The 144,179-nt window shown below is 33.4% G+C and overlaps 5 protein-coding genes and 1 pseudogene across 5 annotated transcripts; 1 reads left to right on the forward strand and 5 right to left on the reverse strand.

The window, feature by feature from the left end:
* Window positions 1-12,645: 12,645 nt before the first annotated feature.
* LOC100252762 (glutamate dehydrogenase-like) lies at window positions 12,646-28,984 on the reverse strand (annotated as a pseudogene).
* On the reverse strand, window positions 25,586-28,919 carry LOC100257914 (glutamate dehydrogenase). The gene is given in 9 exon segments (NM_001281110.1): window positions 25,586-25,971; window positions 26,094-26,180; window positions 26,258-26,333; window positions 26,859-27,109; window positions 27,198-27,314; window positions 27,440-27,514; window positions 27,588-27,809; window positions 28,319-28,432; window positions 28,596-28,919. Coding segments are annotated over 9 exon segments (1,236 nt in total). The 5' UTR covers window positions 28,704-28,919; the 3' UTR covers window positions 25,586-25,785.
* Window positions 28,985-36,346: 7,362 nt separating the features above from the next.
* LOC100247653 (mediator of RNA polymerase II transcription subunit 31) lies at window positions 36,347-42,856 on the reverse strand. The gene is made up of 8 exons (XM_002279011.5): window positions 42,574-42,856; window positions 42,428-42,491; window positions 41,047-41,144; window positions 40,442-40,538; window positions 40,181-40,259; window positions 37,977-38,239; window positions 37,822-37,881; window positions 36,347-36,706 (listed from the first exon to the last, which is right to left on the reverse strand). Exons 2-7 carry the CDS (start codon window positions 42,472-42,474, stop codon window positions 37,869-37,871), a joined length of 597 nt encoding a protein of 198 aa, XP_002279047.1. The 5' UTR covers window positions 42,475-42,491; window positions 42,574-42,856; the 3' UTR covers window positions 36,347-36,706; window positions 37,822-37,868.
* A 1,036-nt stretch (window positions 42,857-43,892) lies between these two features.
* LOC100242522 (polyadenylate-binding protein 2) lies at window positions 43,893-72,745 on the reverse strand. Its single transcript, XM_002279112.4, has 6 exons — window positions 72,469-72,745; window positions 71,517-71,619; window positions 66,066-66,136; window positions 47,538-47,729; window positions 47,325-47,452; window positions 43,893-44,316 (listed from the first exon to the last, which is right to left on the reverse strand). Exons 1-6 carry the CDS (start codon window positions 72,607-72,609, stop codon window positions 44,271-44,273), a joined length of 681 nt encoding a protein of 226 aa, XP_002279148.1. The 5' UTR covers window positions 72,610-72,745; the 3' UTR covers window positions 43,893-44,270.
* A 24,392-nt stretch (window positions 72,746-97,137) lies between these two features.
* On the reverse strand, window positions 97,138-97,674 carry LOC104882018 (uncharacterized). The gene has a single exon (XM_010663897.1). The coding sequence runs from the start codon at window positions 97,672-97,674 to the stop codon at window positions 97,138-97,140; it is 537 nt and encodes a 178-aa protein (XP_010662199.1).
* Window positions 97,675-104,004: 6,330 nt separating this feature from the next.
* LOC104882019 (uncharacterized) lies at window positions 104,005-104,442 on the forward strand. The gene has a single exon (XM_010663899.1). The coding sequence runs from the start codon at window positions 104,005-104,007 to the stop codon at window positions 104,440-104,442; it is 438 nt and encodes a 145-aa protein (XP_010662201.1).
* Window positions 104,443-144,179: the final 39,737 nt, after the last annotated feature.

Raw genomic sequence — 144,179 nt, forward strand, 5'->3', positions numbered from 1 at the left:
TTTCTTTTTAAAAAAGTGTCTTAATATAAAAAAAATAGAGGATATTTTAAGCCTCTATAAAATCTATCTTAATTTAATTTTAAATAGACAACAAACCTGTAGACCCCCACTCTGGGTGATTCTTGCAGCGGCCTAGCTTGCCAATTGGAGGAACCTTGGGAGGCCACGTGTCGACCCATGATTGGCTGCCAGTGAATCTCAGGAGTGGGCTGGAGGTGCAAATGAAAATGGGACACGTTGCATGGGAATCTGGAAGCCGTTATGGAGGAGGCGTCTCTGGCAGCTGGAGGAGGGGGTGCTTTTTGGTGCAGGCTTTTTGGACGTGCTGCCGGGAAGATATTGGGAGGAGATGACAGGCTGTAGCGGAGGGAGTTTTGGAGGAGAAGACTTGAGAGGGGAAAGGTGAGAAAAAGCTTAGAGGAGGAGGGTGACTGGACCAGAGAGTGAAAGGGAAGTATAGCAGAAGAACAGAGGAGTCTGCTTGCTCATTTCTGCTAGAAAGGAGCTCTCCCAGGTGCGGGCATGGTCGTTTTTAGTTCATATTTTCCTGTCACATTGTTTTTCAGGGTTTTTCTGTGTGTTTAACTCTCATTCACTATTTAGATGTGCTTACCCTGCTAATATCTGATTCTCTTGGGTTTCATTTGAAGTTATCACGTACATGGATTGTATGAATTGATTTAATTTTCTCCTTCATCCCACCAGTTTTGAGCCCATAGATTGACCTTGAGATGAGACTACATGAGTTCTCTATCTTTCATGATTATTATTTTCTTCTATTTTTCTTTCTTTCTTCTCTTTCACTATTTGTTGTTGCTCAAAGAGATGCTCTGTTTCTTCGTAACTGTTTCATCAATACCTTGCATGAGGTGAGATTTATGGAAGGGCAAAGACGGGTAAGTTTGTGTTAAAGGAGGCTCATAGAGATGCCAACGAAAGAGCGGGACATGGGATGATGACTGGTTTTGTTAGGACATTGTTTTTAGAGAGAGAACCAGAATGAAAGCCTAAGGCAAGAGGGGGAGTAACAGAGCATTTTTTTTCAGAAGAGATAGCTTGAGAATAAGGAAAAGACAGAGGAGGCTTCCTTCAGCTAGAGGATGGGAGCCTGAGAGGTTTTGAGGTGAGATTCTGGAGGAGTCGTTGGAGCAGCTCTCGCGGTCACTGACCTCCGTCGCGGGAGACGGTGATGGTCAGGCCGTCGGAATCACGTAGGACTAGTTGACGTGGCTGAGCGCTGCGATGACGAACCAGGACGCGTGTACCGAGGGTTTCGACGACGTGAGTGGATTCTTGAAGGATCGGTCTGACACATTGAAGCTGGGGGAGAGTTCACTATTTCTAGTGCTGATGACATCCTCAAAGCCAATGTTTTAACAACCGGACCGGACCGCCGGTCCAACTGTTGACAGGTCGCATTTCCGATCCGGTCCACCCTATTAAACCGTTTAGCTATTGGACTGATTACGAACCGTCTAAACTAGCGGTCGAACCGATGAACAGGACGATTCTAACGAACCGAACAATCCATATTGGCCCATCATTTTGCAAGCCCATTGTATAAAAAATTAAAAGCTGTAGGCCAAGCCATGTATTAGCATGACAAAGCCTACACCCAGTCTTGAGCCCACAAGGTAGGCGTGTAGCTTTCAATGAAGATACCTTTTAGAGGCATCCTTTGCACCCTTATTTCTCTCATAAACAGGATTGAAAACTAATGTGATAATATCAATGAAAAAAATTTAACAAATGCAACAAGAGGATTTTGAAGGTGGGGGACCTCAAGTTTTGTAAGTAGACTAGGACACCACTTGACTACCCGTGATTTGTTATTGAATATGCCAAATAAAACAATATATATTGGATTTTTTTTTATAATATTAAATAAAAATAATATAATATTTTTAAAAATTATAAAATTAGTTAAAATTTTCATTTTTAATATATTCACATTTAAATATTGTATATATTTCATTTAATATGATTTAATTTGATAATATCAAATATATAAAATAATATTATTGATTTTTAATTTATTCATATATATTTTTAAATTTTTATAATTATTTTTAATTTTAATAATATATAAATTACATATTTATGATGTTACCGGTACAACCGCGGTTCGACCACCGGTTCGACCGGTGAACCGTGAATCGGTAACTTTTCCGATTCAATGACGGGTCCGATTTCGAAAACATTGCTCAAAGCTATCTTAATCACTGTTTCTAGTGTCGATGACATCCTCAAAGCTATCTGAATCCTTGAATTTTGCATACCTCAAGGGAGAAGTTAATTTGACTGCCCTTGGAAGACTGATGGCAAGATGTCCTAATCTCAAGAGTTCTAGGTTGAACCGTGCGGTGCCCCTTGATGCACTCCAAAGAATTCTTGCGCATGCACCTCAACTTGTGGACTTAGACACTGGTTCTTATGTTCATGATCCAGATGCTGAGACGGTCATCAAACTTATAAGTACCTTCCAGAAGTGTAAATCAATGAGGAGCATGTCAGGTTTTCTGGAAGTTGCTCCTCTATGCCCGCCAGCTATTTACCCCATTTGCTCAAATCTGACCTCCTTGAACCTGAGTTATGCTCCGGGGATGCATGGAGATGAGCTGATAAAGCTAATCCACCACTACAAGAAACTTCGGCGACTGTGGATATTAGATTGCAATGGTGGACACAAAGAAAGAAGTTTGATCACCATCTTGGCAAATTGCTGAGGGACTTGGAAGATTTATGGTTGGGTCCCTGGGGATACTTGCTTTTGGGGGAATGTTTGGACTGTGAACGCTTGGATTTGATACATAAGAAGCTGGTGCAGGATCTGAAATCTGCTCCTTCACTGTAAGTCTTGGAAATGGCCAGTGTACCCAAAATAGAACCAATGAGAATCAGGCTCAGTTTTTGGTTGAAGCGCCAATAGCCGTTCTTCCTTGGTGTCCTATTCGTGGACTTTTCACTCATGAGCCTTATCAGGTATGGGGATTGCCATCTCATGGAAATGGTCCTACCTTCAGCCATCAATTAAATCTCCTTCCTCCTCCCTGCAATGCTCCTGCCCAAGGCCTCCCTGGCATGTTGCACTATGGCAATTGGGGTACCTTTTCTCCAACAAGTGAGAATTCTAGCAGGGCCAATCCGACTGTTCCCTCCATGATGGGACTGTCTTGGGTTGCTTCTGGCAGAGCACCAAGTCTGCAATCAGTCACTCAGCCAGTTGTTCTCGACCATGGATCTGGTGCTTTTGGCCCTTTGCTCTCTCCGATTGGTTCATCTGTGACGTATACAACATCACCACCTGCTCAGCCTGCTGACTTTTACATGTTTCCTCCTTCAGGCTCAGGCTTGTTGGGCCAGATTCCCAGGCAAGCAGTTCCAAGTCCAATCATCCATAACCGCATATTGGGACTTGACAGAAGAATGCCGTTTCGGATGAACTATATATGCTGTTTCTTAAGGAGTTCCAAGCCTTCTGGCTTCTTCACCACCTTCTACTTCTCAGGAGGTGATCTCAAGTGGTGACAATGTCCAAGATTTGAAACCCATAGTGAGTGGTATATCATAGACCTTACGTCCTGTGGTTCCTGCTGCAACAAATGAAGAGGACCACCTAAGAGATGCTCTCAAGTTTGCTAGTGCTTGTGGTGCATTGACCGTCAATGGAGGGAAATGTGCAAACAAGCAGCCGCGGATCACCAACTTCAGAGTAGAGTACCATTTGCACCTCAGGTCCACGTGCATGGCCACCTTTATCATGGCCACGTGACATTCTCGGTTTTCTTCTTATTTGATTTTGAAAATGTTTTCTCAAATCTCATTTTGCAAATATCTTTCTCTAAATCTGATTTTCAAATAATCGCAATTTTCTCATCTTTCATCCTTAGAATTTTTAGGATCATCCAAGAGTCTCATTTTCAATAAAATTTGGCCGTCATTTTCTTTTCGGCTAGCCACTTATGAAGTTTTCATGATTTTAAAATATTTTAAAATAAACATGAATTTAAATTCCATAATTCCAATTAATGGAATTTACGAAATTAATTCATACAAAAGTAAACGGGCTTTGATGGAGGCCCGACATATATGATTTTATGATTGATTGATTTAATTGTTATGCGTGATTGATTTCTTCTGCTTTGTGATACGTATATATTCATCCTATATTGATTTACTAACCCCCCTCTTGATAGCGCATATTGGTTCGTCACCTAGGTACGTATTTTCTCACATCATGGTCACTCCTTATGCTTGTTTTAATTCTCATACGTGCATGATCGATTTGGGTATTCATTGACTTTCTCATTGGTTGCCATGTCAGCTCCATTTTATTAGTAGAGACACGACTTTAGGGACTTAGAGGGGTGCTACGGTCTTTACCGTACCTTCTTGATAAGTAACCTGACCCCCGAACCCAATCCGGTTTTTCACAGACCACCTTTTTCAAAACAAGGAATCACCCTTAAGGTTTTTCTTTCTTATTTTGTTTACCCTTTTAAAAATAAAACAAAAATAAGTGGCGACTTCAAGTCATTTTCTTAACAAATAAAAATCATTTTTCAAATTAAATAAAAATCGAGCTCGTCATCGAGTGGAAAACGCATGAGCTGGAAATGCGAGGTCCACAAAACCCTTTTTTTTTTTTTTTTATAAAATAATTGTCTATGAAATAAATGTGAATTTATTAGAGGGTATTTCATGCCCAGAAAAAAGTTATTTTAAAATTGAATTTTTTTTTAATTTAAAAATTATTTTATTCAATTTAATCAATTTTTTTACTTTAACAAAGATAGAAAAAACGGTTATTTAAGGAAATAAAAAATTGGGACGTATTTTGTAATTGTTTTTTAAAAAGGTTTTGAAAAATAGTATTTAATAACAGTTTTTGAAAATTGTTTTTTTATGTTTTGTAGAACAAAAGTCTATTTTAAGAGTTTAAAAATGTTTTTAATATTTTTTAAATATGTTTTAAAAATAATTTTTTGTTAACCAAACTTTTATAAACTTTATGCGGAAATAATTATTTCAAAAATAATTTTGGATGCATAAAACAAAATAAATATAAGTACTAAAATCATGATTATATTCTTACCTTGATCCATGCAAAAACATTTTTGAAGTGAGATTGAGTCACCTTATTAATTGTATTGTCAAGCTCTTTAACTCATTATTTTCATATAGTGGATGAGTCACTTCTATGGTGTATGTTGTTAAAAATAAAACAACGGACATAAGAATAAGAGTGTGACTTGAGACCTTAATTTATAAAAAGTTTCACATCTGTCTTCCCTTCAAAGATTATGTGAGAATTATACTCATTATTTATAACCATTATGTACAAATTAATGGGTATAGTGAGTTATGAATTTGAATGCATCTACATAATTGCATAGTTTATACTTTTCCATTTTCCTCCATTACTCATAAACATAATGTACAAATTAAATTTCATAATGATGGAGTTACAAAAGTTGTAATATCATATTCATATAAATTAAATTTTCTAACTTCATATTTATAATTTGAGTCTTCCATACATAAGACTCTTGATGCCCAATCAATTGATTCACCTACCTATCAATTGATACCCTTAAATAATATTTATACAAATATAATTATATATGACCACACATTAAGGAATTTTGATTGTTTCCTCGATGTTTCATTGTTTCCTATTATTTTTATTTTTTTAATATTGAAAATAGTGACTAAATTTTGATCCTTTTTCCCATTTAAAAACTAATTTTTTTAATTACTATATATTTTTATTTAAATATTCCAATTGGACCTTTGGAGACATGATGGGTAGTCATCAAATTTCCTATATTTTTATTATTTTATATTTATGATTATCTTTCCTTCATTCATTAAAATGCTATCACCTACCTTACATAACTACCAATTAGACATATAAAAGATCATTGGTCATGTAGGGATCCTATTAGTGCAACTGTGATTCCAGTAAGTTTAGATTTTTTTATTATTGAGATAGGTGAATTCTTATAGATCTATCTTTGAAAAAATCGAACACGATAATTTTTCATCATTGGACTCTCGAGCAAGAATTAAAAGAACAAAATGTATGACTATATAATTTTTATTTAAATATTAATAAATATTATGGAATTTTTGACAACTAATACTTCATTTTTGAACTAAAGCCACAATTACCAACTGAGACTTTATTTTTAAACTAAAACCTCAATTGACAACTGATACATAATTTTTGAACTAAACCCGCAATTACCAAATGATGCTTTAGTTAATTTTTTTTTTAAATTTAAAATTTAATTAAAAATTGTTAAATTACAATTTATGATTGAAATTTAAAAAATATATTTAAAAAATAAAATATTTATATTTAAACTTAAGAATCTAGTATTACTTCAATAAACATAAATTAATAAATAGAAGATATTATAAATGAATATTTTATTTATTAATAAATTAATAATCTTAAAATAATAAATTTATATACCATATAAATAATATATAAAATTGTATAATTTATTAATTTAAGATATTTAATTTTTTGTTTTTTAATATATTAATTTATTTGTATTATGACAAATTTATTTTTATCGAAATAATAGTATACATTTAAGCCACAGTTGCTAACTGAGATTTCGATTATAATATTTTTTTACTTTCAAATTTAGTTAAAAACTATTAAATTACAATTTATTATTGAAATTAAAAATATATACTTTAATAATAAATTATTTATATTTAAACTTAAGAATCTAGTATTACTTCAATAGATATAAATTTATAAATAGAAGATATTATAAATGAATATTTTATTTATTAATAAATTAATAATCTTAAAATAATAAACTTATATATCATTCATCTTTGATTCCAGCCTGCTTACTCATTAGAAAATTGTTGTTTGTTTAAAAATAGGGAGAAAGAAAAGAATTTTTTTTTTTTACGAAATTTACTAGCACTAATAGTTACCTTTTTTTTTTTTTGACTGTTTCCTCCAACATTCATGCATTTATTTTAGCTGGTGGTAAAGCAAACCTCGGGTGATATGGACTCATCCTTCTATGAAGGATCTATCCCTTTTATCTTATAAAATGGATAATGTTGGGAAGCATTTATTGGTTAGTTTCTCACAAGCCCATACATGAAGAGATCCAATGAGCAAGAAGTGATGAATGACAATTTTTTTTCTCTTACTCTTCATACTGTGTCTAGGGCCCATCATGTCTCCAAATTTTTCGTTGCCATCTCATTCCAGTTGCCGAATTGATTCGATACATATTGAAAAACACGACCAATCAAATCACATCAGGTCTATATATAGATTTTAATGTGTCAAAATAAATATGATTAATATTTTAATTATTAATTATTATTCATGTATTGTGTTGACTTGTCATAAAATTAAATAATATTTTTTAAAAAAAAAACAAGATATTAAGTAAATTAGCAATTGAAAATATGAAAATAAAAATAAATAACAGTATATTTTATAAAGTTTATTTAAAAGTGAAGTATTTAAATATGATATATTTATAAAAATGACTCTACTACACCTTCAAATTTTAATTATTATATTCATTTAAATATCCAAATATATAAATATTTTATAAATTTAGTAATGATATTTCAAATTCACAAAAGTTAAAAACTTAACATTAAGCCCCTGAAAAATCCAAAAGCGAGTTTAGGATAGTAAAAGATATTACAATTATATAGTTATGTTTATTTTTTAATAAGTAATAATAAGTCATTGATGTAGATGACATAAATTATATTATAGTTAGTGTTAATTTAATAATAATTGACTTGAAAGACCTAAAACCCTCAAACAAACCTTTTCTTTTGATACTTGACGACTCAACTGTAGCTTCAACCTATCGGGCACTGTAATGAGCACCTTCAAGCTAAAAACCAATTAAGACCTAAAAGCATTTTATTACCAACCAAAAAAGAAAAAAAAAAAAAGTGAACTGATTCATTGGAAAAATCAAGGTTGGACCATTTAAGTGCGTTGTAGATCCAGATCCAGATGCTACAAAATCGAGCCCTGTTTTTCCATGCAGGTTACCTATATGATGCTTAACTAACAAGGTCGAGGCTCAAACTAGCCCTCAAGACATTAATCCTCGCAATATACAACTGTAGGCCTGGTGTGAGACACCCAAGCTCACATGTATGTCTTGAGTTAGGATGCGTTGGAAAACAACTTTAAGGAAGGATATAAAATTCATTCTCCCAAAGTCCCAATAGAAAAGAGACAAAAAACATACTAGAATAAATGCCAAATATTAGAATCACAAATCTGTCATTTTTCCTAAAAAAATTTCATTTTCCCTAGAAACTTCAACAAATGTCTACATCTTAAAGGACTTTAATATTTGGATGATAACAAACCATTTATGCTAAAATAGCCGTGAAGAACATAAACAAAAGAGAAAACCAAAAGTAATTGGGAAATTTAATTTTATTTTTCTGAAAACCCAGATTCCGAGATGGGAAAAAAATAGGAAAGTGATAAAAACTTTACATAAAACAAGCCAAAAAGAAGATTGGGACCAACCTCAACCTTGATGTTTTGTAGCTCCAACAATGTCTCTCTCACAATGGCCCACTGGTGGGACTAGGGTTTTGAAGAAAAAAATTACACAGAGAACAGAGCAAGAGATGGGAAGTTGGGAAAGTAAACAAAAATAGTATAAAAAATTGGGTTTTATGTTTATGTGGTTGATGGGGGACTATTTTGAACATTAGTTTTGGAAGAAACCCACTTTTAATATTAAGTTTATGAAGAAGCCCATTTTGGCCCAAAACTCGCGAGTGGCTATCTTAGCAAAAAAAACTAAGTTTTGGGGCAAAATAGCCATTTCATGTAAAGAAATATCAACTTTAGCCCCCTTATAAAACTTATGTTCAAATTAGCCATTTTATTGCCACATAGGAGCCATGTTGTAATTTTTTTTTTCAAAATTTAAATTGAAGCCTCAGTTGCCAATTGAGGCTTCAGTTATTTTTATTTTTTTTGCTTTAAAATTTAAATAAAAAATATTAAATTTTAAATTATTATTGAATTTTTTTTAAAATATACTTTAATAATAAAAATTTATATACTTAAACTTAAAGATCTAATATTACTTCAATAAAGATAATTTGATAAATATAATAAATAAATATTTTATTTATCAATTAATTAATAATATTAAAATAATAAATTTATATGACATATAAATAAAATATAAAATTATATAATTTATTAATTTAAGTTATATCACATGTAATATTAGGGAGGGACCTTTTTTTTTCCATTATATAAATGTTTAATGAGTTTTTTTTTGTGACTTTGATGAAACTACTAAAAATTACATTTTGTAGTAGTCTTTTTCTAATTAATTTTATTAACTAATTTCAAAATGTATCTTTAAGACATATATATTGTGTGCATAAATAATAGTTTTTTTTTTACGTTAAATTATAAATATATACTTTAAAATAATTTAAAAAAATCTAGATATGGAAACTTAAGAATATACTAATATTTCAATAAAAATAAATTTATAAAAATACAAATAAATTAGTATATTAAAAATACAACAAATTAAATATCTTAAATTAATAAATTATATAATTTTATATCTTATTTAGATTTCATATAATACTAATTTATTGATAAATAAAATATTCATTTATTATTATATTTACCAATTTATCATTATTGAAGTAATATTACATCTTTAAGTTTAAATATATAAATTTTTATTAGTAAAATATATATTTTTAATTTCAATAATAATTTATAATTTAATATTTTTAATTAAATTTTAAAGTAAAATAATAATAATAATAACTAAAGCCTCAATTTCCAATTGAGGATTTAGTTAAAAAATGAAGCCTCAGTTGGATGAGACTTCAACTAAATTTTGAAAAAATAAATAAATTATGACATGGCTCTTATGTGGCACTAAAAGGACTAATTTGAACATAAGTTTTGTAAGGGGGCTAAAACTGATATTTCATTACATGAAAGGGTTATTTTGCCCCAAAACTCAAAAAAGCTCACGTGTTTAGCCACGTCTATCCTGATGACATGGATATCTTATTTTTAGAATGGCGGTGTTGTCCCAAGTGGTTTCTATCTTTCTTTTCATTTTTCTAATAACCTTTCACGTTCACAGATGAAAAGTTTTTGTTTAATTAAATAATTTAAATAGTTTAACTTTTATTAAATTTTAGCAATACTTCTAGAAGTTTCTTCTTAAAAGTTTTATAGAAAATACAAGGAAAAAAAAAACCCACCTTAAATTTTTTTTTTTGTCAAAATTATTATTTTAAAATAATAATAATAATATAAAAAAATATCCATTTAAAAAAGTAAATTAATACATAAATATCAAATAGAGCTTCTAATTAAAAATTAAGGATGTGTTTGGTAATTGTTTTCGAAAACAATTTTGAAAATAGATTTTTAGAACAGTTTTTGAAAGCTATTCTCTTATTTTCGTAGAACAACCCTGAAGTATCTAGAGATCTTGTACACTCAAGATCTTCTGTTTGATGACTCTATCTCAATCTTAGCACCTTAAAGGACAGGTCAAGAAAGCAAAATCACAAAAGTAGAAGAAGAAAATCAATAAAGAAACACCTTTTATATAGGTTGCAAAGTCATGACCACTCCAAGAATCAAGGCAAACACCCTTATCATGGCTTGCCTACTAATCTCTTGGAAAAAGAATCCATTTGTCACATTGACTTTTGATTTTCCCGCATGTTAAATCCTAAAAGCAAGGAAATAGGAGGTGAGAAGTTGTAGGAAAAAAAAAAATGAAATGTGGAAACAAAAGGCATTAGTGGCTAGTTATCAGGAGAGGTAATCGGGGGTGCCCATTGAGTGGTGAATTGGTCTATATCCTTGGACCATCCATCCTTAACAAGAAAGATCTCTAACTCTTAGGAGCATTTAATGTGATATGATAGATATTAAATATGATTGGATGATACTCTCATGGTTACAAAATGTGTAAGGCCACACCCTAAACCGAGAAATCTCTAATCATTATCTAATATTGAGGTATGGACATTTAAGCACCGATCAACCACCGACATGGTAATCGCTCTTAACTAACTTAAACCCTCCCTTTAAATACCTCTAAAGGCATCAACAATAAAGGTAGAAAAGAATCATTCCATCTCTCCCTTTGATTTCTACTTATCATAACCTTGTTTTTCTTCGTTGCACCATATGATCGTTTGAGGTGTAGTGGTCATTTTGCACCTACTCGCCCTTACCCCCACCTTGACTACCTTATGTCCATCCATTATAGTAGGAAGTCGACCTATTAATTCCTTTAACAAAAGTCTTCTTCACTAAGGCAATAAAGAGGACACAACAATATCTAATATCATTTAACCAATATTTTCACCTTAGATATATGTATCATTTAATTTTCATCATGGAGTCCAACAAGACTATGTATGCTCAAAATATTAGCATGTTTGATTGACTTGTTAGCACGAGTTAGGATAAAAGAAGAGATAACATATTATATCTTATGTTAACAATGAGATATGATAAGTTATATTCAACTTCATTTTTTTGTATCCTCTTTAAATGAGATATAGTAATCCTAAGTTGAAATATGAAATATACATATTCCATGGATCATAAGTTTATTTCTTTCATCCATTTTTTTTTTTCATTTTTTAAAAGTAAAATATTTTGCAAAAAAAAAAAAAGGCTAAAAAAATTAAAATTTTAGTTTGGACAAAAAGAATTTAAAAAATACATGTAGAATACTACCGAAATAATACTAATATATAGTATTATTTAATAATCTATACAAATGCTTTTATATATTTAACAAAATGATGTGATATCTTTTACTTATAAGTTTTAACTATTTTAATCATAAATATTATTAACAAAGAAATAAAATTTACTTAATAAATTATAAACTCTAGAAAGATTTCCAAATGATACTAAACATGTCAGAAATTTCATATATATTTTTCAAAGTAGCAAAGATTGTTGTGAAAAACATTTTTTATTTTGAAAAACAATTAAAACATTGAAATGCAATGTCTTTCGTTTTGTTGTTTAAATATCCCATGGCATCATCTGCAATATAATATCAAGAATATCATATTACTTGTAAATAATCTTCTAAGATATCCTTAGATATGTATATCCTATCATGCATAGTACTCCTATGATCCGTAAATCCTATCATATCAAATGAGACAATTTCATATATCAAAGAAAACACCCAAAGATTGCAACACATTTACGAAAAGATAAATTAATAAAATATTTAAATTATATAGGGGTAAATAAAACCATATATAAAAACAAAAAATAAATAAATATAATAAACATAAATTGTAAGTCATCTATAACAAAACTTTGGTTTGTTGTTGAGCCATGTTCAAATCTTTTTGGCCTTATGTTTACAACATGAGTCTCTTGCTTTGTTCCAAATTTCCAATGAAGCATGTAGGCTTGGCCTGAGGTAACAGTTTTTTTCTTCACATAGGGTTTCTTTTCTTTCTTTCTTTCATTCTTTCTTTGTTGAGAAGCTCCTCATTGTCAAGTCCTGATCAATCCCTCATTTTGCCAAGACTCCAAGACTTGTTAAGAAAGAAAACAGAGCTCAGAAGAAATTAACTCAAAATCTCACATCACATTGTTGATAATATCAAGTGTTTTTTTTTTTTTTTTCATTGAAATGATGAATTTCAAATGTTTACAACACCCATCAATGTGTGGGGGAGAAGTTCATGATTAACAAAGAAAAATAATGAGACTTTGATGGAAGGTAATGACTGAAACCAATCTGCTTCTTCAGCTGTAACAAGGGAACATATCCAAAGAAGATGAATAAGAACCAACCTAAGCTTCCCAACCCCTTAGCGTCGTGGCACAAGCAACTCGCTTCACTGCCAATGTGAAGGCTCCCATTCGAAGACTGCAGTTGTGCGATTGACACATTTCCTTAATGTTATGAAAGCTTTGGTCATATACTTCTGAAGCTCATTATTCACCTTCTCTTCTTCCCACATAAAACCTTGAATATTCTGCCAATGTGACATCTTAGGATTAATGGTTTTACGTTGGCAGAATATTCAAGGTTTTATGTGGGAAGAAGAGAAGGTGAATAATGGGCTTGAGAAGTACATGACCAAAGCTTTTCATAACATTAAGGCAATGTGTCAATCGCACAACTGCAGTCTTCGAATGGGAGCCTTCACATTGGCAGTGAACCCACTCAAAATAGTTCACGGTCACACCTCCAGCATTAGCATAGATGTCGGGGAGGATTACAACTCCCTTCTTGGATAGAATCTGCAGAGATAATATATTGTCAATGCAAACTTCCTTCCTCTATGGCAATTAAGTATGCACCATGCACAAACACTATGTTACCTCATTAGCTTCCGGATGATGATTTGCTGCTTCTATTATGAACTTTGCCTTAACATCCGCAGCATTTTCTCTTCAGAGGGGAAAAAACATGAATGAGGTTAGATGAAATCATCTGGATGAGTTAGGTTAAAGGAAGTAAAATCATGCCTTTTTCCACTTTTTACCATCAAAAGATTTGTGTGGTTTCTAACCTGAAAAACGATTGGATATTCACTTAATAACTAAATACAGCACAAGCACATTTCATGAAACTTCTGCCAACAATTAAAGGGTAACAGAACACATGTAACATCTTTACCTAAAAATTGGCAATTCATCGTATGGCAATTTGATACAATTGCAGCATTCTGATTCGATCTTTCAGATTCAACATAGTATCTCAAACAGAGTTGCATCATGTTTCTTCATGGTATTGAGATGTGTCTACTTCATTTTATGTGTATGTTCATTGTTTTTATGATCTTAATGTATGGAAAAGACAAGTTTCTCAATTCAAAAAAGGCCCATGTCAAAAGAAACCCAAAACAAAAAAGGCACCGTAAAGAAGAAACTGAAAGGCAAGGAGCAAGTTTCTGATGAAAACAAGGACTCAACTTGCTAAGAACTCCACCTAGAGCACATGGGATGAGAACATCACATTCATGTGTGAGCAGTTCATTCGGATCCATGTGATCTCCGCCACTGAAATTCGTTAGACAACCAGTCTCTTCTTTGTGCCTAAGCAAATCCACTATATCAAGCCCATTTTGGTTCTTAACAGCTCCAGTGACATCACTCACCGCTATGATTTTACCACCTCTCTCATGGATGAGTCTTGCTACCCAAGATCCAACATTGCCAAAATCCTGAAAAGTTTTTTTATTTTCCATTTAAATAACCGAACTTTCTAACTACGCCAAGAACAGAAATAGAAAGGATTTAATCCAATATTTTACCTGAATAACAAATGTCAAACCCTTAATTGACTTCCCATGTTGTGCAAGTAAAGCTTCAGTTGCGAAAACAACACCTTGACCAGTTGCAGCCTCCCTACCGAGGGATCCACCAAGATCCTAAAAGCCCAAATGTAAATGAGGCCACAGAACAAGAAACAACAGTTACAAATTCGTTTCTCGACTTCAAAGGTTTACATAAATCTAAATCATAGATGCTCAGTTTTTTGTCGCAAATACTTACTATTGCCTTTCCAGTCACTATTTATAAATATTTCCGTTCCATGAATGAGAGAATATTTCAAGAGTGTTACAGACAAAAGATAACCTGAGCATTAGTTCCCATGTCTGGTGCAGGTATATCGGTATGAGTTCCAATAAGATCATGAATCTTTTGAGTAAAGACACGAGTAAGACGTTCCAACTCGCTCATACTCAAGTCCCTTGGGGTGCACCCAATGCCACCCTTTGCACCACCATAGGGAATGTCAACTACAGCGGTCTTCCACGTCATCAATTGAGCCAGCGCATTTACCTCATCAGGATCCACCTTTGAAAACAAATGAAGAAACGTATCAGTAAAACTAAATGCAACCAGGTTTTTATTTGCAAGAAATCAAAGCAAACAAGTTTGAAGATGAAATAATTCCTTCTAACTCAGCACCAACAAAATTACGGGCGAACAACTTCTTGAAAGGAAAACAAAACAACTCATTGAATTTGATTATGCAAATTGAGAACACACAAATTAACATAACATCCAAAATAGAATTCATCATGCCACTCATCATTTAAAATTCTATATCAATATCCATATCATCCCAAAAAGATTTTCGACTGTATAATAATTATCAGTTTTATCGCATATTTCGGTTGGACCATGTTTGCCAAAATCATTGAAAACAATTTCCAAGATTCAAAAAAAAAAAAAAAAAATGCACAACCAACATTTTGATATAGAAATCTTGAACCTGAGATTTCGAGATAATGATCTTTGTACAAGATACAATAAGGGCATGTTTGGATCCATCATGAAATGAAATCATTCCACTATTCTTGCATTTGAACAACTCCCTTTCCATGGGACACCCAAAAACCACTTAGACAAAACCCAAATCAACCGGAAATTCCAAGAACCTAAAAGCAAACCCCCTAAACTCCGTTTGCTTGCCGAGAAAATAGGGGGAAAAGACAAGAAAAAACAAACTACAATCCTACAATCCCGAATCTCATGTTCTGTGCTCCAAGAAATTACAAAGTCAAGTAAGCCCCACAACATACCTAGACTCTACTACCCTAACAAAAACAAAAAATTTCAAATCTCTCCTTTTCATTCTCAACTTTTCTCAGCAATCAAACAGGACAAAATCCGAAAACAAACAAAAGAATCAGTGAATCACAAACCTAAGGGTGATATCTGATCCCTCCCTTCATGGGCCCACGAGCATTATCATGCTGCACACGGAACCCCACATACGTTGCCAAACTTCCATCATCCTTCGGGATCGCGCACTCCACCTAACAACACCACCACCAAAAGATCAAAATTCTGGAAAAAATTCTCAGGAAACAAACACAACCCATGAACTCAAAAACAAGATTCTGGCTAAAGAAAATAAATAAATAAATAAATAATTCCCGGGAATCAAACAGAACCCATGAACAAAAACCCCAGAATTCCAACCTTGATCTCTCTGAAAGATATCAGAAGACTCTTCTCCAGCTTGGAGTCCAACCCAAGAATGCGGGAAGCATGGCGAAAATTGCGGTTAGTGGCTGCTAGAGCATTCATTGCCACAAAAACAAAACCCAGAATAGAAAACGATTGCTAGAAAAAGAAACAGACCCAGAAAAAAAAAAAAAAGAAATGCAAGAAAATGAAAGAAAAAATTGGAGAATTGAAGAGTAGAAAGAGATTACAATAGAAATGTGAATGAACTGACTGATTGATAGAAGTAGAGAGCAAGAGGGAGGGACCGGAGGAGGGCAGTTAAGGCGCTCAAGATGGCATGTCGGGCAGTTAAGGCGCTCCAGATGGCATGTTCAGGTTGTTACAATCCCCTCTCGATTATGCAGAGCTGACTACACGTGCCCTTCCCGCTACCCAAAATTACTAAAACACCCTTTTCCTTCCCAAACCTATTTTCTAATTTCTCTTTTCTATTTTAAAAATTAGAAGCTAAAATGGAAAATAATCCTCACTTTAAAAAATACCTTCAATTTTTTTAATTATAAATATAATATTAATTAATTATAAAAAAATTAATTTTTCATTTAAAAAAGTGTCTTAATATAAAAAAATAGAGGATATTTTAAGCCTCTATAAAATATATCTTAATTTAATTTTAAATGGACAACAAACCCTTTTTATTTTATTTTATAAAATAATGCTCTATGAAATAAATGTGAATTTATTAGGGGGTATTTCATGCCCAGAAAAAAGTTATTTTAAAATTGAATTTTTTTCATTTAAAAATTATTTTATTCAATTTAATCAATTTTTTACTTTAACAAAGATGGAAAAAGAGAGAGATTATTTTAGGAAATAAAAAATTGGGACCATTTTGGTAATTGTGTTTTAAAACGGTTTTGAAAAATAGTTTTTAAGAACAGTTTTTAAAAATCCTTTTTTGATGTTTTGTAGAACAAAAGTCTGTTTTGAGAGCTTAAAATGTTTATAATTTTTTTTAACCAAACTTTTATTAGAACCAAACTTTTGTCCCAATAGAAAAGAGACAAAAAAACATACTAGAATAAATACCAGATATTAGAATCACGGATTTGTCATTTTTCCTCAAAAAATTTCATTTTCCTCATAAACTTCAACAAACGTTTGCATCTTAAAGGGCTTTAATCTTTGGATGATAACAAACCATTTATGCTAAAATAGTCGTGAAGGACGTAAACAAAAGAGAAAACCAAAAGCAATGGGGAAAAAAAAATTCTGAAAACTGAGATTCCGAGATGGGAAAAAAATAGGAAAGTGTAAAAAACTTTATATAAAACAAGCCAAAAAAAAGATTGGGACCAACCTCAACCTTAATGTTTTGTAACTCCAACAATGTCTCTCTCACAGTGGTCCACTGGTGGGGCTAGGGTTTTGAAGAAAAAAATTACATAGAGAATAAAACACGACATGGGAAGTTGGGAAAGTAAACAAAAATAGTATAAAAAATTAGGTTTTATGTTTATGTTGATTGATGGGGGCTATTTTGAACATTAGTTTTGGAAGAAACCCACTTTTAATAGTAAGTTTACGAAGAAGCCCATTTTGGCCCAAAACTCGCGAATGGCTATCTTAGCAAAAAAAAACTAAGTTTTGGGGCAAAATAGCCCTTTCATGTAAAGAAATATCAACTTTAGTCCCCTTATAAAATTTATGTTCAAATTAGCCATTTTATTGCCACATAGAAGCCATGTAATAATTTTTTTTTTTCCAAATTTAAATTGAAGCCTCAGTTGCCAATTGAGGCTTCAGTTATTTTATTTTTTTTGCTTTAAAATTTAATTAAAAATATTAAATTTTAAATTATTATTGAAATTTTAAAAAAATATACTTTAATAATAAAAATTTACATATTTAAACTTAAAGATCTAATATTACTTCAATAAAGATAATTTGATAAATATAAGAAATAAATATTTTATTTATCAATTAATTAATAATCTTAAAATAATAAATTTATATGACATATAAATAAAATATAAAATTATATAATTTATTAATTTAAGTTATATCACATGTAATATTAGGGAGGGACCTTTTTTTTCCATTATATAAATGTTTAATGAGTTTTTTTTTTGTGACTTTGATGAAACTACTAAAAATTACATTTTATAGTAGTCTTTTTCTAATTAATTTTATTAACTAATTTCAAAATGTATCTTTAAGACATATATATTGTGTGCATAAATAATAGTTTTTTTTTTACGTTAAATTATAATATATGCTTTAAAATAATTAAAAAAATCTATATATGGAAACTTAAGAATATACTAATATTTCAATAAAAATAAATTTATAAAAATACAAATAAATTAATATATTAAAAATACAACAAATTAAATATCTTAAATTAATAAATTATATAATTTTATATCTTATTTAGATTTCATATAACTTTATTAATTTATTGATAAATAAAATATTCATTTATTATTATATTTATTAATTTATCTTTATTGAAGTAATATTACATCTTTAAGTTTAAATATATAAATTTTTATTATTAAAATATATTTTTTTAATTTCAATAATAATTTATAATTTAATATTTTTAATTAAATTTTAAAGTAAAAATAATAATAATAATAATAATTATAACTGAAGCCTCAATTGCCAATTGAGAATTTAGTTAAAAAATGAAGGCTCAAGGCTGAGACTTCAACTTAAATTTTGAAAAAAAAAAAATTATGACATGACTCTTATGTGGCAATAAAAGGGCTAATTTGAACATAAGTTTTGTAAGGGGGCTAAAACTGATATTTCTTTACACGAAAGGGCTATTTTGCCCCAAAACTCAAAAAAGCTCACGTGTTTTGCCATGTCTATCCTGATGACGTGGATATCTTATTTTTAAAATGGCAGTGTTGTCCCAAGTGGTTTCCTTTCTTTCTTTTTCTTTTTCTTTTTCTAATAACCTTCCACGTTCACAGATGAAAAGTTATTGTTTAATTAAATAATTTAAATAGTTTAACTTTTATTAAATTTTAGCAATACTTCTAGAAGTTTCTTCTTAAAAGTTTTATAGAAAATACAAGAGAAAAAAAATAAAAACCCACCTTAAATTTTTTTTTTTGTCAAAATTATTATTTTAAAGTAATAATAATAATATAAAAAATATCCATTTAAAAAAGTAAATTAATACATAAATATCAAATAGAGCTTCTAATTAAAAATTAAGGATGTGTTTGGTAATTGTTTTCGAAAACAATTTTGAAAAATAGATTTTTAGAACAGTTTTTGAAAGCTATTCTCTGATTTTTGTAGAACAACCCTGAAGTATCTAGAGATCTTGTACACTCAAGATCTTCTGTTTGATGACTTTATCTCAATCTTAGCACTTTAAAGGATGGGTCTTTGGAAGAGAGGATAGTATGATTCTCTTCTCTTTAGAGGTGGTTGAAACCCTAACCCTTAAGAGGTATTTACAGGATTCTCTAATTAGGTTTAAGTGACTTAAACTCACTAAAGGCTTGGGTCACTTAATTTAACCCAAAATGGGTCCTAATGATTAATTAACCTCACAAAGCCATCTAATTAATTAATTAATTATCTCAATCCAGAGACTTGTTCACTAACCCATTTGCAACCTCTCATAATTATACCAAAGTGTTTTTATGTACAAAAGTGAATCTAGAGCTAATCCAATCCTCATAAATAGTGTCATCAAGGTATATGAGTTCGATGAGGAACCACTAGAGCCCATAGGAATACTAGCTTCCTCAAAATCCAATTTTGAAGTTGATTCAATACCCCATTACAGAGAATCAATTACACTCCAATACCCAATATAAATAACAACGAGACAAAAACTCAGGTCTGTGACTTACTATTTACTACATGCAAACTGTCTATGAACTAGTGTTCATAATAAAACAAGGTAGTGTTATCACCTATCAAGATTACCTCTCCAATAATTGAGCCACATATCTCACTTATTATGCGATTAAATGACATATTGTAGTTTATAAAAAGCTTATGTCAAATTCCACTTAAGGAATTATTGTGCGCCATAGATGTCCTAATCGCATGTCATTTGGATCACCCAAAGGAACACACTATTACAATCCCATGAAATATCATGGTGCCTCTAATGAGCACACCTATTACTTTCGGCTTCCATCAATAATGACCCAATCCATGGGAAATATATAATCAACTCATGATTTCACTCGTAGGTCAAAGTCATTACTAACTTTTACACAAGCTCAATATCTTTTCAAGGTTGAGAGTCCATGCAGTATAGTAGCTTGGTAAATCATGATTATCAATAGTTTGCGTTATGATTTATCATAAGTCTTGTCTAATGTGCATCACATACACTAGTGTTCTCACCATGAAAAACTCATCCCGATGGCCAAGATAAACTATCTCTCTAATTAGGAGGTGGTGTGCTACTACAATCCATGAACTAATTGTGGACAACTTATTTACTTACAAGAAACTCATGATTTGTATCCTTTATGTAACTTCTAGTGCACCTAAGTCATGTACAATATAAGAAATATAGATTGAATGTTCTAATCAATGTCAACATATCCAAGGGATAACAATGGGATAGTAAAATCTAATTTTGTTGTTGTTGGGAACTCTAAATTACTCCATTCCCATGCCTTGGATCGTATAAGGTGCATGCAAATCTATCATAGGCTCTCTAAATCTATCACAACGGATAAGCTTGTATTCAATAACAATATGGATATCATAGAAAACATACATATGGAGAATAAAACCACATACCTTTGATCCAGATATTCCTAGATCAATTTCAATCGATGTAGATAACTCTAAAGTCATAAAGGGTCTCATAAACACCATGATCTTCCTCCCGATGACTCTTCCTTGTATCTAGGCACTAAGATAGTAGACATCTCAATGATGGTTATGGTTCTCTCTCCAGACTGAAGGGGAGAATGGTAAGACTTAGAAACCCTAACCGTTAAAGGAGTATTTATAGACTTTTTATTGGGTTTAAGTGACTTAAACCCACCATGGGTTTGTGACACTTAATTTAGCCTAAAAAGGTTGCTAATTGATTAATTAACCATATAAAGCTTAATTAATCAATTAGTTTAGTTCAAAGATATCACTAACTTATCTCTTATGCAACCTTACATAATTACCAAAACGCCCTTATGCACAAAAATGAACTAAAAACCCATCCAACCATCATAAGTCGTACTAATAAGGAATATGAGCTTAGAACGGGGACCATTGGGACCTATAGGAGTATTGACTCCCTCATAATCAAATTTTGAAATTCACTCAACATCCCATTATAGAGAGTTAATTGTACTCTAATATCCTAAATATATTACAACAAGACCTCAAGTGTTTTGGTTCGTGACCTACTATCCACTGCATACAGACTCCCCATAAACTAGTATCTATAATCTAATAAGGTAGTGATATCACTTATCAAGATTACCTCTTAAATCCTTGAGTTATAGATCCTAATTATTATGTGATTAGTTGACATACTCTAACTCCAAGATGCATATGTCAAATTGCGTTAAAGGAATTATTGTGGCCATAAATTTCATGATCGCATGTTCTTTGGATCATCTAAGGGAACACACTATCTCAATCCTATGAGATATCATTGTGTCTCTGTTGAGAATACTTATTGTCACCAACCTCCATCAACAGTAACTCAATCCATAGGGATATTTGATCACTTTAAGGTCTTACCCATAAGTCAAAGCCTCTTATTGATTTTGACACAAACTCAATATCCTCTTCAAGTTGAGAGTCTATGTAGTATAATAGCTTGGTGAATCATGACAATTGATAGTCTTGCGTCATGATTCACCATAGGTCATTTCCAATGTGCATCACATACATTAGTGCATTCACCAGGAGAAACCTATGACTTGCTGGATTGCCCAAATCCATAGACCAACTATGGACAACTTATCTACTTACAAGGAACCCATAACTTGTATCTTCTGTGCAACTCTTATTGCACCCAGGTCATGTACAATGTAAGAGACATTGGTTGAATGCTCAAATTAATAGCAATACACCACATGGATAGCAAGGGGATAGTTAAGTCTAACTTTGTTATATCATGTCTTGCTTTTAAGGGCTAAATCCTAACAATTACATCATGTCTTGATTTTAGGAACTCAATTCCAACAATATACTATCTCAACCCCATGATATTATGATACCTTTATTAAGAATATCTATTACTATATGCTTAAACTACCAATCACTAAATCCATAGGAAATACATGATTATATTAGTATCTCACTCGTAAGGTCAAAGTCGCTAATGAAAAAACTAATGCAACATTCTCTTAAAGTTAAGAACTCATGTAACATAGTAGTTTGGAGAAGTTATGTCAACCTGATAGTCATTCAATCATGACACTTCGTAGAACTTGTACAATGTAACCATACACACTAGTACATATACCATGAGAAAACCCATCTCGATGACCAAGACTAGTGATCCTACCATTTTGGAGGTAATGAATTATGGCTTCTAAGTTGTTAAAGTTTATGAATATCATCTTGTAAAGAACCCATGACTTGGATCTTCCATACAACTCCTAGTGTATTCAAGTCATATAAAATATAAATGATATTGAACTAAATGCTCGAACAAGTAAATAATCAAATAGATAATGCAAATAAGATAGAAAAATTAATGCCATATAAAATAATGAATCAAGTTTGCTAAATCATATCTCTACTTTGAAGAGCTCTATCCTAATAGATACACTATTCACACCTAGGTATGAACTTCTAACAATTGAATTTCATGGTATCAACACGTTAGAGTTGAGAAGGGTTTCATGTGGAAGGACATATGGAGTGTGAATGCTCTTGTTTTATCTTAGTTGATGTAGTGAAAGATTACCTTTTGATATATGCTTGCTTGGATTTTTGGTCCATCTCTATCAATGTGTGCTTTTCTGGATTAGGATGATCACTTCTATTCTTTTTTATGTAAGTGTCCTAATAAGGTTACTGATTTTTAGCAAGGAAATCCTTTCCATTGCCTTAGGTTTTGCTTTCCTTATTCCATTTGCTTTTGGTGATGCTAAGAAAACTAATTACTCATTCTCTAATTAATCCAACTAGAATAAGATAACCGGATTTGTGTTTCACATAGAAGATGCTATGTTACCATCTACAGAAGGATAAGGATCCTCTGAAAAAGTCATATAGGAGATATGTATCACTTGATAACCCTTGGACTTTGTAAAAGGCAATAAAAGGGGGGTTAGACAACAACATAGGATAAAAGATTAAAAAAACAAAAAACAAAACAAAAGAGGATAGATGGGAGGGGAACATTGTCTTACCTTAATAACCCTCCTCCAAAGGCATAAGGGGAAGGTTGTCCTTACTTAACGACCTTCTTAACCTCTTGTAGCTAGGAGACATCCTTATTCTCTCATATTTTTTTAAGAGCCAAGGATCTCCAAGACATCACACCCACCATTTCCATTGAGGAAAATGTATTAGGTTTTAAGTCTCTTGACCTAGTAGAAGATAAGAAACTTCTCTAAATCCACATGGTAGCTTGGAGTCATGTTCATGACCACGACTGTCATGAGAAGACTCACAATATCAGGATTGAATTGATACAACAACACTCTCACAAAACTAAAGAAAAAATACCTCACTAACGTTTGAAGCAGTAGCCATAATCCAAACTTCAAATGCTCTATTGGAATGTATCTCTTGACAACATATGGAGGCTAGATTAATTCCTCTGGAAACAACCATAAAAACTTCACGGAGAAAAGGATTTCTAATTGTTGGTTTAACATAATAACATCTCTAAAGGGAGTCATAGGTGCTATCTTGAAGACAAAAAAAAGTTAGATAAAATGGAGAAAAGTTGCAAGGATAAAGGAATAAGGGTAGAAGAAGGCAAGAAAGCAAAATCACAAAAGTAGAAGAAGAAAATCAATAGAGAAACACCTTTTATATAGGTTGCCAAGTCATAACCACTCCAAGAATCAAGGCAAACACCCTTATCATGGCTTGCCTACTAATCTCTTGGAAAAAGAATCCATTTGTCACATTGACTTTTGATTTTCCTGCATGTTAAATCCTAAAAGCAAGGAAATAGGAGGTGAGAAGTTGTAGGAAAAAAAAAATGAAATGTGGAAACAAAAGGCATAAGTGGCTAGTTATCAGCAGAGGTAATCGGGGGTGCCTATTGAGTGGTGAATTGGTCTATATCCTTGTACCATCCATCCTTAACAAGAAAGATCTCTAACTCTTAGGAGCATTTAATGTGATGTGATAGATATTAAATATGATTGGATGATACTCTCATGGTTACAAAATGTTTAAGGCCACACCCTAAACCGAGAAATCTCTAATCATTATCTAATATTGAGGTATGGACATTTAAGCACCGATCAACCATCGACATGGTAACCACTCTTAACTAACTTAAACCCTTCCTTTAAATACCTCTAAAGGCATCAACAATAAAGGTAGAAAAGAACCATTCCATTTCTCCCTTTGATTTCTACTTATCATAACCTTGTTTTTTTCGGTGCACCATATGATCGTTCGAGGTGTAGTGGTCATTTTGCACCTACCCGCCCTTACCCCCACCTTGACTACCTTTTGTCCATCCATTATAGTAGCAAGTCGACCTAGTAATTCCTTTAACAAATGTCTTCTTCATTAAGGCAATAAAGAGGATACAACAATATCTAATATCATTTAACCAATATTTTTACCTTAGATATATGTATCATTTAATTTTCATTATGGAGTCCAACAAGACTATGTATGCTAAAAAGATTAGCATGTTTGATTGACTTGTTAGCACGAGTTAGGATAAAAGAAGAGATAACATATTATATCTTATGTTCGGTTAACAATGAGATATGATAAGTTATATTCAACTTCATTTTTTTGTATCCTCTTTAAATGAGATATAGTAATTCCTAAGTTGAAATATGAAATATACATATTCCATGGATCATAAGTTTTTTTTCTTTCATCCATTTTTTTTTCATTTTTTAAAAGTAAAATATTTTGTAAAATAAAAAAAAAATGACTAAAAAAATTAAAATTTTAGTTTGGACAAAAAGAATTTAAAAAATACATGTAGAATATTTTACTTATAAGTTTTAAATATTTTAATCATAAATATTATTAACAAAGAAATAAAATTTACTTAATAAATTATAAACTTTAGAAAGATTTCCAAATGATACCAAACATGTTAGAAATTTCATATATTTTTTTCAAAGTAGCAAAGATTGTTATGAAAAACATTTTTTATTTTGAAAAACAATTAAAACATTGAAATTTCATTCTGTTGTTTAATCCTTTTTTAAACCAAATAAGAGATCAATCTAATATATCTCATCTAATATAATATCGTTTTTTTCTTCACATAGGGTTTCTTTTCTTTCTTTGTTGAGAAGCTCCTCATTGTGAAGTCCTGATCAATCCCTCATTTTGCCAAGACTCCAAGACTTGTTAAGAAAGAAAACAGAGCTCAAAAGAAATTAACTCAAAATCTCACATCACATTGTTGATAATATCAAGTGTTTTTTTTTTTTCATTGAAATGATGAATTTCAAATGTTTACAACACCCATCAATGTGTGGGGGAGAAGTTCATGATTGACAAAGAAAAATAATGAGACTTTGATGGAAGGTAATGACCGAAACCAATCTGCTTCTTCAGCTGTAACAAGGGAACATATCCAAAGAAGATGAATAAGAACCAACCTAAGCTTCCCAACCCCTTAGCGTTGTGGCACACGCAACTCGATTCACTGCCAATGTGAAGGCTCCCATTCGAAGACTGCAGTTGTGCGATTGACACATTGCCTTAATGTTATGAAAAGCTTTGGTCATGTACTTCTGAAGCTCATTATTCACCTTCTCTTCTTCCCACATAAAACCTTGAATATTCTGCCAACATAAAACCATTAATCCTAAGATGTTACTACTACTTTTCCTATCAATTATCTATGTTTCAAACGATATAATTCATTGTAAAATCCATCATATATAAGAAATATAGAGGGAATTACCTGAACCCACTCAAAATAGCTCACAGTCACACCTCCAGCATTAGCATAGATGTCGGGAAGGATTACAACTCCCTTCTTGGATAGAATCTGCAGAGACAATATATCATCAATGCCAACTTCTTTCCTCTATGGCATTTAAGTATGCACCATAAACACTATGTTACCTCATCAGCTTCTGGATCAGTAGGATGATTTGCTGCTTCTATTATGAACTTTGCCTTAACATCCGCAGCATTTTCTCTTCAGAGGGGAAAAAACATGAATGAGGTTAGATGAAATCATCTGGATGAGTTAGGTTAAAGGAAGTAAAATCATGCCCTTTTCCACTTTTTACCATCAAAAGATTTGTGGTTTCTAACCTGAAAAACGATTGGATATTCACTTAATAACTAAATACAGCACAAGCACATTTCATGAAACTTCTGCCCACAATAAAAGGGTAACAGAACACATGTAACATCTTTACCTAAACATTGGCAATTCATCGTATGGCAATTTGATACAATTGCAGCATTCTGATTCGATCTTTCAGATTCAACATAGTATCTCAAACAGAGTTGCATCATGTTTCTTCATGGTATTGAGATGTGTCTACTTCATTTTATGTGTATGTTCATTGTTTTTATGATCTTAATGTATGGAAAAGACAAGTTTCTCAATTCAAAAAAGGCATATGTCAAAAGAAACCCAAAACAAAAAAGGCACCAAGTAAAGAATGAAACTGAAAGGCAAGGACCAAGTTTCTGAGGAAAACAAGGACTCAACTTGTTAAGAACTCCACCTAGAGCACATGGGATGAGAACATCACATTCATGTGTGAGCAGTTCATTCGGATCCATGTGATCTCCGCCACTGAAATTCGTTAGACAACCAGTCTCTTCTTTGTGCCTAAGCAAATCCACTATATCAAGCCCATTTTGGTTCTTAACAGCTCCAGTGACGTCGCTCACCGCTATGATTTTACCACCTCTCTCACCGATGAGTCTTGCTACCCAAGATCCAACATTGCCAAAACCCTGAAAAGTTTTTTTATTTTCCATTTAAATAACCCAACTTTCTAAGCATCAAGAACAGAAATAGAAAGGATTTAATCCAATATTTTACCTGAATAACAAATGTCAAACCCTTGATTGACTTCCCATGTTGCGCAAGTAAAGCTTCAGTTGCGAAAACAACACCTCGACCAGTTGCAGCCTCCCTACCGAGGGATCCACCAAGAGCCTAAAAGCCCAAATGTAAATGAGTCCAAAGAACAAGAAACAACAGTTACAAATTTTGTTTCTCGACTTCAAAGGTTTACACAAATCTAAATCATAGATGCTCGGTTTTTTGTCGCAAATACTTACTATTGGCTTTCCAGTCACTACGGCCGGTGAGTGACCATGGAATTTTGAGTACTCGTCCAAAATCCATGCCATAGTCTGCCCATATTTATAAATATTTCAGCTTCATGAATGAGAGAATATTTCAAGAGTGTTACAGACAAAAGATAACCTGAGCATTAGTTCCCATGTCCGGTGCAGGTACATCAGTATGAGTTCCAATAAGATCATGAATCTTTTGAGTAAAGACACGAGTGAGACGTTCCAACTCGCTCATACTCAAGTCCTTTGGGGTGCACCCAATGCCACCCTTTGCACCACCATAGGGAATGTCGACTACGGCGGTCTTCCATGTCATCAATTGAGCCAGGGCATTTACCTCATCAGGATCCACCTTTGAAAACAAATGAAGAAACGTTTCAGTAAAACTAAATGCACAACCAACATTTCGATATAGAAATCTTGAACCTGAGATTTCGAGATAGTGATCTTTGTACAAGATACAATAAGGGCATGTTTGGATCCATCATGAAATGAAATCATTCCACTATGACTATTGCATTTGAACAACTCCCTTTCCATAGGACACCCAAAAACCACTTAGCCAAAACCCAAATCGACCGGAAATTCCAAGAACCTAAAAGCAAACTCCCTATAATCTGTTTGCTTGCCGAGAAAATAGGGGGGAAAAGCCAAGAAAAAACAAACTACAATCCCACAATCCCGAATCTCATGTTCTGCTCCAAGAAGTTACGAAGTCAAGTAAGCCCCACAGCATACCTAGACTCTACTACCCTAACAAAAACAAAAAATTTCAAATCTCTCCTTTTCATTCCCAACTTTTCTCAGCAACCAAACAGGACAAAATCCGAAAGCAAACAAAAGAATCAGTAAATCACAAACCTCAGGGTGATATCTGATCCCTCCCTTCATGGGCCCACGAGCATTATCATGCTGCACACGGAACCCCACATACGTCGCCAGGCTTCCATCATCCTTCGGAATCGTGCACTCCACCTAACAACACCACCACCAAAAGATCAAAATTCTGGAAAAAAATTCTCAGGAAACAAACACAACCCATGAACCCAAAAACAAGATTCCGGCAAAGGAAAATAAATAAACAAATAATTCCCGGGAATCAAATAGAACCCATGAACAAAAACCCCAGAATTCCAACCTTGATCTCTCTGAAAGGTATCAGAAGACTCTTCTCCAGCTTGGAGTCCAACCCAAGAATGCGGGAAGCATGGCGAAAATTGCGGTTTGTGGCTGCTAGAGCATTCATTGCCACAAAAACAAAAACCAGAATAGAAAACGATTGCTAGGAAAAGAAGCAGACCCAGAAAAGAAAATGCAAGAAAATGAGAGAAAAAATTGGAGAATTGAGGAGTAGAAAGAGAATAAAACAGAAATGTGAATGAACTGAATGATGGGTAGGTAGAGTATTTATAGATAGAAGTAGAGAGCAAGAGGGAGGGACCGAGGGAGGAGGGCAGGTAAGGCGCCCAAGATGGCATGTTCAAGTTGTTACTTGTTACAATCCCCCCTCAATTATGCAGGGCTGGCTACACGTGTTTGATATTTCCTATGGTTTTTATTTTTTTAATATCGAAAATAGTGACTAAATTTTGATCTTTGCCCATTTAAAAATTAATTTTTTAATTTCTATATTTTTATTTAAATATTCCAATTGGACCTTTGGAGGCATGATGGGTCATCATCATTTTTCCTATATTTTTATTATTTTATATTTATAATTATACTTGCTTCATCATTCAAAATGCTATAAATACGGAACTACCAAAGAGATATACAAAAGATTATTAGTCTTACGAGTTCTCTATAGTGATAATCATGACACATTCGTTCAAATTAGATATTTTTGTGATTGTGATAGATAAATTCTTATAGATCCATCTCTCGAAAGAATCAAACATGATAATTTTTTATCATTCGATTTGAAGAAGAATTAAAAGAACAAAATAGATAATTATATAATTTTCTATTTAAATATTATGGAATTTTATATCTTATTTTTATAAAATATTCAAAAATAAATCTTCCTTAAGTTCTATACCAAATTTAGAAAGGAAAAGAGTAACCCATGCACGATAAGGGCAAAAATATGATATGAAGAAAATAGTAGGGGTAGTTTGGTCAATAAAGTGTAGTCAACGAATCTTAGTCAATAAAGGCTCCTATTTTCAGTGGCATCACAATGGCTCCACGTAGATGGGAAGATCAGGACCGTTAACAGCTGGGGGAGTGTTCTCCTACGCTCGGGACTATTACGACAGAGTGCAGAGATCCAACAGTGAAAAACGAAGCGATGCCGTCACATCCACGTCTTTGGTCAGCCGATTTATTAATATAGCCAATTATTTTATTACACGTCAGCAATCGAAGGCTGTGAGATTCTGTATTTGGTAAGGCTAGCTCTAGCTCTTTCGAAGTGACGCGGCGATGCGAGTGGCTATCTTAGCCGAAAAAGCTCACGCGTTTTGCCGCATCTATCCTGATAACGTGGATATATTATTTTTAAAATGGCGGTGCTGTCCCAAGTGGTTTCCTTTCTTTCTTTTCCTTATAACCTTCCACGTTCACTGAATCACTTGATGAAAAGTTTTTGTTTAATTAAATAATTTAACTTTTATTAAATTTTAGCAATACTTCAGTACTTCTAGAAGTTTCTTCTTAAAAGTTTTACAGAAAATACAATAAAAACAAAAAAGACCAACTTGAAATTATTTCTTTTTTTTTTTTGTCAAAATTATTATTTTAAAATAATAATAATAATAATAATAATAATAATTTATAATAATATAAAAAAAATATCCATTTAAAAAAGTAAATTGATACATAAATATCAAATTGAGCTTCTAATTAGAAATTAAAGGTCCATTTAATAATTGTTTTAATAAATAATTCTGAAAAATGGTTTTTGAGAACCGTTTTTGAAAACTATTTTCTAATTTTTGTATAACAAAAGCCTATTTGGAAATATAAAATGTTTTTAACCTATTTTTAATATTTTTAAATATATTTTAAAAATAATTTTTATATCTAATGTTTTATTTTTAATTAATTTACATATTTGTATAATTATTTATTAAAACAACTATTAGAAAATAAACGAAAACAACATAAAACACCTAAAAGATGTTTTTTAAAAATATTTTATTTTATGTTCTTAAAAACATAAAATAGAAAATAATTTTTAGTTGTCAAATGTGTTTTCTTTGTTTTGAATGGTAAAAAACTATTTTCAAAAGAGCCTAAATTTTTTTTTAAGACAAATAAAATCTTTATATTATTATTAGATGAAAAAAAAATGAAAGAAAAGAACAAAGGAGAATAATAATATTAATAATTTTCATGTAAATAATTAGTCAAACAAAAAATTATACAAATAACAATTTTCTTCTTGCAATTAAACTCCATTCAAAATTATTTTCTAAAATTCAAACTTAATCACCCAAAAATGGCACTAAATTTGAACCAAATTAAATTTCATAATTCATACATGACTCTCCTCCACTTACATTTATTAATTTAAACACATGGGTATTTTTTAAAATTAAAAATTATTATCCACTACCCATGACAACACACAAATACATCACCATGACATGTCAACGCATGCCTAACATTCTTATCTCAATAAAAAAAAAGAAAAAAAAAAGTAAGATAAGTTAAAAAAGATGTTTATAGACAACTCATGTTCTTTTTAGTAATATAATAATTTAAAAGTATTTTATTTTATTTTTTGTCACTTAAGTTATATTAAATGCACCACATGCCTCTTATGTTAAAAAATTTAGTTTGAGTGATGTGTAAGGGAAAAAAAAATTATCATTAGTTGATTATGCCAATATTTACCAATTATTTTATATAGATAATTATAGGTATGGTAGTTGCCAATTTGGCTCTTTCGAGTGAATAAAAGACTAAAAAACCATGTTTGGTTACGAAGAATTTGAGAAAAATAAAACGAAAAGAAAAGAAAAACGAAGGAAAATAAAAATTAATTTAAAGTTAATAAAACTAATAAATTATTTTTATATATTAGTTCAAATTTATTTAAGTTATTTTATTTTTTTTAATAAAAATGAAATGACTCAAAAATATAAGTTTTTAAATAAATTTAATTATATTTTATTTTTTGTATTTTTTATAATAAAATTAAATATTATTAAAAAATATATGATATATATTGTGAACCCAAATCTTGTGAGTTTAGGTAGTGTTTGCTTTTTTAATTTAATGTCAAATATAAATTATCTTTATACTTTAAATGTTTGTTTTTAACTTTTCTTTTACTTTAATTTTTTTATTAAATAGAAAAAATCGAAATATTTGATTTTTTGCTTAATATTATTAAACATAACTTTTTGACATAATCAAAATATAATTTCAATATGACTCTCATCTTATTAATACTTAGCACTTAAAAAAATAAAAAATCAAACAACTTAATTCTTAATACTATTGGATTGTATCTAAAGTTAAGTTCAATTAAGTTTTATTTAGATTTAAGTAAGAAACAAATATACAAACAAACAAATATGACATTAACCATGTAAGATTTGGGGTTCAGATAACACCCTCCTTGATGTGTAAATACAAACTTGTAAGCAAATAATTACAAATTGAGAAGCAAATATGGAAATGGTAGAAGTATTAATTTATTTTAAAATTTTATTAATGAATTTAAATTTTGGTCAACTTAAATGTGTATTGTGTGGTCCATAGTAGACAAAAACATGAGGTGGCAAAGAATGGCCACGTGAAACACCAACTCGACCTTCTTATCTTTGATTTAATTTTAGTGTTTTTATTTTTATTTTTTATTTTTTTTAATGAAAAAAAATGTTTCATTTGTTTTATAAAATCCCACACGTGAAGTGTAGGACATTATGGGATAAAAGTAGTATTCAAATCAACGTCAAACATAAATTCTAAGGACTTTTCAAGGTTTTGAAAATAGTAAAGTCTCGTGTTTTTCATGAAATTCAATTTTTTTATTTAATTTAAAATTTTTACAATATCAAAATTATCCTTATTTTTTAAATTTTGAAAGTTGATTAATTAAAAATGATGAAAAGATTTCAAATTTGTAAAACTAACATTTCTTATTTTTGAACTTAAAGAATAACTAATTTTTGAAATAAATGTCTTTCGATATTTTCATTATTTACATATGTATTTTAAAAGAAAAAGCGAGGGCATTTTTGTCCAAAATAAGTATATTTTTGGGTAAAAAAAAAGAGAGATTAGATTTAGAATTTCATGTTTATTTTCTCCCATTTAAAGTTATTTAATAAAATAAATTTAATTTTTTTAAATAATTAAATCTAAATCAATTGACAAGGGTTAATTATTAATTTAAATATTAAATTTATTTAATAAAATTAATTTTTTTTGAAATAATTAAAACTAAATCAATTGACAAGGGTTTTTATTATTATTATTATTATTATTATTATTATTATTATTATTATTATTATTATTATTTAATTTATTATATTTTTTAAAAGAGCATATGGCATCATTCAAAAGTGGAGAATTCTAAAAACTTAGACATGTGAAAAAGGGAAAAAGGAATAATTGGTGTGAACCACACATGAGGTGAGAATTTATGTTGGGAAATGTGTCTTCATCCATGGGTATAAATCAAAAGTCTTTATTCTTCTCATTTTTGGATGAATATCAACCCACCAAACTTCTCACAACCCACAACAAACAAATCTTTTGGTTTTTTCACTTTTTAAACAAATATCCCATAAATGCAACCATCTTCCTTATTAATAGAATCCTATTCTTTTCATCAACAAAAAGAACACCTTTTTCATAAGGTAAATAAATGTGTTACAGAGAAAGAATGAGCTTCGATACTTTGATACTTTTACATCACGTAAAGTATTAAAAAAAAAGAAAAAAGAAATAAATTATTTTATTTAATATATATTAAAAAAAGGAAGAAAATTAAATTTAATAAAATTTATTTTAGTAATTTTTCTAATTATTCATAAGAAATAAATTTTTAAAAGGTAGAGAAAAATTCATGGCGTTTATCTATTTATTTTTTATTTTTTATTTTTATTTTATGAAAGAAAACAAAGTCAATCTAAAAAGGAGAGGGGTCAACTTTAAGCATTTAAGAGTTGTAGAATGTTGAATGGTGGGTGGCAAAAACCCCAACTTTATCTCCAAACCCCACATGGGACATGCCAACTTTTAATGATTTTCATTGCCAAGATATGAAGAAATCTATTCTATTGCTTTGAAGTTTGAACCAACATTTCTTATTTAGCTGAAGGGGTGGAATCTACAAGGAAAATATGGATTAAAAAGGAATTCTAGGTTGCAATGTAATTTAAAATGTAGCAAGGAGTGAATTTTTAATGTTCACAAAAGTAATCAAATTAAGTTATCTCCCAAATATAATTTATATAACCAAAGCATCGACAGTTTCATTTGTATAAAAAGCCATTAGACATTGGAATCAGGCATAAGAAAAAGTTTCATAAAAAGTTTCTACCCCGTCTTTTCTAAAATCTAACTTAAGCATTTAAGGGACATGTTAAAAAAAATCATCCAAACATACCTTATTAGAGGGATACACATCATTTGACTTCAAGAAGTCAACCAGAGGAGTCTATTTGTTGTGTACTTCATGTGACTCCTTAATTATTTTAAATGTCAGTATGATACAAATTAGGATTTTGATTTGAAACATAGATTGGAATACTGTTCTTAAAAACGATTCTCTTCTTTAAAACAAGAAATAGTTTTTTAAACCAAAAACGCATTAACAAAATTTAATATAAAACAATTTTTTAAGAATTTATTCTCAAAACAAATTGTTTTTAAAAATAAATTTTGTGAAACAATTGAAAATATAAAAAAATATTTTCAAAATTCTTATACTACATATAAATTACATAATACCTTCATAAAAAAAAAAAATCAAAAAAATATTTATTCATGTTTGAATTTTCAAACCAAATCAATTAAGAACCGTTTGTGTTGTTAAAAATTGTTTTTGAAAGCTATTGCAAACGAACTCCTTAGATTTTGGCAAAAAGTCACATCTACAAGAAATTTAACTAAAAGAGGGGGCATTTTACAACGTATTCAAGTGTATAAAAACGGGGGCAAATCTATAAATAGAAGGAATCATGCTGACAGCTCCCCGTGGTGGCCATGTGGCAGTCGCTTTCATTCCTCTCATTAGACCACGTGGCATTTACTACTACAACTTGTATCGATTATTTCCTAATAGTTGATAGCAAAATGCTAAGTTGCCATCGCACTACCTATAGAATAAATTCGGACTACCTCGAAAGATGGTATGAATGAATAACATGTACATACAAATAAATAAAATTAGGATATAAATAACAAGACTTGAAAATATGTAACACCACCACTACAACCAACCACCCGATATTGCTCTTTTGATAGATACTAAAAAACCCTAATTGATATACCTCTAGGAGTCCATATTTGATAGCTTTTAAGAGCAAAGTAAGTAAATATCAATCATCTTGACCAAGGAAAACCTCATTTTTCAATCCTTTAAGTCATGTTTGGTTCCTAAAATATACTTAGAAAAGAAGAAACCTATTAAGGAAAATCATTTTTTTTTTTAAGTTGTCCTATAAAATAATAATAATAAAAAAATCAAATATAATTAAAACTAATTAAAAACTTACATATTTTTATATTATTTAATCTTTATATCAATGAATTAAAATAAACAAAATAAGTTTAAAATAACAAATAAAAATAATTTATCATTTTTCCTTTACATTTTCTTTTCCTTGCATTTTCTTCAAATTTTTTTTGGAACCAAACATACCCAATGAAATCTACGGTACATTTGATTACAAAGAAAGTACCAAAAAAAAGAAAAAAGAAATACAAAATATATGCATAAAAAAATTAAAATAAATAAAATAAATTTAAAAAAACATATAAAAATGCTTTATTAACTTCAAATGTATTATTTATTTTTATTTTTATTTTATTTTCTCTCTTTTTACTTCCTTCGCATTTTTCATCAAAATTTTCAGTAACCAAACATAGGCTGAATCACTGAATTTATAGTGTGACCAGACTATTTCATAACGTGACAAGTTCACATCCCAGGAACACCATTCGACAGGAAGCACTAATTCCCAAAAGAATTTTAGAGAAAACCTCTGATCAATTGATAGAAGTTGAGGAATGGTAGGTTACAACAATACTAATTATTATCTTCAATGCCATAATGGACCAAACTAAACGATGTTTGTTTTTTGACTGAATAGAAAAAGCCAAAATATTTGACTTTTTCTATTAAACTAAAAGTAACATGTTGACATCGTCCAACATAACTAAAGTGAATTTATTATCAAAACCAAATATTTTGGCTTTTTCTATTCAATCAAAAGACAAACACCACCAAGTCTTAAAAGCCAAAAACTAGGGGGTACACGAAATAAGAGACTAGAGACTAGACACACACATAGTGATTCAAAACCAATAAGATGAGCAACCCATGCTTGCTCAGACAAGTGAACTTTCGGAGGCATGAATGACTGAACCAAGATGACCCCACAAGGCAGTTGGTTATGGGGCGCAGTTTCAATGTGCCCTCAAATCACATCCTAAATTCAAACCAAATTTGTTCATCAAACCTAAAGATGCAGATGATAGTGTTGGCTTATATTTTTTTTATTATTATATTAAGTGATTTATAGAGAAAAAAAATATCAAAATTTTCCCACATGCAGCTCCTGACCTCTGTTTCTATTGGCAAACAAGAATATTTATTAATAAAGCAAGCCAGCGCCAAACAGGCAGGCAAAACTGAAGAGGGGCAACAAAAAGCAACCTCCCTCTCCTTGCTTCAAGCTCAAGACTTCTTGCTGTTTATAGAACTATGTTCAAAGTTGATATAACTTCCATAAAATAATCATAATTGCATCCTCAATCTTCTCCATATCAATAGCACAATTTGTAACTAGAAATGTTTAAGATCACAAGATCTACCGGGCTCATTCAGCGGTGAAAAAGATGTTTAGAACTGAAATAGCTGGTAATGGATGATAATATGAAAAGAAAACTAAAAAATTAATCTATGTCAGTCTGGTTTTAGAGAAAGCAGAAATCTCCCCGCCAATATTTCTTACTTGAAATTAACAATTAGACATGATATGTACCACTGATTCTTCAGGTCCTACTAGATAATGCTAGCCTGCCGTTGCATGACATGAAGTAGCCCTGATATGGCAAGTAGACCTGCAAAATGAGCTCAGTGGTTGAATATTCAATACGGTAACATTTAAAGTGCATTGTACCAATCTTCTAAGAAAGAGAAGTGCATCATTCCTGACTTAGAAAAGACATGCTTCGGTTCTGATCAACAATAAGTTAGAGGATTCAAATACTTGCAGCCACCGACTGATGCACATGATGCCCTCAAAGACTCTTATCAGAACCAAAGGTGGAATAAAACTGTAGTATTCAAGCATCAAGTTTGGGAAAAATCATAGTAATGGTTTGTCTGTCAAACCTACTTCTTGTTTTGAGTAGTGACAAACTAAAAGCAGGTTTAAATGAGCAATAGATACCGCCAGCTAACCAGGACCATCCCTCTAACTAATTCTTGATGTAATAGGGCACATGGACAGAACCAAAACATGATAGAACCTATAACCAAACATATGGAGCTATAACCAGTGAAATAAAGCCAGTGATAGGACCTAAACCAAACATATGAAACTGTTAAAAAGAAAATTAGCACATCATTGTACTAATGTGATTTTCGAACAAACATAGGAACTGCTCAGACATGAGGTGTCGGACTTGTCCAAGTGAAGAAATAACACAACTACAAAGCTTGTTATGCTGGTAGTTTTTGCCAACCACATATTTTTCTGTGTATTAACTTCAAATCAAGGAGCTAAAAATGTGCATATTGTGTGCTCTCTCTACCGAAATTCAGGGTCATCTTTTTCAACATAAAGGATCCATATACATATTCCATAATTAATATAAAAAAATAATAACATCAGATAAAGTAAACCAAGAATGTTAGTACATCAAATATAGACAAGAAAAAACAAAAGTAATCGTTCATTGCATGCAATTATAAGTTTTCATCCCAAAAATTCTTCTATTAAAATAACAGAAGAAGAAGAAAACAGAAAGTTGCTAACATTAGAATAATAACTTAAATGCCAGAATACCCATTTTTGTTAAGCCATTTTGTTCTCCAATGAGGACAAAAAATATTATTTTATTCTCTTCATTTTTGAAATGGAAGCTAAAATTTCAAAATTTATGAACATGGAATTAGTTCCCACCCCTACTTCAACATCATAAACCAAAGAGTCGTAGAAAGTAGTAATCACCTCACTAAGCATTCATCTGTCACCTTTTCTTTAAATGATAAATGATGTTAACCTTCTTTCCTGCAACAAAAAAAGTATATATTCATCAGAATACTTGTCTTGCTGGGTTTTTTTTTGTAATAACTGTAGATTTATGTAAAAGATAGATCTTGTACTTTCTCTTTCTTCGATCAATGGCACTATTCCTCATATCATTCTTTGAAAGAGAAGATCCAGCAGGGATTCCATACTGCATAGGAGACAGGGCTGGAGAACCAGCGGAAGTAACAGCAATTGTTGTAGGTGGTGCAGATTGTGGAGGTGGACCAGGGGCTGGAGTTCCAGCAAGAGGTTCAGGAAGGGGCTTTGGAAGAATGTGCTTCAACCGGTTATTCCTGTAGTTCTTCCAATAAAAAAATTGCTGCCTATGTGCCAATTCCTAACAGCTCCAAGTAATACAAAAAAACCTTCAGAAACCACCTAATGATAGGCATATAGAAGATTGTTGGAAACATTACACAAGATGACATGTTTTCTATAACCATGAGGAAGTTTAAAATTTATTTAGTCCAGTTAATTGCCTTTCTGTAGACTTATAATTCCAAAAAGAAAGGATTGATAACCGTCCATGTATGGTATGGTATATCATGGCCAAGATAATCAAGTCTTCATGGGCATAACCAGTCAATAAGTTCAATGCCACATGGACCAAATCATGTGTCAAATGGATGGCTACAACTCTTGTGGCTGAGCTAGAACTTGTTTTAGCATTGTTCTCATTTATATATACAATCTTAAAGACCAGAAAATAACAAGTCATTTGTCATTTATTAATTTTGTTGATTGGTTGAGTTCTTGCTAAGGGTGGGAATTCTTTTTTTGTGTTCTCTTTTTTTTGGATGTGCCTTTGATGCATATTGTATACATCTTGTGTACTTTGGTCCACTATTTCTTTATTGCTTACTTATAAAATTTTATTATTTACCTATCAAAAACCAATTCAATTCAGTCGTCATTTGCTCAAATCCTTCTCTCAATGTCAAAAGAAAAAAACAAACAAATGTGTATATATATTTTTTTCTTTGGGGGGGTTAAGAAGGAAGATAAAAGATTAAAATGGGGGGGAAAAAAAAGGGAAACCAAACAATAGAACACTTAAAAGATATGAACTCCTAAGAACTCCTCCAGATTAGACTACTTTCTTAGCTAGAACCCTGTTTCCTGAATCCATTGCACTTATCATATATTAAATCAGTAGTACTTTCAAATCATATGCTTTGGCTAAAGTTACATCAGCAGTATGATCTGGAAGTGTGAACAGGAAAAAAAAAAGACCCAGAGGGTCCTTTTCAAATTTCCTAGGAAGATAACTAATTTCCATGTGGGAGTAACAAAAATTCACGGTACAGAAAAGGCTTGCATGATGCAGAATTATTCTCTCTAGATATTAACCAAGAAAACAGAACACTTTGCCAAAAAAGAAAATTGATTTCTTTTTAAGCGTCTTGAGTTAAAAGGACATAAGACACAAAATTAAAAAATAAGCCACACAATATAAAAGAGATATAGGGCTTGTTTGGGAATGTTTTAAAAAATAGTTCTTAAGAAACAGTTTTTGAGAATAGTTTTCAAAAACAATTCTCTAATATTTTTTATAACAAAAGTCTGTTTAAAAAATTAGAATGTTCTCAACCTTTTTATGTGTTTACAAAAAATAAATTTATCTGAAGTGCTTTATTTTCAACCATTTTTCATATTTGTACAATTAATTTTTGAAATAGTCCTTAGAAAATAAGTGACAACAACTAAAAACAATTAAAATATGTTTTACATACCATTTTTAGAACAAATTCTCAAAAAACTGCTTTTTGTCAAAATATTATCAAACGTGTTTAGTTTGAAAAACAGTTCCCAAACTAGCTCATAATCTCCAAAGAATTCATGATGGGTGAAGGCTACTTTTTCCTTAAGGAAATCCGCCTCCTGATTTCCTCCCCCACCAATCAACCCTGCTCTTGCACCCAATCCTCCCAGCAAAATTCCTAACATCCCTCATAAGATATGCATAACGCTGAGAGCCAAACCCACCTCCTCCCCTCCACCACCCACTCTCCTTTCTTCACCCAATATATGGCCACAAGGGCACATCTTACAGGCACAAAAACCCATATCTCTGGTTTTCACAAAGGACACCTAAAAATAAATGAGTATATGCCACTTCTAACTCAATAGCGTTTTTCTTTTGTTTTTTGCTTAGAAAAAAAAAAAAAATCAGAAAATCAGTAATGAAACAGCACCCAGGAAAATTGAATCAACATCGACAATCAAGATATTTTCTCATCCTTTTTCCCTGTAAATACAAGATAGGCTAGAAACAAACCTTGCTTCCAGGATGAGCCATTGCATTGCGGAAGTTTGCATTCTGAAGAAGTTCAAGAAAAAAAAGGCAATGTGGATACCTGGAATCATTCCACACCATGAGAATACAAATTCTTGAAAATGAAAAATAAAAAATAAAGCACAGAAAGGTTACACGCTTTGGTAAGAAGAGAAGGTAGGAGAACAATGATTCCTAGGCTGCTATGACCTTAACATGGGCATAACATTATTAGATGAGCATGACTCTAAGAGAGTTGCTTACATTATGAATTTTATGTACTCTGGTTGTTGCCAATATTGAAGGTATTTCAAGTAGCCAATGAAAGCTTCATCTTCAAAATAGCGATTTTGAGCCAAATCTGAGTAAAAAATTCAATAAGCAATCATCAGGGAAGAAACAGAGACTAAACAATTAATGACACCAAAGAAGTGAATTCAACACTAAATTTTTTTTGCACTAGAAGTTACCTTTTACGATTTGGATTCATGCTAAAGTGACTTAAAGTGGAAAATAATATAGATTACTAATATGAGTTTGTGCATACAGAATTTCAAGATATTTTACCATGTAAGTAGACCTCGTTGCAGATCCTCAAAGCCCATTACAAATGTGCCACAAATCTAATTACTTGCCTAATGGCCCATATACATAAAATATATTTGACCAACAAAAGACCACAGTTTTTAAGGTAAGGCAAGGAAAGTTAAGAAAAATGCTAAAAATTACACAAAAATGGACACCCTTCTCAAGCTATTTTAAGCATCTTCCTTTTCTTCTTTATTCTTTCCTTCACAGCAAGGAAAATGCTGTAAAGAAGCATTATAATTCATAATTCTGTAATGGCAAACAATAAAGGAAAAACATACAGTGAATGTAGGTGGGATTGGCAAGACATTGGACAAATTCCAACTCAAGGAGAAACCGTTGTCGGCCATCATCTGGATCCTTGTACACATTTTTTGGCCTGATACACATATTAGATTCTTAGATTCTAGAAAGACCATTATATGAAGGAGGAAAACTAAACAAATTATATAATCAAGAGAACTACCCATCAACTAACTTCCTCAAAGGCCTTTTTCAGATTTTGAGAAGATGTAGAACAATAGGAAATGAAAAGGAAAAATCAGATCATAATTTTATCTTTTATACTATTACTCAGATGATAAAAAATTGCACCAAACATTGATTAACACAATTATTTGGCTTAACTTTACAACCCCACAAGTATTATAGTTTTTTATTTGAAAAATTCAATGAGGCATCAGATTTTTGGCATATTAGTCAAGGTTTGAAACATTTGATACAGAAGAAGCAACATTACGATTCAAGTCATTAAGACAACTACCTGGAGCAAAGCCAGAGCCACCTCAAAAATTATGAAGAAAGAAGGATACTTGCCTCCTAATTGACCTCAAAACATATAAAAAAGGGCTACTTCTCCTAAGTGAGCTCAAAACATTTATTTTATTTTATTTTTAAAAAGGCTACTTGTCTTGTAATTGCTTGTTACAAAGGGACTACCTAGAGGAGAGTCCAAGCCATTTAAGAAAATGGAGAACAAGGGCTACTCACAGCAAAAGAGAGAGCTTCCTTTGAGAGGACTACAAAGGAGAGGGGCCTCCTATAGCAAAGTGAAAGCCATCTCAAAAAATTGAGAAAGGGTTCTTCCCCATGTAAGAGTTGTTGCAGAGAGGGTTTACATGGAAATGCCTACTCCAAGCAGAGAGAGGATGACCCAATGCAAAAAAAATTAGAGAAAAGGACCACCTAGTAAAAGATTGCTTAAAACAGAGAAAAGCTTTAGTGCCGGGCTGCCAAGGAAAGGGCTACTTAGAGCAGAGTGAGAGCCATAGTTAAAAGAGTGGTGCTACATTTATCGGAACAAAAATACAAAGTATACACCTGATTTCACAAAAAATTTCATCCTATGTCCTTGAGTTTAGGAACCAATAACTTTCATTGAGAAGAAAAAGCCAATAATGAATGGGTTTAAATTCATCCGACGACCCCGAAACCCCAAAAGGGCCTGATTTTGAACTATTGAATCATTCCTAGGGTTTTTGACACATAAATCAAGATTGGTGAAACTCAATTCAGTTCATCCTTTTCTGTTCATTTTTTTTTTCCTCTCATAACATAATAACAATGACATAACAAAACCAGACTCAAAAAAATTCTCTTTCTTTTCCTTTTTCCACCATTCTCAGCAACCAAACAGAGGGAAAACAACGTAAAAACACTCACGAGGTGGGAGTATCAGCCGCACTATCGCTCTCTTTCCCAGAATCCATGAATCCTCCTCGCTCCACTGAGCAAAACAAATCAATTACACACAACGTAAGGGTCGGGTCATGGAAATGCAAAAATTGCAGGAGAATCACATTAATTACCTGAAATAGACCCGAAATCTTCAGAAAAAAGTTCTCTCTCTCTCTCTCTTTTTTCTTTCTTCTTCTTTCCTCCTCAAAGAAAAACCCTAGAGCTCTTATGCGCTTGTTTCGATTCTCAATCCATTGGTATACCAAAAAATTTGATGTTTCGGGAAAAGAAGATTCAAATCATCGGTGCGGCTACAGTCTCCGACGGCGAATGGTGGTTTTGTTCGCGGTCGCCGTAGTTCAACCGCAGTCAGCTAAAGCATTGGTAGGAGCATCCGTTTTAATATATTTGTATAATTTATTGTTTGCGCTCCCAAATATATTAAAAATAATTTTTTTTATTAAAATTAATAAATGAAATAAACCTTACCTTTTAATATTAATTCATTTTTAACATAAATACCTTTAATTGTTTCAAATTTTACACATATTTTTTTTTAAAAAGATTAATTTTACAAGAAAAAATGAGGGCACTTTTGTCAAAATAAAATAAAAAAAATGAAAAAAATTAGATTTTTAAAATTGAATTTTCAATTACCTTTTTAATTAAATAACCATTTTTATTTTCAATTATTCATTATACTTAGATAATTATTTTTTTAAAATTTTAAAAAAATTGTAAATAATTTTTATCTTTAATTATTCTTCATAATTACTTTTCAAAAAATTTTAAAATAAAAATAAAAATAATTTAAAAATAATTTTTATAAAATACCTTATTTTCATAACAAGTCCTCAAAAGTATCAAATATACTTTTAGCTTTGAAAAACAACTCTCGAACAGATTTTAATTTATTCTCATAAAAAATATTGGATTTAAAAAAATATTTTAACAAATTAAGATATTAAAAATATTTTATTATCTCAAATTTTAAAAATAAAAGATAAGCTTACATCTTTTTTTCATACATGGTTATTATATTTTATATTTGTAAAAACATGTACCCAAACAAAAACAAAATTTATGAATTAATTACTAAAATATTTTCCACAATTATTCTAGCCCATTTCCCCACTGCAAATTTATATTCATAAGAAAAAGAAAGAAAAAAAATCCGTAAGAAAAATAATTAATTCATATAATTTATTATTAAAAAAAGACAAAAATACAATTAAAATTAATAAAAAATTATACATTTTTGAATCATTTAATCTTAATATAAAAATAAATAAATAATAAATTAAATTAAAAGAAAGAAACAATTTATTTATTTTATTTTATTTTTCTATTTTTTTCATCCTTTTATTTCTCTATTTTCTTTAATTTACCAATTTTCTCAAATTTCCAACAACCAAGTTAAAGAAAAGCAATGAAAAAAAAAACTAGGCACTAAAAGGGAACAGCTTTAGGGCTTTTATAATGCTTTACTCCAGAATCTAAGCATAGAGACTTCAAAATTACCAATCTAAAACTACAGGAGACGAACAACAAATATTTCAAGTCATTCCAGCTAGAAGTCTAAAACAGAGGGCTCCTCCAAAGTTAAAAAAGCATGCAATTAAATAGCATAAATTCATCACTCCTGCTACCAACAAATTCTGAGAAAAATCGTGAAGGCCTTCGGCATTAAAATGATGATACAAGCTCATTCCTCCCCCTACCCTCTCTCCAGATTGCAGGGGATATTGGTGTCAACGTTACAAGCCAATACAGCCATTGATTGCTCCACACTAGAGGCCATACCCATTTCCTTGCCCCTACTGCCATATCAGTATGGCCTGTACCGCATGGGGCGCCTGAACCTTGGAACCCTTCTGCACAACACCAAAATAAACCAATTACTTTTTAATTAGTAACAGGATTGGTTAACACAAACTTTGGCTAAGCTGGATGTTTCGTAACCATGCAGGCAAACTCTTAATTGCCACTCCACTAGTTTTGTAACCTTGGGTTCTAGTTGTGGAGAGATTTCGAATAAAACCAAGGATATATAGGGTATATTATAGGCATACTCAGGAGACAATGTGAGGATAGGCATTTTCACTGGCTTAATCACACATAAGCTTCCAAAGATACTACAAGTTAAAAAAAAGAAAAAAATCTTTAGATGTCAAAGTACATTCATTGCTAATATTACAAGTCATTTGAATTGTTTTCAACCTTTTATCCGGAACTTAAAACACCTGTGACTAGTGACTACCCCAACTACATTTCAAATCAAACTTATAACTGAACTGGTCTTAAGTTCAAATCCCTTTCTAAAGAATGCTTAAAATTTAATTGGTGAATTGTATGATTAGAGATTCTAATACATTTTTTCAGAGATAATAAAAGATGTATATATATATATATATATGGCAAAATAAAAGAGTATACCAAAGTACATGCCACATATACAGCGGGCACAAAAAACAACTCTCTTTATCAACAAGATCCTAACCAATCAATAAAATCAAAGGCATTGAGCATTTTTTAATGTACATTCCCACCAAGTTAAGATTTTATTTAGGGACAAACATTCCAACTTTTTTTTTTTTTTTTTTTGATAAGTAAAGGAAAGAATTGCATTAAAAAACCACCAAAGCAGCGGCTTAAAGATTACAAAGAAGGAAACACCCCCCACTCCTTAGCTGGAAGCCAAGGACGTAGGAGCAGCCCGAACCCCACCCTCAACGGGTTCCCACCCAATCAATAAAATCAACTAAAGTCGAAGGACCATATTTTATAAACAGTTTCGTCCCCGACCATAGGAAATATACAAAAGAATTCTTAAGTTTTTGGATTGACAGCTCTTCTTCCTCGAAAGCGACTTTGTTCCTTGCCTTCCAAACCGGCCAAAAAAGAAACAAAGGGCTTGCTCTCTAAACTCCCTTCCTCTTTTTTCCCACAAAAGACCCATCCCATCCCAGAAGCGTCACCTTAACTGTGGCTGGCAGCACCCACTGCATCCCAAAAAGAGAGCAAAGCAACGTCCAAAGAGTCCTTGCCTTGGCGCAGTGGAGAAGAATGAGATCTATTGATTCTTCGTGCCTTTTACAAAGGTAGCATCTATTCGCTAAAGGCCATCCTCTCTTCTGAAGTTGATCCAAGGTAAGAGCCTTTCCCCACGTTGCTTCCCACCTAAAAAAACTTACCCTAGACAAACATTTCAGCTTTTGATCCGATATTTTATTGTCTTCAAATGCTTGTCGGTTTCTTTCCTTCCACAAAGTCCAAAATATGCATAAGGGGGTGGCCTTCGAAACCTTCTTTTGTTTCCTCCCAACAAAGGAGCCATACCAGTTTAATAGAGCTTCTCTGACTGTGGAATGAAGCACCCAAACTACTCCAAATAAAGAGAACATCTCCCACAGAATCCTTGATTTGGCACAATGAAGAACATGATCAAATTGATTCCTCTTCGACTTTACAAAGAAACATCTATTCACTAACAACCATCCACTTCTTTGGAGTTAATCTATCATCAAGACTTTTTCCCAGTTGGCTTCCAAGCAAAAAAGCTTGCTTTGGTTGAAACTCAAGATTTCTAGATAATGCTCAAAAGGAAGGGTATTGACCTCCCCAACTTCAAGACAAAAAAGAGGAATTCAATAGAAAAAACACCATTTTTTGACTCTTCCTCATCAATTTATCTTGCAATCTTGAGAAAAAAAAAAAAAAAAACCTTAACACCACCTGACTCTCTACTACTAAAGGGTCTAGAGAGGTATGGATTCTAGTGACACCACACCATCCCCTGCCCCCTCTTTTCTATCGCATCCCATGAATCCAACACCCAAGTGTCTTTGCGATCATCAAGCATACAAGGAAAGAAAAGACACAAGGGCTCCTTCCCCTTATCATTTATCTTTGCAAGAACGCTAACCCCTTTCTTCCTTCCCATACTTCCTCTCTATGACCTGTTTTCCCTAAAAAAAAAAAAAAAAAAAAGAAAGAAAGAAAGAAAAAAAAAGGGGAAAAAAAAAATCCCCTTCAAAAGTGAACCTCAAACTCCACTTACCAAGAAAGACTTAATTAAGAGATGAGAGACTTCTCATGCCCAAATCCCCCCTTCCTTCTATCCATGCAAACAATAGGCCAATTTAACTAAATGAGGATTTTTCTCAAAGATTCTAATATATATAGATTGTGTGCAAGTAAAAGTATCATCTAAAATATTACAGCTGTTAGTATGGAGCAATATACACAACGAAATTATCAATCTCATCCAGATGTGAGGTTCTCTGATATCTAGTGATAAATAATAAATATGCATTAACAAAGTGAAGTGATTCTGTAATGATTTTATAAATTAATTTATGTATAAAATGACAAGGATTTTGAGAAGAAAAAGAAAAAAGAACAAAAATTATCAGTGGGGTGGAGAGATATGAAAATATCATTTGCATTTTATGTGGATAATTGATCTATTATTGCTAGTTATTAAGATTTTCTTTTCTTTCCTTTTGGAGAAGCATATTTGACTATTGAACAAGTCCTTTGAGATTGAAAGATGACATTTCAATGCTCTGTTTGCTTGCTTGCTTAAAGGGAATGCACTGTTTTCATGTGAAATGTGTCATACTGTCCTGTGCTGTGTGATACATTATGCTGATACTTTTAGCTAAGTTGCCAGCAAGATCTCCCTCCCTCTGTTTTTTCATGTAAAATGTGTCATGATGTATGCACTATTATCTTGTGTTATGCTGATACTGTGGCTATGTTACCAGCAGAAAAACTAGTCCATTTCATCAGCAAAGAGTTCTAGGAAACGAAAAGAAAGCTTGGAAACTTAAAACAGCCTCTCACACCCCTAATTATTATAAGAGATTCCGACCCTTACCCATAACCATATGGGGGATAGAAAGAAGGCCCAGGCATGAAGGGCCTTCGTCCACGAAATCCAAAAGGATTGGGTCGCCTTCCTCGATACTGTTTCATTCCAGGAATGTTAGTTCTCTTAGCAGATACCTGCAGATCAACCAGAACCCACCACCATAGTCAATTAAATGAAGTTAAAAAATAACTACTTTTTAGACAATTTATATTCAAGGACCTTCAACTGGCGACCATGCAATTCTGATTCATTTAAAAGAAGGGCATTCTGAACAGCATCTATCTCAACAAACTCCACATAAGCAAATCCTTTTGGTTGACCAAACTTGTCGGTCAAAATTGTCACTCTGTTCACTGTACCACAGGATTGAAAATGCTGCTGCACTTCTTCAGGAGTACATGCATAGTCTACCTGTTAAGTCAACACCATAAAGAGAAACATAATTACTCACACTATCAACATTTCCCAGGTGGAAGAAGGAACAGATGGAGAAATATATAATATATATATATATATATATAGATAGATAGAGAGATAGAGAGAGAGAGAGAGAGAAATAAAGCTTATAAAACAAAGACAGACAGAAGAAAAGGAAGACGAAGGACAACAGAGAATCCATATTGATCAAAGCAAAAACAAAAGAATTTTTGTTAATACAATACTAGGATCCTCTACTACAAATAGCAGTACACCGTTGATCATATGATAAAACACAGTAATCCAATCACTTTAGTTATTGAGGATGATCCATATGAACCATGATGAGCCATATGTTTCCATATTCTAGATATTAAAGATATTAGATGAAAGTCAACCAATATTATTTGATCAACTCCAAACAGCCCCAAAATTCATTCGAATAAAGTTGTATTATAGTTTCCAACTTCTCCAAAATGTAAATCAATAGTTTCCAAATTTTACAGTGCAACTACTACAATCTATTTTCAACATTCAAGCAATCTACTTATTTGAATTAGAAGTCAAAATAATCTAGGATTTTCCCCCTTTTTTTTTTTTTGAAATAGTTCCAAAGCTTAATAATAAGCAGCCACTACAGTCCCTCCAAAATTCAGATCAATCTTTCCATCCAATGATTCCCCCCCAACAAATAATTGAATAAATAAATAAAATATACACGAGCAGTCCTCATCACAATGAAGAGGGAACAACCTTGCTATTGGACTGATGGGGTCACCGTCCCTTCCCACTGCACTAATTTCATTGGTTTTCTTAAACAGTGAAAACCATCTTGGGTTTGTGGATTGCTGTTGGTATTAGTACAGTCAAAGATTTAGAAGTGAGGATAGGAACTGTCATAAACTTCAACTCCATTGGACGGGCCAGTTTTGCCAAATAGATTCACCAAGTCCACTATCTGCTCTAATTAAGCCCTTTTTGCTACAACAGTCAAATGATTTTCCCCCTTCTTGCAAAAGGGGCTGCATCCCAAGTATTCGTGAAGTTTAGAAGAGGTCCTCAATGGATGAAGCTTTAAAAAGGGAAAACACAAGGAGAACAAAATAAAAGAAAGAGCGACAATCCTCCCAAATCACCATAAATCATCCACCATCTAGTTCTTCAATAAAATCTTGAAAAGATCTGTTAAGGTTGCACTAGAAGTTGATATTCATACTTCAAAGGCTCTTCAGTTCCATCCTCACCACAAAACCAGAGCAATATAAGGATTACTAGTAACACATTGCTCCTTGTTCCCATGAACTTTCCATGCCAGCTAATAAAAAATTAATGCAGTCTTCAGAAAGACATTGCATCTCAACTGGAGACAAACAACAACCAAAACTCCCAATACAGACATAAAAATAAAAAAGATGATCTAACTACTTCAATTGGAGCCATAAAAGACAAAAAATAAAAGAAGATCCAATTACTTCAATGGGAGGTATTCTTTCTAATCCCTTGTTTTCTAAATGATACTGCTAGTTGTTTAGTTTGTAAGCCAACTGCCATAGATTACTAATATTCTATGAATTGATTAAACCCAACTGCTAGTTTTTCAATATTCATACTGTGGAGAGTAGTAGGGAGGCAGACTAACCTACTCAATGAGGAGATTCTCGGAGATTATCGAGGATTTAGAGTTAAGGGACTTGCCTTTGCAGGGAGGTTCTTTCACTTGGAGGGATGACCTGAATAATCAGTCTCATTCTAGGCTTGATCGGTTTCTGGTATCAAATGAATGGGAAGGTCACTTTACAGGGGTTGTGCAGTGTGTCCTTCCTAAGCTAGTTTTGGATCATTTTCCAATCTTGCTAGATGGGGGAGGCGTGAGGAGAGGCCCAATGCCTTTTAGATTCGAAAATATGTGGTTGAGGAGGAGGGCTTCAAGGATAAGGTGCAGGCTTGATGGGAAGGTTTCAGTTTTAATGGGTCTACTAGTTTTGTTTTGGCAACGAAGATGAAAGCCTTGAAGCCGTTATTGAGAGACTGGAATAGGAATGATTTCAATAAAGTTGAAGCCAACAAGGTGTTGGATTTGAATCAGGTGGACTTTTGGGACAAAGTAGGATTAACCCAGCCACTTACTGTTCAAGAGTTGGAAGCTAGGAGATAAGCAAAGGAGGATTTTAAAAAATGGGTTCTCCTAGAAGAAATTTCTTGGAGACAAAAATTAATGGAAGTATGGCAGAGGGAGGGGGAACACTAGTTTCTTCCATAAGATGGTTAATGCTCACAAGAGGAGGAGCTTCATGACCTAGGTTAAAATCAATGGTTCTTGGTTAACAGAGGAGAATGAAATTAGAGTTGGAGTGGTGAATGAGTTTAAGGTTTTGCTGTTTGAGGAGGGTGGAGACCCAACATTAGTGGTCTGTCTTTTGCAAGGTTGGAGGCTGTGGAAGTAGCTAGACTGGAGGAGACTTTTTCTAAGTAGGAGGTGTTGGAAGCTCTTAAGGGCTTTTGTGGGGACAAAGTGCCTGGGCCTGATGGTTTTACTATGGCCTTTTGGTAGTTTTCCTAGGGTTTTGTGAAGAAGGAGGTCATGGGGTTTTTTAGGGAGTTTCCTGACCATTGTCGATTTGTAAAAAGTCTGAATGCAACTTTCCTAGTTTTGATCCCAAAAAAAGGAGAAGTAGAAGAATTAAGGGACTTCAGGCCAATTAGTTTGGTGGGAGGGTTGTACAAGTGGCTGGCCAAAATGCTAGCCAATAGGCTAAAGCTGGTGGTGGGTAAGGTGGTCTTTAAGGCTCAAAATGCATTTGTGGAGGGAAAACAAATCCTAGATGCTGTCCTTGTTGCTAATGAAGTCATAGATTCGATTTTGAAGAGCAATGAGGGGGCAGTGATGTGTAAGCTAGATATAGAAAAGGCGTATGATCATGTGGACTGGTCCTTTTTGCTTTTAGTTATGGGCATGATGGGATTCGGGGAGAAATGGCTTCGATGGATGCAGTGGTGTATCTCCACAACTAGTTTTTCTGTTTTGGTTAATGAGACTTCTTTAGGTTTCTTCCAAAGTTCTAGGGGTCTAAGGTAGGGGGACCCCCTTTCTCCGTACTTATTTGTGATTACTATAGAGGCTTTTAGTTACCTTCTAAAGAAAGTCGTAAATGGGTGTTTTTTGTTAGCCTGCAAAGTGAGGGGTAGAGGTGGTGAAAGGGCTCAAGTGTCTCACTTATTATTCGTTGATGATACTTTGGTTTTCTGTGGGGCTTCTCAGGATCAGATGACGTATTTAAGTTGGATTCTAAAGTGGTTTGAGGCCATTTCGGGGTTGAGAATTAATTTGGATAAAAGTGAGTTAATCTTGGTGGGTGGTGTGGAAAACATAGAGGCTTTGGTTGCAGAACTTGGGTGTAAGGTTGGGAGTCTCCCTTCCTCTTACTTGGGATTGCCATTAGGTGCTCCTCATAGATCCATGGCTGTTTGGGCCGGAGTGGAGAAGAGATTTCGGAAGAGATTAGCTAGGTGGAAGAGCTAATACATCTCCAAAGGAAGGAGGATCACCTTGATTCGAAGCACTTTGGCAAGCATGCCCATTTATTTCATATTTGTGTTTTCTTTGCCCAAAAAGGTCAAATTGAGGATAGAATAGATTCAAAGGAATTTGTTGTGGGGAGGTGGGGCTCTTGAGCAAAAACCTCATCTTGTTTGGTGGGGTTTGGTTTGCCTAGACAAAAGAAAAGGGGGGCTGGGGGTAAAGTTCCTTTCCACTCTCAATAAGGCACTTTTGTATAAATGGAGCTGGAGATTTGCTAATGAGAAAGGGGCTTTTTGGAATCAGGTGATAAGGGGAAAGTTTGGGGAGAGCAAGGGGGTTGGTGTTCCAAGGAAGTGAGGGGTGGGTATGGTGTGGGGTTGTGGAAAGCAATTAGGAGGGAGTGACATGTTCTAAGTAATAGACTCTCTTTTGTGGTGGGGAATGGACAAAGGGTGAAATTTTGGAAAGATAGATGGGGCGAGGATTCACCTCTTCGTGTTTCTTTCCCCACTTTATTTGCTTTAGCTATCTTCAAGGATGCTTGGGTCAAAGATGTGTGGAGTTCCACTAAGAAAGGGGGAATTGGAGCCCGCACCTCTCTAGACCTTTCAATGATTGGGATGTGGATGAGGTGTACATGTTTTTTCTAAGCCTTATGGGAAGAGAGTTTAACAAGATTTAGAAGATAGGGTGCTTTGGAGAGAGACTAAATGTGGGTAGTTTTCCATTAAGTCTCTCTACAAAGCATTAGTTTTAGGCCCTCCAGTCTCTTTTGCTTCGACTATCATTTGGAAAGCTTGCGTGCAGCCTAAAGTGAGTTTTTTTTTGGGTGGGAAACAACGTGGGGAAAAGCTCTTATTGTGGACCAACTTTAGAAGAGAGGATGGCCTTTAGCGAATAGATGCTACCTTTGCCAAATGCATGAAGAATCAATAGATCACATTCTTTTCTATTGCGCCAAGGCAAGGACTGTTTGGGCGATGTTTTTTTCTCTTTTTGGGGTGCAGTGGGTGCTGCCAGCCATAGTTAAGGCGACGCTTTTGGGCTAGGACCGGTCTTTTGTGGGAAAAAAGAGAAAGGAAGTTTAGAGAGCAGGCCCATTGTGTATTTTTTGGACGATTTGGAAGGCAAGGAACAAAATTGTGTTAGAGGAAGAAGTGTTGTCAATCCAAAGATTTAAGAGTTCTTTTGTTTATTTCCTTTGGTCGGCAACGAAATTGTTCATAAAAGATGGTCCTTCAACTTTAGTTGATTTTATTGATTGGGTGGGAACCTATTGAGGGTGGTGTTACTTTTGCACCTCCGTTCTTAGCAACTGGGTTGTTCCAGCTGGGGAGCAGGGGGTGTTTCTTCTATGTATACTTTAAGCTGCTGTTTTTGGCGGCTTTTTCAATTCAGTTTTTCTCTTTTACTTATAAAATAATAACAATAATAATAATAATTCATGAGAGGCCTAGGATCAAAGCTAAGAGGGACCAATTGGCAAGACAAACTAGGACTATAGGTTGTGAGAGGTGTGAGTGGCCAATGAAGTATAGAGGTTTATCCCTCAAGGCAACCTTAGAGCCCATGAGTTTCAAGATCCAACCAACAAGGTGTCTAAGCATCATGATGATTAGAAAAAGTCCTATCTCTTTGTAGCGATAGGTTTAACTGGATTTTATCTTCCCTTACACACAAGCTCACTTATGGATTGAGAGGTTTCAATGGGATTTCTTGGTCCAGTCTAGGGGAACTTAACAAGGACAACTTGGGTAAGCAACACATTTTTTGATAGGTAATAAAAGGGCTTGCATTAGAAACGCCTAAAAGCGGCGAAAACAATACACACGAAGGATACAAACAACGTCTAAAAAAGCTAGGTAGTAAGGAGACGAGAAAAGGCATTACCCTTACTTGACAAACAACCAATCTATAAAATCAATTATAGACAAAGTGTGATCCTCTATATACATCCTAGCCCAATTCACAAAAGCATTCATGAAAAAAGATTTGATTGCTTGGTTGGACTACTCGATGTCATTGAAGGCTCTTCCATTCCTTTCCTTCCATAAAGTCCACATCAAACATAAGGGGGCAGCCCTCCACACTTTCTCCCTTTTTTTACCCACAAAAGAACCATGCCAACCTAACTAAGGAATGCATAACCCACCCATTGCACATCCAAAAGGGAGTAGATCAAGTTCCACAACAATCTAGCCTTGCCACAAAAAAGGAGTTGATGGTCAAAGGTTTCCTCCTCTTCTTTTCACAAGTCGTACCTATTTAGAATATTTCATTCCCTCCTTTTCAGCTAGTTGAGAGTCAAAATTCTGCTCTAAGACACTTCCCAAGCAAAAAAACTCACCCTCACTGGAGCCTAAGACCTCCAAATAATACTCCATGGAAAAGGATCTCTAGAAGCCCTCGTGTAGGAGCAACAAAGGAATTTAACTGAAAAATTGCCATCCTTTCTCCAGCTCAAAATGTCCTCCACTTCTCTACTCACAACCAAGGGTTGTTTTTGAAACAAAGACTCCACTTCTCCAATCTCCCAATCATTAAGATGTCTTGAAAAGCGAGGGCTCCAACTACCCAAATCCCTACCCACCTCCCATGCTTCTGACACCCACCTGTCTTCATTTATTGCCAAAGAAATAAGTTAGGGAAAACTTCTTTCAAGGTTTGGTCCTCACACTATAACTCTTTCCTAAACTTAACCCTTCTCCCATTCCCTACTATAAAATGGGATCTACATCTTATGCCCTTCCATTCATTTCTGATGGCTTTCCACACCCCCACACCATAGCCTCCTCTCACTCCTCTCAAACACCACCCCCCTTCCTCTACTCCAAACTCAGGTAAGCAGCACATTGTTTGTCAACCCAAAGAGGGATGGATGTTCTGTCTAGAATGACACTGTTGAATGGTAAATGTGACTATAAAGGTTTCCCATAGAGCACAACTCCCTTATGACACTCGATATAAGGGGATGGTTGGGACACTAATCTCATGGGTAGAGGAAACTGATAATGTCCTTGGAAAGCAATAGAATTGTATCTTCATTGTTGGATTCATTACTAAAGATGCATCTAAAATTTGCTTTTGGTAGATCTATGTCGAGGAAATAGACCGTCCACTTCCATGTTCTCTCGCATTTCCGCTTTGGATTTCATCTTCTTTAGGAACTTTAACGACTGTGAATCTCATGGGCTTAGTTCCTTATTCTTTTGGATACTGTCTCAGGTGTATGCTCCCATTTGAAAGATATTGAGTCTCTGGCTAAAGTAGTTTATTCTCTTCTAAACCCCTTTTTGGTTGAAAAGGGGCATTCCAGACATTTAATCACGACAGATCCAGCAATGAGATAGCACCACATATAGGTGCATTGTGACATATATTATTTGCTTTGGCTGCAGAGACTATCTCCTTGAGGGGTCCCAGCCATGCAGCAAGCGCTAGGGACAATAATCTCATTCCAAGGTAACTGCTTTTTAGGTGATTAGTCCAAGAATAATTCTAGGATTCTTCAATGCAAACAGTCTTCTAGTAATGAAATATGGCGGAGGGTTGCATTTTTGGTTTATTTTGGTCGTCAGTGACTGAGGAGTTTGAGAGCATACTTCCAAGCATAATTTTGAGTAGTGAACTTGGGAAGGTCTGTAAACAACATGCACATTCTTTAAACTAAAGGTATCTTGAGGACAGTAGATTCTTTTATTTCCTATAAAAAAAAATGAGTACACTAGCAAAAGTTCAATTTAAGACCCACTTTGCATGAACCCTAGCTTCTCTCTTTTCTCTCTCAGCTCTTTGTTAAAGGCTCTTAGCTTTTGCTCTTACACACACAACAGTAACAGTACTGCCATCCCAACTCCCATCTGAACAATTGATTCAAGTTTCTTGTATTCAGCTTTTGAGGGGAAAAAAAAAAATTATTATTATTTTCTTCTTTTTTGAGAAAAGGTTTTATGACATTCTTCTTTTTTATTTTCTAAATGGTTGGCAAGAAAATTTAGAAAGAAAACAAATTACGCATTCCTCATTCCCTAGAATCATAGTTTAGGAACTAAGAAGAACTTCATCATTCTTTTTTTTTTGATAAGTAAGCGATTATATTAACGAAGGCAAAAGCCAAAGAGCATACAGGGAGTATACAAGGCTACAAACCCTTAACCAAAAAACAAAAGAACCCCACCCCTACTTGGAAGCTATCCACTCCAAGAAATCTATAAGGGAATTCGACTCCATATCAATGTACACTTTAGCCCAACCCCAAAAATTATACACAAACGAAGTCTTTAATTTCTGAAAGGCTAACACACCCCCTTTAAAGGCGAGCCTATTCCTCTCCTTCCAAATTGTCCAAAAAATGAAAAGCGGGATGGACTTCCACACTTTCTTTCTTTTTCTCCCCACAAAAGAGCCTTTCCAACTACTAAGAACCTCCTTTACAGAATTAGGAAAGACCCACTGTACACCACACAAAGCAAGAATAATATCCCATAAACCTTTTGCCACCGTACAATGAATAAGAATATGATTGATAGTTTCCTCTTCACATCCACACAAGAAGCACCGATTAGGAAGGTGCCATCCTCTTCTCTGCAATCTATCCAATGTAAGAACCTTCCCCCAAGTAGCTTCCCAAGCAAAGAAAATAATTTTTGTTGGAACTTTGGCCACCCAAACATTGCTATGGGGGAAGGCCGCTTCATCAGCATTAACCAACACCCTATAAGCTTCCTTAACTTTAAACAGCCCGTCCGCTCCTCCCCTCCAAAAAACCGAATCTTCCTCCATAGATACTCTATAGTTCCTCAACTCAACTAACATATTGTCCACCAACCCCAATTCCCAATCGTTGAAGTCCCTCAATAGTCTTAAGCTCCACCCTCCTTGACTCAGATTCTGATCCCAATAATCCTCCACAGTGGCGCTTCTTTGGACAGCCATGGAGAAGAGGTCCGGGAAAGCTTCGGACAGCACGTTGTTTCCACACCAAGGATCAATCCAAAATCTTACTTTATTGCCTTTTCCCACCTTGAATACCATGTTATCCCAACACCAAGTGGACTCCTTCAGAATTTCCTTCCACACACCAACCCCAAACACCCCATTTGCCTTCTTTGTTCTCCACCCAAATTCCTCTTTCCCATACTTAGCCTCAAGCACTTTTTTCCACAGCTCCTCCTTAGCCCGCGCAAACCTCCAAATCCATTTGCCAAGGAGAGCTTTGTTTAACCAAATTAACTTTCTTAACCCCAACCCTCCCTTCTTTTTATCCGTACATACAACCTCCCACTTGATTAGATGAGCCTTATTCCCTCCATTGGCTCCTCCCCACAAAAAATTCCTTTGAAGCTTTTCTAGTCTTCTTGCCACTGATTTAGGCATGCGGAAAAGTGACATTTGATACAAAGGAATGTTGGCCAGCGTGCTCTTAATGAGAGTAATTCTCCCTCCTTTGGACAAAAAATGACGCTTCCAAAGAGCAAGCTTCCTCCTCATTTTCTCCTCCACCCCATCCCAAACGGAGGAGGCCCTATTAGGCGCCCCAAGGGGCAGCCCCAAATAAACAGTGGGCAGCTGTCCCACCTTACACCCAATTTCCGCAGCCATATCAAGCGCCCCTTCCACCTCCCCTACCGGAATGACCATGCTTTTCTCCAAGTTAATTTTTAAACCTGAGGCGGCCTCGAACCATAATAGGATCCAGCTCAAGTACAACAGGGACTCTTTCTTTGCCTCACAAAAGACAATTGTATCATCCGCAAATAGGAGATGAGTTATGTTTACGGGCTGCCCTCTTCCTTTCCATATCCTACAGCCATAAATGAACCCCCCTTCAACGGCCCTCGATATTAACACACTAAGGACTTCCATTCCCATGATAAATAGGTAGGGGGAAAGGGGATCCCCTTGCCTAAGACCTTTAGAACTTGAAAAGAAACCAGCTGGAACCCCATTCACCAACATTGAATATTTGATGGTAGAAATACAGCTCCACATCCATCCTATCCATTTTGATCCGAAGCCCATCTTATGCAAAACCTTTAAAAGAAACTGCCAATTGATATTATCAAACGCCTTTTCAATGTCCAACTTACAGATTAGGCCTTTCTCTCCCCTTTTTTGCCAAGAATCTATTACCTCATTTGCTATTAGGGAGCCGTCAAGAATCTGTCTCCCTTTTATGAAGGCGTTCTGGTCAGGGGAAATCACCTTATCTATGATTTTTTTGAGCCTATTGGCCAGCACCTTAGCCAATAATTTATAAAGACCCCCAAGCAAACTGATTGGCCTGTAGTCCCCTAAGTCCTCTGCCCCCCCTTTCTTCGGAATCAAGACCAGAAATGTATGATTTAGGCTCTTGATGAACGAATTCTGATCATAGAATTCTTTGAACATATCCAAGACATCCTCCTTGACAATCTCCCAACAATTTTGCCAAAATGCTACAGTGAAACCATCCGGACCCGGGGCCTTGTCCCCATTCATCCCCATTAATGCAGCATAGATCTCAGCTTCAGTGAAAGGAAGCTCAAGAGCATCCGCTTCTGATAGGCTGATCTGCTTCAGCACAAGACCCCCTATATCCGCCTTCCAATCCGCGTTTTCCGAAAGAAGATGCTGATAAGCATTTACTATTCCATCCCTCACCTCTTGATCTTCTGTAAGTCTCACCCCATTAATCTTAATTTTGATCAGATTATTGACTCTCCTGTGGGCATTAGCCATACGGTGAAAGAATCCCGTGTTCCTATCCCCTTCCCTAAGCCATATTTCCCTTGATAGCTGTCTCCAATGCACTTCTTCCATCGACACCCATTTTGAATAATTCTCCTTAGCTATTTTTTTGTGGCCTAACTCTTCCTCTGATAGAGCCCTCTCTTCTTCCACTACGTCCCATCGCTCCACTTGCTGAAGGGCTTCAGCTTTGTTTTTCTCTAACCTTCCAAAGACCTCCTTATTCCAGATCTTTAAATTGTGTTTCAGACCCCTCATCTTAGCTGCTAACCTGTAGCTCGGCCTTCCTCTAACCACTATCCCTTGCCACCACCCCTCTATCAGCTCTTTGAACCCCTCAGCTTTGAGCCACATGTTTTCAAATTTGAAGGGGTAAGGACCTCTCCTTAGACCACCTCCCTCAAGCAAAATCGGAAAATGATCCGAGATTGGGCGAGGTAATCTTCTTTGATTAGCCCTACTGTACTGATCTATCCAATTGGGGGACACCAGGAATCTATCCAACCTGGCCCACGATTGGTTATTGAGCCCCCCACTCCAAGTGAAGGATCCCCCTTGCAAGGGAATATCAATAAGCCCTAACTCATCTATGACCTGGGCAAACCTCCTCATAGCTGAAGTGATCCTCCCATTTCTACTCCTTTCAGCTTGGTATAGAGTTGAATTAAAATCACCTCCTAGACACCATGGGTCCTCCCACAGTCCTCTAATTGCCCCGAACTCCTCCCATAAACACTCCCTATCCTTTCTGGAACAAGGACCATAAACCCCTGTGAACACCCAGATTACTCCATCTCCCACATTCCTGAATCTACAGGAAATGGAGAATTGGCCCTCTTCCACCCCCAGCAATTCCAGAGATCTTTTGTCCCAGCAAATCAAGACACCCCCTGCTGTCCCCATAGCATTTAAAGCCTTCCAATCAAGATATCTCCCCGGCCCTAGACTCCTCACCACCTCTTCAGACATAACTTGCATCTTTGTTTCTTGAATACAGAACAGGTCCACCTTTTGGCTTCTGATAACTGACTTGATAACTTTCCTCTTGGACCTGTCATTCACGCCCCTCACATTCCAACTCAGAAGTCTTACATTCATTGGACAACTGAACTTTGGATCCCTCTGCCCTGTTGAGGGCCTTTCTTCCTAGTGTCCCCTTCATAATTAACAGAGCACTCCAATCTCTTAAGCTCCCTTTCAAATCTTGTAGTCTCCAGTAGTCCTTTGTCTATTATTTTCTCACTTCTTTTCCTGATTTTTCCTAAGAAGTTCAAAATTTCCTTCTCTAGACCTTCCGTAGAGAAACCCAAAAAGTGGCTGAACTTAATCAGGCTACTTTCCTCCCAATTGAGCTGGTCCTCCTTTCTGCCCTCTTGACTAGCCCATTGGTCTGTAGTCCACCCCAAATTCCTACCCGTAGGGTCATCGCTGCTGATTTCAACCATGTCCCAACAGCCCTCCCTTCTTCCTGAATGATCTTCTGTATTTGGTCTTCGCGACCCACTTCCAACCAGAATTCCTTCTCTTCTCCCCCCAGAATGGTCGTAATACTCCCTCTCCGGAGTCCGACCGAAACAAAGAAGATTAGAAGAGAAAGACCCTTGAACCCTGGTACCCCCCATATTTATCTCTGAGACATACCTCGCAGCTTCTTCTTCTAGCATTCTTTCAGCGCTCGGGTTGATTGGGTCCAGCTGTTGTCTTCTCCCCATTTCTTCCTCTCTGCATCTGGTGAACTCTTTCTCTAAGTCATCAGCTTTAAAGTGACCGTTGGAGCAAGAAGGAGGGGTTATTAAAAGAGGCCCATTATCTGAAAGGTGGGTCTGGGCTAAATTGGATTTCCCCTTATGAGCCTGGCCCATACCATAGCCTGCACCCCGCCCCAACCTATTAGGAAGCCTCGGCCCAGACTGATCCCCCTTTGGGGCATCAGAAGCTGGAGGTGACTTGGGCCCAAAGGCCCGAAGTAGCCCAGAAGCTGTAGGCCCAGATTTGGAGCCAGGCCCCTGCGGCGAGCCCACTCGCGTCTGGGCTCTCTTTACAGAGGGGCCCATGTCCTGCGACAGACAGTCAGTCCCATCATCTGACTGACTCTGCGCCTCGGTTTCCACGCCCACCAACTGCTCTACTCGCGTAGCAGCGCGTGAAGCTTCGTCACCTTCAACCTCTCTCGTTGATGGATTCCACCGGCTTTGCTTTCTCCCCTCTTCCGTCCTTATCGACGGCATCCTCTCCCACCATAGGGTTACAGAGTATGTCGTCTCTTCAAACCCTAGCTCTAGAGTGTCAGGGAAAGTCTCGCCGTCCGATCTGACCAAGACCCTGGCCCACTGCAACTCCTCCAAGCTCTCCGTCTGAGGGTCGACGTCGAGAAATCCTCCACACGCATCTCCCACCCTTTTCAGCACCGACGGAACCCATAACGACATTGGTAACCCTAATATTCTCACCCACACTTCCTTTCTTGTCTCCCCTTCCTCCAAACAGCCTGAGTTTGGGTCCCAGCACTCCAAGCCCATTTGAACACCTCTCACAGCCCTGATGCCTGATAGATTAACCCGTCTCGCTTCTTCCACAAATTCGAATTCCAGCAGCACACGTCCTTTTCCCATACTCGCCATCCCCATCTTGCCTTTCAAACCCCAAGCTTTGGCCATTTCCCCACCCAAGGTTTCCAAGGTTACCCCTGTTGTGATGTTGGGACTCCAGCTTCCGATCAAGCAATGTTCTAGTCTACTGAGATTTCTACTTAGTTCCTCCCGAGCCACCTCCACTCGTATGATCTTGGACTCCTTGTTCCACCCACCCTTCACCGCATCTGCAAACGACCTCCCTTTCGTCATCTCCGTGCACTGCCTTCCCCTTACCCTCATTTCTTCTTGTTTTTCCTTATTAATAATACTGTTATCCAACTGATAGAGAGCCTCCACCATCGCCGACCATCCCCCCTTGCCTCCTTTGCCCTTCGGAATACAGATACTATAACTTTTCAACTCCAAATCAATAACCCCCAACCGCAAAAAACAACCCCCCCTGTTCGTAATGCGCATCAGAGAAAAGTTCCTCCCCTTTTCCTTCCAACCCTTTTCCCATCTGCCTTCATTCACATCTTCAATGCACTGATGAAGGCCTTCCATGAACAGTCCAACGCTGAACATCCCCATGCGCACCCAAGACGATACCCCTTTCTTGCTTTCCGTGATGGTTATTAGGGTTTTCCCTCTCCTCTCCTCCATTTCCAGCACGAAGGACTTGGACTCCACCCCAAAGCTCCTCGTCTTCCTTTTCCTCCTATTCTCCGCGCGAGAAACATTCTCGCCGCCGGCGGGTTCACTCGCTTCCTCGCTCTCGGCCGCCCTCGTTCTCTCACTCGCTCTCTCACTCATGTCGGAAAAAATATAAATTCTCCTAAGAAATTTTTAGAGTTATTTCCTTTTCCTCTTATATCAGCAACCAAATAGTAACATAGTCATCAAAGCATCTACCACTAAACAAGTAGGAGCCATAAGAACTTCATCATTCTTATTTTTAACTCATTTTCAGTTGTGAATAAGTTTATTATATATTTCTCTAAAATATGAGCCCTTTGCTTGGGTGTATTCCTTGCACCAATGTCCTAGGAGACCTATGGGTCCTACTTTGGGGCTTTGAAAAAACATTTTGTTGGAGTGCAACAAAGCCGTTCTTACAAGGAGGACAGCTGAAGCGACTTGCAGCGTTAGGTGAGAGTCTCATAGGGACCCCAAGGACCCTAAATACTCTTCCCCCCCAGCCCCCAATGAACCAAGTAAGATGTGGACAGAATCAGATTTTACAAGAATTTCTCATGAAGTTTCCATTTTTCAATGGTATTTATTTTTTAAAAGTTCATATGCACACTACATCAAGTGTACTCAAATTTTATGAAGTCCTCTTTGTTGGAAATTATTAAGAAATTTATTTTTAGTTTTAGAGTTTTTTGAGGCAAGAAATCAAGCACTAAAAATATTTTAAGAAACTTCCTATTTTTGAGAAAATATTGTTGAAGCTTATTTTGTTTTTATGTTGGTGAATCATTCTTCCAAATTTTTTTGCTTGTCTAGCAAGTTTTCCAAAGTAAACAAGGTGCATTGTACCAAAATAAATTTGAAGATTGAGTTCCTTAAATCCTTTCCATATAGTTTTTGATAACTGAATTATGAAGTTATGATTACTAATACATCTTTTCATCCTCTTCCATCTTTATTCTATTATTCTTGCTGATACTTTGACATTGTTGGGTGTATTATTGTGAGCCCATAACTAATAGGTTTAGGGATTCCTTTACCCTCATTCTGTGTTCAACATGATTCTGTATATCATATTTTCTTTTTTTGATAGGTAAAATTTGATAATATATAAAAAGAGCTTGGAAAAGGCGCATCAAAGTACATAAAAAGTATACAACTAGCACTAAAAGGCAAGCAAGAAAGAAAAAAGAACAAGGACCAACCAACCAATCAAAACTGACACCATAATTACCCAGAATACCAAACTACCCCCCAACTGGCTGTCTGCCACCACCATTGCTCCCAAAACCAAGAAACCTCCCAATCCTAGACTTCTCAGCATCAAGTTCAGCAATTGAAGGACCTTTAATTCTTGAAAGTAAACTCGATCTACCTCCCAAGCAATTTTGCAACAAAAGCCGCTTTACCAATCTAAGAGTGGAGTTATAGCAACCTTATGCATCAAGAGCTGGATCTCCACTGCTCTTCCTTCTTTCCCTGACTATCGGAGGAGAACTTTTGCAATTAACCAAAGAGTCCAGATTTCAAATCTTCCTTTTGAAACGGGATGATAGTTTGGCTCCCTCTTCACCCCCGAGGCATTAACACCATTCCCTTTTCTTGCCTCTATTTTCCTTAAAAGGAAGATAATCTTCTTTTCAAAACCCACAACTAGCATCCCCACAAAGCTTTTAAACTTAGCCCAAGTTAATGAAGATGGCACAAAAAAAATGCTCCTCCCCCATTGTATAGAAACTAGACTTCAACTAAGAGGAGTCCGTCTCCTTAGACCTAACCACAATATCCTTATGTGTAGGACATTTCACAGTGTTATGTGGAAATTTCAACAACTTGCCATCTTGAAGCATCATCCCAAGCAGCCTATTTCTAGATCCTAAGGAGCTCAAAAGAAAGCTTAACTTTCGACTAAGACTCATTCTCTCAACCATGATCATCTCCTAAGTGTTAATTCACTGGCCCACAACCATTGCCCACAACCATTGATGGGCAACCCAATTGTAGAATTGAAAGGAGAAGAAAGGGAAGATGATGGCCTACCTATGAAACCTATTACTTTTGACACCTACCTCTTTAGACCCTAAGACCACCTTCAAAAAGGGGTCCACAAAGATCACTATGATGCTAACAATTCTCTCTCCGACTATCACACAAAGTTCTTGTTTTGACAATTCAAAAGTAGGAGAAGGCCTTTTACTAATAAATCGATATTCAAAATCACTCGGGATCCCTCGCTCTATCAAAGCATCGGATTTCTAAATTCTCATACGACCCTCCCATAATTCCTTCTAGAGCCTATTGAATAATTTTTATAGATTCCATTATTTCACCAACTCGTGCTAAATAATGAGATAATGAATCTCCTCCTTTTTGCCATAGGACTTCCCAATCAAATTCGCCATAACACTCATAATGATCAACTTTATGAAGATCCCATTGTATTTTGAAAGCTCGTAGCATTGGTCCTGACAAACCCCAATTTATTTATTTTTTTGATTGGAAACGACACAAAGATATATTAATAGAAAAAAGTACAAAAAGAAGGATGAGAAATCCTCCCGCCAAAGACAACTAAATTACAGGAAAATACACAGAAAACAAACGAACTCTCTATAAAGGACCAATCCTTATGGAGTACACACCGCTAACCAATCATTCTAAAAAAATAGGATTACAAGTAGTAAGTTTTTGATATTCAGCAACCCCTGTTAAAAAATAATCGCAGAAATCCAAACATCTATCCATCCATCCATGTGGTAGATCAGCAGCTACCCTTCCAATATGAAAATAATTATGCATCATTCTCATATTAGTGGCAGCATTGAATAGATCATAGACTAATTCTCTTTCTCTGAAAATATAGAAGAAAGGAGTTTGTGCAACAATATCTTCCATAAAAGGGCTAACCCATCATAAAGGAGAGCTTTGAAACCTTCTTACCCAAAGCCCCTCTAATGGGTTTGACATCAACACTTTTGGACTGACCCTTGGAGGAGGGAATGGGTGGGCAACTACAAATAAGCGCAAACCCATTTTATCTAGTTGTCTAGAGCTCCCTCCAATAGAGTTGACTTTAGTTGCTATGGGTTGGCCCAATAAAAATTTGTAAGAGGTCCCATTAGCAATTCCTTTTAAACAAGGTTGGCCTATTGAGCACGAGCCCACAATAGCATGGACAACTTGGTTGGAGCAATTAGGCAAGGCTCTTGGAGATGTAGGCCACCCTCAACCTTGTCCTCAAGAGACTTGAGGCCTAATGACCCATAAAGAGACCTATTAGGCTCAACAACCATGATGTCGTCATGTTTAGAAAAAGCTACCTCCGTCATTGCATGCATAGGGAGACTTGGCTCCAAACACAACAATTGCAAATCCTCATTAACATGTTTCTCTTCTTCTATCCATACTCTCCCAGCCGCACATGAACTTTCCCCAATTCATTCCTAACTTCTGGATCTCTACACCTTCCCTTACAACCCACCAACGTCAAACATAATGGAATCTCTCACCATAGTTAAATGGAAAGGACGTCTACACTATCCACTACATGCAATTTACCCAACATCTTCCCCTCATTGGACTTGACGAGGATCCTTGCTCATTGCAGATGACGCCTCTCCACTGTCTCCTTATCCATTGCCATGAAGCCTCCACACATCACCAAGTTGCTTGAAAAACTCTTTTCCCCACAAATGTAGTGACAACCCTATCGCTCTCACCCAAATTTCTCTAGCACAAACCCCCATGTTTGAAGCAATCAATTTCTAACCTCCACTAGTCCAATTGCAATCTTCTCCCTCATATAGTTTGTTCCCTAGATGTGATACCCTTTCTTCAAATAATACGAGCGAACCTCCCAACAAAAATAGTTGTGCATCTCCTTTCAATCTCAAAGAGTCCACAATTGGCATCTGGCTTGAAAAATCACCCCATCTCCCTACTAGACACTTCATGAGGTGCTCCAAATTTTCCAAAACCTCCTCTTGCTCTCAATCCAGATTGCCTCACCCACCTCCCTCTTACATCTGTCCACCACCTTTGCATAGGAAACATCCTTTGAAGGGGCTCCCCACTCCATTTTCCTCCAACCTTTGAGCATTCTCCTCAGTGGCCTCCGAAGGCCTAGGCATAGGAACAACTCCTATGCTCTTAAGGCCCATGTTTTTTCAAATTCACTTTGAAGCTTGTTCAATATAATATGTAACATTTTTTTTTTTTTGACAAGCAAGCAAAAAAATATATTAACAGCGCATATCAAGAAGTACACCAAAGCACACAAGATGTACAAGTGCACCAATATAATATGCATCATATTCTCATGTATGAGTGCATCTTGGACTGGTTCATCCAAACCAAATACCAGTTCACTGTACATCAAAAGGATGATTTGATGAAGTTAACAGAATCTGAAACATAAGTTGACAAAGCAATGGTGATTGAGAATATAAACGGAAAGCTTTAGCAGGCAAACTGACTAAGCAATATATTAGTTTTCACCTTTTCTCACTCTTTAGAAGTTGAATTGAAAGTAATGATTTATTTACTTGTACCCACAAACATTGGAAAGTGGTAATGGGTTGGGGTGAGAATGTGGGACATTCCAGGTTTGAGTCCTAGTAGGGGCCCAAAAAGGGAAATGTTACTTATCAAAAAAATAAAATAAAAATCTACCCAACCAAATGCTTGTGAATCTTCATACGCATACTCAGTGGATACTAAAACAAAAGCAGCCATAAATATTACTACAAGAATTGCATATTATATTGGAAAATTGTCCATATGAATTGAGACAAGAAAAGGATTATTAGACCTCACATTACCAACATATATGGATCGGGAATCCACCTCCTCCTTTTCAGCCTGAGTTGCAGAAGCACTAGAGGAATCTTCATGCAAATACATAAAAACAAAAACAATTAATCAACTAATATAAATTCTACAGATAATCAGCATCAAATTTGGTAAATGAAAAAAGACTAATACAAGATGACAAGAGATAACATGTGTGATTGAATTATTCAAACAGTTCAAAACAGTATCAGAAAAAATTCACATTGCTACTTGCCTATTAGTTGAAATCTTGAATTTAGGTCTAGTCATGGTCCAAAAGAAGGGTATCCTATCAACCTAAAAGTTATAGCACTGAGCACTAAATCTGACAGAAAATTTTTTTGATGCCACTTTCAAGTTGACAAAATTTTCTATAAAGTTGTATAAAGCAAAATGGAAACATTAAAGTGCCGTTGGACATCCAAACAAGTCCTGATGTAAGTTCAACATTTTGGACAATGTACAAAAACTTTTTTCCCACTTACACAAGTAATTTAGTTAATCAAGATAACTTTTTATCGGGTTATTTTGTCATGGACTCTACAACCCTGTCGACCAATCATGTTTTAATTAACATGCACTGGATAACGACAAGTGTACACACTTATAGAGCAACAACAAATTTTGAGTAAATGCATGATTATGTTTTAGTCAACAATTTGGTAAAATGTCATAGATTAGGGAGTCAATTATTAGACTAGGAAGCACTTCAATATCAAATAAGCCTAAGAACAGAAAAGCTTGCAAAGCAAGAGAAAGGGAAAAATTAACTAACTTTTTGGACATATAACATATTGTTTGCTACCCAAACTAATTTCCCAATACCCCTCTGTTAGGGGACCTAGCATTCTACCCACATTACAATGGCTTTATAATCCTTTATTTAATTTTTTTTCTCAATCTTTTTTACACTTTTCCACAATTTGCACACATTTCATATTTATTTGGATCCCTAGTATGGGCCGTCCCCCCTTTGTTTTCATTCTTAATTCTATAATTTTTTTTTTATGATAGATTTTTAATTCTATAACTTGACAAAAAAATTCCATAAATATCATCTAATGAACAATACATGTCATTTGCATTAACCAATATGAATAAACAATAGTAATATGATCAGATTCCCCTTGGAGCGTAGTAGAGGAGGCAGATTGTCCTCTACCACGAGGATATTTTTTGAGGTGATTGAGGATTTAGAATTAAGGGATTTGCCTCTATAGGGAGGCCCTTTCACCGAGAGCGGTGGCTCAAATAACTAGTCTAAGTTGAGACTTGATCATTTCTTTGTCTCTGAGGATTGGGAAGGTCATTTCACTGGGGCCATTTAGTGTGTTCTTCCTAGGCCAATGTCCGACCACTTTCTTATTCTTCTTGATGGGGGAGGGCAGAGAGGTCCCACATTTTTTAGATTTGAAAATATGTGGCTAAAGGAGGGCTTCAAGAATGCACTGCAGACGTGGTGGGAGGGGCTCATTTTTAGTGGGTTTGTTAGTTTCATTCTGGCTAAAAAGTTGAAAGCCCTAAAACCTATCTTGAGATCGGAATAGGGAAGTCTTTGGCCTTGAACCTAGTGGATTTTTAGGATAAAGAGGAGAGTTCTCTCTCTCTCTAGAAGAGGTGGAAGCTAGGAGGGATGCAAGGGAGAATTATAAAAAATGGGTTCTTTTAGAAAAAAATTTCTTGGAGACAGAAATCAAGGGAAGTATGGCTGAAGGAGGGGGATAAAAATATGAGATTTTTCCACAGCATTGCTAATGCTCATAGAAAGAGGAACCTGATGGCTAGAGTTAAAATTAATGGGGCATGGTTCACAAAGGAGAATATCATTAAAGAGGAAGTGGGCAGAGCCTTCCAAATTCTACTTTCTACCACAAGTGACTAGGGGCCCAACATAAGTGGACTGCCTTTTGAGAGGTTTGATGCTCAAGAGGTTGTAGGGCTGAAAAAACCTTCTTCAGAGGAAGAGGTTTATGATGCTCATTTGGGTTTTAATGGGGACAAAGCATTAGACTCGAACAGGTTTTCTATGGCATTCTGGTAGTTTTCTTGGGAGTTTGTGAATGATAAGGTGATAAGCTTTTTCAAGGAGTTTCATGAACATGATCGTTTTGTGAGGAGTTTGAATGCAATCTTCTTAGTGTTGATTCCGAAGTAAGAGTGAGTGGAAGACTTGAGGGATTTTAGGCCAATTAGCTTGGTGCGAGGGATGTACAAGTGGTAGGCCAAGGTGTTGGCCAATAGGCTAAAAATGGTGATCGCTAAGGTGATTTTCAAGGCCCAAAATGCGTTTGTGGAGGGTAGACAAATTTTGGATGCAGTGCATGTTGCCAATGAAGCCATTGATTCAATTTTGAAAAGCAATGGGGGTGCAATTCTATGCAAACTTGACATAGAGAACGCTTACTATCATGTGGAGTGGTCCCTCTTGTTTTCGGTCTTGGAAAAGATGGGTTTTGGGGAGAAGTGGATAAGGTGGATCAAGTGGTGTATATCCACTGCCAGTTTTTCAGTCTTGGTCAATGGAACCCCTTTTGGCTTTTTCCAAAACTCTAGGGGTCTAAGGCAGGGAGATCCTCTCTTGCCTTTTTTATTTGTGATTGCGATGGAAGCTCTGAGTTGCCTCTTAAAGAGAGTTGTAAGCGGGGGTTATTTGTTGGCTTATTAAGTGAGGGATAGAGGTGGTGAAGGGGTTAAGGTTTCTCACTTGTTGTTTGCAAATGATACGTTGATCTTTTGTGAAGCTTCCTAGGATCAGATGACTATTTCAAGATTGAGAATTAACTTGGATAAAAGTGAGTTAATCTCGGTGGCTTCGGAGCCTTGGGGAAGATTACCCTCCACTTACTTGGGGATGCCGTTGGGTGCTCCTTGCAAGTCCGTGGCAGCTTGGGATGGAATTGAGGAAAGGTTCCTCAAGAGGTTGGTTATGTGGAAGCGACAATACATCTCTAAGGGAGGGAGAATCACCTTGATACGAAGCACCTTGTCAAGCTTGCCTATTTACTTCATGTCTATCCTCTACATGCTAAGGTTGGTTAGATTAAGGTTGGAGATTATTCAGAGGGATTTTCTGTGGAGAGTGAAAACCTCATTTAATAAGGTGGGCGACTGTTTGTTTAGATAAAAGAAAAAGAGAATTGGGGGTTAAGAGTCTTTCTACTCTTAGCAAGACTCTTCTTTGCAAATGGAGTTGGCGTTTTACGAACGAGAGGGGGGCCTTTCGGAATCAAGTAATTAGGGGGAAGTATGGGAAGGAATGAAGTGGATGGTGTTCTCACAAAGTAAGGGAAGGGTATGGTATAGGGCTGTGGAAAGCAATTAGGAAGTTTTGGCACCTCGTCAGTAGTAGACTTTCATTTGTTGTGGGTAACAAGCAGAGGGTGAATTTTTTTAAGGATAAGTGGTGTGGGGCTACATGATTTTTTTCCCTTCTTTATTTGTCTTAGTTGTTTCCAAGGAGGCTTGGGTGAAGGATGTTTGGAATTTCTCTAGACCTTTCAATGATTGAGAGGTGGATGATGTGGAGAGCCTATTGTTATGTTTGTGTGGGAAGAGAGTGAATTTGGATGAGAAGGATAGGGTGCGGTGCATGGAAACGAAGAGTGACGATTTCTCTGTTAAGTCTCTCTACAAAGCCTTAAGAGTCAAACTCTTCAATTTCTTTTCCAACGAAGATCCTCTGGAATTCGTGTGTACAACAAAAAATGAGCTTCTTTGCTTGGGAGGCCTCATGGGGAAAAACTTTAACTTTGGACCAAATTCAGAAAAGGGGATGAGCTCTAGCGAATAGATGTTATCTTTGTCAAATGGATGAGGAATCCATAGATCACTTACTTCTCCATTGTGTAAAGACAAGGACTTTGTGGGAGATTTTTTTACTCTTTTTAGAGTTTTGAGGGTGCTTCCTTCTTCAGTTAGGAAAACTCTTTTGGGTTGGAATGAGTCTGAATGGGTCCTTTGTGGGTAAAACGCGTAAGAGAGTTTGGAGAGCAGACCCCTTATGCATTTTTTTGGACAATTTGGAAGGCAAGGAACAAAAATTTCCTTTGAAGATAATGTATTGTCCATCCAAAGGCTAAAAGGTTCTTTTGTTTACTTTCTTTGATCGGAGGCTAAGAAGTTTATAAAAGATGGTCCTTCAACGTTAATTGATTTCATCGATTGGGTGAGCTCCCATTAAGGAGGGGTTGTTTTTTGTACATCCTTTTGGACAGTTTTTTTGTTTCAGCTGTAAGGGGGTAAATGTATCCTTCTTGTATATCATGGGCTACTATTTTAGCTACTATTTTAGCACTTCGTTGTAGTTTATATACTCTTCTTTACTTATCAAAAGAAAAAAAAAACCAATACTAATATGAAAAAAAAGAGTAATATTCCTTTAAGGAAAAAACTTATTAAAAAAAGAAGGAGAGAGCAAGCAAGGACAAGCACTCATTTACAAAGCAAGAAAGAGCAAAATATAAGAAAACCAAGCCTTTCAATAAGGACTAAAGGTGTCAAATGTGAGTCTCATCACACAACAAACCCAACCCCCAAAACTATTCCCATTTCTTACCTAGAAAAAAATCCACCATGCAAGTTGTTAACCATTGCACCCAGCTCATATATCCTCTTATCGAGTAACAGTAAATCCACCAGCCATGCTCATCATGTCCAGCTAAAGAAACAATTCTCATACATCTCTTTCAGAGAGAATATGCCCTAAATTCTGATTTCCAGTGAGTCCGAGACCAACCAAGAAGCAGATCAATTTCAGCTTAGATATCCATGACCCACGACATGTCATGGATAATGAATGAATAATATCCTAAAAGCAACACTAAAATTCTCCATCAAAAATAAAATTTTAAAATTATTTCTATATGAAGAGGAGGAATCCAACTCTAGATCTCAATAAGACACATGAACATACACCAAAACTCCCCTTAGATAACAATACCCAAAAAGCCAATAATCACCAACTGTAATAGTGAAAAGTAACAAAAATATTCACTAGTTTCAATAAAATTATGACACTGTTCAGGGAAAACAAAACAATTTGCTCCAATTATTTGCACTCACAATGAAAAAGAATTCAAAGGAGACTTGGATACATGTTCAAATCCCACTCAAAATTTTAACACTACAGGAGACTTGGATACATGTTCCAATCCCCCTCCAAAATATTTTGACACTAATCATACTTTTGTAGGCTTCCATCTTAACCCCATTATTTTCAAAACAACACAACAGGAAGTTCATTCACATTCATTTTTTCTCAAGTTCCAAACAAGCTCCTTTATTTTCCTTCCCCTTTCCTTCACATTAACTGAATCCCAAAAAAGAGCCTAACAAGTTCTAGTTTCCCAGCACCCAACTTCTAGATCACTGAAACCGCTATGATCATCAAGTAAAAATCTCAAAAAAACAAAACAAAAAAATTTAGGCATTTCACACCTTGAACTGCACCCATCTCCTTCTCAACTTTAGCCTGCATTTCACGAAGAGCACCAGCTTCTTCCTCAATCTCCTTGAGCCTCTTCCTCATATCCTCAATGTTCTATAAAACCCACCAAAAAAATGTAAAGCAACATTTAGAAAATAAAAACTTACCAACAACCAAACAATTCTTAAACAACAATTACTCATGAAATTTTGAAGCAACAATCAGGGGAAAAAATAAAAACAAAAGATAGAATAAGACAAAATCAGCATTTCGTTAAAAAAATTCAAGCAAAAATTATCAAACAAAAGGACTTTAGAGTTAGGGTCAGCCTCTTTTGTAAAAAAGGAAAAAGTTCAAGAACAAGTCACAAACTAAAACCCTTTCATACTTTCAACGTTCTAAAAATATCCACAATATTTTCTTGTACAATTTTCAAGCAAAAGTAACCGCATAAAAACAACGGAGAGGACATCAGAGTTAGGGTTTCAAACAATAACTAACAAAACAAACCCCCAAAAATCTTCAATATTTCACAAATACCAGCCATAATTTGTTAAGAAAAGTTGAAACATAAAATGATAAACAACCACAAAAAATTAAGTAACAATTAACAAATCAAAAAACCCTTCCATGTCTTTAATAATAATAATAATAAATAAATAAATAAATAAAACCCTAGAAGGGAAGTGAGGCTAAGGGCCAGCCTCTTCCTGGAAAAATTCTATTAAAAGAAATCAACAAATCAAACCCTCACAAATCTTCAATGACATAGAAAATATCAAGAACATTAAAATCAAGAAAAAAAAATATATAACAGAGTTCAGCTCATCCTCCTCTTCCCAAAATTTCAAGCAACAAATTAGCAACCAAAACCCTTCCGCATCTTCAATGTCATACAAATACCACCAATATTTCGATAAAGAAGAAACACATTTGAAGCGGGATAAAAACAAAAACCCTAACCTTGGAGTTAGGGTCCGAATCATCTTCGGGCCTAGAGACCATGTCGACATCTTCAGCATCGGCATCCATCTCTCCCTCATCGGGGATTTCTCCTCCGTAGACTTCGTGTTCGTGTTCGTGCTCCTGCTGCTCCATGTCCATCTCTCTCTATCTCCCTCTCTCCGTCTCTCTCTGTGGGGGTCGGGTCTGCGGAGATCGGAGGATGTGTGTTATGCGATTCGCAGAGCTATTCTCACACGTGCCCCTTTTAGCCTCTGCCACGTGACTTGCACGTGCTTTTACTCGGAGCTTTGCTGGAAAATAATCGTTATTTAAAAAAAATAAAAAATAAAAAATCTACAGGGTTCAAAATATTTACACACTTTATAACTCTGATTTCAACTTTAAAATTAGAACCACGATCGTATTGATGAATATGGTTTTAATCTTAAAGTTAAAGTGATGTTGTTTTTTGGTTGAATAAAAAAAACTAAGGTTGTGTTTGGTTCGAAAAATACTAAGAAAAAAAAATGTAAAAGAAAAATATTTTTTCATATTTGGTTGTCTTATAAAAAAAAAAATCAAAGAAAATAAAATATAATTAAAACTAATTAAAAATTTATGTATTTTAAAATTATTTAATCTTCATATTGATGAGTTAAACTAAATAAAATAAGTTTAAAGTAACAAAAAAAATAATTTATCAACTTTTAATCCATTTTTTTATTTTTCTTCACTTTTTTTTTCTTTCTACTTTTCATTTGTATTTTTTTCCCTTACATTTTCCTTCAAATTTTTTGGGAACCAAACTTGTTTGATAACTATTTTTAAAGTAATTTTGAAAAATAATTTTTGAAAGCGGTTTTTAAAAATTGTTTTCTGATTTTTATAAAACAAAAGTCTGTTTATAAATTTAAAATATTTTTAATATTTTTAAATATATTTTAGAAATAATTTTTATATCTAGTATTTTATTTTTGTATTATTCTACATAAAACAATCCTTAAAAAACAAGTGAAAATAATAATAAAAACTAAAATATGTTCTATAAAAAGACTATGTTTTTTGTTCTTAAAAACAGAAAATAGAGAATAATTTTGGTTAATGAACATCTTTTTGTGTTTTTTATTTTCTATTCTTAAAAACAGTTTCCAAATAAACCCTAAATATCACTTAAGGTTACAACCATCAATTGTGTTTTTATAATCCAATGTGTACATGATAATGTGGCATGGGCACACTACTCTAATGAATATTTTGAAAACAAATCTAAATTTATATTTTTTAGAAAAAAAAAAATTGATAGCAAACTCCCTTTAAAGATAATGCTTAGATTGGGAGTTTAATTTCAAAGACATAACCATGCATGATACTACAAAATGAGAAATAGGTTAAATGAGATAATATTTTTATAAAAGCTCACATATCATTTAACTCGATGGATGAAAATTTCACATTAAATTTCCTTTGGATAATATTCAAATATTTTTTTTGCATTTTATTACAATTTTTTCATTGTTCTAACTTTTTTATGAGTTTTTTTTGGCTACTATGAAGGTAGAATAATGCATCAAATTTGACATGTCAATATTAAAATATTTTATGAATTTTATTAATATTTTCAAAATCAAATTGATCATTGAATAAAAAAAATTACCAATTCAGGATTCATTGGTTGAATTGATGACATTATAAATATATAATTTATATATTATTTAAAAATCAAAATTTTATTTAAAAATTAAAAAATTAGTTTCAAATGAGAATTTTAATTTAAAATTAAAAATTTTAAAATTATTTTTAAATCATAAATTTATTTTAAATTTAGAAATTTATTTAAAATATGAGAGACACAATTTTTCAAAAATTAAAATTAAAATCACAAAATTTTAAAATGATAAAGTTGAAAAAATAACAACGGTAAAATAAGATAAACAATAATTGGAAATAAACTAATAAAGTAAATACAAATAAAAATATAAAGAAAATAAAAAAATGGGAGTGAAACGCTATTATAGGCTTATAGCCGTCGGCATGGGACCTGGAAGAGGGAGGGGCGGGCTCGCGCAGCTGTAAGATCTGCAAGGGGGGCTGGAGTTGGAAAAGGGGAGGCGGCATGGCGTCCCGGACGTTGGGCTGAAGGTGGGACCCCGGGGGGGTGGGGGAGGCAGGGGCAGGAGCTGGAAGAGGGGAGGGGAGTGGGGCGGGGGATTATTTTGAATTAGCTCATCCAAAACCGGTCTATCAGCCGGTTCGCCGGTTCGACCATCGGTTCCTACGGTTCAAGACGGATTTGAAGGTTGGCCGATTCAAAGAGCTGAATTGGATCAAAATCATGACCGATCCGATTTTTAAAATACTGAATTTTATTGTAATTTAAGTTTTGTTATATTTGATTTTTTTTTTTAAAAAAAAATTATTGTAATTTTTATGATGTTTTAGTGATTTTCCAAGTTGTTCTGGAAGCCAGATTGTTGGAGTTGGGTTTGGGTGCCCAAATGGGTTGACCCGACCCAACCCAAATAAATGAGAAAATGGAAGAGTAGTTATTAGGAGTTTTAAAATTACCCAAAAACTATTACTATTAAAAATAAAATAAAAAAGTTTTTTTTTATTGTCCCTCGGTGAAAAGTCTTTCTTCTTTTTCCCTAAAAAACCGGAGAAAAAGTATGTTTTCTTTTCTCTTGGAAAATGAAAATGAAGAATGCATTTTTAAATTTTTTTTTCTCCCTTGAAATAAACAAGAAAAAAATATCATTCTTCTGAAAAAACAAAAAGTCATTTATCTTGAGTTGTGACAAAGTATTCGTAGTTCCATTTATGATTTGAGGTGACAAATTTGGCTAGTGAAATAACCAATCTGAATAAGTCTTATTATTCATCATTGGTATCAAAGTCTGATAGGTTGTTTTTTGGCTTTTGTTTTTTTATTTTTTCTCCTTTAAAAAAAAAAGTGTTTTCATTTTCTTTGAAAAAGAAATAAGAGAAAGAAATGTTTTTCTATTCTACAAAAAAATAAAAATAAATAAATAAACAAAAAATTGGGGATAATATGATTTTGGATATTGTTACAGAAATAATAATAATAATAATAATAATAATAATAATAATAATAATAATAATAAGATAAGAGCCACTTAGAAAATAAAAATGTGAAAAAGTGTTTTCTTTTTCTTTGAAAAAGAAATAAGCAAAGAAAGAAATGTTTTTATATTCTACAAAAAAAAATAAAAATAAATAAATAAGCAAAAAAATTGGGATAATATGATTTTGGATATTGTTCCAAATAAATTAAACTAATAATAATAATAATAATAAAAAGATAAGAGCCACTTGGAGAAAAAATAGGTGCAAAGTGCACCCACTCCAAGAGTCTAAGACGAAATTAAAAAAAAAGAGGAAAAGACAAGAGTTCGAGAAAAGCCCTTCTCCAAGACAAATAAAGTGGAATATTGCTTCTAGGATTCTTTTTGAAAAAGTAATAATAATACAAAATTTTAAATATGTTTTAATCTTATTGGTTTGAACCTTTCCCATTGATTTATTCAAATAGAGGGAAAAGGGATTGCCTATGAAGAGACTTGATCCTTTGACTATAGGTATAAGAGTCTTGTACTCTACCAACTAGACTAGATATTTTTTTTTTGTTTTTATAAAAGACTATGATTATTGAAAACAACATCTAGAGTTATGGAAGACATTGTAAATAATCATAATATTGTTGTTCCTTTTAACTTCAAGTGAGGAGATTAATTTTTTTTTCTGCATGTTACTTTTTTATGTTTTATACATATAATGTAAATATCTTATATGCAAGATATGACATGAATATTTATCGTTTGATAAATGAATGTCTTTTATGTGCATGCATGTCTTCAATTCTTTTGTATATGTTATTGATACATGCTAGTTGTATAATATTTTTTTATGGAGTGGGAGGTTTTAGGCTAAAAAGAAATTTAAGTAATTTTTTGCCTAAAATTAGAAATACTTGCATATATTATTTCTAATTTGTAATAATTAAAATTGTATATAGGAGCTAATTGGGAACATAGTAAACTTTTGTTTCTATTGCAATTTAAGGTTATTATACATTAGAAGATGAGTAGAGTAGGTAAAAGTATCAATATCCATAAAAGTACCAATTAATAAGATTGTGCAATATCTCTAAGTACTTGAATATGTTGATTACAACTAGGAACATCATAATAGAATTAAACAAGGATGAAAAACTGAATGCCAATAATTACAAGATTTGGTATCGCAAAGTTCAATATATCCTTGAAAAGCGAGAGACTCTTGAAACATCGAATCATGTCATGCAAGAATCTAAACAAGGAAACTCTGCTCAACATAGAAGAGACAAGGAGGCTTATATGGCCCGGAAGAAAAAGAGTTCTTAAAATGTATGCAAGATGATCTCTTAATTAAGTATGAGGTTTACCAAATTGCTCATGAAATGTGGCAAGCTCTAAAGGAAAAAGTATGATGGACTTTTAGCTACAAAGTTAAGAGAACTTGTAATGAAATTTAGAAATTACAAGATATGACCAAACCATTCAATGAAACAACATCTCAAGGAGATGAAAAAAATAATCAGAGAGCTTAAGACATTCAAACATGTCTTCACTGATGAGCAACAAGTTGAGGCGGTCATCAAATCTCTACCAAAGAGCTCTGAACATATGGTGAATATGACACATGATAAGAGTGTCAAGACCTTTGATGATATAGTTTGCCATCTTGAATTGGAAGTCAAGTGACTCATGGCTGCTAGGCCTAATGAACAAGCTCATTTGGCTGAATCCAATTCTTGCAAAAACTTTCGACTTTAAGCATAATAGAAAATTCTTTAAGAAGAATAAGAGATCTGATGATGCTTAAAAAAAAAAAAATTGAGACACGCAAGAATTTTAAGCGTGTTAAGAAGGATAAGAGCAAGTTCAAATGCTATAATTGTGGCAACTAAGGTCACTTTACTCGTGAGTGCATTGAGTCAAACTAGACTTAGTTTCCACTAACCATATAACTAGAGACCAAGAAGCATATGTAAAGTTTCGATGAATTAGTTTCAGTACAAGATGAATCTATGTAGGAAACAACTTTAAAGTTGAGGTCAAGGGTATTGGAACGTGTAAATTGGAGTTGCATGTACCCTATTCCTACATGATGTTCTTTATGCTCCAGATATTCGATGAAATTTGGTCTCTGTGTTAGTCCTTCTTGGTTTGGGTTTTCATGATTCGGTAAAAAATAAAAATTATTATTATCATCTTTTTAACAAGTCTTTGTTTTTATATATTTTATATCATAATTAAATGCATGATCCATACAAACTTATCAATAAAATTATGACTATTTTTATATAAAAAATAATCATACATATATCATCATATTTTTATATTCGTAAATCCGTTAAAATTAGATAAATTATTATTTTAATATTAAATATACTTTTAATATTAAATGGTTCTCTTGTTATCAAATATATTTTCTTATTTTTTATTCTAGACAACAAAAAGGAGCAGCCACCCTCTTCCCATAAGCTTGAAGAGGGGCCTAGGTATCCTACGGCAAATGAAAGTTGTTTCGGGATATCGGAGAGTTCAGGCCACCTATGATGACAACTAAGGTTGACAGTGATGGTGTGGAGACGGAACTTTCACCATCGATAAAACCTTCAGACGGTGAAGAGCATATATTTATTAATGAAGAGGTATGTTTATTAATAAATATGTTTTTTTACATACAAATATCTCTACGATTCCTTAAGGGATGGATGTATTTGAAACCTTGAATTGTATATCTTTAAGAGTTGTCATTACAATTACCGAGCAAATCCGTCATTACTTTTTATCGTTCTATTTCAAATAGGGATAAAGGTATGATAAAAATAAAACCGAATTATAAAAATTTTGAAAAATGGAAATCAACAACAAGATTAAAGGACGAAACATTCCACTAAAAAGAACAAACTTAAAAACATCATATCATGAGTAAAGCTTTGACACTACATTGTGAAGACATTATTCTCATTTTTCTTGCATTGCAAGTAAACGAAAATATTAAAATATATTTTATTAAGGAAATGAGGTCGGAGAGAGATCTTATATGAGTAGGTTACACAACTTCCAAATATGGATACGGTTTTTATGATATAGGGCTGCTTTGTCACTGAACTCAGGTCTTAAGATAATGGCATTGGTCATTGCATTGTGGCAACTCAATCCCATCTGCACCATGTCCTGGCAACAACTAGTAGACAAATCCTTAGTCTCATTTAGGAATATCCTCTCAAAGAACAATGGCCCGCATCCTTTACTTAGCTTCTTCAAGCAACGAACCAAATAATTTTCGACGTCTGGTGCAACAAGAATGTTTTCGTTTGGTGCGGGGGCGTAGTCTTGTTCATTGGCTTGGAATGCCATTCCTGGTGATGCTAGAAAAGCCACGGTAGCTAAGAGAAGGAATGCCAGGATAGAGACATTGCAAAAACTTGCCATGATCAATGCCTAAGAATAGTAATCTATGTAGAGTTGTTGGCAAGTAATCTTCCGATGAAGTTAGATGGGGTGAAAAGGTTCTTATACAAAATTGTGTGGGGGGAGAGGGGTGGAAATAGTTTCAGTTTCATTTGCTGTTTCCATTCTCTGTAATGAATTAAATTGAAAGCTACTAAATGGGTGAGTTTCTTTGTCTTCATTAAGGTGCATGGTATATAAATTGATCAAGCTAATTAAATTGTGATTAGAACATTCATTTCAAACTGATAACTAACTAATTAACCTTTAATTAATTACCTCCCATGTTGATTACATTCTCTATTGAAAATCAACTCTTATTCATGTGTGACACCCCTTTAAATTGGTGATTAACAATAAAAAGAAAATAAGGTTTTAATTGATTAACTAAATAAATAAATAAATAAATAAATAAATAAATAAATAAATAAATAAATAAATAAATAAATAAATAAATAAAGGTATTTTGAAGCATGGACATTATACATCAAACACAATATGCATAAGAGCATTGGTGAAATGAATTGATTACTTTATTGCTTAGTATGTCTAATATTGAACCACAAGCTAAGCTTGTTGACTAAGGCTTAATTAATTAAAGATATTTTTCTTTCTTTTTTTTGTTTCGTTTTCTGATTTAGCGATATTATGATTTTAAAAGCAAATCTAAGTATTATGAATGTTTTCTTGAATAAAAGAAAATCTATTTCATCCATAAGTTAAAAAAGAATTACAGGGCAAAAAAAAAAAAAACCTATTTATGCTTTTATGTTAAACCCTTTCCTTCAATTAAAGTTGTAACCAGTGTTGGAAATTTTGTAAAATATCATCAATTTTTTAGTGAAATATTGCATGTTGAAAGGGCGACATATGGTATGTGATCAAGATATCTTGTTGCTTTGATTTTCAAAGCTGTTTCATTGAGGGCATATTTCTATAGGAGGAGGATTGTGACATGGACATAAGGGTCTTTATGACACAATCAATAATTTGATTCATTTTCAATTAAACCTTTCTTTAACCTTTTTAGGGGTTATTACTTTCTTGGTAGCTCAACACATGTATTCTTTACATGTATGTGCGTTCATAGCATAAGACTAAAGCAACCTAAGCCCACACCCAACCCATAACTTTAGTATGATGAAAGAATGTGGTATTCCTTATTAAATCCACTATTTTCCCCTTCAAATTTTCAATGTGGGATTTCTCCTTCTTAAACCCAATAAAAAAAATCATTGAAGCACAACCACAAAGGAAAGGGGCAAACCTGGTCCTCAAGTATGAAATGGGATAGCTGTGATCAAGGAGTCAAACCTCTTTCAATGTTAAATTTACACATGCAAAAGTAAATCAAATATTGTTTATTTATTTATTTATTATTTTATCATCTGTTGAAGTTTTCCTCAATATTTCTTTGAATTTTTATCAATTTCAGTCTCACTCATAATTTTTGTCAAAATTTTCACTAATATATCTTGATATATTTGTAAAATTCATCTAGTAGTATATTCGTAAAACCTGATATTTTCATCCTTGATTGTTACTAGGCTTTTTAAAATACTCAAACACATAACAAAGCAATAATTAAGTCCAAGGAAAAGCTTTTCTATTCTTTGCAACATTTTTTTTTACTAAATAATAGAATGTTTCTCATTTGTAGAGATAGACATGGTTGGATGAACCACCTTAAAACCTTACATTCCTTTGTGTATGGATTATTAATTTGTTTTATGTTTTCCTATTGATATGTTTGTACTGGAGCTTTTGCATATATAACAAGTGGTACCAAAGCTTCCCCATGCACAACATATGTTATTGCGAACTCATTTAACTTATTTTGCCACTTCCACATAAATATTAAATAAATTAAAATTTTTTATTTATTTTTAACTAATTTAAATTATATTTGATTTACTTTTATATTTTTCACAATAAAACCAAACATAAGAAAATCATTTTCGATAGCATATAAATGTTACAAATTTATAAATAGTTCAACAAATTTATGTTACTATGGTATTAAATAAATAAACATTAAAATGTTTTTCTATGATCTTAGGAAATAAATATATAACTAATATTTAGGAGGATGAAATTATAAAAAAGTATCTTAATAAGATAAACGAGGGCATTATTTTGATGTCTTCATGTCTTCTATTTTCACAAACAAAAAAATAATATTAGCTCTTATATAAAATGTTGGAATTCTTAAATGCTTACATAGAAAGGATAATGGCTTCTAAAAACTACTTTAAAAAATTGAGATATTAAGAAACTTTAATTATCTCAATTTTAAAATTTTAAAGTAATTTTTTTTATGCATTTCATATAATTGTTACTACTATTTCTTGTTTTTAAAAACTTAAAAATAGGAAGCGTATTCAAATAAGTAGTAGACAATCATGTTTTAAGGTACTTTCTCTTTGGTAGGATTATTGTTCTCCATGAGTTTGATTTATCTATTGACCACTAAGCATGCCCTCCCGTCTCTTTTTAGGTACTAATTCATAACTTAAATTCATTTACAAAAACCTACACTGGGAAAACAAATAATTTCAAGCTTCTCAACCATTCTTTTAGGTAGTTTCTTTTCATCATTTCTAATTAGCATTAGCTTGAGATCATAAGGAGCTCTTCATACAATAGTCATTACAAGAGGAGGATTTAAGATTGGGTTGGCATATTAAACGCCATCAATTTTAAAGAGTTACATTAATAAATAACATTATTTCAAATTATGTACCAATTTAGTCTAAATATAACTATTTCAAAATAGTCCATCAATTTATTTTAGAAAATTTTAAAAATAACCTACAAGTTCATTTGGTCTAGTCAAATCCACATTTTTACTTTTCTCAGTTGTAGCCTTTTAGGTCTAAATCTCTCTTGAAGAGATATTAATTTTTTTTTTTCTTTTTGACTATTTTAGAGTTAGAGATTCTTTCTACGTATTAAGTTAAAACAATAATTTATAAAGTATAGAGCATACCATGTCTTACTCTTCATTGAAGACTTAGTTTCTATATGAATAACTTGGGATGTCATATGTAAGTATAGACACATCTAATGAAGGCAAAGTTGGTAATTGATAGCATTAAGTGGTTTTTATTTATTTTTAACTAAGAAAAAAATGATTTTTAATTGGTTTTTAAAAAATCTACATGAGCGCTCTCAAGCAAAGCCCTTAGTGCTCAAGCATTAGGAGCGCTCAAGCATTACTTGAAGTAGTCCTCAAGCATTGGAAGTACTCAAACACTCCTTTATGCACTAGACCTAGAATTTTCTAGAATTCTACAGATATTTTTTTTCCATTTTTTAATAAATAATTTTTGTAAAATTCTAAATTTTGTCCAATAGTTCTCTATAAATACCATGCCATAAAGTTATTTATTTATTTATTTTTTAGAGAGGCAAATTTTGGAAGATCGATTATTTGTTTTCCTGCATTCCAATTCATGAGAGAGATCCACATCCCTTGCGGAGTAAAGCTAGACTAGTGTAGGTATTGGGAAGTAAGTTTTAGGGATAAAATCTTCGAGATAAATATGTATACTTTTCTTTTGATAATTAATTTATACTTTGTGGTTTCTAACCCCATAGTTTTTATATCTAATAGCTTGAGAGAGATTTAATTTATATCTACCTTTTTCATATAAACATTGTTTTCTTTTGCAATTTATTTATTTTTCATTTTCTATTTATTAAAAAGAAATAAAAAAAATAAAAAATAGGCTAAAAATAAGTTAATACCTGTTCATTCCCCACCTCTTGGGTATTCATAAGAAAGATGTAAAATTTCAATGTTTCTCCACCAAAAAGTTCTATTATATTTGTTAATCAAGAGACATCTCCCAAAAGGATGGATGTTGGACAAACTTGTATTGCTTTAAGGTTTGACAATGCAATTACCAGGCAAAACCATAATTACTTTTCACCATTTTATTTCAAATGGGGATAGAGGTATGATACAAATGATTTTGAAAACCTCATGAAAAAATGGAAACTGACAATAACATACAAGCATCCAACAATCCATTAAAAATAACAAACTTAAAAACATCATAACATGGCTTTAGCTTTGAGAGAGCTTTGACACAACATTGTCAAGGCATCATTCTCGTTCTTATTGCATTACAAGTTAACAAAAATATTAAAATCTATTATTAAGGAGATGGGCTTGGAGAGATACCCTATATGAATAGCTGACACATCTGCCAAACATGGGCACGTTTTGCAAGATATAGGGGTGCTTTGTCATTGAACTCAGGTCTTGTGATAAGCGCCTCGGTCATTGCATTGTGGCAACCTATTCCCATGGTCACCAGTTGCTGGCAACAACTAGGAGTGAGAAGGTTAGACTCACCTAGGAATATCCCCTCAAAGAAAATTAGCCCGCATTCTTGACTTAGCTTCGTTCTGCATTGTTTTACGTAGTTGACGAAGTCTTGTGGAAGAGTGTATTGTTCGTGGGCTTCGGATGCCAGTCCTGGTGATGCTAGGAAAACCCCACAAGCCAACAGAAAGAATGCAATGAAGAAACCATTGCAGAAACTTGCCATGATCGATGCCTAAGAATGGTAATCTGTCCAGAGCTGTTGGCAAATAATCTTTTCATTAGATGGAGTTAGATAGGGTGAAAAGGTTCTTATATATACATCTATGGTGGGAGAGGTGGTGGAAATAGTTTCAGTTTCATTTGCAACTTCCATTCCACTGTAATAAATTAAATTGAAAGTTAATAAATGAAGTGAGTTTCTTTGTCTTCATTAATATGGTACATAAATTAATCAAACTAACTAACTTGTGATTTGAACATTCATTTCAAGCTGATAACTATCTAAACTTTTGTTCCCATATTGATCACAACCTCTTTCGAAAATCAACTCTTATTAATTGCCCACAAGAACATCATGCAAACTACCTAGGGATTTTATTAGCACAAAGCCATGCTGAAGCATAGACATTACAATTCAATCAAACTCAACATACATAAGAGCCTTAGCGAAATGAATCATTGCTTTATTGTTTGTTTTCCATATACATAAGAGCCCTTGCGAAATGAATCACTACTTTATTGTTTTGCCATGTTTAACATTGAAACACAAGGCATGCTTCCCTCCACTTTCCTTAAGCCATAGCTAATAATAATAATAATAATAAAATCATTCCATAAGGCATGAAATTTTAAAAGCTTCTCCAAATTTAGTGCCATTTCCCTCCACTTTCCTTAAGGTTATGTTTGGCTCTTAGAAAATTTAAGGAAAAAAAAAAAGAAAGGAAAAATAAAAGGAAAGAAAAAAAATGAAGGAATATAAAATACACTTACTGATTTATTCTTTATCATTCCAAACAAAAAATATATTTAGGATAACAAAGAATTATGCACTAGCTATGTATAGCAAGTATGATATTATCATATAAATAACTATTAAAGCACTTAAATTCCATGATATCAATGATACTTGATCAAGGTAACATGCGGTTAAAATCGCATAATCATAATGATTCAGTTGACACTCTTTTAAAGCAAATATAAATAGTTAAGTAGTATAGATTCCTAAAATTAAATTGGTCTAATAATTTTTTTAGGTTATATTTGGTTCATGGAAATTTAGGAGAGTACAATGAAAAGAAAATAGAGAGAATATATTCTAATTTCGAAATATAATTGCCTACTTGAATACCACTAGAACTTTTATTGATGCGGTCAAGTTATAAGACATAAATTCAAAGTTTGGGTAAATATATTTTGAGTTTAAAATTAGAACAAGATAACGACATTTTAAAATTTATAATGTAATTGTAGATCAAGCACCCTAGGTATTTTGTTTGAATATTTTTTATAATTTATTAAAAATATTCATATTTTTCATAATTTTCTAATATGTCTTTTAATAGTTTGATACGTGCAACTAAAAAACTTAGGGTCTTTGTGTGAAAAGGTCTGAACATATTATTTTGGATGTGAGATCAAGAGAACCTTTAAAATCTAGAAATCACAATTAATTTTCCCTTGTTCTAGAACTCTCAAAACTTGGGACTTCACACCATTGATGTAGCAAGGGAAAGGTTATAAGGTGGTGTTGCTATTTTGATACCGAGGTAGGGGATTGAGCCTCAAGTGACAAAATATACTCTATTGTGCCTTTAATGGGATCACCAGGAGATGAGGTCCTTGATATTATGATCTAGGATAGTGAAACCTTAAAGATATGTGGAAATGGTCATGAGTAGTAGGCCCGTGTATAGCAACAAAATATACTCTATTGTGCCTTTAATGGGATCACCAGGAGATAAGGTCCTTGATATTATGATCTAGGATAGTGAAACCTTAAAGATATGTGGAGATGGTCTTGAGTAGCAGGCCCGTGTATAGCCTATGGATTAATGGTAGATATGTTCGAACTTATGATTGCGTATTTTACATTTTGTAAATCTTTTATTATTGTTACGAGTATTCTAGGCTAGTACTTATTTACCAAAATTATTATACAATATATTTTAAAATTATCTTTAAGTTGGACCAATAATACCAACACTTGTAAATTGTGACTACTCACTAGACCTTCAATTCACTTTGTAAATTTTAATGTTTTTTAGATGAGGATTCTCATGTGTTGATGAGGATTCTCGTGTTTTTTAGAGAGTAAGTCATTGGACACATAGCACCAATATTTCTCTTATTAGCCTTGTGGGGACATGTAGTCCATTCACGTTATGTATTCTAGTTTTAGTTTAGTTATTCTAGGCAGCGATGCCGCATCTTGTAAACTTTTGTTTCTACTATTTTTATATTTAGCTGTTTTATTACATTATTTTATTTAATCATGTTTTATTCCTTTGATGCTCCATATTTATTTGGCTCATAGTGGGCTGCCTTTTTGGGTAAGTCGCTATGACTTATATCAATTCTAACACATGATTAAATTAGTTTAGGATATCAATTTTCGAGCATGATTTTTTGGACTACTTATTCAACCCCTTTAGCTAGTTATGTGATCAAGAATATAAACTCACAAATGGTATCAAAGTAATTTAAAAAATTTCAATATATGAAAATATTATGAAGTCATGGAACTAGGGTTACAACTTGGGTGGGTTCAATCTGCCCAACCCACAATGAAAATATTAAAGTTGGTGCGGGTTAAACATTTGGGGCAACGCATTGAAACCCAAAGTCGTATATTATTATTTATTTATTATTTTTAAAGTATATTATTTATCATTTTATTTATAATATAAAAAGATGAAGAATAAACTCTAGCATTTCTCCCCTTTTTAATTATCTTAGGTTATGATTTATCATTTTTAATAATCTTAAACTAATAGATTCATTATTTTTTTTACCCTTTTTTTTGTTGAAAATTTTAGAGTTGAAGTATTAGTTTTTGGATTATCATCTATGTTAAATCAATAATTAACAAACATATTTTAAGGCTTTGATACATTTATATTTTAATATTTTATTTTATAATATGGTTTATATGACAAACAATTTAAAATAATTATTCAACACATGACAATAAAGAGATAGGAGTTATGAGATATAAATGGTCAACTAATGGACTTGAAGAAATAAATGAATTATATTTTTTTAGTAAAAACCTTTTATTGAAATAAACTGAATAATCATATTTATTTAAATTAGAAATTGAAATAAGGTTCTTTCTAGACTTAGGAACATAAAGACAATTCTTGAGTTTTAGATAACAATTACTCCCTAAAATTAGTGTAACATCTCTCATGGCTTGCACATCTATCCTCACATTAGATGATAGAGTTAGGTACATGTCCATTTCATTCAACATTTTCCTTAATTAAAATCCTTGTAAAGAATTATAGATATGGTTAGTGGTCTTGAAATCCGTCCACCATGAGTTGGTGGAATTTACTATTAAATATAACCTAACTAAAAGTGAATGAAATGTACCTTCTTTTTTCTTTAGGTAGTAGGAGATTTCTTCTTCTAGTAACCTTTCTTGACATAAAAGAAACACTTACCCTTTCTTTTACCTTTCCCAACCTTAGAATTTCCCTATTTGGTGTTTTTATAATTGTTCTTCTGATAATTATACTTAGTATAATTGAGCTTGAATTGGTTGAAGAAATCATACATGGTTTTTAAGATCATATCAACCTTGGTCTCATCATTAATCTTAGCTCCAAGGATCTCCATCTCATTAAAGAATGTAATCATGCAAATCATACAATCTCTAATGGGAGTTCTTCCTCGCATCGTGGTGTTTATAATAATCTTAAGGGCAGTCTGTTTAGTTGACCTACCCCTATCAACAAACATCTCTTGCAGACTGAAGAGGAACTCATAAGTAGTGACAATAAACATATGTTGTTGCAACACATTATTTGAAGACCTAAATGTAGTACAATCAACCTTTTCATCCTCCTTTTACCACTTGGAATGAGTATCCTTCTCTTCCTACGAGGAACGTTCATTAGGAATGGGTGCAATAAACTTCTGAATTACCCATTTTAGCATTTCTGTTGTGAGCATTATATCCAAGTTTCTTTTTTAGACAACATAACTTGGTCTAGTTAGTTTATTAGTAGCAAGAATAAGGGTGATTGATTGTAAGAGGTGGTTCCTATAAGAAATAAAACAACCCATCATTAATTAAGGTCTGAGCATTCAAGGCAAGTTGGTAAGTTTAGTAAAATGTAGTGCTCTCAAATTACTACATATATCCATGTAAGGTATTCTAGTATCATAAGGATCAAGCCTATTAGGTATGTCATGATTTACATTACTAGATAGAGATCCTTTCTAATTAATCACCTTGTCTTAAATATGGAAAGTTATTCTAAAGTAATGACAAACATACCTTTCATAATTTAGCCCTTAGAGTATACAAGTAGGACTAGTTTAGGTGATTCTACTACTTCATATCTAAGTTAAGTGTATAGCTAAGATCCTTAACATCATTGTTCCCAAGTGGGAAGTTCCGTATTTAGGATTTATGACTCCTTGTATTAACATATATAATCAAGTCTATAAAAAGAAAGTTCATATCCCTTGATTCTGTGGGCCAATCCATCTTTAGGATAGGGATGGACCTAACATAAGATAGGCTTGATCTTGGAAGCTATGAGCTTACCAAAGACCCTCTCCCACTTAGTACTTTGAAATCAGAGAATTAAATTGATTTTGGTAATTTTCTTAAAATTAAATTCTCTATCATGAGAATTTCAAATTTATTAATTTTCCTAAATTGAAATACTTGTACTCATAAGAAATATGTCTTTTTATATAGAATTTTAAAATTAAGAGAATTTCCTCAAATTAAAATAATATAAATTCTTGAAGATCTCAAAATTTAGAAATTAAAGTTTGGAAAAAAAGATCTTTTAAGGATTTTTTTTTTTTTTGTTTTGAAAACTTGGTCTTGCGTATCAACATGAGAAAGAAGCCTATCATTGTCATTGAATAAAAATGATAGCCATACTTAAGAGTAGATAATGGACAAGGCAAATATTCATTAGCCTACCATGAGACCTAAAACGAGCAAAAAATAACCCCTTGAAAAGATGATTACAAATAAAATGACTCTTTTTGGAACAAGGATCTATGATCTAAGATGACCAACTTTCTCATTTTTTATTTATTTTTGTTTTTATTTTTTATTTTTTATTTAATTTTCCCCTTGTAGAAGGGATTTAACATACCTTATAAGGTGCTAACACATTCTTTCACTCTTCTCTTAGTCCCTCCATCCAAATTGTTACTAGGGCTATGTTTGGTTCCCGAAAAGTACTAGAGAAAGAAAAAAAAGTTAAAGAAAATGATTTTTTGATGTTTGGTTTTATTGTGAAAAATGTGAAAGAAAGCCAAATATAATAAAAATTATTAAGAAATTTATATATTTTTAAACTATTTGATCTTTATATCAAAGTGTTAAAATAAGTTAAATTTTTTTGAAGTAATATATAAAAATAATTTATTGATTTTAAATTTATTTTTTTGTTTTCCTTCCCTTTTTCTTTCATTCTACTTTTTCTCTCTATTTTCTTTCACTTGCATTTTCCTTCAAACTTTCCGACAACCAAACATAGCCTAAATTATTGATCCAAGTATTCACTTTAATGCAAGTTTTGGCAAAGTTCAATTACTTGCTAGGATAAACTCCTGGTGAATATCAGGTGATTAATTTCGAATGGATTCTTAGAAGGTGACATTCTTGCAACCTCACTACAAAGTTATTGCATTACAATAAAATCTCTATAAATAATACTCTTAGGAATAAGAAAAATTATGAACTTAGCAAGGTTATTGATTTATTGAAAAATAAATAATTTAATAATTTATCGATAAATGAATATTTATTAATTTATAAAGAGTGTTATGTTTCTACTGTAAAACACTTAATCTATGGGGTAGAAAGTTAATATGTTGAAGGCAAAAAGACTCCAGAAAATAAAATATAGTTCTTAATTGTAAAAGATGAAAGAATTTTGGAAAAAAAAAAGACATGGTTTCAAACCTTAATGCCCTGAAAGATAAAGAGGTTTCAAGAAGAAGTGAATTGAGAAAAAAAAAATGGTGTCAAACCTTAATGCGTAAAAGATAAAGATGTTTCAAGTATATGATATGATGATAATGAGAAAAAGCGAATTGAGAAAAATAAAAATTATAAAAAGTTATTCAATACTATATATGTTAATGCCTTAAAAGATAAAGGGGTTTCAAATATATGATGATTCTGAGAAGAAGTGAATTTATAAAACGTTACTCAATACTATATATGAAGTTCTATTTGCTATGAAATTTTGTTTTATATATATATGTGTACTTCATCAATTATTAATTTTATATTTCTTTGGGGTCTTAAGGATTTCTAATAATATTACTATCTTATGCATTTTGTGAGGTTATTAATTTAGTACATTGGCTTGAGTTGGGAGAATAAAATTTTATTACTTAATGGGAAGTTGTTAATTTGTTGAAAATTCATTTATTGAGGTTTTAATATAGTAACCAATTTATAAATATATCAGCTGATAAATTTAAAATAAATAACAATGATGAAGTAGCACGATGTTAGACACATTATGTCATTTTGAAATTCATCATTTTTCTTTTCAAAGACAATAGTGCCATTTAGGTAATATCCTGCAAAGAGGCTTCAATATGAAGTCATGAACAGAAAAAGGAGGCAGTGGATAAAAGACGTAAAATAAATAATAAAAATCATTAAAAGAAATCAAGATTCAATGAAACCAACACGGTTGAATTTCATTTGTTTGAATGGAACTCTTAAAGAAAAAGCTTAAAAAACAGCTTTTGATTCAAGAGAGAGATTACAAGAGTTGTAATACATGCATACATATAGACACCCAGTTAAAGGAGTGTGACACATGATGTTGTTGTGGCAATTAATAAGAGTTGATTTTCAATAGAGGATGTGATCAATATGGGAGGGAAAAGGGAAAGGTTAGTTAGTTATTAGAGTAAAAAGAATGTTCTAAGTCACAATTTAATTAGTTTGATATTAATTTATGTACCAAATTAATGAAGAAAAAGAAACTCACTCCATTTATTAGCATTAAACTTAATTTATTACAAGAGAATGAAATCAGCAAATGAAACCGAAACTATTTCCACCACTTTTCCCACCAGGCATACATATATATACGAATCTTTTCACCCCATCTAATTACCTCCATCAAAAAGATATATTTTCCCACAACTCTAGACATATTTACTATTCACAAACATAGATCATGGCCAGTTTCTGCAAGGTCTCTATCATGGCATTCTTTCTCTTAGCTAGTGGGGCTTTCCTGTCATCACCAGCACTGGCATTCCAAGCCAGTGAACAAGACTTTAGCCTCGCATCAGAACCTTCTTCCAGCAGTGAGCAAGACATTATTCCACCAGCGTTACGCCATTATTTGTTTCAATGCCTCGAGAAGCTGGGTGAAGAATGCAGGCCATTGTTCTTTGCTAAAATATTCATAGGTGAAAAAAATGAGATCCCTACTAGTTGTTGCCAATACCTGGTGCAGATGGGAGATAAATGCCACACTGCAATTACCAATGCTGTAATCTCGAGACCTGAGTTCAGTGGCAATGCAACCTTATTTCGTACAAGATCTGACGAGACTTGGACGACCTGTATCCGACTCTTAGTCTCTCCAGGCCCATCTGCTTAAGATTAGATTTTCATATTTGTGTTTACATGTAATTCAATAAAAACGAGAAGAATGCGTTTACAATGTTAATTATAATTTTGAATAAGATTTTCATATTTGGTCTCACTGTTGGTCTCATTTTTTTCTTCTTAATTTCAAAATTACTAACATTATTTTCGTCATATCTTTATCCCTGATTGAAATGAAATGGCGAAAAAAGCAATGATGGGTTTGCTTATTAATTGCAATGCCAGCATTAAAGCCATGCAATTCAAGGTTTAGCCAACATCCATCCATTTTTGCCAAACATCGAAATATTTGTATGTAAGAATAACATGGATGGTAGGTATGTGTACTTGTTAGTATAATCATATCAACAGTTTCCCTCTTTTGTTTTGAAATGATTCTTATTGCATGGTTTCTGTTTCTTATGCCTTTGACATGGTAAGGCTTTGAATTAGACTATTAATCGAGCATTAGACTATTAAAAGAGTAAACAAGTTGAGGAGTCGGTTGGATTTTTAAAATGCATGGAGCATCAAAGGTAGAGATAGAACTCACCAAAAAACATTTATTTGTTTTGTTTGAGATTGAGTCCCTGTGCACTAGAATGCAGGCCCCTACCAAAGATGCAATCCCAAGCATAAGGAGTTAGAAATGCCTAGGGTGGGGTAAGTTAAATCCAAAAACCAACTAAATCTACCAAAATCAATCCAATCTCGTATTAGTTATATTTTCAATGGCCAAATGCTTGGTTTGATGTGAGAAATAAAAGAACTTATGAAGGTGGTGTTTGTTTTTTTGACTTAGTTCTAAATATAACTTAAGGCTGCGGTCAACCATACAACGATGGATTCGTTCCCAGGCCTTATACACACCGCTTGCCACAGTATGAGAGTTGGTCATGCTCGAAGTCGTTACCTTAACCGCAAGAAGGGAGATGCCGAAGGTAGGGCTAGTGACTGGAGTGAATGGACCCATTATATTTGCTTCTCCTGATGATTGATCAAGTAACAAAAATATTGTATTTTTCAGTACATCATTATGGATTGGATTAGTCTTTTTGGTAGGTATACTTAATTCTCTCATCTCTTGAACCTATTTGTCCTAGATCCAAAAATGAAATGACCCCATTCTCTATTTTTTTTCTTTATTTTTATGTTGAGGATTTATATTGAATTTGAATGTGTCTCACAACAAAAAGAATTTAGGGAAGGGGTTAAATATTAAGAAGTTAAAAAACAACTAGATTCACTTTAACTTTCATATCAATGAATCACATCTAATAAGTTCTCCAATGTAGTTCATCTACTAAAAGTGAAAAATGGCTCCTTTCATCCTACAAAAGATAACAAAGAATTACTTAGTCTAGAAGTACCTTTATCTTAGTGCTATTGGTGCACTAATATATCTTGAAAATTGTATAAGACCATATATAACATGCTATGTCAACTGGATTGAAAGATATAAATTTGCACCAACTCGAAGACATTGGGATAAATAAAAGTATGTATTTGCGATATCTTCTTGGAATAACAAACATGAGTTTGTTTTATTGAAAATAATAAGAATTTCAATTGTTTTATTAAAACCCCATCTTAAAAAGGCTATGTATCTATCTAAAGTAGTACAACAATATCCTGAAGATGAATAAAAAAAACAATGGTTACAGCCTTTTCAAATCATTTAGAGCTACCCACAATTCATAAAGCAAGTTGTGAATTTGTGAGGTGAAGGTTAATGATCCAACATATGTGGGAATCATGTGGATTCTCCTCCATTTAAGATAATTTGACCAAGCTACATGAACATAATGTTGCTTGTCTTGCAAAAGTTATAGGAAAATTTATAACAAGTGAAAGATTTAAGAATATATCCTAAAGTTGTTCTATACTTATGAGCTCTAAAAGAATGGTGAAATTGATGTTTAGTAGATTCGATCATTTGATAATCTAGTAGATCTATTCATGAAAGTGCTACTATGCACTACATTAAAAAAATTCAAGATATAACATTGCAACGAATTGAAAAACTGAAAGTCTAATAAGGAACATCCAGAAGGGGGGTGAATGATGATTTTTTAAAATTTTCAATAAAGATTTATATGTTAGACCCAATTCTTGTACCTTATGAGATACTAGGGATAATCTTCTCTACTAATTTTAGGTAATTCAAGTAGAATGTCAAACATAAAATATATAAACAATGAGATACAATATTTTTACATAGAAAACCCTACACTAACTATGGAGATAAAAAACTGAGGTCTAAGACTTACTAATCTAAATCTATTATGTGAAACCAAGTTACACATATTTACCTGATCGCTTTACCCTAAAGTCATACTCTATAGTACTTATAACTTGATTCACGTTTTCAACTTACCAACCTTCAATTGCTTGAGTGGTTCACTTCTACCTCGTCGAAGGGATGAAGGTCTTCAACCCAAGATTAAAAAAACTAATCCTTGAATGAGAGAATATGAATGGTGTGGCACTTTAGGCTTTCTCTCAAGGAGACCTTGTCTAAAAAAAATAAGGTCTCTCAATGATCTATCTCCAATCTTTAACCCTCTAGGGATTATTAGGGAGGTATTTATAGGCAAAAGCCCGAAGAGTCTCAATTTTAGAAGAGTTCTAATAAAATTTGCATGAAAAATCTTGGCAGAATCTGCATGACCGCTCAAGTTAACTTGCTCACCACTTAAGTGCTCAAAATGCTTAAGCGGTCTTGTGTCACGTTCTAAGTTAATGGCACAATCCCGTCCTCTGCCTCACCCCCTACCTCGCCCTCGAGCTATGTTGTTAAGGCAAAATATGAGCAGAATTGAAAGAATTTTGAAAGCAGAAAACAAAGATAAGTTTTTGGAAGTTTTTCATCTGATTGTTTTATTGCTCCAGAATAAGGAAATTTATAATTTAACAGACTCAACAACTTAGAGATTAAACAACAACAATTACTAAAAAATAGCTCACGTTACCCGTTATTTGAACTAATTCAATAAACCAAAATATCTGAGATGAATAAATTAAAATTACTACACATGACATTTCCCCCTCCCTTGGAATCGTCCTTGTCCTCAAGGACACACAAAGTCTAGAAATTTATTTCGAAGTTGGTACTCATCCTCCCAAGTAACATCTGTTGTTGGGAGCCCCTGCCACTGAATAAGTAGTTCACGTTTACGCCTGTTGTTGCGAGAATTTAGAACTGCTATAGGCTGAGGTTGCAAGTGACCTGATGTTTCTGATACTAATGGAAGAGGAGAATCAATTTTATAAGTTGTACCAAGCTGTTTTTTAAGGATTGACACATGGAAAACTAGATGATTCTTACTTCCTGGTGGGAGATCAAGTCGATAAGCCACCGAACCAATTTGTTCTAGCACATGGTATGGCCCATAAAATTGTGGGGAGAGTTTATGTGATTGTCTCAAAGCCAACGAAGTTTGCCGATAAGGTTGTAGCTGCAGATATATCCAATCACCAACAACGAATTCTCTCTCAACTCGCCCTTGGTCATAAGCAGTCTTCATTCTAGCTTGTGTTTGTTGGAGTTGACATCTTAGGTTTTTTACAACTTTATCTCTTGCTTAGAGCATGTTATCTACAACTTCAACTTTTGATGTACCAAGAACATAAGAGCAAGTTGGGGGGCTCTCTTCCATACACCACTTCGAAGGGAGTTTTGCGAGTAGAAGCATGTAAACTGGTGTTGTAACAGAATCCAGCCCAAGGAACCCATTGAACCCACTTCTTTTTTATCTTGAACTAGTAAAGCAATGCAGGTACATCTCAAAAGTCCGATTCACTGCTTCGTTCTTACCCTTCTTGAATTCGATGGATAAGTCATAACCCATTAATTTGAACAGCCATTTTTGTTGCGGTTCTATCATTATTTGTTGCTCCCAAAGAAATTTGAGGCTGCATTGGTCAGTTTGGACCACAAAATGACGCCCAAACAAGTAAGGTCGCCATTTTTTTACCGTAAGAACAAGTGCCATAAGTTCCTTTTCATAAGTGGACAACAAAAGGCATTTTCCCTTCAAGGCAGTGCTGAAATAAGCAATAGGTCTTTGTTCTTGCATTAGGACAGCTCCTAATCCATTCCTCGATGCATCACATTCTACCTCAAATAAGAGTTGGAAATTTGGCAAGGCTAAAATTAGAGCCTGCATCATGTTTTGTTTCAATAATTCAAATGCTTCTTCAGCTTTTTGAGACCAAGAAGAAGCATTTTTTTTTGCAACATGTCAGTCAAAGGAGCTACAATTTTGCCATAACCTGCAATAAACTTCCGATAATAACCCGTTAGTCCTAAAAAACCCCTCAAAGCTTTGATAGTTTCTGGTTTTGGCCATTCCATCATTGCCTTTATTTTTTCTAGATCCACCTTCACACCATTTTGACTAATGATATGCCCTAAATATTTGATTTGTGTCTGCCTGAACTGACATTTTTCTTTCTTGACTACAAGATGATGAGCTCGCAAAATGGAAAATGCAATTCTAACATGTTTAAGATGTTCGACCCATGTGCTACTATAAATTAGAATGTCATCAAAGAATACCAAAATAAATTTTCTTAGATGAGCCTTGAAAATCTCATTCATGAGTGATTGAAATGTAGATGGGGTGTTAGAGAGGCCGAAAGGCATTACCAGAAATTTGAAGTGCCCATGGTGAGTTCGGAAGACTGTTTTATGTACATCAAGAGGATCCATTCGTATTTGAAAATACCTAGATCTGAGATCCAATTTGGTGAAGAATTTGGCACCATGTAGCTCATCCAACAATTCATCTATATATAACTGGAATTGGAAACTTATCTTTGACCGTCACCCGGTTTAGTGCTCGATAGTCCACACAAAACCTCCAACTCCCATCATGTTGTCGTACCAAAAGTACCGGAGAGGAAAATGGGCTTTGGCTAAGTTGAATTATACCTTGTGATAACATCTCCTCCACCAAGCGCTCAATCTCTTGTTTATGGAAATGCGGGTATCGATAAGGACGTACACAAATTGGACCTGATCCTGGCTAGAGGGGAATCCTGTGGTCATGAGAGTGTGGAGGTGGTAATCCCATAGGTGCTCCAAACAATTCGCTGAACTCAATGAGCAAAGACGCCATTGCATCCGACAGTAACTCCTCATGATTTGTATGCTCATGCTGGATTACACAAAGCTGTAAGATAATTCCCCTACCATCACTTTGCCTCAATGTTCTAGAAATAGTATCACTTTCAAGAGCCCGAAGTTCTGAGGAGGTTGAACCTTGTAGCAACACCTTTCACCCAGCTATAGTGAATTGCATTTGCATCCTTCCAAAATCCCATAAAATTGGACCAAGAGTACCCAACCACTGTACTCCTAGAACAACATCACAACCTTATAAAGGAAGTAAGAAAAAATCTACCTCAATTGGGATGTCTTGCAAGGATAATTTTACTCCATTACAATGCCCAAGACTTGACAACCTCTCCCCATTGGCAACCACCACGCTAAACAAGCAGCTTCTTTCCGACTTAAGTCAGACTATTTTGGAAAATTTGTGATGCAAAAAATTATGATTGGAACTAGAATCAATTAAAATTGTTAGTGGAGTATTACCAATTTGTGAGTGGATCCGCATAGTTTGTGGAGATTGAACCCCAGCCAAGGCATGTAAAGAGATAGCTAGTGTCTCTTCTACATACTCTTCTTCTATGGCTTCTTCATTCTCTTCTTCTAGTTCAATGAAGAACAATTTCTTGCATTTATGACCCATTGTATACTTTTCATCACAGTTGTAGCACAACCCTTGCTGTCGCCGCCTTTGGAGTTCGGTTGGAGATAATTTACGGATTGGTAAAATTCTCTTTGGATCGGTGCCTTTCGTACCACTAGGGACTGAGGTGTTCCATTGGTTGTTGGAGTTGCAAACTAAAGAGGAGAATGTTGGGTTGGTTGGGCGCCTCACTTCCTGGGCTTTGAGTTCATAGGTACGTGCTAGCCTAATTGCAGTAGACAAATTTTGAGGGTTTTAGACTCTTACATCCGCCTTTAGCCCATCATTCAATCCACTAATAAAACACTCAGCTTCTTGTTTATCTGTCAAAGTGTCGGCCCGTGGTAGAAGCCTTTCAAACTGAGTTTGATAGTTGGAAACAATTCCCATCTGCTTAAGCTTGCATAAGTCTCCAAAGAAATCTTCATATTCAATTACAACAAACCTCTCTAGCAATCCCGCATCCATTCCATCCCAAGTAACCAAGTGACCTTGATTTTTGCGTCGTTGGTACCACAATTGAGCATCTTTTTCCAAGTGATAGGCTGCTAATTTGACTTGATCTTCCAATGATGTCCCTTGAAATTCAAAGAATTGTTCTGCACGACAAATCCATAGAGTTAGATCTTCCGATCCATCATAGCGAGGAAAATCAAGCTTTGCAAGCTTAGGAATCACTAGTCCACTTGTGTACCCAGCACCACCCTGTCCATGTGGTCCCGGATTCCTATTGACGGATCCTTCTTCCGGCAAGTCTAATTGGGAGTTCATTGTCCCCACTAGTTCTTCCATCTACTTAAGGAGCCTTTCTTGACCTGAACTCAGGTTCTCAATCTAATTTTCAAGCCTTTGGAGTCGTTGATCGTCAGCCATAACTGGCTCTGATACCACTCTGTCACGTTCTAAGTTAATGGCATGATCCCGTTCCTTCTCTCGCCCCCTACCTCGCCCTCGAGCTATGTTGCTAAGGCAAAATATGAGCAGAATTGAAAGAGTTTGGAAAGCAGAAAATAAAGACAAGTTTTTGGAAGTTTTTCATATGATTGTTTTATTGCTCCAGAATAAGGAAATTTATAATTTAATAGACTCAACAACTTAGAGATTAAACAACAACAATTACTAAAAAATAGCTCACGTTACCCACTCTCTAGCCCACTACTGCTAGTTATTTGAACTAACTCAATAAACCAAAATATATGAAATAAATAAATTAAAATTGCTGCACATGACATCTTGCTCTATTTCAAAAGTCAACTTTAAAAACCTTTTAAGTTCAAAACAAAACTAATCCTCTTAATACCTCAATATAGCCTAATTTGCCACAAGCCAAACCTCTTTAGACGTACCTATGACTTCCCGATTGAACGAATGACAACTCTTGATACAAAACTGATCCTCTTAATACCTCAATATAGCCTAATTTGCCATAAGCCAAACCTCTTTAGACGTACCTGTGACTTCCCAATTGAACGAATGACAACTCTTGATATTTAATGGAGAGCAGGTCACAATCTAAAAAGACTTCTATAACGAAATATTAAAAGGAACAAAATTGCCGACATAAAAACAAGACTCCATGTCCTAAGAGGAATGATTAGGGGATCTATAATTGAAGTGTTAAGGAAAACATAATCATGTTTACATGAGAGGAGTATACTAATATAGATTTAATATATTATTTTTTCCTTCATCAGGGTTTTGTCCCACTAGGTTTAACTAGTAAGGTTGTAGTGGTCAAATCATTTAAAGAATATTGTACTTTTTTTATTAGGTTTTCTCCTATTGAGTTTTTCCTAATAATGTTTTAACAAGACATATTCTTATTTTCATCGAAGAGAGAGTGTTATGGAATATGAGAATTTATCAAATTGTGAGAATTTGTGGATGATAATCCATGTTGATGTAAATCTCTTTCAGTCTCCTATAGGAGGAAGAGATATGATAATGAAATGACGTTCTATTTTTTCTTTGCATTCCAATTCTTTTATTTTACAACAAGGATATCTTTATTAGCATGTTTTTTATTTTCTTTATTGAGTTTAGTTATTGACTTCAAGGGGAACTTATCTTTTTTAGGTTTTAAGATCATGAACTTATGAAGATAATTAATTCAAAAAGTTTGAATGTTTAAGTTTTTAACCTTGGAAGGCAAATACACTCTTCAAATTATTATTATAATTATCTTAAATTTGCCAATCTTTCAAAGAAATTTGGGTAGGTTGACATGACTTAATTGTTCCTATTTTTTAATGATTAGATCCAACTTAATTGATCAATAAAATGATTTTAAAGAGTAAAGATTATTTTGAATGCATCATAATGTATTTTTGTAATTGGACATTTGTGAGTGACAAAACTTTATTTTTATTTATTTTATAGTTTAAATTGAGATTATTTTCTCACACTAATAGATGGGCCACTAGAGTATTCAAACATGTTTGAATCATTTCTAAGGGCTAAATACCTTGTGCAAATATTAATATCTCTATTTGTAATCCAAACATAAGAGTCATCACTTGCAAAAAATATAAAAATCCCTATAATGGAATGAATAAATATAGACTAAAAACAATTTTCATCCTATGCAAAAGATTATGCCATTGAAAAAAAAGAATGATTGAAAACACAGTTGTAAGAAAATTGAGGTTGGAAATTCATGTGGGACTTACTAAAAAAGTTGTGTTAAACATAAATTTAGCTAGATGAATTCAAATTTAATATTTACACTTTGTAGGATGTAAGACTAATTAGTTGAAATATTAAAGTAGGAACTTGAAATTGAAGTTTTCAAATAATACAAGCGATTTATTTATTGTAAGCTTCAAAATCTTTTGATTATTGTATACATTAATTATCTTGTTTCTCTTCATAAATCTATGAACAGTTCTTCATGTCCTATAAGTTCAAAATTCTTGAAATTACTAGTTAATATTCTACAAACCATAATCCTAAGAATGTTTCATGTGTTTCCAATTGTTTTAGGATTTATCTAATATCTTCTCCAAGATTTAATGTTTCATTTATCTTGGGTTTAGATAATCTAGGGATATATTATTCGAATCTCTTTGTGATCATAAGAATAAAATTTTGGTCTTAAAAAGGACACAATATTTTGAGAAGGTAAAAAATACTTACCCTGAAATTCTATTTTAACTTAAGGATGAAATTTTATTATATTTAATAAAACATCCATGTACCTAGATTGGCTTCTCATACTATCAAATATATGAACTCATTTCGCCTAGGCTATTATGCATATCATGTTTGATGTATAATTTTTAATACTTTAGTTTGCTTTTATGCTGATAAAAAATTATGGGCAATAATATATTAATTGATTTATTTTATAATAATTTTATTTTAATTAATTTATAATATATATAATCCATGCATAATTTATAGTATGTATCTATATAGATAAAATTTATAATATAAATGCATAAATATAAGATATTTACATTTATGAATCTTATATATATTTTTTATATTGCAAATAACAAAGTTGGTCTGATGACATAGATAATTTAAAACTTGAGACAACAACTAAGTCAATATAAAAAACTAGTAAGTTGTTCCATGTGAATGTAATGAAATCGAGATTTTATGTCAACTTAAATTTTATTTATTTATTTATATTTCCCATCCAACTTAATCTGTTGGGAACAACGACGTCCAAATTCATTGGATGGTCTGTCACTAAATTTTTTTTATTACTGACAGAAAATTCTCATAGATACACTTTTACCAACACACTTTTCCCTTACCATGCATCAGGATAATCTGTTGGTGAATGTTTATTCCAACAATGGATATCATTCAAGAAAAGTAAAATTTCTTGTAGTTATATGAGTGGATTTATTTAATAATAGGATAAAAATGAAAAATCTCTTGTATCTATTCTATGTTCCTTTTCTAGTATTTAAAGACCTTATTTCCTTTCTCTTGTTTATAATTAATTTTAAAGAGGTTGATGTTTTTGTTGGCAATGAATGGGAGTTAGATTTTCAATAGAAGATGTGATCAATATGCATGGGAAATAATTAAAGTTTAGTTAGTCATTAGTTTGAAATGAATGTCAAAATCAACAGTTAATTAGTTTGATTAATTTAAATACTATGGACATTAATTTATAAGCATTTCTGTTGCGATCATTATATCCAAGTTTCTTTTTTAGTCAACAAAACTTGGTCTAGTTATTTTATTAGTACCAAGAGTAAGAGTGATAGATTGTAAGAGGTGGTTCCTATAACAAATAAAACAACTCATCATTAATTAAGGTCGGAGCATTCAAGGCAAGTTGGTAAGTTAAGTAAAATGTAGTGCTCTCAAGTTACTACATATATCCATGTAAGGTATTCTAGTATCATAAGGATCAAGCCTACTTTAGGTATGTCATGATTTACATTACTAGTTAGAGATCCTCTCTAATTAATCACCTTGCCATAAACATGGAAAGTTATTCTAAGGTAATGACAAACAAACCTTTCATAATTTAGCCCTTAGAGTATACAAGTAGGACTACTTTAGGTGATTCTACCACTTCATATCTAAGTTAAGTGTATAACTAAGATCCTTAACATCAATGTTCCCAAGTGAGGAGTTCCGTCTTTAGGATTTACTATTCCTTGTATTAACATATATAATCAAGTCTATAAAAAGAAAGTTCGTATCCCCTGATTTCGTGGGCTAATCCATCTTTAGTATAGGGATGAACCTAACATAAGATAAGCTTGATCTTGGAGGCTATGAGCTTACCAAGGACCCTCTCCCACTTAGTACTTTTAAATAAGATGATTAAATTGATTTTGGTAATTTTCTTAAAATTAAATTCTCTATCATAAAAAGTTCAAAATTATTAATTTTCCTAAATTGAAATACTTGTAATCATAAGATATATGTTTTTTTTTATAAGGAATTTTAAAATCAAGAGAATTTACTCAAATTAAAATAATATAAATTCTTGAAGATCTCAAAATTTAGAAAAGTTCGGAAAAAAAAAGATGTTTTAAGGTTTTTTTTTTTTTTTTTGAAAACTTGGTCTTGCGTATCAACATGAGAAACAAGCTTATCATTGTCATTGAATAAAAATTATAGCCATACTGAAGAGTAGATAATGGACAAGGCAAATCATCATTAACCTACAATGACAACTAAAATGAGCAACAAATAACCCCTTGAAAAGATGATTACAAATAAAATGACTCTTTTGCGAACAAGGATCTATGATCTAAGATGACTGATTTTCTCCTTTTTGTCTTTTTTTGTTCTTTGTAGTAGAAGGGATTTAACATACCTTATAAGATGCTAACATTCATTCTTTCACTCTTCTATTAGTCCCTCCATCCAAATTGTTACCAGGGCTATGTTTTGTTCCCAAAAAGTACTAGGGAAAGAAAAAAAAGGTTAAAGAAAATGATTTTCTGATGTTTGGTTTTATTGTGAAAAATGTGAAAGAAAGCCAAATATAATTAAAATTATTAAGAAATTTATATATTTTTAAATTATTTGATCTTTATATCAAAGAGTTAAAATAAGATAAATTTTTTTGAAGTAATATATAAAAATAATTTATTGATTTAAAATTTTTTTTTTTTGTTTTCCTTCTCTTTTTCTTTCCTTCTACTTTTTTTTTCTCTATTTTCTTTCACTTGCATTTTCTTTCAAACGTTCCGACAACCAAACTTAGCCTAATTATGGATGCAAGTATTCACTCTAATGTAAGTTTTGGCGAAGTTCAATTACCTGCTAAGATAAACTCTTGGTGAATATCAATTGGGTGATTAATTTCGAATGGATTCTTCGAAGGTGAGATTTTTGCAACTTCACTACAAAGTTAGTACATTACAATAAAATCTCTATAAAATAATACTCTTAGGAATAAGAAAAATTATGAACTTAGCAAGGTTATTGATTTATTGAAAAATAAATAATTTATTAATTTATCGATAAATAAATATTTATTAATTTATAAAGAGTGTTATGTTTCTACTATAAAACACTTAATCTATGGGGTAGAAAGTTAATACGTAGAAGGCAAAAAGACTCTAGAAAACAAAAGATACTTATTAATAGTAAAAGATGAAAACACTTTTGCAAAAACAAAGATATGGTGTCAAACCTTAATGCCCTAAAAGATAAAGAGGTTTCAAGGATTATTAATTTTATATATATGTGTGTGTATATGTGTACTTCATCAATTATTAATTTTATATTTCTTTGGGGTTTTAAGGATTTCTAATAATATTACCATCTTATGCATTTTGTGAGGTTATTAATTTAGTACATTGGCTTGAGTTGGGAGAATAAAATTTTATTACTTAATGGGAAGTTGTTAATTTGTTGAAAATTCATTTATTGAGGTTTTAATATAGTAACCAATTTATAAATATATCAGCTGATAAATTTAAAATAAATAACAATGATGAAGTAGCACGATGTTAGACACATTATGTCATTTTGAAATTCATCATTTTTCTTTTCAAAGACAATAGTGCCATTTAGGTAATATCCTGCAAAGAGGCTTCAATATGAAGTCATGAACAGAAAAAGGAGGCAGTGGATAAAAGACATAAAATAAATAATAAAAATCATTAAAAGAAATCAAGATTCAATGAAACCAACACGGTTGAATTTCATTTGTTTGAACGGAACCCTTAAAGAAAAAGCTTAAAAAACAGCTTTTGATTCAAGAGAGAGATTACAAGAGTTGTAATACATGCATACATATAGAGACACCCAGTTAAAGGAGTGTGACACATGATGTTGTTGTGGCAATTAATAAGAGTTGATTTTCAATAGAGGATGTGATCAATATGGGAGGGAAAAGGGAAAGGTTAGTTAGTTATCAGTGTAAAAAGAATGTTCTAAGTCACAATTTAATTAGTTTTATATTAATTTATGTACCAAATTAATGAAGAAAAAGAAACTCACTCCATTTATTAGCATTAAACTTAATTTATTACAAGAGAATGAAATCAGCAAATGAAACCGAAACTATTTCCACCACTTTTCCCACCAGGCATACATATATATACGAATCTTTTCACCCCATCTAATTACCTCCATCAAAAAGATATATTTTCCCACAACTCTAGACATATTTACTATTCACAAACATAGATCATGGCCAGTTTCTGCAAGGTCTCTATCATGGCATTCTTTCTCTTAGCTAGTGGGGCTTTCCTGTCATCACCAGCACTGGCATTCCAAGCCAATGAAAAAGACTTTAGCCTCGCATCAGAACCTTCTTCCAGCAGTGAGCAAGACATTATTCCACCAGCAGTACGCCATTATTTGTTTCAATGCCTCCAGAGGCTGGGTGAAGAATGCAGGCCATTGTTCTTTGCTAGAATATTCATAGGTGAAAAAAATGAGATCCCTACTAGTTGTTGCCAAAACCTGGTGCAGATGGGAGATAAATGCCACACTGCAATTACCAATGCTGTAATCTCGAGACCTGAGTTCAGTGGCAATGCAACCTTATTTCGTACAAGATCCGAGGAGACTTGGACGACCTGTAGCCGACTCATAGAGATTATCTCTCCAGGCCCATCTGCTTAAGATTAGATTTTCATATTTGTGTTTACATGTAATTCAATAAAACGAGAACAATGCGTTTACAATGTTAATTATAATTTTGAATAAGATATTTTTGGTTGAATATTGGCTCCTTTGGTCTCACTGTTGGTCTCATTTTTTTTCTTCTTAATTTCAAAATTACTAACATTATTTTCGTCATATCTTCTTAATTAATAACATATTTATTAATGATTAGCATGGATGGTAGGTATGTGTACTTGTTAGTATAATGATATCAACAGTTTCTCTCTTTTGTTTTGAAATGATTCTTATTGCATGGTTTCTGTTTCTTATGCGTTTGACATGGTAAGGCTTTGAATTAGACTATTAATGGAGCATTAGACTATTAAAAGAGAAAACAAGTTGAGGACTAGGTTTGATTTTTAAAATGCATGGAGAATCAAAGGTAGAGATAGAACTCACCAAAAAACATTTATTTGTTTTGTTTGAGATTGAGTCCTTGTGCACTAGAATGCTCGCCCCTAGCAAAGATGCAATCCCAAGCATAAGGAGTTAGAAATGCCTAGAGTGGGGTAAGTTAAATCCCAAAAACCAACTAAATCTACCAAAACCAATCCAATCTTGGCTGATTAGATATATTTTCAATGGCCAAATGCTTGGTTTGATGTGAGAAGTAAAAGAACTTATGAAGGTGGTTCTTTTTTTTTTTTTTGACTTAGTTCTAAATATAACTTAAGGCTACGGTCAACCATACAATGATTAATTCATTCCCAGGCCTTGTACATACCGCTCGCCACACTGAGAGTTGGTCTTGCCTGAAGTTCGCAAGAAGGGGGCTGCTGAAGGCAGGGCTAGTGACTGGAGTGAATGCACCCATTGTATTTACTTCTCCTAATGATTGATCAAGTAAAAAAAATATTGTATTTTTCAGTACATCATTATGGATTGGATTAGCCTTTTTGCTAGGTATACTTAATTCTCTCATCTCTTGAACTTATTTGTCCTAGATCCAAAAATGAAATGACCCCACTCTTTATTTTTTTTCTTTATTTTTATGTTGAGGATTTATATTGAATTTGAATGTGTCTCATAACCAGAAAGAATTCGAGGGAGGGGTTGAGTATTAAGAAGTTAAAAAACAACTAGATTCACATTAGCTTTCATATCAACCAATTGCATCTAATAAGTTATCCAATGTAGTTCGTCTATTCAAAGTGAAAAACGACTCCTTTCATTCTATAGAAGATAACAAAGAATTACTTAGTCAAGAAGTACCTTTATCTTAGTGCTATTGGTGCACTGATATATCTTGCAAATTGTATAAGACCATATATAACATGCTATGTCAACTTGATTGAAAGATATATATATTTGTACCAACTCGAAGACATTGGGATAAATTAAAGTATGTATTTACGATATCTTCTTGGAATAACAAACATAATTTTGTTTTATTGAAAAGAATAAGAATTTCAATTGTTTTATTAAACCCCCATCTTAAAAAGGCTATGTATCTATCTAAGGTAGTACAACAATATCATGAAGATCAATAAAAAAACAATGGTTACAACCTTTTCAAATCATTTAGAGATACCCACAATTCGTAAAGCAAGTTGTGAATTTGTAAGGTGAAGGTTAATGATCCAACATATGTGGGAATCATGTGGATTCTCCTCCATTTAAGATAATTTGACCAAACTACATGAAGATAATGTTGCTTGTCTTGTAAAAGTTATAGGAAAATTTATAACAAGTGAAAGAACTAAGCATATCTCCTAAAGTTGTTCTATACTTATGAGCTCTAAAAGAATGGTGAAATTGATGTTCAGTAGATTCGATCATTTGATAATCTAGTAGATCTATTCATGAAAGTGCTACTATGAGTTACATTAAAAAAATTCAAGATATAACATTGCAATGAATTGAAAAACTGAAAGTCTAATAAGGAACACCTAGAAGGGGGGTGAATGCCGATTTAAAAATTTCAATAAAGATTTATATGTTAGCTAGACCCAATTCTTTTACCTTGTGAGATGCAAGGGATAATATTTTCTATTAATTTTAGGTAATTCCAGTAGAATGTAAAACATAAAAGATATTAACAATGAGGTACAAGATATTTACGTTGAAAACCCTACACTAACCGTGGAGATAAAAAACCATGAGGTCTAAGACCTACTAATCTAAATCTACTATGTGAAATCAAGTTACACATATTTACTTGATCGCTTTACCTTAAAGACTTACTCACTCTATAAAACTTGTAATACCTTAAAGATATAAATAATTGCTCTAGTGGTTCACTTCTGCCTCGCCGAAGGGATGAAGGTCTTCAACCCAAGATTAAAAAAACTAATCCTTGAACGAGAGAATATGAATAGTGTGGCACTTAAGGCTTTTTCTCAAGGAGACCTTCTCTAAAGAAAATAAGGTCTCTCAATTATATATCTCCAATCTTTAATCCTCTAGGGATTATTAGGGAGGTATTTATAGGCAAAAGCCCGAAGAGTCTCAGTTTTAGAAGAGTTCTAATCAAATTTGCATGAAAAATCTTGGCAGACCGCTCAAGCTAACTTGCCCACCGCTTGAGTGCTCAAGATGCTTAAACGGTCCTGCTCTATTTCAAAAGTCAACTTTAAAAACCTTTTATGTGAAAAAAAAAAAAAAATCATCCACTTAATACCTCAATATAGCCTAATTTGCCACAAGCCAAACCTCTTTAGATATACCTGTGACTTCTCGATTGAACGAAGGAGAACTCTTGGTATTCAATGGAGAGCAGGTCACGATCTAAAAAGACTTGTATGACCAAATATTAAAAGGAACAAAATTGCCAACATAAAAATAAGACTCCATGTCCTAAGAGGAATGATTAAGGGATCTATAATTGAAGTATTGAAGAAAGCATAATCATGTTTACATGAGGGGAGTATACTAATATAGATATAATATATTATTTTTTCCTTCATCTTGGTTTTTTCCCACAAGGTTTTACTAGTAAGGTTGTAGTGGTCAAATCATTTAAAGAATATTGTACTTTTTTTATTAGGTCTTCTCCTATTGGGTTTTTCCTAATAAGGTTTTAACAAGACATATTCTTATTTTCATCCAAGAGAGAGTGTAATGGAATATGAGAATTCATCAAATTATGAGAATTTATGGATGATCATCCATACTGATGTAAATCTCTTTCTGTCTCCTTTATAAGGAAGAGATCTGATAATGAAATAATGTTCTATTTTTTGTTTGCATTCCAATTCTTTTATTTTACAACTAGGATATCTTTATTAGCATGTTTTTTATTTTCTTTATTGAGTTTAGTTCTTGACTTTAAGGGGAACTTATGTTTTCTAGGTTTTAAGATCATGAACTTATGAAGATAATTAATTCAAAAGGTTCGAATATCTAAGTTTTTAACCTTGGAAGGAAAATACACTTTTCGGATTATTATTATTATTATCTTAAATTTGCCAATCTTTCAAAGAAATTTGGGTAGGTTGACATGACTTAATTGTCCTTTTTTTTCTTTTTTTAATGATTAGATCCAATTTAATTGATCTATAAAATGATTTTAATGAGTAAAGATTATTTTGAATGCCTCATAATGTATTTTTGTAATTGGACATTTGTGAGTGACGGAACTTTATTTTTGCTTATTTTCTAGTTGAAATTGAGATTATTTTCTCACACTAATAGATGGGCCACTAGAGTATTCAAACATGTTTGAATAATTTCGAAGTGCTAAATACCTTGTGCAAATATTAATATCTCTATCTTTAATCCAAACGTAAGAGTCATCACTTGCAAGAATAGCAACATTCCTATAATGGAACAAATAATTATAGATGAAAAACAATTTTCATCCTATGCAAAAATATATGCCATTGAAAAAAATTGATTGAAAACATAATTGTAAGATAAATTGAGGTTGGAAATTCATGTAGGACTTATTGAAAAAGTTGTGTTAAACATAAATTTAGCTATCTGAATTCAAATTTAATATTTACACTTTGTAGGATGTATGAAGAATTAGTTGAAATATTAAAGTGGGAACTTGAAATTGAAGTTTTCAAATAATACAAGTGATTTATTTATTGTAAGCTTCAAAATCTTTTGATTATTTTATACATTAAATTATCTTGTTTCTCTTCATAAATCTATGAACAGTTCTTCATGTCCAATGAGTTCAAAATTCTTGAAATTACTATTTAATATTCTACAAACCATAATCCTAAGAATGTTTCATGTGTTTCCAATTGTTTAAGGATTTATCTAATTTCCTCTCTAAGATTTAATGTTTCATTTATCTTGGGTTTAGATAATCTAGGGATATATCATTCGAATCTCTTTGTGGTCATAAGAATAAAATTTTGGTCTTAAAAAGGATATAATATTTTGAGAAGGTAAAAAATCCTTGAACACCTTCATTACTAGGAAATTATGAGGACTCCTCCGAGCTTGAATGCTTGGTTCTTGTTCTTTCCCTCCTCTAGAGATGGATCTTTAGATGTGCGATATATTAGGATGGTGAGAAAGAGTGTTGTTGAGGTATTTTTGATTAAAACTTTGCTATATTTTATCATTACTCTCTAGATATTTTGGTTTGTATCTTGGCATGTCCTACATTTCATGCTTATCTATTACAACTATTTCTCCTATTATCAAAATTTCTACTAAAATCATCTTAAATTTATTTAAAATATTTGTATTCATTTATTGAAAAAAAAATTAAAATTACTTTTATTTTTATGAACTATCAAATCATTTTGTTATTTCATTTTGAAAGTCAATAAAAAAAAATTAAATACCACTTTCAATATTTTTAAATAAAATTTTATTTACAATTTAAGTTCTAATGTTTTATTAAAAAATCTAGTTAGAGGAAATATATATTTTCTTTCATGGAACTTTTTGCTATGCAAGTACTTTGGATAATTTTTATTTCAAGCTATAAGAACATTTAAAAAAAAATTTCCATATAGTTTCGGGTTATAAGAATATGCAAATGAATTATTTTATATAGTTTTAGGTTATAATAATACACAAATTATTTTTCATAACTTCTAGTTATAATTTTTTACTAGAAAAATATATTTTCTAAATATTATTTATACTTTTTTCTGTATTTAAAAAAAATAAAATGGAAAATAAAAATAAAAGTGTAATTTTATCACATGCCTTTTACTCAAGAGAATGTTTTAATCTTCCACAAACATTTTTCTCTAAGGGCTTATAGGGATTTTATTTTGTAAAGACTATTCGTGCTAATAATGATTCAAAAATTAATAATAATAAAAAATAACAAAAAGAAGAAAAAAAAGAAAAAAATAGAGTTATGAGAGAACTTTAGGGTGTGATTTTCATTGATTCGGATATTTTATTTATAGGAGTTGGAAAAATTAGAATTTAATACAATATTTAAAGTCTGTTTGGTAGTGATTCTTGGAAGCGTTTCTAAATTTTTTAACATGCGAAAATTTTTATCATTCAAGTATTAAAAATACTAGAAACGTTTCATAAAATCCCTAACAAACATACTCTTAATTTTTTTAACAAGGAATAAGAAAAATCTATATGAATAACTGTGAGGTCATTCACAATTATTAGTACATATTTATGACAAAATAGTTTTTCTTGCCGTGAAATTCTATTTTAACTTATGGATGAAATTTTATTATATTTAATAAAACATCCATGTACCTAAATTGGCTTCTAAAATCATACTATCAAATATATGAACTCATTTCGCTAAGGCTATTATGCATATCATGTTTGATGTACAATGTTTAATGCTTTAGTTTGCTTTTATGCTTGTAAAAATTCTGGGCAATAATATATTAATTGATTTATTTAATAAAAAGACAAAAATGAAAAATCTCTTGTATCTATCTTGTGTTTCATTTCTCATATTTTAAAGCCTTATTTTCTTTTTCTAGGACTTTGAATTAGGCTATTAAGGGTCAAGTACCCTAAGACAATTGAAATTCATCTCTTTGAACGGAAGCTGAGGGAAAAAGCTTTAAAAAAACTCCTTATTCAAATACAAATAAAAATAAAAATTGCAAGAATAATAAATATATTAAATGAAGAATAATATTTTGAAGTAAAAAGCTTTTCCTTGAACTCCATTGTAGTTTTATTATGTGTTTGAGTAATTAGAAAAGCCCAATTAGAAATTGAATTAAAAGAAAGAATTTAACTTGAAAAGTATAAGTACTTTTTCTTATCCAGGGATTCTATTTTAACTTATGGATGAAGTTTTCTTATATGTATATACATTTTAAGTTTGGCCTTGGTCAACTAGCTTATTAGCTTGTGATTCATTGTTAAACATGGTGAGCAGCAAAGTAATGTGGTCTGGTTAGTTTATTAGTAGCAAGAATAAGGGTGATCGATTATAAGAGGTGGTTCCTAAAACAAATAAAACAACCCATCATTAATTAAGGTTTGAGCATTCAAGGCAAGTTGGTAAGTTTAGTAAAATGCAGTGCTCTCAAATTACTACACACACACACACACACACACATATATATATATATATATATATATATATATATATATATATATATATATAAGGTATTCTAGTATCATAAGGATCAAACCTATTTTAGGTATGTCATGGTTTACATTACTAGGTAGAAATCCTCTCTAATTAATCACCTTGCCTTAAATATGGAAAGTTATTGTAAGGTAATGACAAACATACCTCTCATAATTTAGCCCTTAGAGTATACAAGTAGGACTACTTTAGGTGATTCTACCACTTCATATCTAAGTTAAGTGTATAACTAAGATCCTTAACATCGATGTTCCTAAGTGAGGAGTTTCATCTTTAGGATTTACTACTCCTTGTATTAACTTATATAATCAAGTCTAAAAAGAAAGTTCATATCCCTTGATTCCATGGGCCAATCCATCTTTAGTATAGGGATGGACCTAACATAAGAGAGGGTTGATCTTGAAGGCTTTGAGATTACCAAGGAACCTCTCCCACTTTGTACTTTGAAATAAGAGAATTAAATTGATTTTGGTAATTTTCTTAAAATTAAAATCTCTATTGTAAGAATTTCAAAATTATTAATTTTCCTTGATTGAAATACTTGTACTCATAAGAAATATGTCTTTTTCTAAAGAATTTTAAAATTGAGAGAATTTCCTCAAATTAAAATAATATAAATTCTTGAAGATCTCAAAATTTAGATAAGTTCGGAAAAAATGATCTTTTAAGGAACTTTTTTTTTGGAAAACTTGGTCTTGCGTATCTACATGAGGAAGAAGCCTATCATTGTCATTGAATAAAAATGATAGCCATACTTAAGATTAGATAATGGACAAGGCAAATCATCATTAGCCTACAATGACAACTAAAACGAGCAACAAATAACCCCTTGAAAAGATGATTACAAATAAAATGACTCTTTTTGGAACAAGGATCTATGATCTAAGATGACCGACTTTCTCCTTTTTGTCTCTTTTTTTTTTCCCCTTGTAGTAGAAGGGATTTAACATACCTTATAAGGTGCTAACATTCATTCTTTCACTCTTCTCTTAGTCCCTCCAACCAAATTGTTACCAGGGCTATGTTTGGTTCCCGAAAATTATTAGGGAAAGAACAAAAATGTTAAAGAAAATGATTTACTCATATTTAGTTTTACCGTGAAAAATGTGAAAGAATGTCAAATATAATTAAAATTATTAAGAAATTTATATATTTTTAAATTATTTGATTTTTATATGAAAAAGTTAAAATAAGATAAATTTTTTTGAAGTAATATATAAAAATAATTTATTGATTAAATTTTTTTTTTTTGTTTTCCTACCCTTTTTTCTTTCCATCTACTTTTTTTTTTCTCTATTTTCTTTTACTTGCATTTTCTTTCAAACGTTCCGACAACCAAGCTTAGCCTAAATTATGGATCCAAGTATTCACTCAAATGCAAGTTTTGGCGAAGTTCAATTACTTGCTAGGATAAACTCTTGGTGAATATCAACTAGGTGATTAGTTTCGAATGGATTCTTAGAAGGTGGCATTTTTGCAACTTCACTACAAAGTTAGTACATTACAATAAAATCTCTATAAAATAATAATCTTACGAATAAGAAAAATTATGAACTTAGCAAGGTTATTGATTTATTGAAAAATAAATAATTTATTAATTTATTGATAAATAAATATTTATTAATTAATAAAGAGTGTTATGTTTCTACTATAAAACACTTAATCTATGGGGTAGAAAGTTAATACGTAGAAGGCAAAAAGACTCCATAAAATAAAAGATAGTTATTAATTGTAAAGAGGTTTCAAGTGTATGATAATTTTGAGAGGAAGTGAATTGAGAAAAAACAAATTAAAAAAAAAAAAATGGTGTCAAGACTTGATGCCTAAAAGATAAAGATGTTTCAAGTATATGATGATTCCGAGAAAAAAGCGAATTGCAAAAAATAAAAATTATGAAAAGTTACTCAATACTATATATGTTAATGCCCTAAAAGATAAAGGGGTTTCAAATATATGATGATTTCGAGAAGAAGTGAATTTATAAAACGTTACTCAATACTATATATGAAGTTCTATTCGCTATGAAATTTTGTTTTATATATATATGTGTGTATGTGTGTACTTCATCAATTATTAATTTTATATTTCTTTGGGGTCTTAAGGATTTCTAATAATACTACTATCTTATGCATTTTGTGAGGTTATTAATTTAGTACATTGGCTTGAGTTGGGAGAATAAAATTTTATTACTTAATGGGAAGTTGTTAATTTATTGAACATTCATTTATTGAAGTTTTAATATAGTAACCAATTTATAAATATATCAGCTGATAAATTTAAAATAAATAACAATGATGAAGTAGCACGATGTTAGACACATTATGTCATTTTGAAATTCATCATTTTTCTTTTCAAAGACAGTAGTGCCATTTAGGTAATATCCTGCAAAGAGGCTTCAATATGAAGTCATGAATAGAAAATGAGGTAGTGGATAAAAGACATAAAATAAATAAAAAAATCATTAAAAGAAATCAAGATTCAATGAAACCAACACGGTTGAATTTCATTTGTTTGAACGGAACCCTTAAAGAAAAAGCTTAAAAAACAGCTTTTGATTCAAGAGAGAGATTACAAGAGTTGTAATACATGCATACATATAGAGACACCCAGTTAAAGGAGTGTGACACATGATGTTGTTGTGGCAATTAATAAGAGTTGATTTTCAATAGAGGATGTGATCAATATGGGAGGGAAAAGGGAAAGGTTAGTTAGTTATCAGTGTAAAAAGAATGTTCTAAGTCACAATTTAATTAGTTTTATATTAATTTATGTACCAAATTAATGAAGAAAAAGAAACTCACTCCATTTATTAGCATTGAACTTAATTTATTACAAGAGAATGAAATCAGCAAATGAAACCGAAACTATTTCCACCACTTTTCCCACCAGGCATACATATATATACGAATCTTTTCACCCCATCTAATTACCTCCATCAAAAAGATATATTTTCCCACAACTCTAGACATATTTACCATTCACAAACATAGATCATGGCCAGTTTCTGCAAGGTCTCTATCATGGCATTCTTTCTCTTAGCTAGTGGGGCTTTCCTGTCATCACCAGCACTGGCATTCCAAGCCAATGAACAAGACTTTAGCCTCGCATCAGAACCTTCTTCCAGCAGTGAGCAAGACATTATTCCACCAGCATTACGCCATTATTTGTTTCAATGCCTCCAGAGGCTGGGTGAAGAATGCAGGCCATTGTTCTTTGCTAGAATATTCATAGGTGAAAAAAATGAGATCCCTACTAGTTGTTGCCAATACCTGGTGCAGATGGGAGATAAATGCCACACTGCAATTACCAATGCTGTAATCTCGAGACCTGAGTTCAGTGGCAATGCAACCTTATTTCGTACAAGATCCGAGGAGACTTGGACGACCTGTAGCCGACTCGTAGAGATTATCTCTCCAGGCCCATCTGCTTAAGATTAGATTTTCATATTTGTGTTTACATGTAATTCAATAAAACGAGAACAATGCGTTTACAATGTTAATTATAATTTTGAATAAGATATTTTTGGTTGAATATTGGCTCCTTTGGTCTCACTGTTGGTCTCATTTTTTTTCTTCTTAATTTCAAAATTACTAACATTATTTTCGTCATATCTTCTTAATTAATAACATATTTATTAATGATTAGCATGGATGGTAGGTATGTGTACTTGTTAGTATAATGATATCAACAGTTTCTCCCTTTTGTTTTGAAATGATTCTTATTGCATGGTTTCTGTTTCTTATGCGTTTGACATGGTAATGCTTTGAATTAGACTATTAATGGAGCATTAGACTATTAAAAGAGAAAACAAGTTGAGGACTAGGTTTGATTTTTAAAATGCATGGAGAATCAAAGGTAGAGATAGAACTCACCAAAAAACATTTATTTGTTTTGTTTGAGATTGAGTCCTTGTGCACTAGAATGCTCGCCCCTAGCAAAGATGCAATCCCAAGCATAAGGAGTTAGAAATGCCTAGAGTGGGGTAAGTTAAATCCCAAAAACCAACTAAATCTACCAAAACCAATCCAATCTTGGCTGATTAGATATATTTTCAATGGCCAAATGCTTGGTTTGATGTGAGAAATAAAAGAACTTATGAAGGTGGTTCTTTTTTTTTTTTTTTGACTTAGTTCTAAATATAACTTAAGGCTACGGTCAACCATACAATGATTAATTCGTTCCCAGGCCTTGTACATACCGCCCGCCATACTCAGTGTCACGCCCCAAGACCCACTCCAAGGGCGTGACGGTCATTTCACACCTCAAACCCGAAGGCTTAAAGTATAATCTGACACAAACAATCATATTGTAACTGGATGTTACCAATTACCAAATACCTGTTCAGAGTAGCGGAACAAAATCTAAAATCCTCAAAATTCAATTTCCAAATAACTTCCAAATACCAAATGATCCAAATGAACATAACTAATAGTTAAACAAAATTCAACATAAAATCCTAAGTCAAATCCTAATGATGACCATTCCTCAGCCTAGCCATCACTCCTCACCCGAACTAAGAGTACCTGAAATTTTTTTCAACAATTGGGAATGAGCTCACAGCCCAATAAGGAATATTAATGCAATTCATGGATCAAATATTTTCATTTCAAATAGGAGATATCATTTTTTTTTTCATCAAATATCAAAGTTTCAAAAATACCAATATATTCAGAATTCAACCAATCATTTTCATATCAAATTCAAACACTTTCACATAAGATTCAATCAAATCTATTCAATTTTCATTTCTCTGGTTATCAAATATCAAATGTCTAGTTAGGTGGGACTTTTCAAATGGGTGGCTAGCCTCAAATTGTTCCTGGTGGACGGAACCAAACACTACTAGTACTAGTAACCTCTAACCAAACCCCTAGAGGCTGGGGTCCAAATCAATTACATTCCCACCATGAAATGTAAAGGTCAACTATTATATCCCGTTGACAGGGCCGAATAGTCAACTATTATATCCCGTTGACAAGGGCCAAATAGACCAGAGTGATGTTTTTTGATGAAGTATTCAAATTTACACAACATAATATCTCCATATTTTGTGTCATAAATAAAACAAAATATTCCAACATAACATTTAGTGCAAAACAATTTGATCCATGCATGGTAACAAAATATCATTTTCTTTTCCACAATTCAAAATAACATATAAAATAATTTAATTTTATAAATATTGCATTAACTTCCCTTACCTCAAAAGAAGTCCTTGAAAGCTTGGGAGAAGAATAATTCTGAAAAAATATAATCTACTCTTCACCTAATATAACATAAGAGAAACAATTATTACTATTTATTTATAATTTAACTAATCTATTCCTTATTTAAATAAAACTAATAAATTCTCAATTTGTTTCTAATAACACATTACTAATTTAATTAAATTATAACTTTATTTCGTTATAAAATTCTATATATATATATTGCTAAATCTCTTATTCTATTTATTACAAAAATACCATTATTACTATTATCTTATTTATAAATCTAAAACTAAATATTATTATTTAATTAACCAATTCCAAACCACTCAACCTCGGGTACACCAAACCAAAAAGCAAATTTTTATTTTTATTTTTATTTTTTTTTTCATTGCCAATCATGATCCATTAATATATATATATATATATATATATATATAAAAGGGGCTTCTTGGCACACGCACCTTTTGTTTTTGTTTTTTTTTTCCCATGCTTCCAGTAGCACGCTACACGTACGCCCTTTTTTTTTTTTTTTTATCTAATAAAACTTAAGATCTCCCAAATTCCAATACTAAAATCAAAATATTAAATTTTCACTATTTGATATTAAAACGAATTAAAAAAAATAATCTAACCCTAATCTAGATTTGGGGTTTTCAAAAAAAAAAAATATCTAATGTGTTTGAAATTAATCAATGAATCTAAAATATTAAACTAGGGGTTAGAATCTTACCTATACAGATCTGTTCTTCAACCCTGAAATCTGACTCCAACCTTACGTTCTCTGGAATTCTGCGAACAGGAACTCTATTCAGAAAAGAAGGGAAATAATAAAATTTCTAATTTATACCTAGGGTATTTATTCATAAAATTACACTTTTACCCCTCTTCCACTTTATTAAATTAATTAATTAACTAATTAAATTATTAATAACAATTTCCTAAATTACCCTTAAGAGAAAATGCTTGGGTGTTACACTGAGAGTTGGTCTTGCCTGAAATTCGCAAGAAGGGGGATGCTGAAGGCAGGGCTAGTGACTGGAGTGAATGCACCCATTGTATTTGCTTCTCCTGATGATTGATCAAGTAAAAAAAATATTGTATTTTTCAGTACATCATTATGGATTGGATTAGCCTTTTTGCTAGGTATACTTAATTCTCTCATCTCTTGAACTTATTTGTCCTAGATCCAAAAATGAAATGACCCCACTCTTTATTTTTTTTCTTTATTTTTATGTTGAGGATTTATATTGAATTTGAATGTGTCTCATAACCAGAAAGAATTCGAGGGAGGGGTTGAGTATTAAGAAGTTAAAAAACAACTAGATTCACATTAGCTTTCATATCAACCAATCGCATCTAATAAGTTCTCCAATGTAGTTCATCTATTCAAAGTGAAAAACGACTCCTTTCATTCTATAGAAGATAACAAAGAAATACTTGGTCAAGAAGTACCTTTATCTTAGTGCTATTGGTGCACTGATATATCTTGCAAGTTGTATAAGACCATATATAACATGCTATGTCAACTTGATTGAAAGATATATATATATTTGTACCAACTCAAAGACATTGGGATAAATTAAAGTATGTATTTATGATATCTTCTTGGAATAACAAACATAATTTTGTTTTATTGAAAAGAATAAGAATTTCAATTGTTTTATTAAACCCCCATCTTAAAAAGGCTATGTATCTATCTAAGGTAGTACAACAATATCATGAAGATCAATAAAAAAACAATGGTTACAACCTTTTCAAATCATTTAGAGATACCCACAATTCGTAAAGCAAGTTGTGAATTTGTAAGGTGAAGGTTAATGATCCAACATATGTGGGAATCATGTGGATTCTCCTCCATTTAAGATAATTTGACCAAACTACATGAAGATAATGTCGCTTGTCTTGTAAAAGTTATAGGAAAATTTATAACAAGTGAAAGAACTAAGCATATCTCCTAAAGTTGTTCTATACTTATGAGTTCTAAAAGAATGGTGAAATTGATGTTCAGTAGATTCGATCATTTGATAATCTAGTAGATCTATTCATGAAAGTGCTACTATGAGCTAAATTAAAAAAATTCAAGATATAACATTGCAATGAATTGAAAAACTGAAAGTCTAATAAGGAACACCTAGAAGGGGGGTGAATGCCGATTTAAAAATTTCAATAAAGATTTATATGTTAGCTAGACCCAATTCTTTTACCTTGTGAGATGCAAGGGATAATATTTTCTATTAATTTTAGGTAATTCCAGTAGAATGTAAAACATAAAAGATATTAACAATGAGATACAAGATATTTACGTTGAAAACCCTACACTAACCGTGGAGATAAAAAACCATGAGGTCTAAGACCTACTAAGCTAAATCTACTATGTGAAATCAAGTTACACATATTTACTTGATCGCTTTACCCTAAAGACTTACTCACTCTATAAAACTTGTAATACCTTAAAGATATAAATAATTGCTCTAGTGGTTCACTTCTGCCTCGCTGAAGGGATGAAGGTCTTCAACCCAAGATTAAAAAAACTAATCCTTGAACGAGAGAATATGAATAGTGTGGCACTTAAGGCTTTTTCTCAAAGAGACCTTCTCTAAAGAAAATAAGGTCTCTCAATTATATATCTCCAATCTTTAATCCTCTAGGGATTATTAGGGAGGTATTTATAGGCAAAAGCCCGAAGAGTCTCAGTTTTAGAAGAGTTCTAATCAAATTTGCATGAAAAATCTTGGCAGACCGCTCAAGCTAACTTGCCCATCGCTTGAGTGCTCAAGATGCTTAAGCGGTTCTGCTCTATTTCAAAAGTCAACTTTAAAAACCTTTTAAGTTAAAAAAAAAAAAAATCATCCACTTAATACCTCAATATAGCCTAATTTGCCACAAGCCAAACCTCTTTAGATATACCTGTGACTTCTCGATTGAACGAAGGAGAACTTTTGGTATTCAATGGAGAGCAGGTCACGATCTAAAAAGACTTGTATGACCAAATATTAAAAGGAACAAAATTGCCAACATAAAAACAAGACTCCATGTCCTAAGAGGAATGATTAAGGGATCTATAATTGAAGTATTGAAGAAAGCATAATCGTGTTTACATGAGGGGAGTATACTAATATAGATATAATATATTATTTTTTCCTTCATCTTGGTTTTTTCCCACAAGGTTTTACTAGTAAGGTTGTAGTGGTCAAATCATTTAAAGAATATTGTACTTTTTTTATTAGGTCTTCTCCTATTGGGTTTCTCCTAATAAGGTTTTAACAAGACATATTCTTATTTTCATCCAAGAGAGAGTGTAATGGAATATGAGAATTCATCAAATTATGAGAATTTATGGATGATCATCCATACTGATGTAAATCTCTTTCTGTCTCTTTTATAAGGAAGAGATTTGATAATGAAATAATGGTCTATTTTTTGTTTGCATTCCAATTCTTTTATTTTACAACTAGGATATCTTTATTAGCATGTTTTTTATTTTCTTTATTGAGTTTAGTTCTTGACTTTAAGGGGAACTTATGTTTTCTAGGTTTTAAGATCATGAACTTATGAAGATAATTAATTCAAAAGGTTCGAATATCTAAGTTTTTAACCTTGGAAGGAAAATACACTCTTAGGATTATTATTATTATTATCTTAAATTTGCCAATCTTTCAAAGAAATTTGGGTAGGTTGACATGACTTAATTGTCCTTTTTTTTTTTCTTTTTTTAATGATTAGATCCAATTTAATTGATCTATAAAATGATTTTAATGAGTAAAGATTATTTTGAATGCCTCATAATGTATTTTTGTAATTGGACATTTGTGAGTGACGAAACTTTATTTTTGCTTATTTTCGAGTTGAAATTGAGATTATTTTCTCACACTAATAGATGGGCCACTAGAGTATTCAAACATGTTTGAATAATTTCGAAGTGCTAAATACATTGTGCAAATATTAATATCTCTATCTTTAATCCAAACGTAAGAGTCATCACTTGCAAGAATAGAAAAATTCCTATAATGGAACAAATAATTATAGATGAAAAACAATTTTCATCCTATGCAAAAATATATGCCATTGAAAAAAATTGATTGAAAACATAATTGTAAGATAAATTGAGGTTGGAAATTCATGTAGGACTTATTGAAAAAGTTGTGTTAAACATAAATTTAGCTATCTGAATTCAAATTTAATATTTACACTTTGTAGGATGTATGAAGAATTAGTTGAAATATTAAAGTGGGAACTTGAAATTGAAGTTTTCAAATAATACAAGTGATTTATTTATTGTAAGCTTCAAAATCTTTTGATTATTTTATACATTAAATTATCTTGTTTCTCTTCATAAATCTATGAACAGTTCTTCATGTCCAATGAGTTCAAAATTCTTGAAATTACTATTCGAGTCTCTTTGTGGTCATAAGAATAAAATTTTGGTCTTAAAAAGGACATAATATTTTGAGAAGGTAAAAAATCCTTGAACACCTTCATTACTAGGAAATTATGAGGACTCCTCCGAGCTTGAATGCTTGGTTCTTGTTCTTTCCCTCCTCTAGAGATGGATCTTTAGATGTGCGATATATTAGGATGGTGAGAAAGAGTGTTGTTGAGGTATTTTTGATTAAAACTTTGCTATATTTTGACTCATGCCCAATTGGTGTCTCAGCTGATTTGTGTTCAGCTGGTGCTCCTTGATTGAGGAAGTGATCAACAAAATTTATACCTATAACACCATACACTAGGGTAGCAAATACAAAGCTACTATAGTATAGTGGCTCTAGGATCGTTCACTGGGAATGATTAACAAGCAATCAAGGATACCAATTCCAAGTGAATTGGTCTTGTTTCATTTCATGGTTAACTTAAGAAATAAAACACAAAATTTTGATTGGTAAAGGTTGAGACTTAAACTAACTAATTTAACAGAAGTTTGGAATAATTTAGGAAGAAAAGCATTCCTTGGAGATTTAGGTTCACTGGGGTGGTTCCTCATGCAAAAGACAGAGCTCCGGTCAGATGGTTCATTTCCTCGCATTAGAGATTCAACTTAGAGTCAATTCTCTAACCGGTGATGTACAGAGACTCCTTCAATTAGATTTCACTTTAATTCTCTCACTGATGCAACTTGCAATGGTTTTAGCCTCTCACCAAGCCTTAACCATTCAAGGTGATCTTTAACCTTGGATTACCCATCAAAAGCTCGCAAGAGATAACTAATGGATGTCTCCTAGGAGTCCAAAAGCTTATCAAGTGTTGGCTATTCTAGAAAATCCTACCCTGAAGTCACCTCCCAGAGGCTCGCAAGGGGTAAACTAGTGCATTTCCATGGTTGGAAATCACTTGCCTTACCAAGTGTTGGCCCAGGTGACTCCAAGGTGTTTTAAGTTAACTAAAAACATTGAAATCACTAAAGGATTTCACTTCCTCTTCATTACTAGCTAAAACCACAGAGCTTTGCATTCTTGCACTTGGAACCTTCCCCGGCAACCTTAGCTCCAAGGAATTGGAGGTTTAGTTACTCATTCTCTGGGGAAAACTCCTCAGAGAATTCATAACTTAGAAATAAAATGAAAATACAAAGTGAGAAGGTAAGGCAGTAGAAAGAAAATAGACTTTACTTGCTTACCAAACGTTTACAAAAGGAACTCCTCTCCGAGAACAGGCTCCCGAGAGGCATATATATCAAACCAATATAAAACTAATTGTTACAAAGATATTTGGTCTTTTTTACTAACTTAAAAACTAAGGAATCATGTAATTGGTGGTTTACAAGGAGTATTTTGGGATTTAGACAACAAAAATCTAATGGAAAATATCTCCCAATGTCGGTAGCAACTTTCGGAAGGCTTCAGGAACCATTTCGCAGGAGAAAAGTGGTGTCTGCGAAATTTCGCAGACACCCAAGAGGGCTGCGAAATTATTTTGCAAGACCGAGCTACCTTCACAGGGCTGCGAAGTTGGCTTCCACCTTGAGGTTTCCAGCTCCCTTCTCGCGGCATGGTTCGTGCATCGTCAGAAGGAGAAACACCTTACTGTACAAAAGTGCTGCGAAATTCTCGCAACAAATGGCTGATTCCGCAACACTTTAGTGTGATTAACTTGTAATGGCTGCAACTTCTTCGTTTCAACTCCGAATCGCACACCGTTTGAAGAATTGGATTGTTGACTTCCTGAGCTTTGAAATGGTATATAGCATGCATCATTTGGACTTCAGAAAGTGCTCCAAAAGTGGCTGCTACGACTATCATCAAGAATAGGCTTCATGGCAGATTCTCTTTGCTTTTTCTCCTTGCAATCCGGATTCACTCTTGGCAAATGAATCCTAAGCTTTGCCCAAGATTCCTCATAGCTCTCCTCAGTCTTGACTTGCTTTGGTGATCAAAATACTAACAAAAACACCAAAACTTACACAAAGTGATCAAAATTGCTTTAAAGGATCCTTAACATGCCAATTGAGTTAAAAGGCCTAAACTACTACTCAAAAGTGTTTAAAAGGATTAATTATAGGCTATCAAATAGCACTTTTTGAGTAGTAATCACTCCCCCCAACCGACATATTGCTAGTCCCTTAGCAATATAGGAGAGAAAATTAAAAATAAATAGCAAACTAATTTAAAATTTACATTAACATCATGCTGAAAGGAAAATAATTCTCAAGTGGCATGATGATCTATTTCTCACATGAATCATTAAAGAAATACAAAACCAAATCTCAACAAGAGTCATAACAAACTATGCTAAGCACTGTTAATCAAGGAAGTGCATTATGCAAACTGAAGTTTTAAAATCATTTCACTTTCTAAGAACTAAACTTCAATCTTCCACAAAAATCTATGTGTATTGGTTCCTTAGGTTCCGAGAATAATATGCTAAACTAGTCTCTCCCCCCAACCTATCTCTTTTCAACACTTTAGCAAACTGACCAAAATCAATAAGAAAAGAACACACTTTCATCATTTTTTTTTTTTTTAAAGTACCTTTATGGGGTACTCTTTCTGACTTGTCCATGTAATGGGGGTCCATCGATGACTCCTAACCAATTAAGGTTTAGGGCACCAAGTTTTAAGGATCTTTCAACCACTAACTCCTCGGATTTTTCCCCGGACTTTTAAGAATGAATTTCTAATACCCAAGCATCTACCATATGCTAACTCTACCTATTCACCCTTGTAACGAGCATTGAGGTCGGTGACTCCCAACCAATTAAGGCTTAGGGCACCAGGCTTTAAAGGCTTTCACCATATGCCCCTCAGACCTTGCTCGGGTTTCAAGGCAAGCAAACAACTTTCTTTATTTCAAAGGCTCATTGGCCTTTTGCAGGGTGTTTCAATTTTTATCAAATGAGGTCAAATATACCAAGTCCCAAAATTATCCTAAGTCAAGAGGGAAATAGCTTTTCATCTTATAATCGGAAACTAATGTGCACAGTGTGTGGATAGCTTAAAGTGGAAGAACTTAATTCAATTTCAGTAGAAGTTTCAACAATTGAACCACTTTAGTAAGCATAATCCATACTCTAAGTCAAGTGAAAAACAACAGTTCAATTTCTCTTGGTTTAATTTGAAAATTTTTCCTCAAAATTCATGGAGAATAGAGTAACACTAGTAAAAAGTAAAAACTACAACTAATTAACCAATATAATTGCAATACCAAAAAGATTTAGCATACTTCCTTCCTCATACCCCCCAACCGAACTGAGCATTGTCCTCAATGTGATTTGAGTGACTGTAATAAAAGGGAGGAAGTGGTACCTCCTTGCTGATATCAAATTCGAATATTGATTGGGGAAAACCACATGTTTCAAAAAGAATAGAATATGTGAGAAAAGGAAATAAGGAGAACTTAATGCTAACTTTTAACAAGAAAAAAATTCAACTTGTATTACTTTGAGTTCATTTGATTACAATGCTAAAGACAAGTAACACAAGGAATCCCATATATAGTACCAAAATACTGGGATTTCATTTCAACTAAAACAAAACAAACATGCATAAAAACATAAACAGCAAATATATATAATGTCTGATGAGTGGGGTGATGGTGCTAGGCAGAAGGATCTGCCTCCTCAGTAGGTGGATCAGCTGGGGCTTCGGGCTCTGGAGGATGAGACTCTGAAGGCTGAGAGTGTGGCTCTAGTGGAGTATCAGTGGAGGGCTCTACAGCTTGTGGCAGATCGAAATGGACTTGGAGCTGCCTTAGGATGGCAGCTTGTTGAGCCTGAGAGGCTAACATCTGCTCCTGGCATGCTTTAATGGCTGCCAACTCCTGAGCAAGATTGCTCTGAGAAGCTGTAAGAGTCTCCAATGCACGGCACAGCTCTCGATATTCAGATATAGGGATGGCCATCCTCGGCTCAGCTGATGTGGATGGCTGTGATGAAGCAGGTGCAGCTGGTGAAGCTCGAGGGATGGCAGGAGTAGCAAGTGTTATACCTTCAAGTATATGTCTTGGGGAGGCTCTCCTTGCTGCTGGCTGAGGCTGCCCAGGCTGATCAATTTTGTAGGCCGTCATGTTATTCCATTTATCAAGAGTAAATGGCTCACGGCATATTCTCTTTTTCTCCAGCTGAGGCTCAGCTGGGTATCCTAGATGTTCCAAAATTTGGCATAGCAGCCGTGGGAAGAGGAGTGGAATGCAATCTGCTCTTTGAAGCTTCTTCTTGTGAACCTTCTCCTCAAAGTAGAGAAGGGCTGCCATGATCAGATGATGAGGCCCAAAGAAGAATCCTTCTGACATCTTGTACAGGGCTTCTAGGAGAACTCCCCTTCTTTGGGTCCAATGCTGCAGGGGATAGATATTATGCCTCAAAAAGGCATCAATCAAAAACATAACTGGAGGTAGCTCCCCCCTCAGCAGATGTGATCGATTTGCAGCTCCTCTGGTTAGGGTGCGAACCATCTCTAGCTCAGTAGGATTTGACCAAGCTTTAAAATTGTCGAATTGGGTTGGCTCAAAAGGAATTTGCAGGGCTTCAGCAATATGTCTTGCTCTCAAAATACCATGTCTCCCATCAATTGTGAAATGGATCAGAGTTGGATTTCTTACCTCTTTGGTTGTCATGGACTGGTAGAAATCCGTGGCTATCCGAGGATAGAAAAAGTCCCTTGGAGCTAGCAGATGCTCCATATGGTACCTCCTTAGCAGCTGGAATGATTGGGCAAGCTCTGGCCTCACTCTGAATGCTGCTAAGTCGAAGCAAAGCTCAGAATGGAATGCCCGAGTTCGACAATCCAGGTTTCCTTCGATTGGGTGCTGAGGCAGCATTGGCCTCCTAATCACTTCTTCCAGAGGTGCTTCAGCTGTAATTTGGGGCTCTGGAATTGGCGCTTGAGGCTCCTAAGCTTTTTCTTGGGGTACCGGAGATGGTACCGGCGATGGAATTGGCAGGGGACTCGGCAAGGGAACCGGAGATGGCACTGGAGTTTGAACCGGTGAAGGATTTGGGGATTGCTCAGGGGATTGCTCAGTCAAATCGATTGGTTCTGAGCTCTCAACCCTGGGTTTCTTCTTCAATGGCCGACCGCCTGACCTTGTTAAATATCGCCTTGCCGGCGGCTTTGGTGGCGCCGGCTTCACTGGAGGAGGATTTGGTCTCGACGGCGAAGGCTTTGGAGCAGGTTCTGGAACAGAACCTGGACTTGGCTCCTTTCGCAGACTCCTTTTGCGGTTCGAAGGGGATGAAGACTTTGCCCCTCGCGTTCGTGCCAATTTGGGCTATCGATCTTTGGCCGGCGTTGCTGAACGGAGAAGATGACCGGAGGCTTGGACGGCGAAGCTTGGCGAAGAAGACGAAGGGGCTGCGAGAATGGTGCTCTAATTTTTTGAAACCCTTTTCGCAGCACTTTTGACCGGTATAAATAGGAAAAACGGAAGCCCAAGGATCAATTTAAGTTTCGCAACAAAACGCCAATTTCGCAGCAAAATGGCATTTTCGCAGCAACTTCGCAGTGAGTTTCGCAGCTGCGAAATTGATGTCACTGTGCTGTGGAGTGACACTCGTGTGCCAAAACCACTTTCACAATTGCGAAATACCCTGCGGAATGGGACTTTTGGTGCGAAATCACGCTTTTCCACTTCGCAATGGGTTTCGCAGCTGCCAAATGGGTGCTACTGTACTGCGAAGTGGCACTCGTGTGCCAAATTCACTTTCGCAGCTGCGAAATACACTCGCAGAGACTTCTACAGTGCTGTGGAATGGTTTGGCAACAAAATGCACATTTCGCAGAAGTTTCCTTCACCCTGCGAAATTTCGCAGAGCTTTGTTTTTCTCCTGTTTCTGCTCTGTTTCGGCTCCAATTTCGACCCGATTTTTTTTCTTTCAATCCCCTTGAAATTTCTTCCACCTGGGATCATTTAAAACGATTAAAAAACACCTAAAAACATGATTTAAGATAAAAAACTAAGATCAAAAGTATAGAAACAACTTGAAAATTTACAAAATTTACAAAAATTTTGGACTGTGGTTAAACCACGTCCAGCAAACCCTTTTCACTTAAGCTTTTTGAGGTTCAAGGAGGTTGATTGCCTCCTTTTCTGATTTGAATGGCTCCATGAATGGCTTGAGACGATATCCATTGACTCTAAAGCTGTCATTGCCATTGGAATTCAATAAGTCCACCACTCCATTGGAATATACTCGGTGAATAACAAATGGACCAATCCACCTTGACTTGAGCTTCCCAGGAAAGATATGGAGTCTTGTGTCATACATCAAAACTTTTTGCCCTTCCTGAAATTCCTTGTTGGAGATGAGTTGATCATGCCACTTCTTCATCCTCTGTTTTGCAACTTTGGAATTGATATAAGCATTATTTCTTAATTCCTCCATCTCATTAAGGTCTAGAAATCTCTTTTCTCCGGCCTTAATCAAATCCATGTTCAGCTTCTTTATTGCCCACCAAGCTTTGTATTCAACTTCCACAGGGAGATGGCATGCTTTGCCATAGACAAGACGATAGGGAGACATCCCAAGAATAGTCTTATAAGCTATTCTATATGCCCACAATGAGTCATGAAGCCTAATAGACTAATCCTTTCTGTTGGAATTCACCACTTTCATCAAGATGTTCTTTATTTCCCTGTTAGCTAGCTCAACTTGCCCGGAAGTCTGAGGATGATAAGGTGTGGCCACCTTATGCTTCACTCCATACTTGGATAACAGAGCTTCAAAAGGTTTATTGCAAAAATGAGCACCTCCATCACTGATTATGGCCTTGGGCACCCCAAATCTTGAGAAAATGTTCTCTTTAAGAAACTTGAGAACCACCCTGTGATCATTTTGTTTACAGGGGATTGCCTCAACCCACTTAGAAACATAATCCACCCCCACCAAGATGTAAGAATTACCAAAAGACATTGGGAAAGGTCCCATGAAGTCAATACATCAAATATCTCAACTATCAGAATGGGGTTCATAGGCATTTGATTTCTTTTTGTTAACTTTCCAATCCTTTGGCATCTATCACAAGTCCTACACATGATGTGGGCATCTTTAAAAAGAGATGGCCAAGTAAACCCTGATTGCAATACCTTCATGGCTGTTTTTTGAGAGGCAAAGTGGCCTCCACATGCATTCTCATGACAATGAGATAGAATCCCTTGCTGCTCATCTTCAGGGACACACTTCCTAATAATCTGATCTGCACAATACTTAAAGAGAAAGGGCTCTTCCCAATAATAAGCATGAATTTTGGCGAAGAAGTGCTTCCTGTCCTGTGCATTCCACTCACTTGGAATTTCACCAGTTACTAAATAATTAGCAATATGAGCATACCAAGGAGTTTTCACTAGGAACATGAGTGATTCTTCAGGAAAATCATCATTGATAGGCAAGGGATGGGAATTATGTGCTATAACTAACCTTGACAAGTGGTCAGCTACTACATTCTCCACTCCTTTCTTATCTTTGATTTGAAGATCGAATTCTTGTAACAAAAGAATCCATCTAATCAACCTTGCTTTTTCATCTTGCTTTGTCAATAAATACTTCAAGGCTGAATGGTCAGTGAAGACAATGATGAAAGACCCCACTAAATAAGCTCGAAATTTGTCCAAAGCAAATACCACAGCTAACAATTCTTTCTCTGTAGTTGTGTAGTTCCTCTGAGCTTCATTTAGTGTTTTACTTGCATAGTAAATCACATAGGGCTTCCCATCTACTCTTTGGCCAAGCACAGCTCCTATAGCATAGTCACTGGCATCACACATCAGTTCAAAAGGTAATTGCCAGTTAGGGGCTCTCACTATTGGAGTTGTTGTTAAATACTTCTTCAGTTGATCAAAGCTATTTTGACACCTTTCATCCCATATAAACTTAGCATCCTTAGCTAACAGTTCACAAAGAGGTTTTGAAAGACTTGAAAAACCTTTTATAAACCTCCTATAGAACCCTGCATGGCCAAGGAACTGCCTTACTCCTTTCACAGTTGTTGGAGATGGTAATTTGGCAATAAGCTCCACCTTTGCTTTATCAACTTCAATGCCTCTTTCAGAGATGATATGACCAAGGACAATTCCTTGACGTACCATAAAATGGCATTTTTCCCAATTCAGCACCAGATCTTTTTCAATGCATCTATGAAGAACTGCTTCCAAATTAACCAAGCATTCCTCAAATGTACCTCCATATACGGTGATGTCATCCATGAAAACCTCCATAATTCTCTCCACCATATCACTGAAAATACTCAACATACATCTTTGAAATGTAGCAGGTGCATTGCATAAACCAAAAGACATTCTTCTGTAAGCAAATGTTCCAAATGGACATGTAAAAGTGGTATTTTCCTGATCTGCCAAATCAATTTCAATCTGAAAATACCCTGAATACCCATCCAAGAAACAATAGAATGGATATCCAGAGACTCTCTCCAGCACTTGGTCAATAAATGGCAATGGAAAATGATCTTTCCTGGTGACAGCATTCAGCTTTCTAAAATCAATACACACCCTCCAACCTGAAGTGAGGCATGTAGTAATTTCTTCCCCTTTTTCATTTTGAATCACTGTGATCCCTGACTTCTTTGGTACCACTTGAGTAGGACTCACCCAAGGGCTATCAGAAATAGGGTAAATGATTCCTGCTTGAAGTAGCTTCAGCACCTCAGCTCGCACCACCTCTTGTAGATGAGGATTCAACCTTCTTTGAAATTGACGAATTGGCTTTGCTTCCTCCTCCATATATATATGATGAGTACAAACTAAAGGACTAATGCCTTTCAAGTCAGATATTTTGCCATCCTATTGCCTTCTTACACCTCCTGAGAACTTCCATTAAACAATTCTCTTGATGACTGGTCAGAGATGAAGATATCACAACAGGACATTGATTATTTGCTTCAAGATATGTATATTTCAGCTCCACAGGTAAAGGCTTCAGATTGAGTTTTGGGATTTCTTTTTCAATAGCTGCCTCCTCTTCTTCATTGAACAAAGGTAGAATTCTTTCTATCTTTCTCCAACTTTGTAGAGTGGCAAGCCCAATAGGAGATTCAGAAAAACCTTCCTCAATATCCTCAAGACTTTCATTCAACTTGTCTTGCATATTTTGATTGCAGTGCTCCTCTACCAAAGTATCAATAATACATAGCTCTTCTGGACCTTCTTCTTCCTCCGGAGTGATTTGCTTTTTAGACATATAGAAAATATTGAGATCCAGTGTCATGTTACCAAAAGTGAGTTGCATAAGCCCATTTCTACAATTGATGATTGCATTTGAAGTTGCAAGAAATGGCCTTCCAAGGATGATAGGAACTAAATTAGCTTCCTTTACAGTAGGATCTGTATCAAGAACAATAAAATCTACTGGATAGTAGAAATTATCCACTTGAACCAATACATCCTCAATTACCCCTCTTGGAATTTTCACTGATCTATCTGCTAGAGATAAAGTAATTGCTGTTGGCTTTAACTCTCCAAGTCCCAATTGCTTGTAGACAGAATAAGGAAGCAAATTCACACTCGCTCCCAAATCTAGCAAGGCTTTCTCCACTACCTTTCCTCCAATCATGACTGAAATGGTAGGACTTCCAGGGTCTTTGTACTTCAAAGGAGACTTACATTGTAAGATTGCACTTACTTGCTCAGTCAAGAAGGCTTTCTTGTTTACAGTCAACCCTCTTTTGATAGTACACAAGTCCTTTAGGAATTTTGCATACGTTGGAACTTGTTTAATCATATCCAGCAGTGGAATATTAACTTTCACTTGTCTCAATACTTCTAGGATTTCAGCTGCATTTCTAACCCCCTTTTTCCCATGTAATGCTTGAGGAAAAGGTGGAGAAGTTGATTTCTTCAGCATTTCTTCCTTCAGAAGCTCTTTCTCTGGAATTGCTTTGATTGTTGAATCAGATTCCTTCTTTTCTTCACTGATCTCACTGCCTTTATCTTCCATTTCCTTCCCTTTCTTTATCTCTTCTTCTTTCTCAACATGTGGCTTGGGTGTTGGCTGCTCAATTTTTTTACCACTCCTTAGAGTGATCAAAGCTTTCACATCTTTCACCTGTGATGATTCTCCCTCATGGCTTTCCACTTCATGGACACCTTTGGGATTTTGGTTAGGTTGAGAAGGAAATCTTCCTTTTTCTTGCAGTGTGTTCAAATTTGTAAGCCTTGAAATTGAATATTGGATGTTATCAAACTTTTGGTTCATATCATTTTGCATTCCATCCATTCTTTTGTTCAACACACTCTCCATTCTGTCCATTCTTTGATCAACTCGAGCATTGGTGGCTTCTTGCTTTCCCACAAAATCTCCCACTACCTTGCTGAGATTGGCTATTATTTGTTCAATACTTGAAGATTGCTGAGATGGTGGATCCGGCTGTTGGTATTGAGTTGCTCTGGCCTTCCATGAGAAATTTGGATGATTCCTCTAACTTGAATTGTAGGTATTTCCATATGGTGCATTGTTATTGGGCCTGAATTGTCCAACAACATTTGCTTGATCTCTATACATTTCCCTTTCAACTGAAATTGCAGGGCACTCCTCTACCAAATGTTCATATGACTGACAATTGGGACACAACTTCACTTGCACTGGTGCTTCAGCAACAGCTTGCACTTCATGTATTCTTTTCAGCTCCAGCTCCTCCAATCTTCTTGTCATAGCTGCCAACTTTGCTTTCATGTCATCATCTTCTTTCAAATTATACATCCCAGCCTTTGCATTGTAAGCATTCAACTGAGACTTCATCTTTCCCACTTCTCCTTTAGTTGGTTCATCCCATCCCCTTGAAACATCAGCTACATAGCTCAAGAAATCCATAGCTTCCTCTGGATTTTTGCTCATGAAATCTCCTCCACACATTGTCTCGAGGAGTTGCTTCATTGAGGAGGACATACCATCATAAAAATAGCTCACCAATAGCCAAGTATCAAAGCCATGGTGAGGACAAGCATTTATAGCTTCCATGTATCTTTCCTAACACTCATAGAATTTCTCATTCTCTTTAGCTGAGAAATTTGAAATTTGCCTTTTCAAGCCATTTGTTCTATGAGTAGGAAAAAATTTCTTGAGGAATTCAGCTTGTAGATCAGTCCAAGAGCGGATACTCCTTGGCCTTAAAGAATTAAGCCAAATTTTGGCCTTATCCTTTAAAGTAAAAGGAAATAGCTTAAGCCTCATCAAGTCAATTGAAGCTCCTCCCTCTTGAATGTATTACAAATGTCTTCAAATTCCTTGATGTGTGCATACGGATTCTCACTTTCCATCCCATGGAAAGTTGGTAGAAGTGGAACAAGATATGGTCTGATCACTAGCTACTCTGTAGGGGGCACTATACATGATGGTGCACTCATACGAGGTGGATGCATACGATCCCTCATTGATCTGAATTCATTGAGATTGTCTTGACGACCTTGGTGACTATGCTGATCTTCAGGTGCAGCCTCCATGATATTCAAGATTACTTCAAATTCTCCTTTCTGAGGTGTATCACACTTAACAAGCCTACCTCCAATGTCTCGTATCCACTTTGGCATACACAACTAGTATCTACCTACAACTTAAATAAAAACAGAGGACAACAAGAAAAACAGGGCTACAACAACAAAATTAAACTAGACTAAATTTTAAAAAGATAAACTTAGATTATGAATTAACAAAGAAAGAATGAAAATTAATAAAGTGAAAGAAACTTTACCAACTTGTGATGAAAATCACAAGTGCTCAAAAAATGGTATCACAATGAACTTGACACTCATTCCTCGGCAACGGCGCCATTTGACTCATGCCCAATTGGTGTCTCAGCTGATTTGTGTTCAGCTGGTGCTCCTTGATTGAGGAAGTGATCAACAAAATTTATACCTATAACACCATACACTAGGGTAGCAAATACAAAGCTACTATAGTATAGTGGCTCTAGGATCGTTCACTGGGAATGATTAACAAGCAATCAAGGATACCAATTCCAAGTGAATTGGTCTTGTTTCATTTCACGGTTAACTTAAGAAATAAAACACAAAATTTTGATTGGTAAAGGTTGAGACTTAAACTAACTAACTTAACAGAAGTTTGGAATAATTTAGGAAGAAAAGCATTCCTTGGAGATTTAGGTTCACTGGGGTGGTTCCTCATGCAAAAGACATAGCTCCGGCCAGATGGTTCATTTCCTCGCATTAGAGATTCAACTTAGAGTCAATTCTCTAACCGGTGATGTACAGAGACTCCTTCAATTAGATTTCACTTTAATTCTCTCACTGATGCAACTTGCAATGGTTTTAGCCTCTCACCAAGCCTTAACCATTCAAGGTGATCTTTAACCTTGGATTACCCGTCAAAAGCTCGCAAGAGATAACTAATGGATGTCTCCTAAGAGTCCAAAAGCTTATCAAGTGTTGGCTATTCTAGAAAATCCTACCCTGAAGTCACCTCCCAGAGGCTCGCAAGGGGTAAACTAGTGCATTTCCATGGTTGGAAATCACTTGCCTTACCAAGTGTTGGCCCAGGTGACTCCAAGGTGTTTTAAGTTAACTAAAAACATTGAAATCACTAAAGGATTTCACTTCCTCTTCATTACTAGCTAAAACCACAGAGCTTTGCATTCTTGCACTTGGAACCTTCCCCGGCAACCTTAGCTCCAAGGAATTGGAGGTTTAGTTACTCATTCTCTGGGGAAAACTCCTCAGAGAATTCATAACTTAGAAATAAAATGAAAATACAAAGTGAGAAGGTAAGGCAGTAGAAAGAAAATAGACTTTACTTGTTTACCAAACGTTTACAAAAGGAACTCCTCTCCGAGAACAGGCTCCCGAGAGGCATATATATCAAACCAATATAAAACTAATTGTTACAAAGATATTTGGTCTTTTTTACTAACTTAAAAACTAAGGAATCATGTAATTGGTGGTTTACAAGGAGTATTTTGGGATTTAGACAACAAAAATCTAATGGAAAATATCTCCCAATGTCGGTAGCAACTTTCGGAAGGCTTCAGGAACCATTTCGCAGGAGAAAAGTGGTGTCTGCGAAATTTCGCAGACACCCAAGAGGGCTGCGAAATTATTTTGCAAGACCGAGCTACCTTCACAGGGCTGCGAAGTTGGCTTCCACCTTGAGGTTTCCAGCTCCCTTCTCGCGGCATGGTTCGTGCATCGTCAGAAGGAGAAACACCTTACTGTACAAAAGTGCTGCGAAATTCTCGCAACAAATGGCTGATTCCGCAACACTTTAGTGTGATTAACTTGTAATGGCTGCAACTTCTTCGTTTCAACTCCGAATCGCACACCGTTTGAAGCATTGGATTTTTGACTTCCTGAGCTTTGAAATGGTATATAGCATGCATCATTTGGACTTCAGAAAGTGCTCCAAAAGTGGCTGCTACGACTGTCATCAAGAATAGGCTTCATGGCAGATTCTCTTTGCTTTTTCTCCTTGCAATCCGGATTCACTCTTGGCAAATGAATCCTAAGCTTTGCCCAAGATTCCTCATAGCTCTCCTCAGTCTTGACTTGCTTTGGTGATCAAAATACTAACAAAAACACCAAAACTTACACAAAGTGATCAAAATTGCTTTAAAGGATCCTTAACATGCCAATTGAGTTAAAAGGCCTAAACTACTACTCAAAAGTGTTTAAAAGGATTAATTATAGGCTATCAAATAGCACTTTTTGAGTAGTAATCATATTTTATCATTACTCTCTAGATATTTTGGTTTGTATCTTGGCATGTCCTACATTTCATGCTTATCTATTACAACTTTTTCTCCTATTATCAAAATTTCTACTAAAATCATCTTAAATTTATTTAAAATTTTTGTATTCATTTATTGAAAAAAAAATTAAAATTACTTTTATTTTTACGAAACATCAAATCATTTTGTTTTTTCATTTTGAAAGTCAATAAAAAAAAATTAAATACCACTTTCAATATTTTTAAATAAAAGTTTATTTACAATTTAAGTTCTAATGTTTTATTAAAAAATCTAGTTAGAGGAAATATATATTTTCTTTCATGGAACTTTTTGCTATGCAAGTACTTTGGATAATTTTTATTTCAAGCTATAAGAACATGTAAAAAAAAATTTCCATATAGTTTCGGGTTATAAGAATATGCAAATGAATTATTTTATATAGTTTTAGGTTATAATAATACACAAATTATTTTTCATAACTTCTAGTTATAATTTTTTACTAGAAAAATATATTTTCTAAATATAATTTATACTTTTTTCTGTATTTAAAAAAAAAATGGAAAATAAAAATAAAAGTGTAATTTTATCACATGCCTTTTACTCAAGAGAATGTTTTAATCTTCCACAAACATTTTTCTCTAAGGGCTTATAGGGATTTTATTTTGTAAAGACTATTCATGCTGATAATGATTCAAAAATTAATAATAATAAAAAATAACAAAAAGAAGAAAAAAAAAAAATAGAGTTATGAGAGAACTCTAGGGTGTGATTTTCATTGATTCAGATATTTTATTTATAGGAGTTGGAAAAATTAGAATTTAATACAATATTTAAAGTCTGTTTGGTAGTGATTCTTGGAAGCGTTTCTAAATTTTTTAACATGCGAAAATTTTTATCATTCAAGTATTAAAAATACTAAAAACGTTTTATAAAATCCCTGACAAACATACTCTTAATTTTTTTTACAAGGAATAAGAAAAATCTATATGAATAATTGTGAGGTCATTCACAATTATTAGTACATATTTATGACAAAATAGTTTTTCTTGCCTTGAAATTCTATTTTAACTTATGGATGAAATTTTATTATATTTAATAAAACATCCATGTACCTAGATTGGCTTCTAAAATCATACTATCAAATATATGAACTCATTTCGCTAAGGCTATTATGCATATCATGTTTGATGTATAATGTTTAATGCTTTAGTTTGCTTTTATGCTTGTAAAAATTCTGGGCAATAATATATTAATTGATTTATTTAATAAAAAGACAAAAATGAAAAATCTCTTGTATCTATCTTGTGTTTCATTTCTCATATTTTAAAGCCTTATTTTCTTTTTCTAGGACTTTGAATTAGGCTATTAAGGGTCAAGTACCCTAAGACAATTGAAATTCATCTCTTTGAACGGAAGCTGAGGGAAAAAGCTTTAAAAAAACTCCTTATTCAAATACAAATAAAAATAAAAATTGCAAGAATAATAAATATATTAAATGAAGAATAATATTTTGAAGTAAAAAGCTTTTCCTTGAACTCCATTGTAGTTTTATTATGTGTTTGAGTAATTAGAAAAGCCCAATTAGAAATTGAATTAAAAGAAAGAATTTAACTTGAAAAGTATAAGTACTTTTTCTTATCCAGGGATTCTATTTTAACTTATGGATGAAGTTTTCTTATATGTATATACATTTTAAGTTTGGCCTTGGTCAACTAGCTTATTAGCTTGTGATTCATTGTTAAACATGGTGAGCAGCAAAGTAATGTGGTCTGGTTAGTTTATTAGTAGCAAGAATAAGGGTGATCGATTATAAGAGGTGGTTCCTAAAACAAATAAAACAACCCATCATTAATTAAGGTTTGAGCATTCAAGGCAAGTTGGTAAGTTTAGTAAAATGCAGTGCTCTCAAATTACTACATATATATATATAAGGTATTCTAGTATCATAAGGATCAAGCCTATTTTAGGTATGTCATGGTTTACATTACTGGGTAGAAATCCTCTCTAATTAATCACCTTGCCTTAAATATGGAAAGTTATTGTAAGGTAATGACAAACATACCTCTCATAATTTAGCCCTTAGAGTATACAAGTAGGACTACTTTAGGTGATTCTACCACTTCATATCTAAGTTAAGTGTATAACTAAGATCCTTAACATCGATGTTCCTAAGTGAGGAGTTTCATCTTTAGGATTTACTACTCCTTGTATTAACTTATATAATCAAGTCTAAAACGAAAGTTCATATCCCTTGATTCCGTGGGCCAATCCATCTTTAGTATAGGGATGGACCTAACATAAGAGAGGGTTGATCTTGAAGGCTTTGAGATTACCAAGGAACCTCTCCCACTTTGTACTTTGAAATAAGAGAATTAAATTGATTTTGGTAATTTTCTTAAAATTAAAATCTCTATCATAAGAATTTCAAAATTATTAATTTTCCTTGATTGAAATACTTGTACTCATAAGAAATATGTCTTTTTATAAAGAATTTTAAAATTGAGAGAATTTCCTCAAATTAAAATAATATAAATTCTTGAAGATCTCAAAATTTAGATAAGTTCGGAAAAAATGATCTTTTAAGGATTTTTTTTTTTGGAAAACTTGGTCTTGCGTATCTACATGAGAAAGAAGCCTGTCATTGTCATTGAATAAAAATGATAGCCATACTTAAGATTAGATAATGGACAAGGCAAATCATCATTAGCCTACAATGACAACTAAAACGAGCAACAAATAACCCCTTGAAAAGATGATTACAAATAAAATGACTCTTTTTGGAACAAGGATCTATGATCTAAGATGACCGACTTTCTCCTTTTTGTCTCTTTTTTTTTTCCCCTTGTAGTAGAAGGGATTTAACATACCTTATAAGGTGCTAACATTCATTCTTTCACTCTTCTCTTAGTCCCTCCAACCAAATTGTTACCAGGGCTATGTTTGGTTCCCGAAAAGTATTAGGGAAAGAACAAAAATGTTAAAGAAAATGATTTACTCATATTTAGTTTTACCGTGAAAAATGTGAAAGAATGTCAAATATAATTAAAATTATTAAGAAATTTATATATTTTTAAATTATTTGATTTTTATATGAAAAAGTTAAAATAAGATAATTTTTTTTAAAGTAATATATAAAAATAATTTATTGATTAAATTTTTTTTTTTTGTTTTCCTACCCTTTTTTCTTTCCTTCTACTTTTTTTTCTCTATTTTCTTTTACTTGCATTTTCTTTCAAACGTTCCGACAACCAAACTTAGCCTAAATTATGGATCCAAGTATTCACTCAAATGCAAGTTTTGGTGAAGTTCAATTACTTGCTAGGATAAACTCTTGGTGAATATTAACTAGGTGATTAGTTTCGAATGGATTCTTAGAAGGTGGCATTTTTGCAACTTCACTACAAAGTTAGTACATTACAATAAAATCTCTATAAAATAATAATCTTACGAATAAGAAAAATTATGAACTTAGCAAGGTTATTGATTTATTGAAAAATAAATAATTTATTAATTTATCGATAAATAAATATTTATTAATTAATAAAGAGTGTTATGTTTCTACTATAAAACACTTAATCTATGGGGTAGAAAGTTTATACGTAGAAGGCAAAAAGACTCCATAAATTAAAAGATAGTTATTAATTGTAAAGAGGTTTCAAGTGTATGATAATTCTGAGAGGAAGTGAATTGAGAAAAAACAAATTAAAAAAAAAAAAAATGGTGTCAAGACTTGATGCCTAAAAGATAAAGATGTTTCAAGTATATGATGATTCCGAGAAAAAAGCGAATTGCAAAAAATAAAAATTATGAAAAGTTACTCAATACTATATATGTTAATGCCCTAAAAGATAAAGGGGTTTCAAATATATGATGATTTCGAGAAGAAGTGAATTTATAAAACGTTACTCAATACTATATATGAAGTTCTATTTGCTATGAAATTTTGTTTTATATATATATGTGTGTATGTGTGTACTTCATCAATTATTAATTTTATATTTCTTAGGGGTCTTAAGGATTTCTAATAATATTACTATCTTATGCATTTTGTGAGGTTATTAATTTAGTACATTGGCTTGAGTTGGGAGAATAAAATTTTATTACTTAATGAGAAGTTGTTAATTTATTGAACATTCATTTATTGAAGTTTTAATATAGTAACCAATTTATAAATATATCAGCTGATAAATTTAAAATAAATAACAATGATGAAGTAGCACGATGTTAGACACATTATGTCATTTTGAAATTCATCATTTTTCTTTTCAAAGACAGTAGTGCCATTTAGGTAATATCCTGCAAAGAGGCTTCAATATGAAGTCATGAATAGAAAATGAGGTAGTGGATAAAAGACATAAAATAAATAAAAAAATCATTAAAAGAAATCAAGATTCAATGAAACCAACACGGTTGAATTTCATTTGTTTGAACGGAACCCTTAAAGAAAAAGCTTAAAAAACAGCTTTTGATTCAAGAGAGAGATTACAAGAGTTGTAATACATGCATACATATAGAGACACCCAGTTAAAGGAGTGTGACACATGATGTTGTTGTGGCAATTAATAAGAGTTGATTTTCAATAGAGGATGTGATCAATATGGGAGGGAAAAGGGAAAGGTTAGTTAGTTATCAGTGTAAAAAGAATGTTCTAAGTCACAATTTAATTAGTTTTATATTAATTTATGTACCAAATTAATGAAGAAAAAGAAACTCACTCCATTTATTAGCATTGAACTTAATTTATTACAAGAGAATGAAATCAGCAAATGAAACCGAAACTATTTCCACCACTTTTCCCACCAGGCATACATATATATACGAATCTTTTCACCCCATCTAATTACCTCCATCAAAAAGATATATTTTCCCACAACTCTAGACATATTTACCATTCACAAACATAGATCATGGCCAGTTTCTGCAAGGTCTCTATCATGGCATTCTTTCTCTTAGCTAGTGGGGCTTTCCTGTCATCACCAGCACTGGCATTCCAAGCCAATGAACAAGACTTTAGCCTCGCATCAGAACCTTCTTCCAGCAGTGAGCAAGACATTATTCCACCAGCATTACGCCATTATTTGTTTCAATGCCTCCAGAGGCTGGGTGAAGAATGCAGGCCATTGTTCTTTGCTAGAATATTCATAGGTGAAAAAAATGAGATCCCTACTAGTTGTTGCCAATACCTGGTGCAGATGGGAGATAAATGCCACACTGCAATTACCAATGCTGTAATCTCGAGACCTGAGTTCAGTGGCAATGCAACCTTATTTCGTACAAGATCCGAGGAGACTTGGACGACCTGTAGCCGACTCGTAGAGATTATCTCTCCAGGCCCATCTGCTTAAGATTAGATTTTCATATTTGTGTTTACATGTAATTCAATAAAAACGAGAACAATGCGTTCACAATGTTGTGTCAAAGCTCTCTCAGAGTCTAAGTACAGTTAATTATACTTTTGAATAAGATCTTTTTGGTTGAATATTGGCTCCTTTGGTCTCACTGTTGGTCTCATTTTTTTCTTCTTAGTTTCAAAATTACTAAAATTATTTTCGTCATATCTTTATCCTTGATTGAAATGAAATGGAAAGCAAAGATGGGTTTGCTTATTAATTGCAATGCCAGCATTAAAGCCATGCAATCCAAGGTTTAGCCAACATCCATCCATTTTTTCCAAACATAGAAATATTTGTATGTAAGAACATATTTATTAATGAATAACATGGATGGTAGATATGTGTACTTGTTAGTATAATCATATCAACAGTTTCTCTCTTTTGTTTTGGAATGATTCTTATTGCATGGATTCTGTTTCTTATGCCTTTCACATGGTAAGGCTTTGAATTAGACTATTAATGGAGCATTAGACTATTAAAAGAGTAAACAAGTTGAGGAGTAGGTTGGATTTTTAAAATGCATGGAGCATCAAAGGTAGAGATAGAACTCACCAAAAAACATTAATTTGTTTTGTTTGAGATTGAGTCCCTGTGCACTAGAATGCAGGCCCCTACCAAAGATGCAATCCCAAGCATAAGGAGTTAGAAATGCCAAGGGTGGGGTAAGTTAAATCCAAAAACCAACTAAATCTACCAAAATCAATCTAATCTGGTTTGATTAGTTATATTTTCAGTGGTCAAATGTTTGGTTTGATGTGAGAAATAAAAGAACTTATGAAGGTGGCGCTTGTTTTTTTGACTTAGTTCTAAATATAACTTAAGGCTACGGTGAACCATACAATTCCGAGGCCTTGTACACACCTCCCGCCATAGTATGAGAGTTGGTCATGCCTGATGTCGTTACCTTAACTGCAAGAAGGGGAATGCCGAAGGCAAGGCTAGTGACTGGAGTGAATGCACCCATTGTATTTGCTTCTCCTAATGATTGATCAAGTAACAAAAATATTGCATTTTTCAATACATCATTATGGATTGGATTAGTCTTTCTGGTAGGTATACTTAATTCTCTCATCTCTTGAAGCTATTTGTCCTAGAACCAAAAATGAAATGACCCCTCTCTCTATTTTTTTTTCTTTATTTTCTTGTTGAGGATTTATATTGAATTTGAATGTGTCTCATAACCAGAAAGAATTCGAGGGAGGGGTTAAGTATTAAGAAGTTAAAAAACAACTAGATTCACGTCAGCTTTCATATCAACAAATCGCATCTAATAAGTTTTCCAATATAGTTCGTCTACTAAAAGTGAAAAATAGCTTATTTCATCCTATAGAAGACAACAAAGAATTACTTAGTCTATAAGTACCTTTGTCTTAGTGCTATTGGTGCACTGATATATCTTGAAAATTGTATAAGACCATATATAACATGCTATGTCAACTTGATTGAAAGATATAAATTTTCACCAACTCAAAGACATTGGGATAAATAAAAGTTTGTATTTGTGATATCTTCTTGGAATAACAAACATGAGTTTGTTTTAATTAAAAGAATAAGAATTTCAATTGTTTTATCAAACCCCCATCTTAAAAAGGCTATGTATCTATCTAAGGTAGTACAACAATATCATGAAGATCAATAAACAAACAATGGTTACAACCTTTTCAAATCATTTAAAGATACCCACAATTCATAAAGCAAGATGTGAATTTGTAAAGTGAAGGTTAATGATCCAACATATGTGGGAATTATGTGGATTCACCTCCATTTAAGATAATTTGACCAAGCTACATGAACATAATGTTGCTTGTTTTGCAAAAGTTATAACAAGTGAAAGAACTAAGCATATCTCCTAAAGTTGTTCTATACTTATGAGCTCTAAAAGAATGGTGAAATTGATGTTCAATAGATTCATTTAATTGATAATCTAGCAGATCTATTCATGAAAGTGCTACGATGAGCTATATTAAAAAAATTCAATATTTAGTAATGCAACGAATTGAAAAACTAAAAGTCTAATAAGGAACATCTAGAAGGGGGGTGATTGGTGATTTTTAAAATTTTCAATAAAGATTTATATGTTAGACCCAATTATTTTACCTTGTGAGATGCTAGGGATAATTTTTTCTATTGATTTTAGGTAATTCAAGTAGAATGTCAAACTTAAAAGCTATAAACAATGAGATATAATATTTTTACGTAGAAAACCCTACACTAACTATGGAGATAAAAAACCATGAGGTCTAAGACCTACTAATCTAAATCTACTATGTGAAACTAAGTTACACATATTTACTTGATCGCTTTACCCTAAAGACTTACTCTATAGTACCTATAACTTGATTCACGTTTGCGACTTAGTAACCTTCAATTGCTCTAGTGGTTCACTTATGCCTCGCTGAAGGGATGAAGGTCTTCAACCCAAGATTAAAAAAACTAATCCTAGAATGAGATAATATGAATGGTGTGACACTTTAGGCTTTCTCTCAAGGAGACCTTCTCTAAAGAAAATAAGGTCTCTCAATGATGTAGCTCCAATCTTTAACCCTCTAGGGATTATTAGGGAGGTATTTATATGCAAAAGCCCGAAGAGTCTCAGTTTTAGAAGAGTTCTAATCAAATTTGCATGAAAAATCTTGGAAGAATTCGCATGACCGCTCAAGCTAACTTGTCCACTGCTTGAGTGCTCACGATGCTTAAGCGGTCTTGCTCAATTTCAAAAGTCAACTTTAAAAACCTTTTAAGTTCAAAACAAAACCGATCCTCTTAATACCTCAATATAGCCTAATTTGCCATAAGTCAAACCTCTTTAGACATACCTGTGACTTCCCGATTGAACGAATGACAACTTTTGATATTCAGTGGAGAGCAGGTCACTATCTAAAAAGACTTGTATGACCAAATATTAAAAGGAACAAAATTGCCAACATAAAAACAAGACTCCATTTCCTAAGAGGAATGATTAGGGGATCTGTAATTGAAGTGTTGAAGAAAACATAATCTTGTTTACATGAGGGGAGTATACTAATATAGATATAATATATTATTTTTTCCTTCATCTTGGTTTTGTCCTACTAGGTTTTACTAGTAAGGTTGTAGTGGTCAAAGAATATTGTATTTTTTATTATTAGGTTTTCCCCTACTGGGTTTTTCCTAATAAGGTTTTAACAAGACATATTCTTATTTTCATCCAAGAGAGATTGTTATGGAATATGAGAATTTATCAAATTGTGAGAATTTGTGGATGACCATCCATGTCAATGTAAATCTCTTTCCATCTCCTGTAGAAGGAAGAGATCTAAAAATGAAATGATGTTCTATTTTTTTGTCTACATTCCAATTCTTTTATTTTACAACAAGGATATCTTTGTTAGCATGTTTTTTATTTTCTTTATTAAGTTTAGTTCCTGACTTTAAGGGGAACTTATGTTTTCTAGGTTTTAAGACCATGAACTTACGAAGATATAATTAATGCAAAACGTTCGAATGTCTAAGTTTTTAACCTTGGAAGGCAAATACACTCTTCAGATTATTCTTATTATTATTATCTTAAATTTTCCAATCTTTCAAAGAAATTTGGGTAGGTTGACATGACTTAATTGTTCATTTTTTTTAATGATTAGATCCAATTTAATTGATCTATAAAATGATTTTAAAGAGTAAAGATTATTTTGAATGCCTCATAATGTATTTTTGTAATTGGACATTTGTGAGTGATGAAACTTTATTTCTACTTATTTTCTAGTTGAAATAGAGATCATTTTCTCACACTAATAGATGGCCCACTAGAGTATTCAAACATTTTTGAATCATTTCTAAGTGCTAAATACCTTGCACAAATATTAATATCTCTATATGTAATCTAAAAGTAAGAGTCATCACTTGCAAAAATAGAAAAATCACTATAATGGAACAAATAATTGTAGATGAAAAACAATTTTCATCCTATGCAAAAAATTATGCCATTGAAAAGAAAAATTGATTGAAAACAAAATTGTAAGAAAAATTGAGGTTGGAAATTCATGTAGGACTTATTGAAAAAGTTGTGTTAAACATAAATTTAGCTATATGAATTCAAATTTAATATTTACACTTTGTAGGATGTAAGACTAATTAGTTGAAATATTAAAGTGGGAACTTGAAATTGAAGTTTTCAAGTAATACAAGCGATTTATTTATTGTAAGCTTCAAAATCTTTTGATTATTTTATACATTAAATTATCTTGTTTATATTCATAAATCTATGAACAGTTCTTCATCTCCTATGAGTTCAAAATTCTTGAAATTACTAGTTAATATTCTACAAACCATAATCCTAAGAATGTTTCATCTGTTTCCAATTGTTTTAGGATTTATCTAATATCTTCTCCAAGATTTAATGTTTCATTTATCTTGGGTTTAGATAATCTAGGGATATATTATTCGAATCTCTTTGTGATCATAAGAATAAAATTTTGGTCTTAAAAAGGACATAATATTT

Source organism: Vitis vinifera, chromosome 16 (assembly GCF_030704535.1).
Source record: "Vitis vinifera cultivar Pinot Noir 40024 chromosome 16, ASM3070453v1".
Lineage (NCBI taxonomy): Eukaryota > Viridiplantae > Streptophyta > Magnoliopsida > Vitales > Vitaceae > Vitis > Vitis vinifera.

What these genes read in the sequence shown, in the direction of transcription:
- LOC100242522 (XM_002279112.4), bottom strand. Translation starts at nt 72,609, where the DNA reads ATGGACATGGAGCAGCAGGAGCACGAACACGAACACGAAGTCTACGGA. An exon ending in ATTCGGACCCTAACTCCAAG is followed by an intron (nt 71,620 to 72,468) that starts GTTAGGGTTTTT and finishes TGGGTTTTATAG; the next exon opens with AACATTGAGGATATGAGGAA. An exon ending in TATCCCCCATATGGTTATGG is followed by an intron (nt 44,317 to 47,324) that starts GTAAGGGTCGGA and finishes GGTGTTGTGCAG; the next exon opens with AAGGGTTCCAAGGTTCAGGC.
- LOC100247653 (XM_002279011.5), bottom strand. Translation starts at nt 42,474, where the DNA reads ATGGATTCTGGGAAAGAGAGCGATAGTGCGGCTGATACTCCCACCTC. An exon ending in GCGGCTGATACTCCCACCTC is followed by an intron (nt 41,145 to 42,427) that starts GTGAGTGTTTTT and finishes TATGTGTATCAG; the next exon opens with GCCAAAAAATGTGTACAAGG. An exon ending in GAGTACATAAAATTCATAAT is followed by an intron (nt 40,260 to 40,441) that starts GTAAGCAACTCT and finishes GAATGATTCCAG; the next exon opens with GTATCCACATTGCCTTTTTT.
- LOC104882018 (XM_010663897.1), bottom strand. Translation starts at nt 97,674, where the DNA reads ATGGAAGAACTAGTGGGGACAATGAACTCCCAATTAGACTTGCCGGAA.
- LOC104882019 (XM_010663899.1), top strand. Translation starts at nt 104,005, where the DNA reads ATGGCCAGTTTCTGCAAGGTCTCTATCATGGCATTCTTTCTCTTAGCT.